This window comes from Scleropages formosus, chromosome 21 (genome assembly GCF_900964775.1).
Source record: "Scleropages formosus chromosome 21, fSclFor1.1, whole genome shotgun sequence".
In the NCBI taxonomy this organism is placed as follows: domain Eukaryota; kingdom Metazoa; phylum Chordata; class Actinopteri; order Osteoglossiformes; family Osteoglossidae; genus Scleropages; species Scleropages formosus.
Window position 1 is genome coordinate 21,004,238 of NC_041826.1, and position 121,896 is coordinate 21,126,133.

The window sequence follows — 121,896 nt, forward strand, 5'->3', positions numbered from 1 at the left end:
TGGCTTATAGAGTCACCGCTGACATGATTCACCTTATGCTGCTGATTTATTATGAAAGAGACTCATTCCAAGCCACAAGGAATGGGTAGTTTTAAATGGCTCGCCTTCCATTGGGGTTATATAAATGTAGATTGGAATGGAAATTGTCAGCAAGAAATGGATCAGTTTTTAATGCTGCCGTTGGACGAGCGAGGAAGTGTGGGCGTTCTCCTCGCCGCTGTCCGGATAATGCCTTTCATCAGTGAAAACAAGGAGAAGGTCTGCGCACTGTGTAATATGACACACGCGGCTGCCTCGGATTGACAATTTAGTTAAAATGCTATTAACTTTACATACGTTGCTTCGGACGTAACGTCAGCCGATCTGAAGATGCCTGGAGGCTCCTTGTTTTGGAGTTCCGCTTTTTCGCGCTCTGCGTTTGAGCAGTAGACGAACTTCTGCTTTGAATGCGGCCAAGTGATTATGGATGGATTTTCCCCTTTTGAATGCCATGAGGGATTGAACGCACCGTCTTCACGACGTGCGCGTGAGACAAAGAGTATCACTGGACAGATGTTGACGGATGTGTGACGGCAATTTCCGGCGATAAACGTGAAACCTGGGGCCGGGCGCGGCGCGGCCTTTCGGAACTCATAGCTAATGTTAAGAGACTGATGCGTACGCATTGCGTTGCATTACTGGCAAAGCTTCGTGGCATCAAAGTCCTACCAACCGCAAAGGAAGCGGAGAATTAATTGAAGGGAATTTGCTCCTTTCTTTTTTGCATCGCGGGGATAGACGAGGAAAGGACTGTTGGAGAAGTGCTTTTTCTTGTAATGAAATTGCTTAGTGGGCGTTTGGCCATGAAGTGGGTTAGCACCACATAACTTAGATAAAGATACTGCAATTCACTAAAAATGCACTTGAAATGTTAACACATTGTAAAATTATGTCTTTTATGAGGCTAGGTCCTATAACGGCCAAAACCTGAGGTTCGGTCTTTCTATTCGGAGAATAACCCAACTCCATTACTCCTTAATTCAAGTTATTGTTTTTAACATTAAGATGAAAAGGGATATATTAATCAGCGTAAATACATTCATTAATACGACTCCCTAGATCCTCCGATAATTTAGGACATTTCCTCCGGTGGACCCGGATCGTCTCAGAAAGCTTTAGGCATGTAAAATACGAGAGCGGTATTGCGTAGGATATCAAAACCCAAACCAGCTCTTCTACTTCTGAGTGATTAGAATGTTACAAATCCCAGTAGATGATGGCTTTTGGTGAGCAGCCAAAGTAAAAAATGCATTCTAATTTATAAACGTCTGATTTATGAACAGATGAGCTGTACGAGGGAACCAAATGTCACCTTATATACAGTGTCAGACGGAACAGGTATGATGACTTGATCGTATCGATCTCATTTCTCGTGAGCGTAATGTCTCGTGCTCGACGTGATGTTTGACGGAGTCAGTTGTTCCAACTCCGGAAATGTATGTTAAACCGTCTCAAGCCATCGACTGTGTGTTCAGCAGGATCCTGAGTCAGCAGTGTAGGTCCCACCGCTATTTCTGAATGTCTCCATCTCTGCTACCCGATGCGAGCACTAAATATCTGCAAGAGTCGCAGCTTGGCTCTGATTCCAACTCATTTCATATACCCGGTTTCTTCTTCTCCCACTTGATAGAAAATTCTCGTTCACATTCGTCGGGGATTTCCAATATTGATTTTTTTTTCCGTCGGGCTCTTAATATCCTCTGATTCTTCTCCGCCTAATTGAAAGCCTAAGAAGTTTTTCGGTACCCTATATTCAACACCTTATTAAACCAGCATATGGCCAGCTTGGCCCCAAGAAGGGAAAGCTTTTCAGTTTGAAGCTGAAACAATTTAATTCCCTGCTCTTAGCGCTGATAAGAAAAATACCTGCGGCTCTCAAAGAAAAAACACCTTAATGTGCAACAAGTCCCGCACCGATATGCTGCATGTCGGTCCCCGATAAGGACAGTCCCAGCAGGTCTTCCTCCATCCTTTGTTCCACTTTCTCTCGCAGCACAACAGGGAACCAGAAACTGATCCGTGCGAGGATTTCCAACGGTCAGCTTCAGGACCGCATGAGAGCAGCGAAGCAAACATTACCACGGTCAGTTTACAGAGCAATAGGTAGGGACAAGTAGGGCAGATATTCAGCAGCCCGCACTCCACACTGTAGTAAAAATATCCTTTTTCCAAGGCAGTCGATGCGATGAGAAAAAGTGGTCATCCTTCTCCGTACCGCTAATGACACCGGCCGTATCGTATGAGAAAAACAGCATACTGAAATGCCACATTACATATGCAGGCATTGCTATTGTGAAGCAATTTACTGTGACAGGTGTCCCAGATATTTGACCTAGTGGGCAATGGCATAAATCTACTGTCGTAAAAGGTCGCTTTGACTCAGAGCTATTAACCTTTTCGGCTTGTGCGGTGTTTAATTTGAAAAAGCGCAGCGATAATGCCCGGCCACGTGACCGGTCTTGGCGTAGCGCTGTTCATTGTGCGTTGAGGAAGCGATCATGTTTCCTCACATACTTATAGTCCTTCGGTTCTGGTTTGTGAGAAACTGAAAATACACATTTTTTGAGGATACTTACGGAGTTATCTGGAACGTGAGCACCCTCTTTCAGTCCCTACATTGCTAGCGTTGGTCCGGTGCGGTGTCACAGTGGTCCGGAGCCTATCCCAGAAGTAGAAGGTGTGACGTCCAAAAAACACAGAATATCTGCTCAGCTCCTCACTCAGATGTCATGATGGTACGGCAGGTTGGGCTGGTACCTCATACCAGATGGGCCGTTGGTTCAAATCTGGCTCAGATGATGTAAAGTTCGCATGGATACAGTATATCTGGATGCTCTGGTTTCTTCCCACAGGTGAATTGCTGGCTCTAAAGTTCCCTAGCCTATCTCTGAGTATGTGATTATACTGAGATGGACTGGTATCCTGTCTCATGCCCTGTTTTTCAGAGATAGGCAACAATATCTGATTTTATTGATTTCATTTATTGGAAATAGAAGTGGATACCTTTTCTGACAGTTAAATTTTGTGTATTTAAATTGTTAACAATGCTAAAGGTTAATTAAAAAGTAAAAAAGGTTAATCTGAATCAAAATAGCATCAGTGCTTTTGCTTTTTGAGCCGATACTTATTTACTTTGACCCAAGTAAATTTTTCAATGACTTCTTCTGCTTCGTCGATGGAAAGGGGCATCATGCTGGGCAAAGTGGAAGGTCATCGTAGAAGAGGAAGGCCATTTACATGGTGGAGCAACACAATCGCCACCGCAATGGATGCTCTACTTTCAAGTCTGAGCTGGCTGGCAGAGGACCAGACGCTTTTCAGGACAACTATCCATAGAGTCGCCATGAGTCGACAGCATAACAACAACTACTAATCAAGTAATTTACATTTACATTTACATGTATTCATTTATCAGACACTTTTCTCCAAAGTGACGTACATCTCATAAAAAATACAGTGTGGTCATTACATAAGGAGAAAGACACAGTTGCAGATGGGTGACCTTAAGTACAGTTAGTTTGTTTCTTTCTACCATATTAACCGATGTTCATCATATAAGTAGCTGCATGAAACTTTACCGGAATATCAACGATTCATGATCACCTTCCTATTTTTTTTTTTTTTTTTTGAGATGTATACGTAAAGATTTACGTTACAGGAGTACCTGCGTAAAGGTTTATCCGGGCATCATCCTAAAATTATGGTGCATGAACATTTACACTTTACATGAACTTAAGAGACGATGGGCGAAGTGAGTTGTGTGTTCAGATGAGTCTGGAAGAGGTGAGTTTTAAGAAGCCTTTTTAAATGTGGACAGAAATTCAGCAGTTCTGAGTGAGAGGAGGAAGTCGTTCCATCACAACGGAGCCAGAACCAAGAACCTCTGTGCTTTACCTTTCGTGCGTGGGACCACCAAATAGAGAGATGTGGAGGAGAGTAGCAGTCTGGTCGGGGTGTAGCGGATGATCATGTCTTGCTGATATCCGGGAGAAGTTCTATTGATGCATTTGTAGGCAATAACCAGTGTCTTAAATCTGATCCGGGCAGCTATGGGAAGCCAGTGCAAAGAAACGAGTAGAGAAGATGCATGCGAACGCTTCGGCGAGTCAAACACAACTCGGGAAGCGGCGTTTTCTGTATCGGCTGTAGAGGTTTGATGGCAGTAGCAGGAAGGCCACACAGGAGAGAGTTACAGTAGTCCAGATGGGATGTCACCATGGCCTGGACAAGTAGTTGTGCAAAGAACTAAAAAGAAGTATTTTCATTGGAGTACCGCTTTTAATGACTCTGTGCACCGCTGATCATGAACGAGTCTGTTCCACGCTCAAAGTTGATATATTATGGAAAATCTGAGTGCCGATCACCTCCTGTGACATCGTAAGGGGGAATTATCTATGGGTTGCATGAGCAGTCAGGTGACCTGTGTTCAATGCATGATAAACAGTGAGGTGAACAAAGCGTGAAAGCTGACCGCCTCCTCCCCCCCGCCTGTTGTGCCCTCCAGAGAGCACAGGATGTGCCAAGGCCCATGTCTGGATTGCCGGGGTGGAACGATGTGGAACACGAGGCGCCCAAGCGGCAGGGAAGGGAGAGAGCAAGTGACTCTCACCTTCTTCCTCCTCCTCCTCCTCTTCCTCCAGAGGAAGGCCTTACCAGCACTGCTCTCCAAAATACTCTTGTTTTCACCGACAATGATTTCAAGACTTTTGAACCTGTCGCCTCAACAGAATCTGCGAATTACGAACGAAGGCGTAAAACGCGTAGCCTGAGACTTAACAGAGTATAGAGACTTAATGGAATATATCCTTGTGCTTAGTCGTCTCGCTCGGTCTCCTGGACGGCTGGGAGGAAACAGGAGCGCTGAAAGTTCCTCAAATTATGTGTAGCAAACTCTGAGTGCTTAAAGGAAACCCATGCGGGCCGGGCGAAATTCGAACCCGCGCGTGTGCTGCAAAGCAGCCGCAGGACCGACTGTGTCGCCACACTGCCCTTACCGTTTTTCCTCCTTATCTGGATTTTGACATTTGTCGTTTGACTTGACAGAGGAGCCCTTTGCTATGTAGCCTCTCACAAGGAACACCTCAAGGTTCAATATTTACACCCATTATTAGTCCCTTGATCCAGTCCGCAGCTTCCACTTGTGGCCCGAATCCCCAACTGTCGTCTTTCCCATCCTGTTTCCGAATTTTTCTCATGCATCTCAGCATAGCTAGATATGCACTGAGTTCAACTGTTCTTCTTTTATACCATTTTTCCAGGATATAAATAAGGCTGTCAAAAGCCTGTAAGAAAAATACATGTTGCTTTTCAAAGCAAATGGTCAAGGTCATTGCCTGCTGGCAACTGCTTGCAAAAGCGAAGCTACAGCTGGGGGTCAAAGCTGATATAAAATACGGACATTTCCTATGCTGGAAATTATTTTGTGCAGTTTGCTACAATTGTATTTCTTCTTTTTCTTCTACAAGTTCTCGCGGTTGCGAATCAGCGCCGTGCCATCAGAAGTATAATTTTCTGGTATGGGACTTATTTCCAGACCCCTCAACTGTAATTTCACCGGTGAACTGATTTTTTGTCCCATGAAAAAGAAAAAAAAAACAAAAAATACCCCATCAGCCATAGTTTTATGTACCACTATCTGTACATAGTGGGGATGTAGTGGCGCAGTGGGTTTGCCCAGGTCCTGCTCTCTGGTGGGCTTGGGGTGCCTGGTGATGGACTGGTGTCCTGTCCTGGGTGTGTCCCCTTCCCCTCCAGCCCTGTGCCCTGTTTTGCCAGGTTAGGCTCCAGTTTGCTGTGACCCCACTTGGGACAAGTGGCTTCAGTAAGTGTGTGTGTGTATTTTTACCTATCATACTGTATTGTAGATCGGTACCGGTACCATATGGGGCATTTGAAACAAAAAGTTTCCAAAACAGCCATTTCCATCGCTTGTGAAGTACGGTATCTTATTTTTGATGAGCATGAGGAAAGATTTAACCGAGACATTTTGGACATGGAAAAACGGTACCAAGGCCAGTGGGGTCACACTATGTCGGTAGGGTATTGCTGGACATTAAAGAGGGATGTTCCTGAGGGCAAATAGAGCTGAAAAGCAGACACTCATACTTTTCACAAGTACGGTTGTACATATTTTAGGTGCAATAACAGCCTTATTTATGAATAAGTAAAAGACATTTTTTCAAAACTTTTTTGCTTTATAACTTTTAAACTTTGTCTGATAGAAAAATTCTGAAAGCATATCTGAATTCAGTATAAAAAGTATTAGAAAATACACCCATTTTAGTTCTTTGGGCAAAAAAAAAAGTTAAACTTTTGTTGACCAGTGTTATCATCACAATTCGCTTGCAGGACGTATTTATTCAGAGATTAACTGTCATCAAGAAGGTCATCACCAGGTCATTTTGTTTGACAGCCAGTGTATGATATTTATATTTATTTATCTAGCAGATGTTTTTCTCCAAAGCGACTTCCACTGATCTCTGTGTAGTGTTATCAGCCCACATACCTTGTTCACCACGGTGACTTACACTGCTAGATACACTACTTACACTGGGTCACTCATCCATACATCAGTGGAAAACGCACTCTCTCTGTCACTCACACACTATGGGTGAACCTGAAGAGCATGTCTCTGGATGGTGGGAGGAAACCAGAGCACCCAGAGGAAACCCACACAGACACAGGGAGAACATGCAAACTTCACACAGACTGAGAGGCGATAGAACCCATGTCCTCGCACACCACCCAGACGCTGTGAGACAGCAGCGCTACTTGCTGTGTCATCATGCCACCCATGCATATTAATCAGCAGTCCCCCGTAGGACAGATGTACATTGCATGGCAGATTTCCCCATGGTAGGTTTATTTTCATAGATTTAAAAAAAATGAGTGTAGCTCCCTTTTAATGTTAATTTTTGTTGATTTCACACCATTTCTAAAAAAAATCCGTGAGTCATAATCATGTAAAACTTGATGGTCCAGAGGCGCTCTCAGCGATTCAGGGCTGGTATGTTCTCGGTGCGGGAGAGGTTCCGTCTCTGAGGAGCTCTCTCGGGGGAGCCGCTCGCGGGCATCGTTCGGAGGCATCGCCTCGAGTGCCGGAGCGGCTCGTTCGCGGACGCGGTTTACCTGCAGCGCATGTTGCGAGCGGAGCCGCGGCCCCCGGTGTCTTACTACAGGGGTGGTACGATGTGGAGGCCCTTGAAAGGATTGCCTCATCGCTGCCATCCCTAAATGTATTATTCATAACAGCACAAAAAAGTTGTCTTCTTTTTCCCGCTGCCACCTCTCAACATGAATTATAGATGATAATCCTCAAGACAAGGAAGCTTGAGAGCTTGCTAAGGTTTCCTTTGTTTCTCTCATTAAATGTACAGTAGTAAGAAGATCAGCCCTCCTCGCGATGCAAATGATAAAAATAACTATTGGTTATGCGGAAAGCAAAGAAATGCAAGCCAGGAGTCAACGCATTCGACTGGAATGAAGGGGCTGTTCTTGATTGCTCAGGTCACGGGAGCGAAAAGGACGAACCCACACACACACACACACACACACACACACACACACACACACGAACATACTTACGGGGACGCTTTCCGCTCCCGCGGCTTATCTGTGACAAAAAACCCTCCTCACAGCCGCCGTACGTCCACCCCCAGAGGCAGGTGAGCGTCAGGGTTTTTCTCCCAGACTCTTCAAACAGCTGTCAAAAAACGTATCACAACACAAACATCAATGTCCTGCTTATCAGAGCCGGTGCCAAAATGTCGAGCGGAGCACGACACACGCGTCTAAACTAAATTGCTCCGGTTTGGGTGCGTATGCATGGGTGAGCGTGTGTGTGCTGATCATGTTTCCCATTCGTGACTAATATTTTTACATTTACATTCACATGTATTCATTTATCAGATGCTTTTCTCCAAAGCGACAAACATCTCGTAGAAGATACAACGTGTTCATTATATTAGTAGAAAAAGACACTTAGATGCAGACGTGTGATTCTCAAGTGCAGTTTGTTTGTTTCTTTCCACCAAATGAACTGACGTTCATCACACGAGTAGCTGCATAAAATTTTATCACAATATTGATGATTCCTGATCACCTTCCCAGTATTTTTATTTTTTTTTTGAGATGTAAACATTTACGTTACATTACAGGAGATTACTAAGAGATGATGGGCGAAGTGAGTCTGGAAGAGGTGAGTTTTAAGACCGTTTTTAACTGTGGACAGAGATTCAGCAGTTCTGAGTGACAGGGGGAGGCCGTTCCACCACAACGGAGCCAGAACCGAGAACCTTTCGCGCTTTACCTTTCATGCGTGGGACCACCAAGATGTGGAAGAGCGTAGCGGTCTGGTCGGGGTGTAGCGGATGATCATGTCTTGTAGATATCTGGGAGCAGCTCTATTGATGCATATGTAGGCCATAACCAGGGTCTTAGAGAAAGAAAGAAAGTGATTTTAAAGAGTCAATAATTCCAGAAAGACATTCTTTGTCTATTTACCAGATCTAAGAGTCATTGTACGAAAAAATTGCACTACCCCATTTTCTCGCCATCAACAAATGCAGATCCGTACTTGATTTAAACCATCACGACAGGCATGGCATGTTACTAAAGTGTAAACAGGATGAGATTTACACCAGAGCGTCTGTAGCCTTGGGCAGATGTTAACTCGCTGAACAGCATGATTAATTTTAATCACAGGTACCTGTGAGGGACTTTCAAGAAATCAATAAAACACCTTGACAATACAGCAAGATTTGGAGGGAAAAAAAAAAACATTAAACCTGTAGGGTACAAAAAGACATTCCTGGAAGCCCTGAAAATCTAACATGTTCAGAGCAGTGATCTGGGAGGATCTCCAGGATCTGGGAGGCCTTGGTAGAAATTTCCTCTTTCTCCATAAAATGCCAGGCTCAGGTCTACTGGGGGGGGTACTACGGTGCACCCTCACAGGATCTTTATCTCTGCTTTAGTAGCCTTGAAATGCTATTTAAAAAGATTTTATTGCGCTTTTCATAAATGGTTGGTATGGTTTGCCACGTACGCTGTGCTCAGTGGACTAAGATACCTCATAATCCCCCATCGCTTCCTCTTGCTTCATTCTCTCCAGCTGCTGCTGTGTGTTTGGGTCACACTCCGCATCCACAGCCATGCGGTGACAGCAATAGAAGTCAGGAATGCATCTAACTGAGCTTCAGTTCCATTCAGTTCTCGATCTCCAGCATCCACCCCTCCCCACCAAACAAAACCCTACATCACGTCACTCAAGACCCCCAGCAGGGCACTCACACGTACGTCCGAACTGCATCTCAGCAAATCTGCCCTCTATCGTGCCGAAGGATTCATTTTCCTGCGTTGGATGGCAACCGAGGGCACCGCAGGATACCGATTCTCAAACTACGTTCTTCCCTTTCAGAAGCAGAAATTAAAGAAATTTGCTAGGCTTCATGACTTCCTTTACAAACCCGAATTAAAGGTGATATAGAAGGATGCAACTGGTTCTCACAACTGAAAGCCTGTCCACAGAGTCTGCTGTGTTTCTTCAATACATTCCACACCGACCTACATTAGGTCACATTACCCCTCTTTTCCAAACAATTATCGCCCAAAAAAAACTCACTTTTTTTGCACTACCACTTTTAAACCTGTCGACATTTCTGTTTATCGAACCGAGCACACCACTGCACTTTATTCCATAGCGTTTTTAGTTATTGCTGTAGTAGTAATAGTAAATGTTGTATATGTTGTCCTCTATGTCACGCTGCGGTCCAGGAGAAACGCTGTTTCACTCCGATGTATCTTCTAAACATAATGGGGAAGCGACAGTACAGTCGACTTTGACTTTGACTTTGAATCACAACTCTATTCCGTTATTTCAACATAGAAATGCTTCTGTGTTATCTATGCAATGCAGTTTCTACCAATGCTTGAAATCTGTGAGTGTGAGTTCACTGCCATTAATTTACCATGAAGGCTGTTGTTCAAAAACAATTAAGTCACAAATAAAGAGTATCGTACATGCGCAAGAGATCAAACAGCAATTTTAATGTCTATGCCATCCAAAAAAAGGCAAGCAATGCGAACATGTCAAAGGGTTTCATCACTGGGTCTTGCTGTTGGTGGAATGTAAAGAATCATCATCATCATCATCATCATCATCATCATCAACATCAACGCTTACCACCCCTCCTGGGGCGTAGGTCACCAACAAGGGCTCTCCAGGCATTTCTGTCCAAGAGCTGAGATGTCTTGAAGTTTCCTTGTTGGCATTTCTGTAGCTGGAGATGGTTTTTACGATGTAGGGTAGCTCGCCCCACGCCCACCCCTCCTCCTTTCTTGGCCAGGCTTGCGACCATCCATGGAGTTAACGTAAAGAATAGTGTGTTTAAATCGTGGAACGTGATCAATGGAATGCGGTATCCAGAAGCAAACAAAGTCCTCCAGTCCATCAGCAGCAGGTCGTTGAAACCTCGATCGGTTTCGGTAAATGATCGCAGAAGCAGGGAAAGGTGCGGCCGAATCTAACAGAGACTTAGCCTTTGACCACAGAGGATGTCATCTTTTCAAACACTAATTATCACCAGGAAGAGCTGATAAGTTCAGCTTTTTTCTCAAGAGTCATGTGTGTTTGGGAGTTGTTCCATCTCACAGGCAGCTCAATCTGGCAAGTGTTGACATGTCACTGTCCCATCTGTAATAAAGGGATTTATCTATAATGGAATCCCTCGAGGTCCTTTAAGAAAATTTATTTTCCTGGCATAAATATGGATAGTCCCAAGAGCACAAAATGGCCCAGATGCCATGAAAACATTTCTTCAGCATGCTGTCCATCTCCCATTCTCATGAAAATTAATAGGCTGTCGGGGTAACAATGACATCATCTCTGAAGACAAAAGATGTCATGAAAACAACAGCAAGAGAAAATATTTTTGAGTGTCTCATGGGAAAAAAAAACTGTTTTTCATTGTCACAGAGCAGGTTAGTGGACGGGTAAATAAAGCCAAACCATAGTCTTGATGCAGCCCAGTGTTTGAGGAACATAACTTGTGGCCGAATGGTAGGTTCATCTCTCAGTAAAGGCAATTATCGTTCCGAGCTTTACTTGAATTATTTCAAAGAAACATATAGTGGCGTAAATAACCGCAAAGCATTTTATTTCGGGTAAATTGAATTAATTTGTGTAAAATTTAATTTAATTTAAGGTGAAAGTGTTAAATTCCACAGTAAAATGCGGGTTGGGAAGAGGTGGAGCCACCGCATGGAGCTCAGTGGACTTATGGATGAAAGATGGACGTTTTCTGTTAGTTTTCTACTCCTAATTTATTTGACCTTTTATGTTCTACACTGAAGGGTCCACATCCCCGTTTTGTTTAACTGATCGAAGAAAACGCTGCATTTGAGGAAACCTACGGTCCAGTTAACGGGTTGATTGTAGAAGAGATAAAGCCGACCATGTCACTCGAAGCTCAGTCAATGAAATTACGCCTATCGTACTCCGCCCATACGACTAGAAGAGGACGGTTATTAGAGAAGGACGTCATGACCGGAGAGACTGAAGGAACAAGGAGAAGAGGAAGACCCTCAATGAGATGGCTCGATACGTTGACAACAGCGATGGAGACGACACCGGAAGAGCTCGCCAAACTAGCACAGAACCAGTTTCTTTTTAGATCTTTAATTCATCAAGTCACCATGACTCGAACCCGAGTCAATGGCACTTTAACTAACTAACTGTCACGTAGTGTCTGCCCCCCCATGTAGCCACAATCATTCATACAATCGAACAATCTAATAATATAACGAACCGGTATATGTAGGAACGTGAAACATATAACTAACTTATTAGGAACGGCTAACGGTGATGCGATGTGATCCGTAACTACGATGGGACATTATTCAGCAGTGATTTCAGGGATGTGCGTTAGGATGTGTATATTAGGTCACATTTTTTCCTTTATGGCTGTCGGAGAAGAGTGTAGCGTCACTTCGTGTGTGCAATATTTAACTTATCTGTAGACCAACAAGGCTGTTCGCTCAACGCCACCGTTGGATGTGGCAGGTGGGATCTTCCCCGAGCTGTTTGCTGGAGGTCCTACGGTGGGCAGTACGTATTTGGTCATTGTCACAAACACCAGTCGGTCATGATTTTTGCGCCTAACATTCCGAAGGCCACGAAGGACCTCAGAGCAACTCTCAGACCGGCACAGCCGGTGAAAATGCACCGTTTATGTGACGACGCCAGAAGAACTGCAGCGGGAGTCGGTCGACCGCCGCTCCACGCGGCGTCACGGTCAAAGGAGCCGTCCGGAGGTTACTTCGGAACCTGCCTGTGCCACCAAAAGGGCAAATCACCATGACACAAAACCTCTATTACCTCCTGAAGCTTTATCTACTCCTGGTCTTTAAACACTATTGATTTGGTCATGGGCAACTGGTCTTGCATCCTCAAAAGGAAAGACTCTCCCCCCCCCCCCCCCCCCCCCCCCTTCCTTCCCAGTCTCTCTGAGGAATGACTGTAAACACACAACTATTCTCAGGCAATTATGAAAGGGATGGTGCAGAAGATGAAAACATCGATCGCTGGGTGTGCTCAGGAATATAGATAAAGCCTCGCGGCCGCCGTGCCCGGTTTTCATCCGCTCGAAATAGTCGACACTTCCTGTGCCGTTCGGATAAAGCAAAATCACTGATGATATTATTCAAATTCAAAAACATCATTTCACACCCTAAATTGCAAACTCTTGCACATTGAGACTAATTATTTTATAATAAGAAAACGAAAGCACTGTCTCGGTAAAAACTATTGTTACGTGTACAGGCTTAACGTTAATTTTGCTGTCGGAAATGGTACCATTGCGATTATGAGCTCGCGGCATCTGGCCTTGCGTAGATAGAACTGTGAATAATTCAAGTTCTTCCTTGAAGTTAGAGTCAGTTATGCTTTTTGTTATAATCCTTAACACCTCGCTGTATTTAATTGTCGCCGGTAATGCCCATTTATGCATAATCTGTATGCAAATGCGCTCACGGTTTGTGCGACTCCGTAACGAAACGCTTTTAAAAGGCTCTCCGCTCTGCTCCCTTTTAATATACCTGTATGTGTGTCGGGGAGAATTGTTGCATGTATGTTTGAAAAGCGGAGTTTTGGTGTCGAGTGCGTCTGCGTGTTTGGGAGAGAGGGTAAATTTTACAGTAGACTTAGACTCTTAGAGGGGACCAAAACGGTCGCTCTTTACATTTTAAACTAAACGAAAGATTTTCAGCCTTCAAATAGCCAAATACATTTGTAAAGCATTGCAATGCTTGTGCTAATTTGCATTTGTGGAGAATCGGTGTCATTAAAAGTGTCAAATTAACGTAGAACAAGCGGTGAGTTTTAGCACCGTTGCTCGTAGTCCAGTCTCTGTTTCTAGAACTTTCTCCTTCAACTTAAAGTGGCCGTTGGTCTGCTGCTCACGAACGCAAAGATATCTCCGCGACCTGTTCCCCGAGATGCCCCTCCGTGCACTGAGATGTCAGTTGGCTGTCCATGCTGTTAATCTGAGGTGGTGGGAATAATCACAGTATTTAATTAATAATAACAAGAGAAGGACATAACTGTGGGGGCGTGGCGACCCGGCGGGTTTGGCCAGTGCCACTGTGTGGCGGGTCTGGGGTTCCGCCCCTACTTGGAGCGCCTTGCGGCGGACTGGCGTCCCGTCCGGTCCGGGGTGCGTCCCCTCCCCCTTCGGCCTTGCGCCCTGTGTTGCCGGGATAGGCTCCGGCACGCCGCGACCCCACTCGGGACAAGCGGGTGTAGACATTCGTTGGTTGGTTTTAAACATACATGGGGATATCTTAAAATAATGCTCCTGGGTGACGTGGCAGCTATAGAGCTGCGTATAATAGTACTATCAGCAACAGATTAAAAAGAACAATTGGAATTAGCTTACTTTTACATGAAAACTATTTGTCAACAAAAAGGATACATTGAAGAAAATAACAACATTTATAAACCATCAGCAACAAATAATTTCATATAATAGTAAAGATTATTATACTTGCTAAAGATAAGTCAGTATCAAAACAGAAATCAGATCACTCTTTTTTATTATAGCAGTTATAGAGTATAACTTTTTTTTTTACATTTATTCATTTAGCTGACTTTGTTTTTCGCAAGGCAGCAGCTCTCACTACTACACTACCAGCTGCCTATGTAAAAAGACGTTGTAGTAATGGCTCTTTCAGCGAAAAAGTGATTTGACCGTACTCATACAATATTGTTATTATTGATCATAATGTTAATAATTAAGACTGTTAAGAAGCCAGTTATCTTCAGTGGTTGTGGTATCACTATTGGCTGCTTTCTCATACTGTGAGAGTTACAGTGTATGTTGTGTAAAAGATTTAAACTCCTAAACTGACAGCTGGAATATGACACGAAGGATATAGTGGGAAGGGAGAAGCTGGCTGTAAAGGACACTGAGGGAGGACTGCAGAGTTCACGAGTTCTTCGTTCCCTGCAATGAGATGATAGTACATTTATTAATTCAGTTGACAATTTCCTCCAAAGTAGCTTATAATGTTAAGGTTACAATTATTTACCCATTTATACAACTGGCTAATTTTACTGGAGCAATTTAGGGTAAGTACCTTCCTCAAGGGTACGAGAGCTGGAGGTGGGGATCAAACCTACAACTTTTGGACCTACATCCAAGAGCTCTACCCTCTGCACTACCAGCTCTTCCTACATAAAACTGAATAATTTCGCAGAAGAAATGTTGGGTAACAATCTTGCTTGAAGGTACTACGGACAAAGGGAGGGAATCGAACCTTCAACCCGTAGAGCCAAAGTCCGCCGCCCTAACCAGCGCATGACGCTTCCTATCCATAGGAGGTTGGAGTCACGGTGTCGGTGCTGCGATGATGGTGACCGCCAACCTTTTACCTTGGTTCCATGTTCCTCTCCGTGTTCCCATGGTAGCGGCCTGTAAATCCACGTTTGCAGAGCAGGTGCTACTTAAATCAATCCCACCGCCGTGACAAAGACCCGCGGTGTTTGCACGTTGGCCCTGCATTAGATGAGCTCATGCCAGAATCCCACTGGATGCTCTATGAAGTGCATGCAGCAAATTGGATGGGCAAACATCTCATTATTGCGGAGGAATGACGTCAGAAAGCAAGTTCCACTTTCTACAGCGGACCATTAATCGCGAATGCCTCCTGCTCCCAGTCCACTTCCCGGAACCTGTGGCAAATAATTTCAGCGCGGTCAGCCCTCGGGAGAGGGGGGTGTATTTTGTTGCGCCCTTTAACAAACGGAACTGCTTCGAGGAGCAGGGAAGGTTTTCTTGTCTGCGCTTCCCTTCCTTTCCTCCTGTTTCCATGGTGTCACCGGCCCCACGCAGCTCGCCGGCCCCAGAGCAAATAAAAAAAGGTACACGCTGGCGTCCGCGTGGCGAGTGACACTGCATTTTCCAGCTCTCCTTAGACGATTTTGCTCCCGCCATACATGTTAAGAGTATAAAACGTGCATCAAATTAATAAAAGGGAAATGCATGCTTTCGTTCACCCTGTTAGGTTTGTATATGAAGCTGCTGTCGGGGTTTTACTCAATCATATAGCAAAGTCATTTCCGACTAGCTCAGTTTACGGTTCATGCTTTGCTCGACGATTCAACTCCAACCGCTACGCCGCCTGCCGTATCCAACTAGGAGCGCACTAACCGCACGTGGTCTTTTCAGCAAAGCGATTTTTTTTTTTCCCTTTCCAGACATAATCACAGTGATTAATGATGAACTTTTCTTTTTTTTTTTTTTATCATGCTCAGATTGCTGGAAGGGTATTGTTTGGCTGGAGGGCAATGAGATTTGCGATAAGTTGCTACACTTCCGTGTTGATCATCGCACGGCGGCGGCACGTTTCAGCCGCCTGCCGAGTCACCGCGGCGGGGGCGCTATTCGTGTGCTTGGCTGTGATTTTCAGAATAAGGCGAGCAAGAGACACGGCAAGTGTTACCGTATGTGCCTACAGCTAAGAGCATAAAGAAACTATGTAGCGTGCTCATGAATTTATGCCCGGGATGCGCGTGGGGGAATCCCTCTCCCTCGCTATTAAACAGGCAACAGTTATCCTCGGCTCAGTCGCTCGCTCGCTGCTACGATCAGATGAGGAATAGAAACCATCTGTCTGGAAAGGCAATGGCAGCACAAGCTGGGAGGACCAGAAAGATTTCAATTATCAATATAGCAGCTAATAGGTTGTCTCTGGGCCAGGCAGGCTGGCTTCCAGACAGCTGTAGCTGCGGGCTATTTTTCAGACATATCATCAGATGTTGCAGTGCTGTAATTTGGCCTAGTGGGTAGCAGGTCTACTGGGATCAATGACGCTATGCTAATGCTAACATCAACATCAACCTGGAACTGTCAGACAGCTTTGGAAGTGCGAAAACACACTGATATATGTGAACCTCCAGGAATATTAACCTGACCTCTTCGGGTGAGACGTGCACATCTATGCCCTTCACACGAGACAATATAGTCTGGCGAGGATTTTAAATGCACGGGTGGATGGAAGCACCTCCGAGCCGAGGTCGACGGACCGGTTTCCAAGGCAAGGGAGGAACGGAAGCGGTTTGCCGGTGCCTTCTTCTGTGCATGATTGGGGGCAGGAGGGTGTAAACATGGGGAAAAACATGCAAACTCCACATAGTCTGACCTGGACTCCATCCCCACGCCCACCAAACATCTCAGCGACCGTGAAGCACCAGAACTACAGATGCTCCTCGACTTACGATGGTTCGACTTACGATTTTCCAACTTTACGATGGTGAGCTGGCGATAGACATTCGGTAGAAACCGGACTTCGAATTTTGAATTTCGATTTTTTCCCAGGCAAGTGACGTGCGGTACGATACTCATGATGCTAGGCAGCAGCAGCGATCTACATCTCCCAGTCTGCCACGCGGTCACTAGTGTATACAACCGATACTCTACAGTGTTCTCTGTCACCAACGTTTTTTTGGATTCCCCCCGCATCTACGTTGTTTTTGCGCATCCATCATGTCTACGAAACGTCCGTCTGTGTCTCCTGCTACTGGTGGGAAGAAGAAGAGCAAGGCGATACCTGTTAAGGAGAAGCTCGAGATAATTGTCCAGCACGACGGCGGTAAGCCCGTAACGGCCATCGCACGTGAACTTGGACTTTCGCAATCGACCATCTCGACCATCTTAAAGGATAAGAAGCGATGATGTTCGGTAGGTTAGGTGCATTAAATGCATTTTCGACTTACGATATTTTCGACTTACGATGGGTTTATCGGAACGTAACCCCATCGTAAACCGGGGACCTTCTGTACCTGTCACGCCACTATGTCCCTTTCGAACACATACTGCGAGTTATTTGCTTTTAACAAGAGTGGAGTAGTAAAGCTGTACACCAGCTGTTGAAGCATCTCACCCTAAAAATGAACCGCATCGCATAGAGCAAATGAGGTGAGATCAAATATTTGTAATTACTCTTCACTGGACCCAACATCTTTCCAGTTAGGTCAACTTAATCGGTTTCATTCATGCATATTTTTGACTCTTTGGCGCTAAAAGGGGTGTTCCTTTGTTACCGAGGGACGAAAAGAGCAGATGAAAAGTGCGGAACTGTGTAACAGATGGCCGTCCAACCAGTACATCATTATGTATTCTTAAAGAGTTGAGGTGCGACCACTATTCCTGAACAGATAAGATGTTATGGTAACTATCTGGGTAATGTTCAAAATTATTATTTTTATTGCCATAGAAGTAATAAGGTTGCTGCATAACACTGCAGTTTAATTGCATGCTAATTAGCTGCGGTCTAAATCACTGTCAGAGGTCTGTTTATGCCATATAAAAAAATCCATTAAGAAGGAATTATTACATTTGTACTCATGCAGCATTTAGGTGTCATTATCTAAATCATTGTAAAATCAAAAGATTTTACGTAAAGCTTATACCAGTTATTTAAACGAGTTCATTAGCATGTCTGGTTATTGCTTAAATATGTTAAATAGCATTTATTTAAATCCGACAGTCTGAGATTTACAGCTACGAGCCATTTTTGCTTTTTGTCCTTTGTTCAGAAGCAAAGGAAATTTATTGCTCGGGGTGGGGGGTTTATCCAACACAGAAGTAAAAAGGCAGAAAGTCATAGTGACATAGTAAGTGGACAAGGGGGGGAAGTAGTACTGAGAGGGACAATCATATCTGGGTTTCCTCCGAGGGACAAAGCGGACACGGTGCGGAAGCGCGTTGCTGTCCATGCTGCTGAACTCCGCAATGCCCTGGAGAAACCACCGGAAAGTCAAACACGGAGCTAAACAAACTGCTACGATTCACAGAGGGGCTCTCGCTGTTCCCGCCGCGTAGCCGAACTCCCGTGGACATTTTCGAAACGGGAGCCGGAGGCCGCGCGCAACCCTAACATTCGAGCGCAGCGGTAACGCTTGTGCCGTATTTCGATTGCGTCTGGTGAAATGCTGTGAATTATATATTTGCTGAATTATGGAAGAGGCAAAGATCCCGAGAACGGCGAATGCTTATGCATTATTAAGCGCCGATGAGAGAGCAGGTAAATGCTTCCCGTGGACGCAAACCGAGTGCCGAGCAGGTGTCTGCAGGCCCACATCTGCTCTTTGAGCCAAGCACTCCGACACGCAGCGGCGCAGCTCTCGGGGCACCGTGCCCTAGAGCTCCGATGCAAGAAGAGCAAGGTCTCTATTCAAATACTGTCATGCGGATGATGGATGCCGAGAGGATATTTGCAGTCTGTGTGACACGTTAAGCAAACAGCAGGAGCGAGGAGCTCCGGCAACGCGGAGGCGGTCGCTGCTTTCGTTGTCCATCCTGCGGACGGGGCTATTAGTGACACCCGGTCGCTCCCATTAGAGAGGTGGTGCGCTCAAGACCAGCTGAGCAGAGAAATACATGGATTTCACAATTAGATAAGAAAAAAAAAAAGGTGACTTGGGTAGACGATGCAAAAAGGATGGGAGAAAAGTATTGCGGCGAAAAAAAAGGAGCCGCAAAGACCTTTTCACAGCACGCCAATTGAACAATCTAGCTTGCTATTTCTATTAAATGCCAATTAACAATTGTGAATTATTGCAGCCTTTCCACAGCGAAAGGGTAACACGGACCAGGGCTCATCTAATGGAGCGATGTGGCCTCCAGGAGCGTTTTATCAATTTCGTACCCTTTAAAAGCAAGTGTTTGCTGACTGCAGATGCCTGTATTTTAATTAAAAAGAGAAGGAAGGAAACAGGAAATGTGAGAAGGTGCGGTTGGAGGGAAGGTAGGCAGAATCATCAGGCGAGATCTAATGGCGCTCTAACAGCACCGCCGTGACGCGCTCATCCTTCAGCGTCTGTGCTTTCAAAACAACGTGTAATTGCGGGTCTGGTTTGACACTCTTCTATTGTCTTTGGATATTTCCTCTTTTGCAATACACACACACGCTGTCTGAACCGCTTGTCCCATACAGGGGGGGGAGCCAGAGCCTGGCCACGCAACACAGGGCGTAAGGCCGGAGGGGGAGGGGACGCACCCAGGACGGGACGCCAGTCCGTCGCAAGGCACCCCAAGCGGGACTCGAACCCCAGACCCACCGGAGAGCAGGACCCGGTCCAACCCACTGCCCCACTGCACCACCGCACCCCTTTTCTCTTTTGCAATATGTGTCAGATTTTGTATTTGAGTTATACAGAAGCGACTGATTGGGGGGCGGATTGTTAAAGGATCAGCTGTATTCACCTGGGATCTAGATGTGAGCTACCTGAATTTAAGAAAGATTGTGTGAAAGGTGCCGCACACCTATCGGTCACGGTGGCCTTTGCACGGTGGCCCTTAACAGCTTCCACTGGACACGAAGAGCTAAAATTTCGCACTAGGAATAGATTGCTCTCTATATATATAGTGGGCAGAAGTCAGAATGCTGGAGAATAAGAAATACCCTTAAAACATGATTAATCTTTTTTATAAGGTGACAAATTGATTGGCAATTGATATTTTTTGTGTCTTATATGGGGGATTGAACAACTCATACCAATGAGATGTCATTCAGGTTTTGTGGTAACTGTGAGATTGGGAGAAATTAAAGTTATCTAAAAAGACTAGGTCCTTATGTTGTTTGAGGAAATTAAATATTTCATTCCAGAAATACAATTTTTCAGCTGAGAAGCTTCATAGCAGTAGTGCGCAATCCGTCCTTTTGGCAGCCTAAATTGTCTGGATTGGGCCTTTTTTTCTGGAAAATTGCAAGATACCATGTTTATGTGCTGTGCTGGTTTCTCTAGGTCTCCAGAATCATAAGAAATTTAGATTTATTTATTTAGCAAAGACTTTTCTCCAAAGCGACTTCCAATGAACTCTATGTAGTGTTATCAGCCCACACACCTTATTCACCACGGTAACTTACACTGCTAGATACACTACTTACACTGGGTCACTCATCCATACATCAGTGAAACATACACACTCTCTCTGTGTCACTCACACACTAAGGGTGAACCTGAGCAGCATGTATTTGGATGGTGGGAGGAAACCAGAGCACCTCTCGCTGAGGTGCTGTGAGACCCCAGTGCGACTCGCCGCATCACGCACCACCCCTTTAAATTTACATTATTTAGAAAATTAAGACCAGAACGTTTAGAGGTGATATTAAAGAAGATAGAATGGAATCAACTTTGCTCCAAGACATAGACCTGGACTACACCCACACATAGACTAAACTCTCGGTGTGAACAACAGCAGTTTTAAACACACGCACCATAAATCCATTGGCTACAGATTTATTAATAATAATCTGGATATGTGCATTTTCAAAATTTTTGAGAAAAACTTCATTTCATTGCATGTGGGTACTTAGGAGCAAGGTATCTCATGCCAGGGGGGGCGCGGTGGTGCAGTGGGTTGGACTGGGTCCTGCTCTCCGGTTGGGTCTGGGGTTCGAGTCCCGCTTGGGGTGCCTTGTGGCAGACTGGCGTCCCGTCCTGGGTGTGTCCCCTCTCCCTCCGGCTTTACGCCCTGAGTTGCCGGGTAGGTTCCGGCTCCCTGTGACCCCCTATGGGACAAGCGGTTCAGAAAATGTGTGTGTGTGTCTCATGAGTGAGGTAAAGGGCCACTGTGCCACACTAATATGTATATCAAGGGCTTTTTACACGGCTTCTAGTCTTATAAGAAACCAAAATGTAGTGAGTATTTTAACTGCAACAAATTTTTACAGCTCTCATAAAAGAAAGTAAAACAGACTTGTGTTTAAAGAAATTTCTTTCATTCCACAGAAAAAACAATAACGTTAAACATAAAGACGAGTATTGCTCGTGGTGTCCGGGAAACATTCCTGAGACCTACGCATAAAATGATGGAACTCATCCGCTCGGGGAGGAGGATGGATATGACAGCGAGTTTCAAAGAAGCTGCAACATGCATGAGCTACGGAAAGGATGTCTGAGGTGATGCTCACCCGGTAAACCGACGATTGAACGATTTCGCAGCGAACGCAGGACAGGCCAGGCGCACACCTCTGTCCCTTCAGCAAACAGGGAGCACTATCTCCATCTCACACTCACCATATCTCAGCATTCAAGCAGAGTGGGACCTTATCTCCTGCGTGAGCTCATATGTGCCAAAGAAACCAAAACACTTCTGATGGTATTTCTCACCTTTAACGCATGTAAAACAGAGGACAGGGATGTGGACTGACCTTTCCTCGCAGGCCGTTCATGGCGCGTAAAAAGCTCATTAGTACTGACGGACATGAGGTCCATCGCCTTTGCAGGGATTACAGCCGATGATCGGTTAACACAAAATTCAGTTTAAAAATCGGGCGGCGGGCGCGGTGACACAGCCAGTAACCCAACTGTCTCACAGCTCCTGGGTGGTGCGAAAGGATGTGGGTTCGGTCCCTGCTCAGTGTGTGTGGAGTTTGCATGTTCTCCCCGTGCCTGCGTGGGTTTCCTCCGGGTGCTCTGGTTTCCTCCCACATTCCAAAGACATGCGGCTCGGGTTCACCCATAGTGTGTGAGTGACAGAGAGTGTGTGTTCCACTGATGTATGGATGAGTGACCCAGTGTAAGTAGTGTATCTAGCAGTGTAAGTCTTTGGGTGCTCTGGTTTCCCCCCACACTCCAAAGATGTGCTGTTCAGGTTCACCCATAGTGTGTGAGTGACAGACAGAGTCTGTTCCACTGATGTATGGATGAGTGACCCATTGTAAGTAGTGTACCTAGCAGTGTAAGTCACCGCGGTGAATAAGGTGTGTGGGCTGATAGTAACACTACATAGAGTTCATTGGAAGTCGCTTTGGACAAAAGGGTCTGCTAAATAAGTGTAAAAAAAATTAAATGCATTAATAACCCACAAAACTCCTTTGGACCTTGTTATGAAGATTTCAATTCCTTTTCCATGACCAAGGTGCGGTTCGTACCGATCTCCTTCTCAACAGAATCCATACGGTTCCGCTTGAGAAATTCAGGCAGCACGTGACTCCTTTTACCACGGTCACTACGAGCGTAAATCTCGATGGCTCCGGCTGGTTGCGCAGCTCTCTTTTTAACGGAGGACTCCAGGGGAACGCAGCCGTGCCGCCGTAAGGACCCATTTTAATTCCCGTACGTGATAATAAAGAAAGAGGCCCACGTTTGCTGAGGATGGGCGCCCCTTCTTCCGTGCATGTTGACTTTCCGGTAAAGTTTACCGTGACCCACACCGCTGATTAAAGCCCTGATGAGGCGCTTTTTCTGCCGGACCGCAGGGAGCTGCTGAGTTGTAACGTCTATATTTAGAGTTGCGATCAATCGTACGGCTGACCTGACAGCTCTGTTTTGCGCTGGCCGGCGGAGGGTGCAAGCCACAGCACTTCATTAAACCGCCACGGTTTCCCCGGGTGAGAAAACTTCCGGAAGAATCTATGCTTAACGCAAAGGTCAAAACTCAGAGCGAAAGGAATAGCGAAATGCAATAAAAAGTACAGTCAAAGTGCAGGTTTTCTTTTTTTTTTTTGGTACGTGAAAAAATTTTTTTCTCCATTGGTTTGTTTATTCCGCAAACACAGCCTTGGCCTGGACAACACCGGACACGGCCTTTTGTTCGCTTGACTCATAAATGAGCGTGTTTTTCAATTTATTTCCCAAGAAGACCTGACGGTACTTTTTTTTTCCTCAACAGGGGTTTGTAAAAGCCAGTTATTTCGTTTAAATGAAAAACAGCTTTGCTTTATTTCTGAGAATACATAACAAGAAAATGTTCTCGCATGTGTCTTTGGCTATAACTTCATACAGTTATTTTCATTAATAATAAATATGTTGGCACATAGTGACTAACAAAGTATTGATATTGTTTTTATTTTTAAAGTATATTAAACTCACTCAGAAGCGATTCCTTTTTAAATCATGTTTAAATAATATTTTGGTGACAGGTGAAGATCCTGTGCACTTTGGATGAAGGTGGAATAAAGATGTTAAAATGAATGTTTTCATTCATCCGACATCATACAATATTAATTCGCTGAAGAACTGGAGGAGAAGAAAATATCTTTGATAAACAGGCTTAACAAAACCGCATTGCGACTTGTATTCCATTTAACGATATGTTCAATACTTTAACTTTATGTGAAGACAATGGAAAAAAATAAATTGGTGCCGTTTTCAGGGGTTCACAGATAAAGGATGTTATGAAGTCTTGCTCTCAACCGGCAAGGATCTCACACATCGTCCAGTATCCTTATTTACATAAATATACAGTACATATGTAGTATATAGCAATGGAGCATGGCAGCCACAAATCACATAAGGTACATTTACATTTATTCATTTATCAGATGCTTTTCTCCAAAGCGACGAACATCTCATAGAAAATTCAACGTGTTCATTAAATTAGCAGGAAGAGACACTTAGATGCTGATGTGTGATTCTTAAGTGCAGTTAGTTTGTTTCTTTCCACCATATGAGCCGACGTTCATCACGCGTGTAGCTGCATAAAGGTTTATTCAAATATCCCTGATTCCAAATCATCTTCCTAGTAATAATTTTTTTTTGAGTTATACGTAAACATCTACGTTACGTTACAGGAGTAGCTGTGTAAAGGTTTATCCGGCATCATCTTAAAGTTGTAGAGCATCAACATTTACACCTTACATGAACTTAGAGGATGGGTGAAGTGAGTCTGGAAGAAGTGAGTTTTAAGACCCTTTTTAAATGCGAGCAGGGATTCAGCAGTTCTGAGTGAGAGGGGGAGGTCGTTCCCCCACAACGGAGCCAGAACCGAGAACCTCCGTGCGTGGGACCACCAAGCGGGCAGATGTGGAAGAGTGCAGTGAATGATCAAGTCTTGTCGATATCTGGGAGCAGCTCTATTGACGCATTTGTAGACAATAACCAGGGTCTTCAAACCTGTGACCTTTGGGTCCAGAGGCAACAGCTGAAACCACCACACTACCAGCTGCTCCATGTGAACCTTTTTTGTAGCTATGGGCAATAACAACCAACAAGTCCATTATTGATCCTTTCAACAGAGAGCACTTACACACAAACACACATTTTCAGAACCGCTTGTCCCATACCGGGTCGCAGGGAACCGGAGCCTAACCTGGCAACACAGGGCGCAAGGCTGGAGGGGACACACCCAGGACGGGACGCCAGTCCATCGCAAGGCACCCCAAGCGGGACTCGAACCCCAGCCCCGCCAGGCAGCAGGACTCAGCCAAACCCGCTGCACTAACGCACCCCCCAGAGAGCACTTGTGACATCTAAATTATCTGTCTTACAATTTTATTTTTTGTTTCTATAGCAGCATGTATTTTAACATGTTACATCCTCTGTTCTTGTAAAACTCATTTCTACTTATGTACATTACTTTTTATCTGCCAACTTTAGACCGAACCGGATAAAATGTGACTTTTGTAAATGGCTGACTTTTTGCACACGTACAAATTTTTGAATTTCTGCAGCTTCGTTAATGGGTACGACTGCATTTTAATTTCGTGGGTAGGCGTTAGCATAGCGCCAGTCCGTACGGGGGCCGCACGTCCGCGAAATGCAGGGTGGCTCTCGGGCTACGGCCGTTCGAAGGCCACGTTGCGACAGTTGCTCATATTTTAATATCAAAAGACATCTGTATCAATTCAGCGAGTAAAAAAAGAAGAAAAATTCACAGTCATTTTAAATTAGGCAAGTTGAAATTAGGTATAATCAATTGAGGTGTTAAATACCCAATTTCCAGCCGCTACAAATGGTCGATTTACACGGTAGTTAAGTGGATTTGCGGGATGAATGAGATGTTTAGTCTGGCTGAAAAGAGCAGAGGCTCGGTGAGGGAGCGCGTTCACATGGGAAGGATGAGCCCTGGGGCTACACACACTGGAAGGTCAGCTCGGCGTTTTTTTTTCCTTCCGCTCAAGCCGTCGCCACATTTATTTCTAACTGATTAACTGCGTTCAGTTGGTCGTGAGGTTAATGTAACACGCAGCGTCCTGCATTTGTGAGCGTCTGCTTGAAACGGGGCACTGAAAATAGGATCCCCTGGGTGGCCGTGTGAAATCAAGAGCCGTGTTACATAAAACGTATTCTTACGGGCGGCGGCAGGGTGGTGCAGCGAGTAGCGTTGCTGTCTCACAGCGCCCGGGTTCGATCCCTGCTCAGTCTGTGTGGAGTTTGCATGTTCTCCCCGTGTCTGCGTGGGTTTCCTCCGGGTGCTCTGGTTTCCTCCCACACTCCAAAGACATGCTGTCCGGGTTCCCCATAGTGTGTGAGTGATACAGAGAGTGTGTGTGTGTTCCACTGATGTATGGATGAGTGACCCAGTGTCAGTAGTGTCTCTAGCAGTGTAAGTCATCCAGTGCTCTGGTTTCCTCCCACACTCCAAAGACATACTGTTCCGGTTCACCCATAGTGTGTGAGTGACAGAGAGAGTGTGCGTGTGTGTGTTCCACCTATGTATGGATGAGTGACCCAGTGCAAGTAGTGTCTCTAGCAGTGTAAGTCACCACGGTGAATAAGGTGTGTGGGCTGGTAACACTACATAGAGTTCATTGGAAGTTGCTTTGGACAAAAGCGTCTGCTAAGTAAATAAATGAAAAATTTTTGGACATGGAGATAGACCTCTTGCTCTTTTTTAACTGTTCTTTTTCAACCAGTCACTTAAGCAGAAGAGGGTACATTCAACGTTTTCTGGACTTTTGAATGCAGATCATTTCAGAGGCAGTTTTGCACAAGAACTATAACACTTTCGCTCGCCCTCCATCCATGTGAAAAGTGCCATGCAGCTGACAGGAGACAAATTGTCCTTGAGCGAAGTACCAATGGCGTGCAGAGGAATGCAGTAAGTGTCCCCAGACCCTGACAATATTCATTTGTGCATCAGTCTGAGCGGTGGGAGCCCTGCCTTCACACTCCCTCGAGTGTGTTATAATTAAGGAGCTGTCGCAGTTCGGCACACAACAAGACAATATCACCAAAGTAATTATCACAGACACCGCTACGCCGCTGTACAATTATCAGAATGACACTTTATAAAGTCTACAAAAAAGGGGGGAAATAATTGTGTGTTGTACGATCAGTGATTTCACACATTAACAAAGTTATGTAGATATATGTAATATTAATAAAAAACAGAGAAACTGGATACTTACACAGATTTTGCACTGACACTGCATCCCCTGCTGTGCACATGAAATATGTCTGAACGCAACAAGAGTCGCGACATGTCACTGATTCTCGCTTCATTTGTTAAACGTGACCATCATTTGAATTTTCATCATTTAAATAAATGTAACTTGAATTTGACAAATGCGGTTATATTACAACAAATGCACTCTGAAAATACTCTAAATACCCTATTTTCGGGGGAAATGTTTTGGTATAAATAGTGCATGTAATGAATCATTTAAGCCAATTAAGCCAGTACAATGGGTTAACAAGAAAGGCAGCGAGCTCAGGGCCTGCAAGGAAATTAGTCTGAAACCCTTCATTTGGAACATTCTAGAAATGGTGGGGGCACAGCGAGTAGTGCTGCTGTGTCACAGCACCTGGGTGGTGCAAGAGGATGTGGGTTTGATCCTTGCTCAGTCTCTGTGGGTTTCCTCCGGGTGCTCTGGTTTCCTCCCACACTCCAAAGACATGCTGTTCAGGTTCACCCATCGTGTGTGAGTGACACAGAGAGTGTGTGTGTGTTCCACTGATGTATGGATGAGTGACCCGGTATAAGTAATGTATCTAGCAATGTAAGTCTTCAGGTGCTCTGGTTTCCTCCCACACTCCAAAGACGTGCTGTTCAGGTTCATCCACACTGTGTGAGTAACAGAGAGAGTGTGTGTGTTCTACTGATGTATGGATGAGTGACCCAGTGTAAGTAGAGTACCTAGCAGTGTAAGTCACCGTGGTGAATAAGGTGTGTGGGCTGATAACACTACATAGAGTTCATCGGAAGTGGCTTTGGAGAAAAGTGTCTGCTGTGAATAAATGAAAAATTTTAGACATGGAGACGGACCTCCTGCTCTTTTTTCTTCTTTTTCAACCCATCTTCAGTCACTTCAACACATAACGAAGGGTACCCTTGAATTTCGGCTCAATTATGTTCACCGAACGAATAGCTCCGAAGGATCAGTGGGAAAAACAGGACTGACAACGGTCTGGAGGTCAGCATCCTAGTACCTTCTTGGATTGATGTTTCAAGGCCGAGCGCCAGAAGACAGGGCAAGCTGTGAGACACACCACTGGGCAGCTCCCCCTTACACCCGGCAGCACTGTTTTATCCTTAACATTTATGACAGCGCTGTGACATTACAGTGGCGTGGCACAGAGGCGTTCTGCCACATGGAAACGAACGCACGATAAATCATCCACACTCAGGAAATGCCAGGCTTTATTAGATTACTGAACATGATCACCATTGTCTCGTTCCCATTACACAAGAGCACAAAGTTATATCGCGTGTGTATTAATTGTCACAACAGGAGAGGGAACTCGGGGTTCGCGAAGAGCGACAGTGACATTCCGGTTAAAGCAGAGCCAGAAAGCGCGTGGGTTTGCGCGACCCTCTCGTTTACATCTGCGATGCACCAAGTTTTTGGACCGTCGGTATCGTGATCATGAGAGACGCTCTTTCACGGTCAGGGGGCGGTCTCTACGGTCTTGTTCTCTTCCAATTGAAGAGGCGCCTCAATCGCCCACCTAGTCATTAATCTTCTTACCAGCGAAAAGTTCACTTTTTGCGCATCCGTTTTCAAAGATATGAGCCAATCTTCACCTGACGAACTCCAAACCTATCAGTACCTGGACAGGGTGATAGGGCATGGGTTTGTGAGAGTGAGAGTGTGAGTGAGTGAGTGAGAGAGAGAGAGAGAGAGTGAGAGAGAGAGAGAGAGAGAGAGAGAGAGAGAGAGAGAGAGACCCCCAAAGGTTGCAGGTTCGATCCCCAGCTTACCCTTTATTCCTCCATTAAAAATTACCCAGCTGCTACATGACTAAATGTAAATTGTGTTGCTCTGGTGATGGGTGATTGACCAGATCACGTATCCAGGATTGCAAATCACCTTGAATAAAAAAGGTGCCAACAAAGTACTATGCAGTGATTTATTTTAAGCCGCTTCGGGGAAAAGTGTGCGTTACGGGAATAAACGCGAGCGAAAGCCTCCGTACGAGTCAGCGGTTGAGAGGCAGCTCCGGTCCTGTCTAATGAGAGGGTGAGTCCCCACACGCTCCTGCTGGTTGGGTTGTCTAGCGGTTCTGAATAACAACCGCACACAAAGTGACAAAGGCTGGAACCTCAAGTTTTATGTGTTTTGTTTTGTCTGCCTGACAGGGACTGTGGACTTTTTTTATTTTTTTTTTTTTTGCCAATTCGAGCTGAAAGTTGCATTTTATCTGCCGTCCCCGGATGGCTGACGCAAGAACAGCCGGCAAGTTCGCAGCCGCCGAATTCTGAAGCTCAAGCTCGCCAAAAACACATAAATTCAGGTATTATAATCCAATACACGGTTCACAGGGTCTCTGCCTTGTTTGTGTTTCTCAGTCGATGGTTAACGTTTTCTATGGCATTCTGTGCTTGTAACCATAATTAAAACCACACAAGGAGAGCGCAAGCCCCTCCGTCGGCTAAGTCACCCTGTCACTCTTACAGACGTACGGTAAATAATTGATGCTGCTCAAGTTCCATCCTTGCTCTCCAACCCCCTGGAGGAGTCAGTTACATTGATCAAGGTTGCAGTGTAATATAACACACTCAGAAATGCATGATTTTCAGCAACTGTGAAGGGCTCCCTTGCCCCCCCGCCCAAGTATCGACAGCCCCATTGAGTCACCGTCCCTTGCGGGATGTTCTGCCACCCAGGGGCCAGTTGTCCCCCCGTAGTGGGTCACCGAGTTGGTCTCGTTCATGGGTCAGCAGGCGATGCTGGTAGGCGCCCATCGGGAGCGCTGCCGCACGGCTCCTGACCTTCTCCCTCTGGGCGCCGGAGCAACGTCGGCACCTTCCAGCTCAGAGCTTTCTCCTCTTGCACTCTGCTCTGTATATGACGCCTGCATTACATCAATTCCCAGTTTGCATGCAGAGGTTTCGAATGTATCGGGAAACATAGACACCCTTCAAGTGAAGGGAGAGGTAGCTGGTAGCGTAGTGGTTAGTGCTACTGCTTTTGGCCCTAAAGGTTGCAGGTTTGATCCCCACCTCTGCCTATAGCAGTACCGTTGAGTGAGGTACTTACCCTGAATTGCTCCAGCAAGAGAACCCACTTGTATAAATGGGTAAATAACTGTAAGCCTTAACGCTGTAAGTGGCTTTGGAGAAAAGCATCAGCTAAATGGTGGCACAGTGGCACAGCAAGTAGACCTACTGTCTCACAACACCTGGGTGGTGTGAGAGGATGTGGGTTTGATCCCTGCTCACTCTGTGTGGAGCTTGCATGTTCTCCCTGTGTCTATGTGGGTTTCTTTGGGGTGCTCTGGTTTCCTCCCACACTCTAAAGACATGCTGTTCAGGTTACCTCATAGTGTGTGAGTGCCAGAGAGAGAGTGTGTTCCACTGATTTATGCATGAGTGAATAGCATGAGTGGGGTGATAACACTACATAGAGTTCATTGGGAGTTGCTTTGGAGAAAAGTGTCTGATGTATGGGAAGAAACCAGAGCACCTGGAGGAAACCCACACAGGGAGAACATACAAAGTGAACAGGGATTGAAACCACATCCTCTTGCACCAGCCAGCTACTGTAAGACAGCAGCGCTACTTGCTGTGCCGCCCATACAAGCTCACCTTCATGGCCAAAGCACCTCCTCTGGGCGGACCGACGACAGAAGATTCTCTGAACGAAAGCCACGGCTCCTCACACGAAATGCCCTGATGTAAGCGTTTGTTTCCCTTACCGCCTGGCTAAGTGAACTTTGATGTAATGGGGGGGGGTAGCAAATCACGGGCCCCTGTAATCCACAAATAAACCAGCCACAGAGGCAGTGAGAGCTGGTGCCGGAGGGACTTCCAACATGACTAACGCTTGTCAGTTCACACGCATGCGTTGCGGTGATGACTCCTCGGCAGAGAACCACAGTCGAGTTGAGAGGGGCACTAGGAATCATCAAAGCCAACCCCCCCACCCCACAGAACATCCTACACTTATGCCATTTTGTCCCAGTTCAGTCACTCATTCGAATTTGCACTATAAACTCTCAAGCAAACACTCATTTTTAACTTTTTCAAAACCCATCGAGGAGAAAAAATATAAAAAACACCTCCAGTAAAGACCATTAACAGGGGTGCGGTGGTGCAGCGGGTTTGGCCGGGTCCCACTGTCTGGCGAGCCTGGGGTTCGAGTCACACTTGGGGTGCCTTGTGATGGACTGGCGTCCCGTCCTGGGTGTGTCCCCTCCCACTCCAGCCTTGCGCCCTGTGTCGCCGGGTTAGGCTCCAGCTCGCCTTGACCCCGCTTGGGACAAGTGGTTTCCAAATCTGTGCGCGTGTGTGCGTGTAAAGGCTGTTATTCAAGTCGGCACAGTTCATGGTAGACGCACATTGGAACGGAAATATGAATTAATCCCTGACATGGTTAACAGATATGCTTAGACTTAGTCATTTAACACTCCCGCAACGTTAAATATTGTGTCTTAAAGCGCTCATAGTGCTGCTGCCTAAGCTGCAGTGGCACCAGTAATATCCGATGAAAATTATGCAGTGTGTGTCAAATATGATTGAAAATGTTTTCCATTATACTTTATTCTGAACACCATGGAAGTAAACAATAACCTCTATTTAAAATTTATAAACGCCATTATTTCTCCATTTTTTTCGCGAACACCACTTGCAGTCGAAGTGCCACCTTCACCTTCATGCACCACGGAGGAGAAGGTTTGGTGATCTGTGGATCAGCCAGACGGAAGGTCCACCTCACCAAGAAAAGCCGCTTGACTCGGTGAATCTGTCTTTTTCAGCTGTTTCACAGTGTCTGGGTGGTGCGAGAGGATGTGGGTTCGATCCTCGCTTAGTCTGTGTGGAGTTTGCATGTTCTCTCCATGTCTGCGTGGGTTCCCTATGGGTGCTCTGGTTTCCTCCCACACTCCACAGACATGCTGTTCAGGTTCCCCCATAGTGTGTGAGTGACAGAGTGTGTGTGTGTGTGTTCCACTGATGTATTGATGAGTGACCCAGTGTTAGTAGTGTATCTAGCAGTGTAAGTTACCATGGTGAATAAGGTTTGTTGGCTAATAACACTACATAGAGTTTATTGGAAATTGATCTAGAGAAAAGTGTCTGCTAAATAAATGTAAATGTTTTCACCTTTTTTACACCATTTTCACACGTTGCCATTGTAAGTGGACTCAGAGTATCTGTAAAAGGAAAAAATGGATATGCATCGCTGATGAGCACAAGCCATCAACTTCTTAAGAAAAAGAAGCGCACACATGTGTGGTGACACCAGCAGGTCCATGGATTGAGCAGTAAGGCGACCCGAGACACACGATCGCAGCAACACAGCTCTTAATAATCCCCAGCTATCAATTTACCGCCCTTCTACCACGCTTGTTCGTCCCAGTTCATCGGACCCTTGTCGAAAGCCTCATTCTCATTACTCTTTGCGCCTTCGTTAATTGGGCTGCATTGCTCTGCTGAAGGAATTCCGAGCGTGATTTGTAGCAGTTATTTTAAGTTGTTTTAAAATGTTTTTATTTGATGTTTTATGTATTTATTCGTAATAATCATTTCACTCACCCATGGATACTGAACAAATGGTCACTTTCAAGGAATTCGCTTACTGATAATGGGATTGATCTTAATGAACTGAGGATGGTTTAACTGAGTAATAACTTGTTCCATGTTATTTCCCGGATAACTTTCCCATTTTGCTGTCACAGTCTAATTAAGTCTAATTAATGAGCAATAACAATAACAATAAGCAGAATAAGCAAAGGCAGAGAATAACACTGTCAAACAAAAATATCTTCTTAAACTGTAGAGCACCGCTATTATGCATGTTTTCTTTACTCAGTTCTGAGATGGTCAGGATTGGTACACTCTCTGAAAACATGGTGAAAAAAGCATTAGAAAAGCCATGTGGTAAATTATGAGAAATTGAATTTTTTATTAATTTAATTATTAAACAGGTGGCGCAGCCGGTTCGGCCGGGTCCTGTTCCCTGGTGGGTCTGAGGATTGAGTCCTGCTTGCGGTGCCTTGTGATGGACTGGCGTCCCGCCCCGAGCGTGTCCCCTCCGCCTCCAGCTCTACACCCTGTGTTGCTGGATTCGGCAGAGGTGCTGCCTTTAAACCCACAAGTTCAGGTTGAAATCCCATCTCCAGATGTAGTACCCTTGAGCAGGGTCCTTACCTTGAATTATACCTGCAAATGTTTATGTTCAACAATTTTCTGTTTATGTTCAACTGTTGAATAACAGATAAACCTTTATTCAGCTACCCGTGCGATGTACATTGGTTCATATGGTGGGAAGTAACAAATTAACTGTGCTTTGGAATCATTTTTCTTCGAGATGTGCATCACTTTGGAGTGTCTGCTAAATTAATAAATATAAATGTAAATTAATTGGTCCTATAAAATTACCCAGCTGTGTAAATGGGTAAATAATTGTAAATAGCACAACACTGTAAGTTGCTTTCGAGTAAAGCTTCAGCTACGTGAGTAAATGTAAATTTCGTTCCAACTGATTAATACTCTGAATATTTCTGCAAATTTTTGACAAAGAAACCAAAAAGAAAAGCAAAGCGGGCGAAAGCCGAGCAGAAGCTGAACTCTAACTGGAGCAAATCCGCTGCGTGGTGTTTGTCTGCGTTGCACATCGGCAGTCATCCACTTGGATAAAGACCAGGCCTGTGGGTTCCTTCGTGCCAGACACGACAACACGTATTTCACATCCTTCCGCTTCACGCCAGTGTCACGCACACCAGGAAAAATCACAACGAATCCCTAACAAAGCTCTGATGAAAGAAGCAGGGTTACTGCCATCACAGACATATGTATATATGAGACACACACATTGTGTACGTATAGGAAGTGTTAATTTCTAAAATAAAATGCAGTGCAGCTATATCTTTATTTTCTATTGTGTCTTTTAATTGGCATATATATATACACACACACACACACACACATATATATATATATACAGGTGGTCCCCGATTTACGTTCTGCGAAACCCATCGGAAGTGGAAAACATTGTAAGTCGAAAACGCATTTAATACACCTAATACACACCTCGGCGTGACAGACTGGAAGATGCGGATTGCTGCCGCTGTCCAGCATCACGAGAGAGTACCACACCACATATCACTTGCCTGGGAAAAAACTCAAAGCACGGTTTCTACTGAACACCTGTCGCCAGCTCACTATTGTAAAGTCAAAAAAACGGTAAGTCAAACTGTAGTAAATCAGAGACACCTGTATATGTAATTTTAACTGGATCTGAAACAGTGGGTTATGGTTACCTGAACTGGTCTGTAGCGATCAATCAAATACCAGAGTGAATTCTTCCTACAGTTCAAGGCTCTTAGACGACAGCAGCCTAAAAACAGAAGTGCTTGCAAGTGAATCAGATAGGTGCCTGACACCCAGAGAGAGTTTCACACCTGTACTGCAATAGCTACAAGCTCCAGGGAGGGTGGCACATTAATTAAACTCTCTGACATGCCAATTACTGTAGTCATTTGGACCCTTAGGAACTAATGGTTTTCGTTTGGCCTCGGAAATTTAAACCACAAAGTTGCTTCCAAATTATTTTACAGCACTGGCTGCATCACAGATTCTATTTGCATACCCCATCAGTATTGAATACCTAATTGGTTGCATCACTGCTCTCATTTGCATAGCCCATCAGTATTGACAATGTAATTGGTTGCATCATTCACGGATTTGCATATCCCATCTGTATCGACAATCTAAACAGTTATTTCCTCTTTTGAAGTACACAAAGACAACTGGTTTCTGCCAGACACGACCTTTGCTTCAAAGATCTTTTGAAGAAGGAGACAGTAACCTAATTAAAATTAAATGTCAGTTGCAATTATGCTGCACGTTAGGAATAATCAGGAGCTGGGGCAACCATTGGTAAGCCAGGTGACACTGAGAGGTCCTTCGCATATCCTTTGGGGTAATTTATGATCCTGCAGCAAACTGACAGTTTGCCCACACATATTTTTTATTTCAACCAAAAAATATACTCCAACCCATTTGATTTCTCACTGGGGATAATTTCAGCAGTGAGAGTGAAGAATGCATCAAACACAAAGAAAGAAGGTCAGAAATATTTAAGAGTTAGCCTTAAATATTGTGGCACCCAGAAGAACACACAGGTAGCATTTATAACAAACATTTATGAGAACACCAGTACACAGAAAAGTAATGCTCTTGGTCCAAAAACCCTTCTCCCTTGAAGATCTGCACCTCAAAAAAAGCCCACCCAGCCTACACAGCTCCCAACTCCAGTCCTTTATCTCCTCTCAGTAGCAAACACAGTAACCCCTTTATTTTGCCTGTAAATCCCCCCAGTGGTTGCACACTTTGTTCACATTTCCCATAATGCAACTATTTACAATAAACAGGTTTCCTGTAACGCAGGTCGTTACAATATAATAATATTTGAATTTAATTCATGATGGAGCCGAATCCTGTAATAGCTTTACAAGATCTATTTATTTTGCTAAGAATAAGATGCAGTAGTGGCTCACATGATTGTCCATATGTACAGGATGCTTGAAGGGATGCTTTGAAGGTCATCCCCAACCTTGCAACGGGTCACACACACACGGTTTACAGAAAACCGCTTCTGTTTGTGCATAAAATCCATGGATGCGTTTCAGTCCTTGACGCTATTCCACTGTTGTCTTTAAAGTGCCCAACACCAAAACCACACCTTAGCAGTGTGCCATGGCATTCTTCAACATGGAGAAGCATTTTTAGTCAATGATCTTAAAGCCAACAGTGAAACAGCTGACAGTCAATACCTGATGGAGTCCAATTAGCAGTAAGAGAGTCTTTCTTTCCAAATGCAAAAAGCTCACCTTGGTTTGGCCATTACAGCGCTCATCCACCTTCACAAAATAAGGAAAAACCATTTTTTCAAAAATATTAGAATATTTTATCCTTTTCTCAGAAGCCTAGAAACAGCCACAGCACAGATGGTCTTTCTGCCTACCAGATGGGTGGTTTCAGATTCACAATACCAGACATAATATGTTCTCATGTCATCTTGTAAATGCGTTTTTGATGCACAAGAAGTCTTGTTTTAATTCATATATGAATGGCATCTACCAAGAGCATTCGTGCAGTAGCTATAATCGACATTTCAGAAACACTCAAATAGCATGTCTGCTCACACCTAGGTATTTTTATACAGTTGGTCCTCACATTTCCCACTTCATGGGGACAGTTGGCTTGTTACTTGAAGATGTTGTAAGTTTCATCATCAATTCTATATGCAGCTACTTCGGTAATGGGAATAGCCGAAAGGTTAGTATTGGACTAACTGATTGTACTCTAAGTTGTATGTCACTTTGGAGAAAAGGTTTTCTCTCTCTCCCTACTCATCCCTCTGGTGAGTCCGAGCGGATCGCACCTATGTCACTGTGTTTTGAGCCCCCTAGGAGAGTTACTTGCAACACATAGTAAATAAGAAAACAAAAATAAGAACTGTGAGTCAGAGGAAGACCACGGTGTCGGTGCTCATGTGGAGCTCTTTCACCCTTCTTTTCACCCTTATTTTCATCACGTGAAATTCACTAATACACAATGCAAGTGTAATAATAAGAAATAAAAGCATAATTACAGACAGTCCCTGACTTACGATGGGGTTACGTTCCGATAAACCCATCGTAAGTCGAAAATATCGTAAGTCGAAAATGCATTTAATACACCTAACCTTCCGAACATCATCGCTTCTTATCCTTTAAGATGGTCGAGATGGTCGATTGCGAAAGTCCAAGTTCACGTGCGATGGCCATTACGGACTTGCCGCCTTCATGCTGGGCAATTATCTTGAGTTTCTCCTCAAGAGTAATTTCTTCCTCTTCTTCTTCTCACCAGTAGTAGGAGACACAGATGGGCGTTTCGTATACATTATGGATGCACAAAACACAACGTAGATACAGGAGGGCATCCAAAGAAACAGAAGACTGTAGAGTATAGGTTGTATACACTAGCGACCTCGTGGCAGACTGGGAGATGCGGATCGCTGCCGTTGTCCAGCATCACGAGAGAGTATCGTACCGCATATCACTTGCCTGGAAAAAACCAAAATTCGAAGTACGGTTTCTACTGAATGTCTATCGCGCCATCATAAAGTCGAAAAATCGTTCAGTCGGACCGTCGTAACTCGGGGACCGTCCGTACGAAAAATTTTAAAGAACAGCATAACATGTATGTTATTTATCTTAAAACTTAAGCAACAAGGGCGCGTCAGCTTGGAGCCAGAGGTCTTACGTGGAAGTGCAGGATGATGGAGATGCAGAACTGAGCTGGAAGCTGAAAACTGGTAGATGGAGGAAGGCGTAGGATCATATACAGCTTTTTCGCCAGCTGTTTGCTTCTCCAGTGTTTCCAGAAACGCAAAGCGGCGCTTATATTTCACGATCGCTACCTGCCTGCACACCTGCTGAAGCGCTGTCGCGTGAACTGCTGTGCCAGCCTTCTGCAAAAATACAGCGATCAGCCACAACATTAAGACCACTGACAGGCGAAGAGAGTAACATTGATTGTCTCAATACAGTGGCACCTGTCAAGGGGTGGGATATATTAGACGGCAAGTGAACAGTCAGTTCTTGAATTTGATGTGTTGGAGGCAGGAGAAATGGGCAAGAGTAAGGAACTGAGCGACTTTGACGAGGGCCGAACTGTGACGGCTAGACGACTGGGTCAGAGCATCTCCAAAACGGTAGGTCTTGTGGGGTGTTCCCGGTATGCAGTGGTTAACACCTACCAAAAGTGGTCCAAGGAAGGACAACCGGTGAACCGGCGACAGGGTCGTGGGCGCCCAAGGCTCACCGATGCGGTCGGGTAGTCCGATCCCACAGAAGAGCTACTGCAGCACAAATTGCTGAAAACCTTACTGCTGGCCATAATAGAAAGGCGTCAGAACGTAGAGTGCATACGGTACAAATTTGAAAGACTCGTCAAAAAAGTTTTCAACAGTGAAAACTTTGGTATTCAAAAGTTCATAAGCAGGCGACCCACTGCCTTTTTGATCTTTTCATATATTTACTCCTCGAACCCATAGCCTCTCTTCCTATGCGGGGTCAGATATATTCCGCAACACCAATTTATATACGTGTTTACGAGCGCAGCATATTCCCAGGCCGGTTTCATGTACCCCGCTGTCGTTAGCATTTACTCTCTAACCGCATGGAGGAGGAACGGAATCGAATCTGGAAAAAGTAAAGGTCACGTTAGCATTGTTAATACGGGGCAATTAGAGCTGGGGGCAAATGCAGCGCACCCACAATGCCACAGGCCTCCGCTGACTGACAGGGAACTTAATATTGGGTGAGATTCACTATAATGGATTAGGACTTTAAGCCTCTCCCTGCTTTAATTAACATATAATTATGAATAACACGTAAACATTTGGCAGTAATATTGACACCGAGGGAGCCGTAAAGACACCTGCGAGCTCAGTGGTTCGTTTCTACGATGAGGATGTTTTCCGTTGTGCTTTCGGCTATTTTACGAGAAGCAGGAATGATTTTGTCCTAATAGTCACCTAATGCAGCAGTAAAAAAAATCACTCGCGGCCGCATTAATCATAGGCAATATCTCGGAAAAATATTGTAACCTTCCTTTTTATGTGCAAAACTTATAATAAAGGCAACGTGGTGCATTTTGGGGCAGAGAGTGTGTCCAGTGCCGTGGTCACACAAATGACCCAAATGTCCCAGGTCTCATTTAAGACCTTCCATTTCTTGTGGGGCATCATGATGGCATAGTGGCTGGTGCTCCTGCCCCACAGCTCTTAGACTCTAGGTTGAAACTGGTTTCAAGGTTGGTCTTGCTGTGTGACTCTGCAACGGCTTGCCATCCACTCTGGTCTGTACCCTGCTTCTTGGGATCTGCTCTGCACCGCCGTGAGCCTGTACTGGATAAGCGACGTCTGAAAACAAGAGGGTGGAGGGTGTTTGTATTCATTTAAAATGTCCCTGTAACTGAGATCCAAAAGCTCTTTCAGAGAAAGCTGGTGCGCCAGTATGGGGAAATGACATCTGCATGGTCGGAAGTTAGGGGGTTGATGGTAGATGGCACAGCGAGTAGCGCTGCTGTCTCACAGCGCCTGGGTGGTGCAAAAGAACATGGGTTTGACCCCGCTCAGTCTGTATGGAGTTTGCATGGGCTTCCTCTAGGTGCTCTGGTTTCCTCCCACACTCCAAAGACATGCTGCTCAGGTTCACCCATAGTGTGTGAGTGACAGAGAGGGAGTGTGTGTGTTCCACTGATGTATGGATGAGTGACCCAGTGTAAGTAGTGTATCTAGCAGTGTAAGTCACCGCGGTGAATAAGGTGTGTGGGCTCATAACACTACATAGAGTTCATTGGAAGTCACTTTGGAGAAAAGCGTCTGCTAAATAAATAAATGTAAGTTAATGGGATAAACACACACTTTGCGCCTTTGGTGTCTGAGCAGGGCCTGGAGAAGAGAGCAGAAAATCATTTGTGGTAGAATTAAAAACGAGTGAAGTCAGGTGAGAACGTGGAGAAAATCTGGTGAAAAGCAGGCAAAGCGGTAAAGAGTGCGGCTGCGAACGGCTATGTCATCGCGCTTGTAACTTTTTATTTCATAAAGCTCATTTCTGAAAGATCGCAGCACACTTGGGGCTCGGTGAAATAACTGCAGAATGTAAATGAAACCTCGGTGTGAAATATTTCACACGATATTAACAAGCGTGAGGCTTTGAGGAACGTACTTGGCTCTCGACGTCCCGTTAGAGACTCTTCGGGAAACCGACATCGTCCCTGTCGAGCTCTTTCGGTCGTTCCTCCCTCGGGTGGACGCGCTCGAACCGCAATCGTTCCAGGGACCGCGTTCCACAGGGATTATCTGAAGATGGAAGGGAACGGCTGAGCCGAAGCTTTAACATGTAACGTGACACAAGCCTCCTCGTTCCCTGAAACCCGTCTAATGAATTTCAGCGTTGGGTTTATTACCTATCACTGGCACCGCTGTGCGGCTTTTCTGGAGGGATGCTGCACGCCACCTCGCTGCAACACACCTTGGCATATCCACAGAGCAGAAGATTTCAGCTTGATTGGTCACTGCCTAAGGGGGTGCGGTGGCGCAGTGGGTTGGACCGCAGTCCTACTCTCCGGTGGGTCTGGGGTTCGAGTCCCGCTTGGGGTGCCTTGTGACGGACTGGCGTCCCGTCCTGGGTGTGTCCCCTTCCCCCTCCGGCCTTACGCCCTGTGTTGCCGGGTAGGCTCCGGTTCCCCGTGACCCCGTAAGGGACAAGCGGTTCTGAAAATGTGTGTGTGTGTGTGGTCGCTGCCTGGTAGTTTAAAACGTTCTTTAAAGCCCCACTCGCATTGCACCCAGTATAATACCAGTCCGGCGAGCGAAAGGTTCGCGCTTTGCGGCGGAGCTGGCGGGTGACGACTCCGGTGGGTCACGGTCCAGACTTTTACTGCGATGGACCGTAGCTGTCGTTCGCTCGGGAACCGGATTTAAAACCCTGGAGCGGACGGAGCCGTTCTCAGCTGAAGCAGCTTACTATGCAGAAGCGGAGAATGTCTCGATTAAACCCGAAAATCAAATTTAAGTGACTTTCGACACTGGGCGCATTCAGTTTCGAGAGCAAGCGGTCGGGACGCCGGTTCGTTTGGCAGCCCGTTTGTTATTATTTTTGCGTTTTAAGAGTCGGCTTTTAATGTCGGCTCCAAAAAAGGAGGAGAAGGACGACGGTGGTCCACGTGGCGGCCCTCCGGGCGGCACGACGAGCGAACGCTTCTTATCGTATCGCAGCACATGGGCCGCTGGTGCTGAACGCGCACGCGGGAGATCCGTTGTGCTTCATCTCTGCAAGACTCCCACCATTGTGCTTGACATTTATAGGCAGTCATTCATGCTTGTCCAGTTGCAGTCGAACGATGAACATGTCCACACAGCATCATGGGTAAAACGCCTACAGCAGAAAACTGCCTACAACAAACAAGCATAGAAACGAGTAAAGCGACGGATTTGCACCTTAATGACGTGACAAAATAGGCCAAAGAAGGGACTGCATGTAATTGTACTTTATATGAATTTAACTGTATTTTTTATATTGAAACTAGAACGCCATAGTGTGTGAGTGACGGAGAGAGTGTGCGTGTTCCACTGATGTATGGATGAGGGACCCATTGTAAGTAATATATCTAGCAGTGTAAGTCTTCCAGTGCTCTGGTTTCCTCCCACACTCCAAAGACATACTGTTCCGGTTCACCCATAGTGTGTGAGTGACAGAGAGAGTGTGTGTGTTCCACTGATGTATGGATGAGTGACCCAGTGTAAGTAGTGTATCTAGCAATGGAAGTCTTCGGGTGCTCTGGTTTCCTCCTACAGTCCAAAGACATGCTGTTCGGGTTCCCCCGTAGTGTGTGAGTGACAGAGAGAGAGTGTGTGTTCCACTGATGTATGGATGAGTGACCCAGTGTAAGTAGTGTATCTAGCAATGTAAGTTACCGTGGTGAATAAGGTGTGTGGGCTGATAACACTAAATAGAGTTCATTGGAAGTTGATTGGAGAGAAGCATCTGCTAAATAAATAAATGTAAATGTATTTAAATTGTCTTTTTAATTTTTTTATTTTTATGCAATTACGTTCTTGAATATGGATGAATAGCCATATGTGAATATTTTTTCTGGTGTTAATATTTAGCAGATAACAAAGAGGCTAAGAGTATTTTTACTGAACTCATAATTTTTAATAGAAAAGGATACAAACTTCAATATTTATTCATTCATGTCTTTATCAGTGTTAAAGTTGCACTCTGTTCTGTTTTGGGATGATCGCAGCGCAGCAACAAGAGGCACGACTCGTTTTGTGTTTCCGCAGAAAGGTCAAACGTGACCAGACAACGGACCTGTTGGAATCTAATATGGGTCAAGACAGGGATCACAAGGACAGGAGTCCCTTACAGAGGATTTTGATGGTTTGCAGGTTGTCCTGTTGTATGACGTCTATCTTTGTAACAAAAGCCATGTACAGCATCTTTAAAATAGAATAGAATAGAACAGAACAGAATAGAATAGAATAGAATAGAATAGAATAGAATAGAATATACTTTATTGTCCCATTTCTGGGAAATTTGTCTTGGGCAACCAAGGCACGGCCAGTGCGCAACACTGGACTCACGTAAAACAATACATACTATAACATACAACAAAATAAGAAATAAAACAACAATCAAAATAGATTAAAAACCTACTGCATACCAATGTTTTATATGCTTTATGTTTCTATATACATCTGTTTCAGTTCAGCTGTTCACCAGTGGGCATTTTTACAAATTGAAAAAGTGACACTTGTGCTTCGTATGATGCTGTAGTGACTCAGCCCCGATGATGTTCAGTACAACAGTGAGAAACACGTTGGCGTCTTAAAGAACATACAGTGCTGCTTTCCAGTACGTGATCCCTATAGGGTGGTCATTATTCTTGTATGAAATATTAAAATTAACTTATAAAATGAGTAAATGACTATGATTTACACCCCGATTCTACTTACCTACCTGGTTTAACCAATGCAACCCGGGCTTCGCTTATTTTTACACCTGCACTACTTGTGTGTTTCTACCACACACACGATTTCCTCTAAAGAAACATATGGAATCGGTCTTTACGCACCTGTTATGTCACTAGAGAAACACTGATTCTCATTCAATGACCTTTTCATGCTAAGCTAAGGGGCATACAGAGTTCACATCTTAATGTGCAATTATAGATTCATATGACAATTTATAACATGATGGTGGCATAAATTACCATATAAACATATTGCAGTCAGTTTCAGTGTAGGTTTCTCTATGAAATCACCTCTTCATATAAATGGTAACTCCATTAAAAACAATGTCAATATACTGCGATTAGTGAATTCATTTTTAACATGAATTACATGAGTGAAGACAGTCCAAAGAGATGCTGTTCAGGTTCCCCCATAGTGTGTGAGTCACAGAGAGAGTGTGTGTGTTCCACTGATGTGTGGATGAGGGACCCATTGTAAGTAGTCCATCTAGCAGTGTAAGTCTTTGGGTGCTCTGGTTTCCTCCCACACTCCAAAGACATGCTGTTCAGGTTCACCCATAGTGTGTGAATGACAGGGAGTGAGTGTGTGTGTTCCACTGATGTATGGATGAGGGACCCATTGTAAGTAATGTATCTGGCAGTGTAAGTCACTGTGGTGAATAAGGTGTGTGGGCTGGTAACACTACATAGAGTTCATTGGAAGTTGCTTTGGACAAAAGTGTCTGCTAAATAAATTAAGAAATAATAAAGCATATTAGCCATAGACCAACTGTTCACAGGATAATTACTTATTTTGCTGGTGAAACAGAAACAGAATCTTAATTCACCCATTTGTGAAAACGAAATCTCCAACACCGATATTAAAAAATCCTCTATTTAAAAGTGCACACTTGTGCGATTATAGTAACTGCTTATTAATGTACTGTTTGGCTGAAAAGCAAAATATGAGAATTGTAAACGGTGATTTTTCCACAGTCTGTGTTGCGAGATAAGTGCGATCCAAGAGAGAGCAGCCTTGGCGCCGTAGTTTCAGCCTTTACCCAACGTGTGACAAGAGCGATGCAGTGCGCCCATGTGCTGGGGTGGGGGGTGGGGGGCTCCTATTGCTGACGCAACATTGTTTTCCAAATTTCCACCTGTTTATCTGTAAGCGGAAGAAACGGTGCGACGACTAATAAATCTGAGATGCAGATTCTAAAAAAGGGAGCTGTGCATTTCGTGAACTGCCCCAAACTCCGATGAGCCATTACCCATTCCTGTGGTTAGGAGTGTGGTGTAAAACAGTGTAAAACAACATTACGCTTTGTCTCACTGACAGATTGTAATCTTTGATTAAAACCCCTCCAGCTGAGAGACAAGACGAAGCGCTCAAGAGCACGAGATTTATTTTATTACCCCGTTTCAGGGTACGATCACATTCCCGAATGAAAGTGCACCATCCCAGTGACAACTCTCCATGTCCAGAATTAATCTGTGGACCAAAAAAGAATTTAGCAAGGATAGGCTGCTACAACTGATTGATATTAAGCACGTCTGTCTATGTCAGATGGAGGGAAGCTAATTAGGGAAAGTACTCTAGGGTCCAGAATTACACCGACAGGGAGTTCGAAAATGGTTCCACTTCAAACCCACACGACTTCCTTTGCCGTCCAAAGGAAAAATGAAATTAGATTAATTTGATCTTGATATTGGTGCCTGTATTTTCTGCATTGATCCGGGATGGAATAACTATCCACTCAGATTAAAAGGTGGTTGCCATTAATGAGTTTTTTCCTCCCACATTAATTCAGCTGAAGTTCAACCAAAGTGGGTTTTAACAGGCAGAGTACAGTGTATCCTGGGTAAAAATGCAGTTACCTGATGGTTTTCTCCAAAGCGACTTACATTGTTAAGTTACCCACAGTTGGACAAGCTGGACAATTTTAACAGAGCAATTTTTATGGTAAATACTTTCTTTAAAGTGAGATTAAAACCTGCAACCTTTGGGTCTGAAACCAGCAGCTCGAACCATTGCGTTAGAACTTCCAAACCACTTGCAGAGAAGATAACCATTTTTGGACTTCTTGCATTTTCTTTGAAAAGGTTTCGCTAATTACAAATGAGAACTCTTGTCCCAATTCGATGCCATTATACTTCAAAGTCGTATCTTCACTAAAAGAATGGTCTTTGGAAGTCATGATACCATCAGGAGCTGCATACATCTGGAGATGGAATGAGACGGTGGGCAGCAGTTGTAAGGTTGGGAAACATCTAGCAGTACAGTTGCTTTCAAAAAGTTCTCATTTAACAGCCATCAAACGGCAGGAGGGCACTCTCTCTGTCACAGATACCTGGTTACCACAGTAACCAGTAACAGAGTGGAAAAAATTGCTCCAGACAGGCACATGTGTCTATGGCTTACAAAGGGGTGCAACTGGTCATGGTAACAGTGACAATGAGTACACTGGGTCTTCAGCATACAGACACAGCTCAAAACTCCAACCGCAACTTGGGTTCTTTGTGTCTTCACTCCATACATTTACATTTATTTAGCAGACGCTTTTGTCCAAAGCGACTTCCAATGAACTCTATGTAGTGTTACCAGCCCACACACCTTATTCACCGCGGTGACTTACACTGCTAGATACACTACCTACGCTGGGTCACTCATCCATACATCAATAGAAACACACACTCTCTGGGTGAACCTGAACAGCATGTCTTTGGAGTGTGGGAGGAAACCAGAGCACCTGGAGGAAACCCACGCAGACATGGGGAGAACATGCAAACTCCACACAGACTGAGCAGGGTTCAAACCCACGTCCTCTTGCACCACCCAGGTGCTGTGAGACAGCAGCGCTACTCACTGTGCCATCGTACCCAGCATATGACTGCCCACTATCTCAGAATCAATAAAACCTTGAAAATAGAGACCCCCCCATTCATTTACAGGTTAGGTTCTGCTAAAAGTGTTAGCTAAAGCAATAACAAATTTTAAAATCGAATTTTAAAGGCTTTTTTTATCTATTTTGCTTGCGTCAAATGTTCATGCAATGCAGTGTCTCACTGTTTCAAAGTCCATCCTGGAAATGTAGGGTGTGGCACAAGGAACACCGTGGACAGGACACTATCTTTTGTTAACTTGACGCAACACTGTCTACTTTAAAACGAATGAAAATGGAAACACGTCACCTCCTTAGCCGCCGATTCGGTGTCTTGTGTTTCCGTTCACTGATACAAGAGATTGCTGTGTTCCTGCTGTACGTTGGGTGGCGAAGAAGAATGGAGTTGTGGAGCTAAGGAACAAGAGCAAATTGCAGGGACGCTTGAGAGGGAGTATGTCCAGTGGGGCTCCACTAGTCTGAGAGCCAGAGGCTTGATGAAGACGTCTCGGAATGTCCAGAACCTCACAGCTCAAGGGTGTCTCCGTGATGATGCCTTCAGCTCTCCAGTAGGATTCCCTTCCTGCCAGAGGTCACTGGAGGATAGTCCAGGTCAGCAGACCTTGGAGGTGCGCTCTTAACTCCACCACTCCCTGGAATGATCCCGAATTTGGGAAGTGCAGGCCTTCATTCTCTTGCTTTTTGTTTGCCTATGAAATCGTTGCATAATCTGCTCTCCGAACGGAGCCACGTCCATTGTTTGCTTTGGTTCTGGTTACTGAAGAAAGCCCCTTTTTTTTGCTGGTGAGGTTTCCTTGTGCCTCCTTCTCCGTCCATGTGGCTCCCTCTGCCCCACAGGACTCGCTAGTGAAACCAAGAGAAAAACCATGCGATTTCTAAAATGTTTTTGTGAATTTTTAAAGCAGTTTTTATAGTGCAAATACGCATTGGAATTTGGAGTCTGCAAATGGTTCCAACTAGACTTACATCATTTCTCCTTGGACGTGTCTTTTTTCAGTCTGATATTGGAGCAGAATACAGATGCGCCTGCATGGTTGGGACAATGTCACATTATTTTAATGAATTCATGCAATTGGGAGCACACTTTCTAAAAGGATTATAGATTTTGATCTCATGAAACCTTTGCCTAGTCTTGAATTCTATATGCGTCTGTTTTGGACAGAAAGGATGGCTGATTTAATTTGACTTGGCAAGGTAAGCTGAGGAAACGCTGATGCCTCACGATCCCTTACAGCTAAGCATCAGCGCTCAACAGCTGATAACTAATATCATCTAATGGTGTCTTTTTTTATTGCTCACTAACTGTACATATTTAATACTCTGAAGCTAAACATATTTGTTTAGGTTCAGTCATTCTTCTTTTATGTATGACTGGGTAAATCATTGCAAGCACCTCAACACTATAAGTCGTCCTGGAGAAAAGCACCATCTAAAGGAATTTTTCTTATTATTTTGTTGTTGTTGTTGTTAATAATAATACACACACACACACACACACACACACACACACATTTTCAGAACCGCTTGTCCCGTACGGGGTCACGGGGAACCGGAGCCTACCCGGCAACACAGGGTGTAAGGCCGGAGGGGGAGGGGACACACCCAGGACGGGACGCCAGTCCATCGCAAGGCACCCCAAGTGGGACTCGAACCCCAGACCCACCGGAGAGCAGGACTGCGGTCCAACCCACTGCGCCACCGCACCCCCGTTAATAATAATAAAGCTGTTGTTTGTTTTCACACACACACACACACACACACACACACACACACACACACACACACACACACACACACACTTTCAGAACCGCTTGTCCCATACAGGGTCGCGGGGAACCGGAGCCTACCCGGTAACACAGGGCGTAAGGCCAGAGGGGGAGGGGACACACCCAGGACGGGACGCCAGTCCATCACAAGGCACCCTAAGCAGGACTCGAACCCCAGACCCACCGGAGAGCAGGACCGTGGTCCAACCCACTGCGCCATCGCATCCCCCTGTTTGTTTTCATATATATTGTATTTACCTGTGTTACTGGGAAGTGTCATATTTCAGCTGGAAAATGTGTTTATTGTAAATAGTTGAGGATTGTGGGTAAAATGTGAAATGGTTGTTCAACCGTTGTGGGGGCTCATAGGGAATATAAGGGAGTGACTGTCTGTTGGCTAATAAGGGGGAAGGGGTGTCTGTGAGGGGTTAAGCAGGCTGGGAAGTATGGCTTGAGGTGCAGCTCTTTGGGGAAGTGTGGTTCTCAGACTGAGAGTGTTGTTTTTTTTTTTTTTGTCTTTGTACATTATGTTACATTTATTTATCTGTCAGATGCCTTTGTCCAAAGTGACTTCCAATGAACTCACACACACCCATTGACTGAAACTGCTTATCCCAAGCGGAGTCACGGTGAGCTGGAGCCTAACCCGGCAACACAGAGCATAAGGCTGGAGAAGGAGGGGACCCACCCAGGACGGGACGCAAGTCCATCACAAGGCAACCAAAGCGGGACTCAAACCCCAAACCCACCAGAGAGCAGGCACAGGCCAAACCTGCTGCGCCACCGCACCCCCCTCCAATGAACTCTATGTAGCGTTATCAGCCCACACACCTTATTCACTATGGTGACTTACACCGCTAGATACACTACTTACACTGGGTCACTCATCCATACATCAGTGGAACACACAGATTCTCTCTGTCACTCACACACTATGGGGGGACCTGAACAGCATGTCTTTGGAGAGTGGGAGGAAACCAGAGCACCCAGAGGAAACCAACACAGACACGAGGAGAACATGCAAACTCCACACAGACTGAGCAGGGATCCAACCCACATCCTCTCGCACCACCCTGCTGCTACTACTTTGTACCAATATTTTTTGCCGTGTGCCGGTATTCCAATAAACGTTCGTCATGAACTGTGTCCACGTGTCCTTCTTCGCCCCATTCAAACCCAGAGGGCAGCATGCTACACTAGTTCTATACAAAATATACAGTTTTTTTATAGTCTATACAAAAAACTTGCAGCTATTTACTTAGAAGACACGCTACCCGTAGGTTTCTACTCTGATGCGGAGAAATGTTTTCAACATTTAATGCGATAAAAAAGCCTATGTTGTCTGACTTTGGCAGTCCGTAAACAGTAACATATAGGGAGTGCGAAACGCAGCGAGCAAGAACGTTCGTGGCACAGTTTACAGGAATGAAGTTATGAAGATAAAGATGTGGAACTTCAAAGGATAGATTTGTTTTGGGATGGCCTACGCAATTACATGGGATTGAGTCATTCATTGTTGCCAGAGTAAATATATTGGACCAAGGGAAAGCCTGTCCTGACTAATTCAAAATTAGTTATAAAATTTACACTACAGAGTCCTTCTAAGTTGCTTAATTAATTACTTTTTCAACTGGAATATTTACATTTGTCGATGGAAGGCTCCCAAAGAGACATATTCGTTAGCCTGTTAATTTTATTCTCCTACTGTATGAACAAGAGGTCTTTACATGAAATAAACATAATCTCTATAAGCTTTTAATCTGTAAAAAAAAACAACCCAGAGGAGAATGCAGTCAGAGCAACTTATTTGCAAAACCCAGCAGCTCTTCAGCATGGTGGCACTCACTTATTAAATATGACAATCACATTAGAGACCGTGCCGCAGAAACAGGACAATAAATTGAATTCACATAATGGAGAGACAAACATGTATTTTCCCCAGCAATGGATGCCACGAGAAGTAAACGTCCGTGTCAGAATCACTTAGAACAGCCTTTTCATTCGAAAATCAATTCATTTAGGATTTGCAAATATGAGTGTTAGGACCGCGCTTCATTCAAAGGTTGACATGCCATGAACGTCAAACGAAGGTCTTTCTGCCGCTAGAATTTCCAGCGTTGTCGGTTTGCAGAGCAAGACATCATCATGGAAATTTACTCAAAGCCAGAACTAAAGTCCTCGCTGAAAACATTTGGCACTGTAAGGTTTCACGGGTTGCTCTGGCCGGTGTGACGTTTGACGGTGAATTTCGGCCTTGATGTAGGAGTCACCGTGAAAAGGGTGAACGTCATTGTCTGTGGCAATGTCATTATATCGGTATTAAGAAAAAATAGTCTAGACCAAGACAGAGCACAAACATATTACGGGGTGGGATGGTGGCAAAGCGCCTGGGTGGTGTGAGAGGACGTAGGTTCCATCCCCACTCAGTCTGTGTGGAGTTTGCATGTTCTCCCCGTGTCTGTGTGGGTTTCCTCCGAGTGCTCTGGTTTCCTCCCACACTCCAAAGACATGCTGTTCAGGTTTCCCATAGTGCGTGAGTGACAGAGAGAGAGAGAGTGTGTGTGTGTGTGTGTGTGTTCCACTGATGTATGGATGAGTGACCCAGTGTAAGTAGTGTATCTAGCAGTGTAAGTCACCGCGGTGAATAAAGTGTGTGGGCTCATAACACTGCATAGAGTTCATTGGAAGTCACTTTGGAGAAAAGTGTCTGCTAAGTAAATACATTTCAATGTATTACATATAATAAATCAACCTTTAGAACAAAGCAGTAAATCACAGCTAATTGAAGAATAGAAGAATAATCACATATTAGTTTTCAGTATTGGACGAGTAGGGGGCGCGGTGGCGCAGTGGTGCAGTGGGTTGGACCACAGTCCTGCTCTCCGGTGGGTCTGGGGTTCGAGTCCTGCTTGGGGTGCCTTGCGACGGACTGGCGTCCCGTCCTGGGTGTGTCTCCTCCCCCTCCGGCCTTACGCCCTGTGTTGCCGGGTAGGCTCTGGTTCCCCGTGACCCCATTTGGGACAAGTGGTTCTGAAAATGTGTGTGTGTGTGTGTGTGTATTGGATGAGTATTTAAAAGTCCCTACATGGGAACAATCGCTGTAGTTTCACTACTCAATTACACCTCTGTCATGTTGTGCTTGGGGATCCAGCTGAACATCGGTGCATGTTGGCTCAGTGGGGCAGGCAAGAGAATAGTCAGGGACAGGCGAGGGTGGATCGATTGTTGTACGTTGTTCCGAGGAGTAGTCGAGGTCACGGAGCCGAGAGTCGGAGAGCCGGGAAACCAAAACTGAAGGGAGCACAGGATGGAGAAGGAGAGGGGAACAATATGGGAAACAGGGAAGGAGGCTATCAGGTGATTTCAATTAGTTGCTTCTTCTCACAGTGAGGTTCTGCACCCAGGAGCGTTCAAGCTGCCCTCTTATCCCCTGCCTCCTTGAGTGGTCCCAGGTGCGGCTGTTAGGCGCGTGGTCGTGACAATCTCCATGAGCAGAATAGCTGAAAGTCATTTTTACTTTGAAAATGTGAAAAAAAAAATTGAATTCCCATCGTTAAGTCAACACCTGTTATCGTATGTGATTTTAGAAGACAAAACACATAAAACTTTTATGGGAAGTTCATTTGTAAAAATTCTGATTGTTAGAGATTTGCCGGTTTAAGGGATCCTGATGAGAACAAACCTCAGAAATCTGTAGCAAAAGACTTCAGATCTGTTGCCCGGAGTCACCGCATGCAAGGCTGAGCGCACATGTGTGACTGGACAGGAGCTCCTCGACTTATGACATATGTGACCCATGACAACCTGGACATGCAACAGCTGTCCAGTTAACTGTATTGTATTGTTTTCTAGTCCCAAAATTCGGTCATAAAGTCTAATGACAACCGCTCCATCTGCTGTACAATAACATCTGCTGGTTGTGCTGTCCACGAGGCATTAGCATCTTTCCTTGACTCAGTCAGCGTAGTTATCGGCTTTTTCATTTTATTTACATCACATTTCATTTGGGGGGGCGTGGTGACGCAGTGGGTTGGACCTCGTCCTGCTCTCCGGTGGATCTGGGGTTCGTGTCCCACTTGAGGTGCCTTGCGTTGGACTGGCGTCCCGTCCCGGGTGCGTTCCCTCCCCCTCCGGCCCTATGCCCTGCGCTGCCGGGTAAGGCTCCGGCTCCCTGCGACCCCGTATGGGACAAGCGGTTCAGACATTTCATTTGTGATTCCCATCAAGTTGCTTTTTATTTAAAATGGCTAGCCAGGGAAAAAGTGAGTGAAAAAAAAGCAAAAGATGATATATCTATGAAATGAAAATAAAAATGCAGCATGTAAATACATATAATTGACACTACTTTATTTACTTTATTCATTTTTTTACGTGTATTACATTAACATGAATAATGTGTGAAATTAGTGAAAACATATAACAAAGCCAGGGGGCGCAGTGGGTTGGACCGGGTCCTGCTCTCTGGTGGGTCTGGGGTTCGAGTCCCGCTTGGGGTGCCTTGCGATGGACTGGCATCCCGTCCTGGGTGTATGTCCCCTCCCCCTCAGCCTTACGCCCTGAGTTGCCAGGTTAGGCTCCGGTTCCCCGTGACCCCGTATGGGACAAGCGGTTCAGAGAATGTGCGTGTGTGTGTGTGTATAACAAAGCCCTATTAAAAAACACGGAATTCATGCAAATTAATTGTTCATATGTCTTTACATGCATCCAGTGTGGTTTATGTGAAATTATAATTAACAGCAAAGTCAACTTACGACAGGGTTGTCCAAACGGAACTCCATCATAATTCAGGGACCACCTGTACAGTCAGTGTCATCTTTGCCAATATTGTGTGAAGCACATTTATTGGAGTAAAATGACCACATAATGGGCAAAAAAGCCATTGTACTGAACTTATAGGCCCATGGTAAAATATAAGGCTATATATATTATACAATTGTGCAGGACCCCCGTTATGTGAGGAATGAGTGTGTTCACATTGGGCAGATCAGATGAGAACAGACAAGGCCATTTTCTTACGAACTCTCTGAATAAATCATGTCTTCTAGTACACCTGCACATGACAGGTTTTATTAATACACAACCACCGAGTGGAAACATTTATCCCTCAGACCTCCACTGCCCCTTGAAGAAAGCACTCCCATCTGAACTGACCCAAAGGATGAGGAAAATGCCTTGGAGCGGCTGAAAAGGTAAGGGAGATGGGTGTGGGATTGGAAGGTGAAGAGATAGCCATGGGTTTGGAGGATTCACCTAATTTGTACATTACTGAGATCCCATTCCCTTCACCTTACCAAGTGTGCTGATTCACCTTAACAAACAGAGCCCACTTCCTATAAGGTTACAGTAGTTTGTCCATCCATTTTAAACACAGGCGGTCCCTGACATGCGACGGGTTTAGGTTCCGTGAAACCCATCATAACTCGAAAATAGCATAAGTCAAAAATGCATGTAATACACCTAACCTACCGAACATCATCGCTTCTTATCCTTTAAGATGGTCGAGATGGTCGATTGCGAAAGTCCAAGTTCACGTGAGATGGCCATTACGGACTTGCCACCTTCATGATGGGAAATCATCTTGAGTTTCTCCTCAACAGTAATTGCTCTTCTCTTCTTTTTCTCACCAGTAGCAGGAGACACAGATGGGTATTTCGTAGACATGATGGATGCACAAAACACAACGTAGATACAAGGGGGTATCCAAAAAAACACTGGCATATCGCTTGCCCGGGAAAAAAAAAAAAAAAAAATCAAAACTCGAAGTACGGTTTCTACTGAATGTCTTTCACCAGCTAACCATCATAAAGTTGAAAAATCGTAAGTCCAACCATCGTGAGTCGGGGACCACCTGTAACCGCTTTATCCTGAGCAGGATCGTGGTGATCCAGAGCCTATTCTGGAAGCACTCGGCACAAGGCTGAGGGGGATTGCACCCTGCACAGAACTCCAGTCCACCGCAAGGTAGGTTACGCTAGTGCTATGAGATACTTCTCAAAAGTCATACAGTCATTCAAACCAATCACCTTTTCCTTTTTGACCACTGGAAAATACACATTGCTTCTGTGCACTCCTAGATTTATCGATGACCACAAATCCCAAAACTTGCAACAACCATGTGTACAACAGAGTGAATGGAGCCATGTGACTGGTGTGTTTGTCTGTTAATTGTAACTGTATGGATTTTCTCTGCCAAACACAGCAGTATCAAGTCCCGGCCGGGTAACGTTCTATAACATCCCGAATGCTTCACCGCACAGTGACACAGCAAGAAAACGACTGATACTCTGAGAGTCTTCGCTGAGTGTCAGAGCATCGAAGAATCATCTCTCACAAAATCACATCCGTGAAAGCTCTGAAGCAGACCCCCACCGCACCCCCCACCCCCACCCCTGAATGCGACAGGCTGTGTGTCACCCGAGGCTTTGCTTGGAGACAGGTAGCCCAGGACTCGTCCCAGACCTCTGACCTTGGTCATCACCACCAGTGCTTGACAGCTCCTCACGCACCATCAACCCCACTGACAGCACTGAAGCCTGTACCATTTCCACAGAGGATGGGCAGCGAAGTCAGCCAAGTTTTCTGCTGAATATACATCACACGGACACTGCAAAGTAGGCATGAGCAAAAAGGTTGGGAGCATCCGTGGATTTCTTTATTACACGCTTCTATAGAGCTGGGAATACAATCGCACTGGACACCGCTATTTTGGCTGGTTGTAGACCGCCAGTTGTAATACACCTGTATGCTACCTGCCCACGGAATTAATTATTACAGTATTACAATATTCTTGGAAAGACCTGCCGGTATGGAGCATTCAATCATTATGAGGTGGTCATCTTTCAGTCTTGCCACTGTGAGTTGGCGGGCGGTCCAACCCAGGGCAGGAGGTGGGAGCATTATCACGGAGAGCTCCCAGGGATCCGCCCCACCGTAAATGAATGATGACTGCCAGCTGCCAATTTTTCAGGCTCAGTTTCGCTCGCTATAAAGGCAGCTGGCCTGAGCACTCAGAGAGGCGTTCAGGGAAGAAGGGGCTGAAAGTTTTTGCTTGGTTTTGTCATGTTGTGCTTTAGAGCTTCTCTTATGCCACATACATATTATTCTCACATCACGGTAGTTTGCTTCATTTTGTACATATGCTCGGCAGCGTAGAGGAGGCAAATGGTAGTTCCCCGTAATGCTCGTACAACGAAGAATGCCACGTATCTCCAAGATGGTGTAATATAATATAAAATGTAACCCTAATATAAAGGAGGCAATCATTTGCAAGTGTTAATTTGATCAGGCCTGCTCCATAAATAAGAAAGCGGAAGTTAGAGAAGTTAGAACGAACTCACAAACTTGCGGAGGAGACGACATCACAGAGAAGACTGGGGCTCAAAAACCATTTTGCAAAGCCATTCAAACTCCTCAAGGCATGTAAAATGATTACACAGCGCCATTCTGTCTTTACTTTTCACCAGAGAAAAGAGACTCTAGTTCCTCCAAACGTTTCGGATTCCTTCATTCATGCTAATTTGCCTCCTCCTGAGAGACGAGTCTCCGACTGTCGTGAGATATGTTGCGCAACCAGCCCGGCTCTTCTTGCCGGAGATTTCATTACAACTAGCAAAATATTTTAGAAAATGAAAACAGAAAGACATGTTTTGCTGCTGATGTACAAAATGATAAGTGAAACTTAGTATGATTTTTTTTTTAACCAAACGAAGCTTTGGTGTCGTTGGCCAAATCTGTCTCGGTAGCTTAATCACCATTGAAGAGAACATTCGAAATGCAACACAGATGCTGATGGACTGGATATTACAAAAATATTAATGCAAAGTGCTTTTAATCTGCATTAGCGTCGGCCTTTAGAGATTTATATAGGGGAGACTCGTCGTTGCTGTGATAGCCCTGCTTATATCACTTTTCAAAAGAAGCCAGAGTGTAAGAACCTTCCCTTTCACGCCTCAGCCAAATTTTGCTTTTATAATCAAGCATGTTTAGAAGAAGAATACGAGCAGGTCAGGCTTGGAATGCAGCACTTGACAGCATTGTGAAACTGTAGGAAACTACAAGCTACAACAGCACAGCAGCAATAGGGTAATTTAATGACCGAAACACTGTGAATTTGAGGAGCAGCAACGTCATACCCTTGAGCACGATTCTTAGCCCAACTGAAAAAGCAGAGGGAAGAACGATGCCCGTAAACATTAAGCCCAACAAAAACAAACTTTAATTTTTGAAGACTCAGTGAGTCATTTTCATGTGAAACTGTATGGCAAAGCTGTAGAAATAGGTGTCAGACCATCATGACATAACTCTTAGAAATGAATCTTCTTCATCCATGGTGCTGGGTGTCTTCATCTTTGTTCAGACATTGTAGTCCATCAAAAATCATTTATCTTTACTAGGATTGTCACATTTGAACTCTAAGCTGAAATTAATTGATTGATTATTTCTATTGTTTTTGCTCACAGTCTAGAGAAGCATTCAAGAAGAATTTCATGATACAGTACTTGTACCTATGACAATAAACTTGAAACTTAATTACTTTACTCACGACTGTGAGCCACACTGAAAACACCAACAAAGTGATCATCTCATTTTTACCCTATAGACACTTATTCTTCTTTCATCCAGTGTGTGTGTGTGTGTGTGTGTGTGTGTGTGTGTGTGAACACCGATCAAGCACCATAAAAATTAATTCCAAGAGAAATAGATTTTAATTTCTGGAGACTTAGTCATATTCATGCAACATTTTAGAGGCAAACCTCTGGAAATGGCTGTCAGAGCGTCATGAAGTAACTCTCACAACTTAATCCTCTTCATCCGTGCTGTTGGTGTCTTTGGCTTCGTTCGAACTTTGTAGTCCATCAAAATTCTCCATCTTCACTTGGATTTTCAAATTTAAATTCTTTCTAAGCTGAAATTAATCGACTGATTACTCAAGACCGTGAGCCACATTGAAAACACCAACAAACTGATCACCTCGTTCTTACCCTGTGGACTCTGATCATTCTATCATCGTGGGCTACATTTGGATCGTTTTTCCATTTTACTCCTGTGTTAATAGGTGGCTGAGTGTCATTAACCAGACGGCACCAATTTCTAAATTTCTTCATAAAGCGGACGTTGATCGTTCTTCCCTCCTCAAATTCAACAGGCTCCGGAAAATAAAGCTCCAAACATTTCGAAGCACATAAATCAGCGTGGTGTTCCAGGCTTGAAAACCCTTCCGGACTTTCTCGGCATCCACGGTAACGGAGACTCAAGCAGCAGAAAGATGATGGGACACTGACTTGAGTTAATGCGTTTGTGGCGTGTTGGTGGTGACACACACTACCCATCACACAAGGGAGCTCAGAGCAGACGCAGCGACAGCTCAACCTGTCAGCCGCATCTAATTACTGTAACTGAATCCAGATCAGAAACCCGGGGGACCGTGCTCATTTACAGCACTACAGCAAACTGACAAACCCAGGTCTTGGGACAGATGTCCTATTTCCTCACGAAACAAGCTGCTTTCTGAAATAAAGGAACACATGCCATTAAACCAGGCAGAATTAAAAAGAGTCAGACGACTGAATGTAATGAAAGAAAAGAGTGCAACTGTGCGCCCTTGTCACTAAGCAGAGGTGGAGCGGTCACAAATGAAGCAAATCCCAGCGCACTCTGACATTATAGATGGGTGGATGAATGAATGGATGATATGTGATGCAAACCTGCACCATGTCTCATTCATTCATTGTGTGAACCCACCCAACCAACTTCAAGAACTGCTGTCCCAAGCAGGGTCACAGCCAGCTGGAGCCTATCCCAGAGACATCAGGCAGAAGGCTGGGAGGGGACACACACACCCCAGAAAGGACACCAGTCTGTTGCAGGGCCAAAACTATGCATCCAGTCACACAGCTGAGCAAAGGTACCAGAGCAGCTGCAGGGCAAGCACCTTGTAAAAGGGCACTATAGTCAGAGGGGAATCAAACCAGCAACCTTCAGAGCCAAAGGCCACCACTCCAACCACAACACCACCAGCTGCCCACTTTATATGAACCCTGTAATCAATAACACACACACACACACACACACACACACACACACACACACACACACACACACACACACACACACACACACACACACACACACAGAAACCACTTGTCCCGAGCAGGGCCGCGGCAAACCGGAGCCTAAGCCAGCAACACGCGGCATAGGGCTGGACGGGATGCCAGTCTGTCACAAGGCACCCTAAGCAGGACTCGAACCCCAGACCCGCCAGAGAGCAGGACCCGGTCAAACCCGCATGTTATAGCCCTGGGAAATGGCCCACTCTTGAAAATACACAAGACACGGGATCTCACACACACTACGGAAACTCGGCAGATCAATACAGGCTTCAAGTTGCGTCAAGGCAAGCCGACACCTGTCCTCGTCATCTTAAATCACCGAATTTACATTTATTCATTTAACTGACACTTTTCTCCAAAACGACCTGCAATGCTAAGGTACCTGCAATTATTTACCCATTTCTACACAGGGAATTAAGTCAGAGCGAAGGTTCATTCACGTGTTCCTGCTTGCAAGGTGGAGACGTGGCGTGTCGAGCTTTGATGCCTGTATGTGGTATATCTGGCATGAGAATCGTTCATACAAACTAGACAGAGGAACGTTTGGCTGCCTTACCCTTCCAGAAAGCCCACATGCTACATGACGGCTGCCCTCTGCTGGTTCATGTGGGGCGGAAATGGTGCGACACGGATGCTCTGTGCGGCGGAACCCCGTAGCGCGACTGGGACCTCCCCCCGGTCTATGAACGAGGAAATATGAAGGAGTAGGAGGAAATCCCAAGAGCAGGATACACTCCCTCCGATGCAACTTATAAGACTGACAGTTTTCACTTTCTTGTTGCCATTTACACAGCAACACTAAGTGAAGCAACTGAGCCAAAGCGTCTCACTCAAGGACATAACAGCAGCGCCTCGGGCTCCATCCACTCTGCCTACAATCTCCCTGGGATATCCAGGATCCTCCGGTATCATATCACTCAAGGATGTTCCCTCCCTTGTTGAGTACGCTGTCTACCAGCTCAGCAATCTGTTCAACTTGGGGGGGTGTCTAAGAAGCAAATGACTTGTTACCAAGACAGAAACGACCATCTTCAGGACTAAATTGCTCCTGAATACTTCCTTTGATTACTCACATTTCACAGCAGTTAAAGTAAATCACATCATTCTTTAAACATGGCGAAAAAACTCAAACAGGTCAATAGCTTGTATGTAAATACAGTTCTGCTTCAAAGTGTGTAAAACCTATAGGGTGTAAAATGTTTAAATAGTCATATAAAATCAAAATCAAGCTTATAAAATGAATAAATGACTATGATTTACACACCTGACTCTATGTGCCTATTTGGTTTAACCAATGCTACTTTATATAATGTACATAAATCAGTGTATGTTCATTCATCTACCTGATACTTTTCTCCAAAGCAACTAACAATGTTAATTTATCTACAATTATTTACCAATTTGTAGAGCTGGGTAATTCTACCCCAAGAATTTCAAGGTAAGTACCTTGCTCAGGGGTATTATAGCTGGGGGTGATGTTTGAACTTGTAATCCTTGGGTCCAACAGCAGTGGTTCTAACTACACTACCAGCTGGCCCATATATAACTATACATACACTTTATATATATGCATATATATACTATAAGTATAATAATACACTGATATGTTTATATATGTATATATCAGTGTATGTTCTTATATTTATATACCATATATATACTTATATATTTATATATACGAGTGTATGTGTGTAAATATATATACTGTATATAGAAGTGTTCTGAGAGCATATAAATACTTTTTTCTGAGATATTGCTTGTTTTGTTTTTCTTTGTATATTCCATTTGTGAAACATGCTGTTTTACCAGTTGCTAAAACAATATGAAAATTTCTAACTGTAATGTGAAGTGAAGAAGCATTAAATCCCTGTTGGGACCCTTTAGATCTTCCATTGCAATTTTATTCAACAAAGTTTTCTTTCAACAAAGCTCAGATTATATCCAAATGTACTGACAATGTATGAGGAAAAAACATGGATCGGTTGTTGTATTGACTGTCCTGGAACAGTTTTTAGTCTGAATGCTGTTATTCATGCTTTAATAAATAAAAGTAAATAGTTTCCTTCTGCTTGTCCTAGAGGCAGTGGGTGGGGGCAAAAAAAAAAAAATAAAATGGTCTTGAATTTGCAATTTTTCACTGTTTTCATGTGAACTCAACTGTTATTTGCTAGTAAAGCCTAATTCCTTTTGTCTTCCAATGTTGGGCGGCTGCAGACACAGCTCAAATACCATATTTCATTTATTTCAAAGACATGATCCATAAATAAGCACTTTCGTTTGTACGTGTGTGTTTACCCATCATGTAGTACACTGAGCTGCAAGAGCGAAAACACAAGTCGCAATGCTTCTGTCTCATCTTCTAGTTTAAAAGTGCTGGAACGAGGACATTTATGCTCTTTGTCGGTCTGATTTTCAAGAATAATGTCTTTATGTACCATGTTTCATAGCCGCAACTCAACAAAAGCTAAAAGAGGGTGGCACAGCACCTGGGTGGTGCGAGAGGATGTGGGTTTGATCCCCACTCAGTCTGTGTGGAGTTTGCATGTTCTCCCCGTGTCTGTGTGGATTTCCTCCAGGTGCTCTGGTTTCCTCCCACACTCCAAAGACATGATGTTCAGGTTCACCCATAGTGTGTGAGTGACAGAGAGAGTGTGTGTGTTCCACTGATGTATGCATGAGTGACCCATTGTAAGTAGTGTATCTAGCAGTGTAAGTCACCGCGGTGAATAAGGTGTGTGGGCTGATAACACTAGAGTTCACTGCAAGTCGCTTTGGAGAAAAGTGTCTGCTAAATAAATGTATTATTTTTATGATCCCCCTGCAGCTGACAGTGGGTATACAATCTATTCATCTTTCTATGGGTAAATGTTTACTGTTTAAATTGGAAATGCAGAAAATTCTTTGAAATGCCAGAATACTGCGCTTAATTTGAGTCTTACGTTGCACACAGGCTGCATATTGAAATGCCTGAAAACACCCTTTGGTTTTCTGATAATCTTATCAAGAGACCAGAAGCCAATAATCTGTTTGGCTACAGCGGAGACATTTAATGGTGTTTGAAAGTACAACACACTTAAAGACTATTTTTAGTAAATTGAACGAGGTGGTGTGTTATGGAAAGGCAGTGAACTTCACGTGTGGCTGGATGTGTCCTTGCTTGTCCTGCGCACATCTGGAAATGTGTGTGTGAACACGCATGAGCTCAGATATTGCCCTTCAGCGTAATACACTTTAACGAAAAGCTCAGTTATAAATTTTAGAAAGTGAAAAAAAGTTTTTCAAATAATTTGTCCACACAAATTTGTGGAGACTAAGTGTTTTTTACTTATTTATATTTTGTACCGTAATTGTGCAGGACTTCATTTTACTTACTGAATTTTTTTTTTACTGAAAAAAAATTATGTCCAAATTTAAAAAAAAATAAAATAAAAAAAAAAAAGCTAACCAGTGGATAAATCGTGATACCTTTATTTATTTAGCTTTTATTAGTTCCAACTCGGATAAAAGTAACGTACGAGTTACGTTGTGCTGCATTTCTGGCGCTCAACGGGAGATGGCGCGCGCGCGAGAGCACTGAGGCGCGAGAGCGGAGGAGCCTCCTCGAGCTGCGGTCTCCTTCCGCTCATCGATTATGTCTCGCTTTGACGTGTTGAAGTGAATCAAAAAAAATACCCCATATCAGCCCAGAGCCACATATTTGAGCGTGAGCCTCTAAGCTTTTACAAACATTTGTTATGTCTACGCTATCACATTCAACGCTTCCCTCAAGTATATTCTGTCTCTCTCTGTGTGTGTGTGTGTGTGATTTGAAGACCTGAGGTGAATAACGATCAAGCACCAAAACTAATTCCAAGAAAAACAGATTTTCATTTTTGGAGACTCTGAGTCATATTCATGCAATATTTTAGAGGCAAACCTCTGGAAATGGCTGTCAGAGCGTCATGAAGTAACTCTCACAACTTAATCCTCTTCATCCGTGCTGTTGGTGTCTTTGGCTTCGTTCGAACTTTGTAGTCCATCAAAATTCTCCATCTTCACTTGGATTTTCAAATTTAAATTCTTTCTAAGCTGAAATTAATCGACTGATTACTCAAGACCGTGAGCCACATTGAAAACACCAACAAACTGATCACCTCGTTCTTACCACAGACACTTATTTTATGTGGGACTATATTTACACTGCCCGCTAAACACATGATGAACATTGATCACTTTCTGTTTTATTCTACTGTTAATATGCGGTTCAGTGTCATTAACTAGGTGGCGCCATTTTCTAATTTCTTCAGTGGATATTGATCGTTCTCCCATCTTCATATATAATTATAGTACAGTTTATACTCAGTATGTATGTATCAGTCAGACTGGCGTCTGCAGAAAGATTCTCAGTTGATTCTAAGGCAGTAAATGTGCTAAAATGCAGTGAAATCTGACGTTAAATCGCTTCAGGTGGCTGATGGAGAAATACAGTCTGATGTTCCCTGCCTGGTATTACCAAGGAAATGACTGGTTTTTCCCTTCACTGCAGTCTTGCCTTCGTCACAAAATTAACCACTAACACATTTTGACTTAAGTTAAAGGAGTGAAGGTCTACATTCTACAAGTTCTTACTTTCCGTACCAGACATAATGGTAAACTTGTACGTACTGCGTTGTTGCTTACACAGTTTGTGGAAGAATTTAATCTCGTCCACGCTATCATATTTTATAGAGGGCTGAACAAACGGATAAGACAAATATATAAACAAATAAAATAGTAAGCTATATACTAAATTACTACATTATCAAAGCAGTTTCTCAATCTGTAAGTATTTCTGGCCACGGAGGAAAGCAACAAAAAACTACTATGCTAACGTTCGGTGCTTTCAACTCATGTATACTCACTATAGACCAGGTTATATAACGTGTGTCTATTTGCGAACAAATTAATGACCGCAAGTTTTCTTTAAATGATTGGCGGACAGCAAAACCGCCATAACTTCTCGCCCGCTATCCGAGGGCGCGAGCGCCCAGCGGTGCTTTTTATGGTAGAACGGACTGCTATATGTCCCGCCCCTTCGGCAGCAATCGGCTTCCGATTGGTCAGTTCAGTGTGTCAGTCAATCTGAGCACCGCGGTACTTCCTTATGTCCCGGTCATCTGTCACTTAAGGAAACAGTTGAGAAGTGAGAGGTCAGCTGGAAATAAGTATTTTATCTCATTACCGATTATTAAACTTTACGTTTTGAGAGCTGGGTGAAGCAATGTTTGATTTTAAGACTTTTCTTCTATCTCCAGCTTAGCTTTTACAAACAACAAGTGGTCATTTGCACAGGGGCAAGGAAGCTGAGGAGTGTGTGTGTGTGTGTGTGTGTGTGTGTGTGTGTGTGTGTGTGTGTGTGTGTGTGTGTGTGTCTCTGCATGCTGCTGGTCGTGCTGAACAGGCGGCTGCAGTATTTTTAACCCGCTAGATAAGACAGCAAGTTGTATGTGTGCATTGCTTTCCTGGTGTGGTTTTGCGCTGTCATCTGGATGACTGTGGGCCATACTTTTTAGGGTGAGGAGGTGTGTTCGCCGTATTCCAAGTTTGACCGGATTCTTCTCTCTGTTGCGCGTGCTTGTCGCCCTCTCACCTGCAGCTGCGCCCCCAGGTTCGACTCTTTGCGCAGCATGACGAAGCACAAGCTCTTCCTGCTGAGGCACGGGGAAGGAGCCTGGAACAAGGAGAACCGTTTCTGCAGCTGGGTGGACCAGCGGTTGAGCGAGGCCGGGGTCACGGAGGCGCAGGAGTGCGGGCGTCTCCTCAAGGAGCGCGGCTACGAGTTTGACATCATCTTCACCTCCATCCTGAGCCGCTCCGTGCAGACGGCCTGGCTGGTGATGGAGGCCATGGGCCAGGAGTGGGTGCCTGTGGTCAAGTCCTGGCGGCTCAACGAAAGGCACTACGGAGCCCTGATCGGGCTGAACCGCGCCGAAATGGCCCTGAACCACGGTGAGGAACGGGTGAAGGTTTGGCGGAGGAGCTACGATGTGACACCGCCACCCATTGATGAGTCCCATCCCTATTTCAATGAAATCTACAGCGACCGCAGGTACGTCACCTGTGATATACCCAAAGAGGAACTCCCACGGGCAGAGAGCCTGAAGGAGGTTCTGGAGCGGCTCTTACCCTACTGGAACGATGTCATCTCACCACAGATCAAGCAGGGAAAGACGGTATTGATTTCTGCTCATGGAAACAGCTGTAGGGCTCTTCTGAAGCACCTTGAAGGTACTTTGACATGCATTTAGAAGTGGCGTGTTCACCGGAATCATTCGCATTGCCTTGCATTTCTAACATAATGTCTGAAATGTGTTTAGTCCCATAAAAGACATCTTTAATGCTTCTTCCGCTGTCGGGGCACTGGTGTTGAACTCTCAAAATGGCAACCATAACCTTATGAAAAAGGGCAGACAGTTAATGTTACATAGACTTGCTGTCATGAGATACTGTGGGGCCATATGACCTTTAAGGAAAAACACACTTCAGTCAACTAACTGTAACCTCTGACTCTTACTTTCTCCCAGTTACATGGCAGGAGAAGTTACATGAATACTTGCCCCTTAATGGAAAATGTGTATGTTTATTTGTTTAGCTGACACTTTTCCCCGAAGCTACTTACAATGTTAAGGTATTTACACTTATTCACCCATTTATACAGCTGGGTAATTTGACGAGGGCACTTTGCTCAAAGGTACTACAACTGGAGGTGGGAATCAAACCTGCGACCTTTGGGTCCACTACGCTACCAGCTGTTTTATATGTCGTATATGTATTATATGCTCGGAATGGAGTAATGGGGTTATTTTTCTTTTGTTTCCCTCTGATCTTATTTTGCTTTTACCCTCTAAAGTAGAGACCTGTTGTGTTTTGCCCGTGACAGGGGTTTCAGATGCTGACATCGCCGACGTCACTTTGCCCACGGGCGTCCCGGTTCTCCTCGAGCTGGATGACAACTTGCGCCCTCTGAAAGCAAGGCAGCTCCTAGGAGACCCGGCCAAGATTCAGGCAGCTATCAAAAAAGTGGAGGACCAGGGAAAGGCTACAGTCAACACCAAATAGAGACCACTGTGGAGAACAGAGCCCTTCTGTAGCAGGAGCTATTACCGTTTGTTACAGCAATTTCACAACTGAGATATAGAGTTTAGCTCAAGTGTTTGGTTTCAACCTTAAGTTAGTAGGATGACTTTTAGATGTAAGTGAGGTGTCCGTACAGTACAGTCATCTTTAGGTATTTAAGCATTTCAGGCATATGAAGGCAGTAGCTTGGAGTGGTTTGCTTCTTATTTATTCTAGTGCTACAATTTTATTTCACTTTCCCTTGTTAACATTTCTTCTTTTGTGTTTTCATCCGCTTTTGAAAATGATCTCAGCTGCAAATCATGTTCAGACTGAAGTGCCGCGAAGCTAATACCTCACAAGGTGTGGTTCTGTAGTAAACTCATAGTATGTAAGCGTGTACTTTATGCACTGTGCAACGTGTAGTGTCAATCTGGTATAATCACTTTGTCACATGCATTTGGCAGACATTGGAAGTTACATGATGAGGTTCATTTGGTGCTGCATGACCTGAGTAAATATGGGTTTCCTTAGTGTTTTTTAATTATTTATTCATGTTGTATCTTTTTTTGCACAGAAGCATCCTCAGTTTCAATTGAGTTTACATCTTTTCAATGGTTTTCTTTTGTTGGTTAGATGCCTGTGTAAAATCCTAATTTGGGTGTAAACAATTTTAATGGAATGTATATTGGAAAATGTCACAGCTCATAGGCAGCTTAAATAACCACAAATGTGGAAAGATGGTCAGTGTTTTTATATAAGCAGAACTAGTGACAACAACCAAAACAGCAGTGAAAAGCAGCAGTAAAAATCAGTTTTCAAGAGTTGTACCATTATGCATTATATGGCTATGATGTATTTTTCTAAGATGTTGCTAATAACACCCAACTGCATGCACTTTATGGCAAAAATGTTTAATATTTCTACCATTTCAGTAAGAAATTACTTTGATCTGCAATTTTCTGTACCTTTTTCGAAACACATTTGTATTTCTAATGGCAACATTTCTCTGGGATAATCTGTAAAACCAATCGTAAAAGAGGTTGTTTATTTTGTGCAACAGCAGCTGACTTTGAGAAGCAGTCCCTTCTTTATAAGTGTTGTTTAATGGGGTATATGTTTTAATCCCATTGTGCCCAATTTATGGGAGATGAATATCATGGGCAGTTGTGACACAGGCTGTTTTGTGGGTGTCCCAGAGCTCCAGCAAAATTCTTCTCCATAGCTTAGTCCATAGAGCTGTGGTAGGCGAGGTGGGCTCTACTTCTCACAGGAAGGAAGCCAGAGGAAAGGAGGGTGCAATATTGTATCCTGACCAGTCCAGGGAGGCATTTGGCAAGCAAAGAGCTGAGTGTTTAAAACGTCATGATGACCAGGGGTAAAAATCTTTAAAAAAAAAATAAGTGGTTGTACATCAGACATCTGTTAGTGTTCTGAGTTACACCACAAAAACATTTAAAAATAATATTCCGACATTTTCATTACCGATTAATATCGTTTCGAATATTAATATCTGACCCACGTAGCCATTTAACTGCCCTTCCAGCGTTCTCTCGTTTGTGCTATCTTCAGAAACCATCTTGGGGTTATTGTGAAGTGCCTTACATGGTCAACTCCTCAAATTCAAATCCCATAACTTGCCAGCAATGATTCAGAGAGAAAGAAGTCATCCAGTTCACCCAATTCAGTGCCCATTAAATATTTAAAAAACAAAGTAGAGCTTATTACATCTCATTCGAGTTTGCAGTACGCTATATATGGCCGTGTGTGCAGTGGCATTACATTCATCATAATAGTACACTGTAGAACAGTTTAACTTGAAAACCAATAACTCTTTTTATTTGCTCTATAAAACTGTGCACCCCCCCACCCCCTTAGCTGCAACACAACTGAAAACTCCTCTTCCATGCCCCTAGCTTTTGCCCCTAAGACAACTTATGTTTGTCTGGACTTTACTGGTTGCAGCTGATGACCGTTTCCTGACAGGTCCAGATTCCTGCACATGCAGCTATTCATACCATAGTATATACATATATATATATGTACATACATATGTACATATACAATGGATATACACATGTATTGTTTGTTTAAATGCCTCCAACATACATATTACTCCATTTGCATGTTTTAGTCAGTATATATTTCATATCTACCCTGTCCAGATCATACAACATGCAAATCATACGTATAAATCAGCTGTTAATGGCGCATCACTATATCAAACAGTTGTCCTAAGCAAAGTCTAAGAGGTTCTTTCATTTTCTTCAGATGGCATCTTGCAGGCAGAGACAATAATAAATAGAATTATGACAAAACAATACTAAATTTAAAACTTAAATCTGGCACTTTCAAAGCAAAAGCACCTTGTCAGCTTTTTCATGTAAGAAGCGCATTTTATCCTGACCACAAAAGTTGGGGTACTGCCACTTGGATTTTTTGGACACAGGAATGTGAAGCACAAATGATTTTGTTGTTTTATAAATAGTAATGTTTCCTTTTATGGAGGGCTGTGTTTACGTATGTTCCCGTTTTAAGAGAAGTGTGATCACAAACTGGCAACAGCCACATGAAAATGCTGGAAACTATTTTTTATTCCATTGTTTAAGCCATTTCTCAGATTCCTACTAGATGACAAGGTCTGTAGCTGTCTCCTTTTAGGCTGGTAAAGTACCCTGGATGTTTAATTTAATTGCAGTATATTTAGCTTAATTCTGCAATTAAGTAATTTGTGAATGAGATAATTTAGTGCTACTGAATTTAGTATCAATTTGACTTTTTACGACTTTTCAAATCAGTTATAGCTATAATGCATTTCCAAGTTTTCCTCTTTTAATCTGCGATAACAGTTTGTACAATCTTCTACTCTAATACTTTTTAAACAATGCATAATCAAAGTGTGCAAGGCTTGCAGCCGTTCGTGAGCACAATGCTTTGAAAACATAAGAAATAACAGAATTCATGGAAAGTAGTGAAGTTTAATTCTAATTTCACAGTGGCCTAACAGCACATAATACACCAATCTATATATCAATTCAAATATCACAAAATGGAAATTGCTCCCAGATGAGATCACAGGGGCACCAGAGTGTTGAAGTTCAAGCCCACGATTACCATCCTTTTGCAGTTTTGTGCTTCACTAAGGCAACTTGGAGGCCTTTGGGAGATCACCTGGGAAGGATACAGGCCAAAGTGAAATGGGATCAAATGAATACAGCACATTTTTTTTGCTTATGTTGGTGCTAAAATTAGGGGGTTTTTTTTAAATCTGCGTGAATTCCACTTAAAACAGAGTAAATCCTTAGTATATCACTGTGCCGACACCTGTTACGTAACAACTTGTGAGATATATGTATATACTGTATTTATATAATAACTTATCAGATATGCCTGTGACATAATAACGTATCAGATACATGTTAAGAGATGTCCTGGTTGAGTTAAAATCGGTCAATCTATTGCATTACTATGGTTTAGACTGTGAGCTATGCTATATGCAACAGAATCGATAAGCATAGATTTAATTTGCCTTCCCCATATATTTTCTTTCTGTTTCAGCAAAGATATCTCTTCAGTTAGTGACATTTTTAAAGTTTGTCTCTTTGTTTTGGAAAAAGAATCTGACACAGAGCCCCAATAAACTGTACTTTCAAGATGAAGTGCTTTTAGGGTTTATCAGAAATTATATGTTATACACTATATTATAGTATTTATGTATGAATTGAAAAAAACTCCCTCCCTTGAAGAGAGTCCTTTGAGTCTTTGTGTTCCATGTAACAGATATTTTACAAACTATTACAGAGAACGTACGTATCGACTGAACGTTTATGAGCTTTTTTATGAACTAGGTAGAGGTATGAGGGGCTGTGAGTTTAGTTGTGTGTCTTTTTTCCAGCTCGGTGCATCTGATTTTAGTGCAGTCTAGTTTGTGGGTGATTTGAACCCATCACGGGGAGCGTACAGTTCAAAGCAGGTGTCAGTCACAGAAGTGGGAAAGGAACTGAAACCCAAGAGATTCAAACACAATCACATGGGAACTGCTTCATGGGGCGGATTCTGTTGCCTCCACTGAAGGACCTCAGTGGCGACGGAAGCCACATTCTGGCACTTTCTCAACAAGCTGTTTTAGAACCAGCAGGGAATTTGTTTGAACGGATGAAAATTTGCAGGACCCAACTGGCCTCTCAAACATCTTTTACATTTAGCTGATGCTTTTCTCCAAAGCAACTTACAATGTTAAGGTTACAATGATTTACTCATTTATACAGCTGGGTAATTTTACTGGAACTCAAGGGTACTACAGCCAGAGGTGGAGATCAAACCTGCAACCTTTAGGGCCAAAAGCAGTATCTCTAACTACTACACTACCATTACCCTATTACTTTTAAAGCGTATGAATGTGACAAACACCTCACTATTTCCAAAGTCCACTTGATCATAAATATAGTACATTATATATTCTCTAATACATGTGTAGTGGTTAGCATCACTGCCTTTAGATCCAGAGATTGTAGGTTTGATCCCCACCTCCAGTTACAGTACCCTTAAGCAAGGTACTTACCCTAAATTACCCAGCTGTATAAGTGGGTAAATGATTCTAAGTAGCTTGACACTCCAAAGTCACTTTGGAGAAAAGCACCAGGTAAATGTGCTTATATAGCACATATTGTGTTCTGCCATTTATGCCTCCAACCCATAAATGTAAGGGGGGGATGTGTCCCCATCACGATAAAGCAAGCCTAACATGTATTCCCAGCATTTAGGTATAACGCCTGTGAGTACAATCAGGACTGTGGAGTCAGTACACAAAACCTCCCACTCCACAGCACTGCCCAAAAGTTACCTGTTACTTTGGGGGTCGACTTATCTGGGAAATATAGGCCTAAACCTATATCACACCTCTAATTTTTGGGGGTCAACTCATATGCTGGATCGATTTATATGCCGGCATATACAGTACATTTGGTCAGAGTCGGTACATTTTTACCAACTCCAGTAACCCAATAACTGCTTCCGACTCCAACTCCACGACTCCAACTCCACAGGACAGGGTACAACTGTTGTTTTTGGCCCCCAGTACCTGAATAGTTGTTATGACAGCACCCCATCTCAACGTTAGCCCCAGCACCTACGTTTCAGGTGGCACAGCGAGTAGCGCTGCTGTCGCACAGCACCTGGGTGGTGGGAGAGGATGTGTGGGTTTCCTCCGGATGCTCTGGTTTCCTACCACAGTCCAAAGACATGCTGTTCAGGTTCAGCCATAGTGTGTGTGTAAGTAACAGAGAGAGTGTGTTTCACTGATGTATGGATGAGTGACCCAGTGTAAGTCACCGCAGTGAATAAGGTGTGTGAGCTGATAACATTACATAGAGTTCAACGGAAGTTGCTTTGGAGAAAAGCGTCTGCTGAATATATAAACGTAAGTGGTACCTGTAGCCATACTTGCACGAGGCCTGCAGTTTTGAGTTTCTAGTTTGCATCACTTACGTGTGTTTTCTTTTCCAAAAAATATAAGAGCGCCGGTGTCGCTTTTGTTGAACGCCCCATTGTGCGCAGGCACCCCCCCAAATCATCGCAAATCATCGCAGGACAAAGGACTTGGCTCAACACCATTACATGCTGAGTTTGAGAAGAGCTCTATTGTTTGTGAGGTGGGGGGGGGGTCAGTGGGCAATAACACAATGCGCTACTGTTCTTATCCATTTTACAGTGCTTTGTTGTTCTAAATCATTACCCCTTTATGTATAAGGTGAGGGACATCCACCATTAGTAGCTGTATTCATGAAGCCCGTGTGAAAGAGCGATACTCATAAACGTCGAACCGACTGTCCGTACTGACGTAAATTGTCCCGTCACTCTTGACATTCCAGTCCTTCCCTTACTTGAACTTATTATTGGTTTTTGGGTAAATTTCTCAGCCCAGTGTGAGTGTGTGAACAGAAGGCCGCTCTCTCCCCCTTCTGGGTCGTCATTAACATTTTATTAACGTTCAAGACTGGTTGTGACACACCATTTTCTTAGAGAGGCTCTGCGAGGATCACCAAAAAAAGGCGGGAAAGTTCTGGCAGATTTCTGGAATTCTCCATGTCTGCGTTGCAGGCATTATATTTGACTTTTGTTTTTTCACACCGAACCACTTTTGTGGGCGCAGACGGACGTCTATCGCCCGGGGAGAGTGTCAGTGCGGCAGTACAGCGGGCCGCCAGCTGCGGACGCCGCTCAGGTCAGATGGATGTAAGACGGATGAGCTCCGTCCCCCGTCAGGGAGGAGTCACCCCGGCTCATTAACCAAAGCGCGCTCCCGCGCCTCGCCTCCGCGCCCCCGCGAGTCCCCAGCAGCTCGCTCGTCCGCTCTGCAGGTAAGCCGTGCTCTTGCTCAGCCTCGTGGCAGTTTCAGAACCACATTTTTACAGTGTTCGTACTCCGAATTCCGAATGGGCTGTAACGGACAGGGCTCTGTTCAGAGCCCCCGTTCCCATGAAAAATGGAGTCCGCTGTGTTTCTCCTCAATTTTGGGGGGCTGTAAGTGTAACACCAGAACCGTTTTGAGCTCTTTTTTTTTCGTTCTTCTGGTTAACGTCACGAGTTTTTTTTTTAAATTGGTACCGTTATACGAGTTTTCCACAGGTAATTGTTTTGTCACAGAACTACAGATGTCGACTTCTTCGCGAAATATTTTGCCTGCACTGACTGAACAGCTAGGTTTTCGTCGACAGACGTGGTACGGGGATGGAACTCACATATATACAGACGGTGAAAGTTTGTATGCTCGTTTACTCGTCTCGTGGTTGTGTAAATTTTAGCTGAAATGTGGAGTTTGCGAAGGCGAAGCGCCTCAGGCAGACAGGGTCGTCGTGCCTTGCTTTTGAGTCCGCGCGCGAGGCGCTCCGCGGCGGCATCCTTACCCGCCCCCCGAATCCCCCCTCCGTCCCAACACCCCCGCTCTAGCGGGACCGCGAGGACCGCGGACGGAGCGCGCGGACACGACACGAGCCCCTCGAGCGAATTTCGAAGGAACCACGTTCGGTTCTCGGCAGAAGTCCAGATTCTCTGTTACTTGGCCGCCCTAACTCTAAACGATAACGGAGACGGCTCTTATTGATTAGGTATCGGCAGTCGATCTTTGCTTTGGCGCATATTTGCGATACCTAAAAAAGTGAAACATCATGTCGATACGAAAAGCGAACATCATGGTCAAGCGTGACAGTTCAGTCTCGTACTGCTGAGGTCCGCTGTGCTTTGATCGCCCTGTCACCTCCCAGCTCCCTTTACATTTTATTTATTTAGCAGACGCTTAAATTAATCGACTTGCAATGAACTCTATAGTGTTATCAGCCCACACCTTATTCATCGCGGTGACTTACACTACTAGATACACGACTTACACTGGGTCACTCATCCATACATGAGTGGAACACACACACACACACACACTATGGGTGAACCTGAACACAGCATGTCTTTGGAGTGTGGGAGGAAACCAGAGCACACCCCTGCAGACACAGGGAGAAGACACAGACTGAACAGGGATAAAACCCACATTCTCTTGCACCACCCAGGCCCTGTGAGATAGCAGTGCTATTCACTGTGCCACCCTGCCACACATGCCTGCGCATGCACACAGACACACACACAAAATGAGATAATGTGTCAAAAGGTGTGTGTGTGTGTGTGGCGCAGTGGGTTGGACCAGATCGTGCTCTCCAGTGGGTCTGGGGTTTGAGTCCCGCTTGGGGTGCCTTGCGACGGACTGGCGTCCCATCCTGGGTGTGTCCCCTCCTCTTCCGGCCTCACGCCCTGTGTTGCCAGGTAGGCTGCGAACCCGTATGGGACAAGCGGTTCTGAAAATGTGTGTGTGTCAAAAGGGTGAGAATCTGCCTGAATTTTAAGTTCACCTGTATTTTCAATGCCTTTTTATGTACCCATTTTTATATAACAGGGTATTCTCCTGTAGTAATTTATAGTAAGTACCTTCATGAAGGGTACTACAGCACGACTGGGATTCAAACCAGCAACTGTCAGGCTACAGGAGTACAGCCCTAAACAGTACGTGCCCTGCCACCCTGCCAAGAAATATGCAGTACGTTATTAGAGTGTATGAAGTAGATGCTTTTTTTCCTTACTGCAGACCTGGTTTGTGTTAAGAGGGAGTTGTTTCAGCTTAGAGGAAATTAAATTAAAGATGTTCAAGCACACTGGACTTTGTCATCTCCCATTTTCACAGAGCTCTTTTGCCACAGCTCCTCCTTGTTTTTTGAGACAATTGTTCCATAAGAAAAGCTCTACTCAGACATCCTATAATGTTATGAACTGCACATGAGCGCTTTGCTAGAATGATGGGCCAGGGGATACATGTGTCAAAAATAGCTTGAATTGTTTTCTGAAAGGTTACTTCGGAAAAAACACTGTCAGAGTAATATGGGATCTGTTTCAATTTTGTGTGTTAAAATCGGTGTAATTTGGATGGATCTATGTGTCATTTGCTTAAACTGAAACAGACCGTTGATGCAGTGGTCTCTCTGTGAGCTGTTAATCTTTGATCCATTTGGCTGAGGTCTTTCACGGGAAGGGGAAGAACAGTTTACTAAACCTAACATGCCAGTAATGCACAGTGACAAGCCTAGAACATGGTCTCTACTGCAGTGCGCTCTTCATTGTCCTTCGCAGAAAGTACGCTCACGTTTGTTCGGTTTTGCAGACCGTCCGTGTCATGTTTTCTTTTGCGCGTTGTAAAACGTCTCTTCACACTCAAAAATTTGCGTGATCTGGATCTCTATGCACTTTATTTAGATACAGAAAAGTCTCTTGACATGGGATGCTAGTCTTCGTATTTCCCAGCATCACGAGATGTGAGTTGACTCATTCTCCAAATGACAGACTTTTGATTTGATTGACTGGAATAGTTGGTGACAGGAGCACAGTTATTCAGAATTAATTCAGATGAACTGACATCCCGCCTAAACTTTCTTTTTTCAGTTTCATTGTAATGATGAGGTGTGGGAGTGCCCTCCAATGGACTGGTGTTCTGTCCAGGGTATACCATGACTAGCCTCACTCCCTGTGCTTCCAGCATAGGCTTCAGACCACTATGACCCTGGCTTGGACCAATGGTTATTAATACTGACTGACATGGAGGATATGGGACTTGAAACATATACAAATCTCACTTTTAGATTGTAGAGCAGGAGGCTAGTATGAGTACTTGTAAGGGGCCACAGATAGTCAGCTGGTTAGCGCTTCTACCTCACGCTTGGACAACCTCAGTTTGAATCCACCTTGAGTATGGAATTTCCCCTGAATTGCTCTCGTAAAAATTACCCAGCTGTATAAATGGGTAAATAATTGTTAGTAGCTTAACAGTGTGAGAAGGTTTGGCATAAAGTGTCAGCTAGGTAAATAAATGTAATCTTTGTGGTGTTAAAAGTGGGCTAGTTATGGATCACAACACAGAAAATTGTTTCTGTTGTGCAACAGAATGAGGTTAATTCATGTTTATCCTTTTTACTGATTGAATCCTGCACCCAAATTCATGCAGGAGCTACACAATTGACTCCATGATTTATTTGCCTGTTAACATGTGTCAGTGCAGTTACTCCAGATTGATTTGGATTGTGGGTTGGGTAGAGGACTTGCGACGTGATTGAAGAGGCGAATACAGATGCGAAAGCTTTGGGCCAGATTGCCCAAAATGCATCAGAGTGGTTTCTGATAAGACAGCAGTGTTTGGAAAATATGAGCAGAATGCACAACCGACCTTATAAGGAACAGACTGAATGTGGTGCCAGATGATTGGAATAACCTCTGGAATGTACAACTAAGCTGGGGTTTTAGTTATTTATTTAATTTTTTCTGGAGGGGGTTTTGTGCTGGAATGGAGAACCTGGAGGTAATTTGGCCTAGCGATAACTGTATCTGAGTTTGGGTCCTGGAACAACTGGGTCAGACCTTTGACTCTACAGTGAGGCACCCCCGATGATGAGTAAGGGTCACCGTGGAAACCAGAAGTTGTTCCCAGCTGGACATTCACAAATATGCAGGAGATCAGTCTTTACATCATTTTGGATTTTTTTTCCACAAATATCCTCCTACAAACAATTGACTCTCTTTTTTTGAAGGCTTGAGTGTCTTTATTTGGTGTAGTATTTCAAGCAGCAATAAGGAGTTCACAGCTGGCTGCTTAGTGTTAAGAGGACTTGGCAGTGTTTGAATTGAAGTTATTTCATCATATTGCTGCAAGTGTATGTTATTCTGCCTAAAGGAAACGTAATTGCCATGTGTGTTTGTTTTTTAATGCATTATGTATATTGTTCCTCAGTTATGCTGCTGTGTTTTCCCTGTGTGCCACTTCTGGTGAAGAGCGAACCTCTAAAATTTTCACTTTAAATTTCCTGTTATGGAATTACACTTTATACTTTTTTTTTTGCTATTTCTCAGATCCATTTGTTAAATACACCAAAGGCTGTGTGGTCTGGACCTCCTGAACAAGAGGTACAAACTGAAAACTGCAGCATTTCCTTCAAACACACAGTTAACCTCATGTTTGTATAGATGACAGAGAACGAGATGTCAAGGGGTCTCGTTGTGGACGTGGAAACAGCATTTTTTGTGTCATTCTACTGCTTTAAATTTGATAGTATGTAATTTGGAAAGCATTGTGTTCCATAACTGTGAGGTTTTATAGCAGAGCTATTTGGAGCAAAGCATTTGGAAATACAGGGTCTGGCTTCATCTAGAGATGACCACGAAATGGCAACTCAAGCATTCCTCCATCATGAAGTAACAGAAAACTGAAACGCCTGTATTTTTGTTTATGTAGGACCCTGGAACTGTGCAGGCAGCATTGTACAGATTTTTAGTTGGAAATAGGACATTGAGTATAATTCCACCTAACTGTTCCCTGACATTTGTGCCTTTAAGCAGTTTGACACAAGAGAAGAGCAAAAAGTCAGATGCTTGGGAAACTATTTACTGCTGTTGATTGAGATGCTGAACTTGTTTCTGCAGGCTGTTTTCTCATTATTCTGGTGGAAATAAAACATCTGCTTTAATCTTCCTGAAGAAAGATCTCCATTACAGAAGTGTGCAAATTTTTCTTTGGTCTTTCCTTTGTTCGCTCTGGTGCTGGAGTTTTGTCTCATAAAGCATGCGGGAAATGTCACTTTGGAGAACGTGGCTGAGTAGTTTTAACTGACCTTCCCCCTTGAGGATAGCGTGGTGTGTTTTAGACTAAGCTCCCTCACAGTCATCCGTTTGCCTTCAACTAGTCTGATGAATAGTGACTCTGGCAAGTTGGACAGGTTCTTTGCATCTGCTACTTTGCTGGAATCCTTAAACAAGTTCCAGCATGGAGAGCATCTGTCTAATCAATGTGGTCAGGCTCCATAAAGACTGTGTTTCTGACCATTTCTCCTGGTGTTTAGGAGAACCAAAGGTTTCACCGATCAGTACAGCTAGCATTAAGCAGTGAAGCGTGCCTTAAGATTTTCCTGACACATTAAATGGATTTATTTATATTTTTAAAGGAAGATGTAGATTACTACGTGCATAAAGTTAGGATGCACATTTTTTTGTGATAGACAGTCATAGCTTTCTTTTTTTTTTTACTTGTAATGCTCATGGCCACAGCTGCAAAGTCCAGGTGTTGCCTCATGGCCAGGATGGTTTCCTTTCATTATGTTTTCTGACTGAATTTTGTTTATTAAATGCTGTCTCATTTATAATCAGAAGAGTATGCAACTGTTGTATGTAACTCTCCTTGTGGGCCTTCAGTATGGGAATGTATCTTACCATTGACATAGCGAGGAGTGCAATTAGACTGGCTCATTAAAAGCCAGGGCAAAGACTGACAAGTTATGTGATGAGACAGCTAAGGTAGCACATATTTTTGTAACCAATTACTCCCAACATACAATGTCACAAATGTTTTGAGCTGTGACGAAAGGAAGACAAAAGGAGATGCAAACAGCTGAATTTCCTTTGTTCCTGTGCATGTGTTAAACATGACATTCTGCTAAATAGATGTTTTTTCCTGAGGAAGGGCTTGTGTGGCTGCTGTAGCTTGTTCACAGGTCCAAGAAGTAGCCAAACTCTCTGTTCAGTGGACCAGGGCCTGTCCATCAAGAGGACAGCCCATAGCGACTCTAATTCATGGAAAATGGTTTCTTACGTGATCAAAACTGCAGGAATGAGAGTCATTCTTCTGGAGTCAGAGGATCAAGCAAGTTCTCAGTATCGGGGATAGGCAGAGGGTCGGTCAGTCGGCGGTTGGGGTCAGAGCGGGAATCCATGGGCGAGGTCAGGAGATGAAGCGAAGAGTAGGTCGAACGGCGATCGAAGTTGAAACGAAGATCCGTGGACGTGGTCGAGAAACAAAGCTAGGGGTCAAAACCGGAGAACGTGAGCTGAGAACTGGAGATGTGTATGAGCGAGGAGTCACAAGGAAGGGCGGTTGTCTCTGACAAGATTCCGCAAAGGTATGGGAGCTGAGGAGGGTCTTTTAAAGGGTGAGCGGTTAATCAGGTGCTGTAGCAGAGTCAGGTGTTGTTGGTTGAGTTGTGGGTGTGGACGTGACACATATGGTGTAATTTCAGTTTCCTTCTTGAAGCAATTTCACATAGCACTTGTTAAAGATCTGTGTCTGTTACAGAAGCAAGTGATCCGATTTATGCTACTCAGTGCTACTAACTGGTGCGTTCAAAGATCTATTTCTGTCTTCTATACCATCATTTGGATAAAATGATTTATGTAGATCAAAACAGTATGTGGTGAGTTTCACTAAACTACTATAATTGTAAAAATATGTATTGTTTTTCCAATGTGTGGTTGCTCTGTTTAGATTTCTGTAAACGGCAGATGGACAGCAAGATTAAACTAATATTTACAGTCTCTGTGATTATGCGAAGCTGTCCAATCACATCAATAGTGTTATGTGCAATGTGAATTTTCATATTATTGCTTTGGCAAAAATATTATAGGTTCAATATGCTTTAAATCCATCATGATCCTTAGTGTGCTAATATAGTCAGTCTCAAGGCTGTGTTGTGGTCTCCTGTTCCACATGTGTCTCTGATGCCTAACAACACTATCAGTGAATGAGGTGAACCCAAATCCAAGAAAAACTCCAGCAGCTCAGGTTTTAGATCCAGTGCCGTTCTTGTCATGCAGTGTTTGTGATCAGGAGTTCCACTGCAGCCAAACACAACTTGCATCAAGGTGCTGTGTTCAGCTTGCAGTGCGGTGTTCTCTCCTCTTGTGTGTGCTCCTTAAAATAGCATTAGTGTGATAACCTAATCTCCATCGTTAGTCTACACATCAGAGTCTGAGGTCTGGGATTTAGTCATTCCTGGCAACTAGTTCAACAGCTGAAGGTATAAATTGTGTTGCTCTAGGAAATGCCATTATTGCATCTGCCTACTCAATAACAAAATCACAGTGATTGGAGCAAAATAATTGTGTAAGAGACCCTGAGTGATTATTGTTGGAATTTTTTCTGTGCCAGTTTTTCTACTTGATTCTTGAGACCTAGGGCTATAAGTTTGGTGGTCTTGTAAAGTGGCAGCCTGCCAGTCTGATCAGGACAATGGGCTGAACACATGCACAGAAAAGGAGAATTCTTTCATACAGTGAAACTGACTCTGTGGACAGGGACTTCATGTGTGCTTCTCTCACAGTACACTGTCCCACTGGACACGGTATTTCGGCCGTGTTCTCCATTCTCGTCTCAACGGTAATCCCTTTTCTGGGAATTCTCAGAGTTTCATATCTACATTCTTTGAAACCAGGAAAGGAAAAGCAGTCTGAAGACTGTACTACAGTAGCTGAATAAGGGGGGAACTGAATGGCATGAAATGAGGGATGAATTTTAAGGTCCTGTATTTTTGGTTGTCATGCTCATTTTCTTCCCTTTTTCCTCCCACATTCCACACATATGTTTTTGGAGACCCTGTTTAACCTTTGGCCTTTTGTGGGTTCCCATGCCAGTGCGGAACAGTTGTGTCAACAAAGCAAGGTGAATCTAAGCAGGTGAGAAAGTGTCAGTGTTTCTGCTGGACATGTTTTTCTTCCATAATGCTGGAGTACTTGTCAAAATCAAGTTTTAAGACTAGTCTTTATTACCAGAGAGCCATTGACTTGTGAGTTCCCTTCAGTTGGAGAAGTCACCTTTTGCATTAGTTTGCAATGTCTCCACGTGAAGGGAAGCTGTCACATTAGAATGACCTCTGTCACCCAATACCTATGAAATCCTTTAACATGTTTGTGTTCATTATCAATTTTCAGACTTTGTTGCCAGTAGCCAATAAACCATTTATTTTAAATGAACTAATTCAGCTGTTTATTTCAGGTTGCTGTTAAATTCTAATCTATAATTTCTTCATCTATAAGGCTTCAGATTGTACATTTTATTTGCCTCCTTGGGATCTTTTGGCCTGAATGTGGTATCTAAAGTTTTGACTGAGGTCCATTTGCAGCTGTGTAAAGTACCCACTGAATCTGGGTTTACTTACAGCAGTAGTATTCTGTTTAGAGACAAGTGCAGATGCCCAACTGATCTTCCAGCTTGCCTGGAGGTCCACGGGAGTGCGACTCGCATCTGCCTTATAACCTCCTGAACTAAAAATAGGACCCGTGCTCCCCCCCCCGATCACGGTCACGGTGGTCTGGAGCCTATCCCGGAAGCAAAAAAGAGTTTTTGCAATGCATAGGAGAGTAACTCACTCTTTCATGAACATCCATCTCTTATTACCATTGTTTCGTGAGCTGCCTTACGATGTCAACAGACTTAGACTGTTCAACTAGTCTTATTTTCAGTTGGCTTGTTTGGCACAGAAGTCATGACACCTCTGCAAGCATGTAATCGCTAATGTACAGAAGGAAATTGCAACTGCAAGCAGCCAGCGTGTTGATTTATGCTGATTCTTGGTCACAGTGTTTGAATAGTGAAAAAAAAGATTTTTCATGGATTCTCAAGATGCCTGCGTATCTCTATTGAACATCATGCTCTTCAGAAAAATCCAAGCAACCAGCTTTGCTGAGAGGGCTCTTTCTACCCTTGGTGGTGGGTTTTTTATCGAGCCCTGATGGACACCCTTTGTGAAAGACAAAGTAGACTTGGGGCAGAAAAGAATAAAGGTCCGGGGAGCCAGAAGAGAGATTTTGACGAGAGTAGTTGTCGGTGGCATGGAGCCAGATGTTAAGAAAACAACTGTATTTCTTTTAATTGGCTTCTTTTCTGAGTAAAATAAGAAGTGTGGATACTTGATAATGTTGCTGGGTGAGCCATGCACAGATCAGACAGACAGGACACTGGTAAGGACCTGATCAAGTGGGACATGCTTTGTGTAGTACAAGTGGATTGAAGCTCCAGAGTCTGGTGTGGGACAGATGCTGAAAACAAACACTAGTCTTTTCCCTGGACAGGCACAGAGAGCCTGGGCGCTGTGGTATTGTATCTCATGAGCTTTTCTGAGTACTCTTCCAGGAAAAAAGGAATTTTTGCTGCCATATTTGGTCACGTGGAGTGGTGCCAGAAAGCACAGCCATTCCGAGGGTTTAGGGTTTTATTTAAGGCCCATTCTCTGAAGCACCCTGATAGCAAGCCGCTTCTTTACAGCTGCTCCAGGGGTGAGGAACAGGCTTGTTTATTAAAACAGCTGCTAGGGTCAGCTGCTTCCAGGTCTGAAGATGTATTCTCTCGTAACAAGATTTAGGGTAAATACTTTTAATGAATTTCACCAAGGAAATGGTGCAGTTTTAAATAGCCTTCTAAAAAACAGTGTATCTGCAGTTGTCACATTGCCATTTTATAAACTGGATTTACAAATAAGCATAGGGAGAGATTAGAGGACAAGAACATCTAGAAACACTAGTAGACATCATCTAATTAGATACACTGGAGTGAGTCTTTGTATTATGCTCCCATTTGTGATGTATATAGTAATTTAATGGGTTTTTTTGAGTCAGACGTGCATGTATGAGTCGCATTTGACAACATGTCTGGACCCCGTATACAGAATCATTTAAATGGATCTGTTAGATTACTGTGAATGAAACATAGATTTGTATGGTGTGTGATAGGTCTGGGAAAGAGACACCGCAACCTAGAAATGTGCCAGGCTCTTCTCACATACCACAAAATGGGAATTTAATGGTGTTTCTCCTACTAAACACTTACTGGGTGTTTGGTGGGTCGATGCAGGTGTAGACTTGTTTGACCTCGGTTTTTTGAGACCTTTGTGGATCTGTGGTATTTGAGCAGTTTCCAGACATGAGGGTTTTGTGCTGAACCTCGCTAAATGCAGATTTCTTCACAGATAAAGCTTGGCATGGGTGCCCATCAGGGAAAGCAGGCCTCCACATATGGTTTTGACATCTAGATCAGCATCGTTGGTTTTGGCCAACACGCATATTCCACTGCGGAGTGGATTCTGGCTTTCACTCTTTCTGGCTTCATATAATGTAGCTCTTATTTCCAGTCTATTGCCAGTCCTTTTCCTTAAAACATATCTCTATACATTTGACTGTGTGCATGTCAATGCAAATATTTGCTTGAGTGTTTTTACTTGTACACATCTGTGTGTGGCTGTGTGTACTTTATTTTTTCCACAAGATGTATTTATCAATACAGCCTGCCTTTGTGGTGTTATTTCATGTTCTGTTTCATGTTCAACTGTTCTCTACGAAAGAGACTAAACTCATCCCGATATATCACATGTGTGGTACGCAATTATTAGTGGCACTGAATCAGTCTGGAATTTCATATATCTGTTCTGAGGCATCAGGTCCAGGTCCAACACATTCAGTCCAGTGCAATAAACTTGAGATTGCATTTGAAAATTGCACCAAGCAGCTGTGAAGCAGAGACTGCGAGAGTCTTACTTTAATTTATAATTTAGGGTAGGAAAAAAGTTAAATATAAAATACAATGAAATGAAGATGAACATTCCAAATACTGTATAGTTGTAAAAAAAAAACTGATATACAATGGGGCGGAAGCCTTTTATATTCAATCCCATGTTGATTACAATAAGCGCGCACAATTTAAAAAGGACTTAAAACACGTGCAATTCAAAAAAACCCAACAGATGCACATGTTTCAAAAAAGCTTTGTGGACAAGATTAAATATTTGTTATTCATCCTATTTTAATCTGTCACACAACTTCTTCTTTGTGTGGTGTTAGCCATCATTTTGGGATGAATTTGGAATGGATTGAAATGAGAGGGAATTTTTCCTCATTAAAAAAATAATCGATTAACTAATTTCTTTATGCTTTCTTTTTACCTTTGGTCAGTGTCAGTTTTCGGGAGCAAATTAGCCCCATTTGATAGGATAGTTCTGTTCAGAAGTAATAGTGGACATTACAACATAAGTCCATGTATGTGACATGCAATTGCTTGGCGTGGACAGTTGTTCATAATTTTTGTTTAACTTTTGTCCAAGGCAGTTTAAAATGCTAGTTGTACTACACTAAGCAACTTAAAATTATTTGTCCATCCACCCAACAGAACAATTTTAACATTAACTTACATGTTGAAGGCAATTTAGAGACACCAACCCACCTTAAAGACATGTCTTTGGACTGTGGAAGGAAAGCCAAGCCATGTGGGACACTGAGATCTTACAAACTCCATACAGACAGAACGGGGTTAGAACTGATACTTAAAGTCACAGCACAGGATCTGTGAGGCGTCGGCACGACCTGCTGCGGCACTGTGCCACCACTGCTATTGTTCCTTCTTTGGAATTGGTATAGTTGCTTAATATTAATCAGTTTGTTATACTGTGCCATTACGAGAGAGGTCACAACCAGGGAGCACTGAAGCAATATGTAGTGCCTTTGGGGGATATAGGGCCACAGAATAGAGATGTAAAGGTCCGGAAGCTGGATATGGTTCCCAATATCCAGATCGGCCACAGATGTGGAAATGGAAGTGTTTCTGCTGCTCCTCCATGTGGAAATGATTGGCCAACTAACTGTGGTCTAAGCAATGGACATGCGAAGGGTTGAACACATATAGTCAGCAAGAATTTGATTTTCATATTTTTTTCTAAAGTCTTTGCAAAAGCAGGCATGGATTTGTTTCTTTATAGCACGTGTTTGAAGAACTCGACACTGATGTCGAGAAGTCCTGTGTAGGTGTCGACGTGTACTTTACAAGGATTATACATCTCCTGCTACTATAAATATAGTTTTGGCCCAATCGAAGATCATGTTTTTTCAGATAACCATTATTTTCTTTGCAAAAACTTATGGAAATGAATTTTTTTTTTCTACATTTGTAATTGGAGTTTGGAGTAATTTACTACTGTTATTTAATTACATGGACATTTAATGAAAGCTTAATTTGTCATAGAATGAATATGCCAATGAACAGATACAGGAGACAGTGCTGCAAGGTTTGAAAAGCTCTTCTAAAGTACACGTTCTTCTACGTTTATTACACTTGCTTTCTTTGTGGTTCCTTAGATATATGCATGTGTTGCCCATGGGTGGAAAGGTGTCTTCCCACTGATTTTTTATTTGTTTACTTGATATTCACATTGTTAGAAGAGCACTCAATAAAAATAAGCAGAATATTTTTTCCACTTTCTCCAAAGCAATATTAAGCTGCTACTTAATATTGGAGACATCTGGTAGTGTAGTGGTTCGTACTACTGCCTCTTGCTCTAAAGGTTGTAGGTTTGATCTCCGGCTGTAGTAGTACCCTTAAGCAATGTACCTATCCTAAATGCTCCAGTAAAACCTACCCAGCTGTCAAAATGTGTAAATAATTGTAAGCTTGTAATAACTATAACCTTAACAGTGTAAGTTGCTTTGGAGAAAAGTGTCAGCTAAATGAATAAATATAAACATTTACTTTATATAGCTGGCTAGTTTTTACTAGGCCAGTTCAGGGTAAGTAAGTTGTTCATGGGGGATGGGGGCTGTGGTCGCGTGGTGGACTTGGCCGGTACCTTGCTGTTTGGGGGGTATGGGGTTCGAGTCCTTCTTGGGGTGTGTGGCAGTTCCCTGTGCCTTCCCCAACATACAGAAAAAGGCAATGGCAAGCCACTTCGTTCCTCCCTTGCCATGAAAACCACACAGGTGGTCGCGGTGGGTCACATTCAACTGGATGCCATCAGCAACAACAACAGCTTGTTCATGGGTACTGGAGCAGGAGGCAAGATTTGAACTTGAGTTCTTTAAGTTCGAGACAGTAGCTGAAACCACTACACCAGCAGCTGCCCCTGTAGTCCAAAGACATGTTTCAAGTGAACAGGTAGCACTAAATTGCCTGTAATGTGACTTTGTGAGTGAATAATTAACTGTGTGCACATGTAAAAGAGAGAGATTGCCCTGCTGTGGACTGCCACTCTGCCCAGGCTGTAAGCTGCCTCACCCCCATACTTCCAGGGTACACTCCACCACCACAACCCTGCAACGGAAAAGAGCGGACTGATAATGAATGGTTTGTAAACACCTTATCAGCCTTTACAATTCAGAAGCTTCAGAGCCCTTTTTTATACACATTCTTTGAAACGTGTTCATACGTCTCTCAAAGCCCCAGATAAAGGGGTTTTTCTGGCAGTTAGTCTGAGTAACTTGACGCACTGAGCCACATTTTACCAGACCTAAGAAGTCCAAACCCAGTGCCATTGGATGAATTACAAAGTACATTTTTGAGTAGGGTAGGAAAATACATTACCTCCTTGCAATACATGAAGTGTATAAGAACATGGTTGCTGGTAAGCCTGACTCTTGTTTAAGCAATATACTTAGTCTGAATTTATCCAGTGAAGTGTCCGGTTGTATAAATTGGTCAAATAATGCAAGTTTCTTTGAAGAAAAGTGTCAGATAACTGACAAAATTGTAACATGTAGGATAACACATTATCTTTGCCTCGTAGGATAACACGGTACCTGTAGGACTGGAACTGTAGAGTACACAGGAGTAGGACAGCAGTGCAAGTGAGTATTCACCACCATCCAGTGTTAGGAGAGTGGTGCTCGGGGTGATGACGGCCCCGAAGCACGGAACACATCCAGGGATGTCGGTCCTCAGAACTCTTGTCCTAGTGCCAATAGCGGCGCCGTGGGAGTTAGATCAGAGTGAATTAGGGAGTAGCACATTTTATTTAGGAGTGGAAAAAATATTTGGAGTAAATATATAATATTCCTCAGTTCCTTAGAACTGGAAACAGTTGTTAATATCAGTCTATTAAATAGAAGCACTGCGGTGGTGTTTTATATGAGTATCTAAGTAATTATCCCTTTGCAGACGCACATTTTATATGGGGCACTTGGCGTGTAATCAGAAGCTTGAGGCTTCTGAACTACTGGAAGTCCATAGCATAGAGTTAAAAGTTAAGATTGCCATCTCTCTCCCTCCCTCATTTCCAAACGTGCCTTTAATCGTGCTGCTGTGCTGGAACGTCATAAACAGGATATAGATCAGAGTCTGCCAGAGAACAGGGGGCCCTCATTGCTTCTGCTGATATATATATATATATATTTTTTTCTTCTGCAGAAATTACTGGTCCCGCTGCTTGAAAAAAGCCTTTGCAGAGTGTTTTTCAGCTGAAACACCCAGCGTGTTTTGTGATATTCCAGCGCAGGTAAGTCCATACCTTGCTTTTACCTCGGAAAGAAACACAGAGTGCTGTATCTGACCATCACAAGCGACTCTCTTATACTTGGATATGGCAGCACACTCCTGGGTTTGCTCAGCTTGTGTTGGTATTTTAAGTTGTGTTTTACTTGTTGCACAATGTCAACATTTTGAGGCATCAAAGTAAAGAAGTTTGGAATTCCTTTCTGTTGAGAAACAGAGTCAAGTTGTTTAGTTTCATGAAAGGTTTCCTGTTAAGACCCTTTTCACCTTTGTAAACTATTATTTTATGTGCAGCTAAATATCCAACGAAGTTTGCTAAGTGTACACCTCCCAGTGGTGAAGCTGGAGGGAGGGGAGCACAGGACTGCCTTACAGAGGAGGCCGTACAGGACTGCTTCAGACCTTTACACGCTTCGCACAGCATTTCCCACCACTGCCTCTCGCAGCCGTCTTCAATTGGTACAATGTAAAGTTTACCATCACACCTCCCTCAGCCAGGCACCACACACAATAGTTTCTCCACTTTGAGCGGTGACAGCGCTGTGAGGTATAAACCAGCTCCTTTTTGGGTCCATTAAAATGGGCTGCTTGTTACCAGAATCCAATGGCAAAGCAACGATGTACCAGATAAGATGCTAGAACATGAATCCCTGGGGACACAGATAATGACTTAGGAAGTCTTCCCCACAGTGTCACTTGAGAGGCAGTATGCTTAGCACCCTTAGCAGTATGCTGCCTGGGCTACTCACTTTAGAACGGTGTACTTTTGAGCATGCTGCAAATTTACCATATTATGCAGTGGACCTTTTTTTCCTTAAACTGGCCCTTTTTCCACACACATGCAAACACAAGCATGCATCTTTAGGAAATTTATCTCTGGATTACAATACCAGATTCCCCTGCCTCAGTCTGAGTCTGGATGAGACTGTGTGTGTGTGTGTGTGTGTGTGTAGGGGAGTTGTTCTTGCTATGATCTCTGATGCTGTTTTGGACTGGGGAATGTTTGGCAGTTTCCCAGAAGTCCCCTGGGTATTGTTCCATATGGCCGAGTCCAGCCTTGCCTTTGTCTTTGTTGTTCGTCCGCACTGTTTGCACTAATCAGCCGAGGAGGAGGACAGTTTTTGCTGATACCCGTTTTCTCTGTGTTGTTTCTGGTACCTTACTGTGTAATTCCTGTTGCTACTTGTCAACAAGGGCCGGGAAAACAAACAAGGGATGGGCCAGATTAGAAATAATTATGGTTCACATGACCTGATGAGCTCATTTTTATCTCCATTCCCAAATGAGATCTTTGGTTGCAAGGGAACATCCAGTGCAAAAGTTCACTCCTCCAGAGTGCTTTTCAAGCACATTTCCAAGTGTTCCTCTTTGTGAGTCCAGAATCTGCTGGAAGAATGTCGGATGAGCCACAAGCTGTCACTCAAGAAAAGTCTGACGTAGGACTTACGATAAATGAAATTCAAGTTTAACACTCCGGATCTGAGATCTATAGTTTATATCTCATAATCGGAATACTTTAGTAAATAACTATAAATGGGTAAAATGTCAAGCTGCCCAAGTTCCTTCGAAAAATATAAAAAAAAAATGGGAAAGTATTTTAGACTGGAAATATCCAGTTTTTATTCCAAACTATTATATCCTGACCAAGCTGTAATTACTCACTGTATAATGATAAAGAAAGTGTGGTTTGTCCTTTTCAGAGCAGTCAGAAGCCTTGCTGCCAGAGTCCATAGACTTTAAGCTGATAAGGATGACTGTGGTTCCCCAGTGTTGACAGCAACACACACACACACACACACACCACTCATACCACTCACACTCAGAGCCCTTTAGAACTGCCAGTGAAGAAGTTGTTTTGAAAAAACCCGGAAATGACTTTCGACAAGGAACGGAAGGAAATCCTACTTGTACGCAACCCATTAACACAGCGCACTGTGTGTGTGTGTCTGTCCTGCAGTGGCTGCCATTGTACATCACCTAACCTGTACGTGTGATGTGGCAGTGGGCGGGACTGACATTACTGTTACTGGCCATCTAGAGTGATGTCCAGTCCCCTCATTGCTAATCCCCATAATGTTTTCACGAAATACTTCCTGAGGCCACAAGGAGGTGAAATGAGGTTGCAGGCTCAAGTCCCAGGAGAAGCCCAGCAGTAGCAAGGGACTTGACCTGAATTTCTTCAATAAAACACTCTTAAGTAAATGGATGAAGTGGAAAAAGCAATATCAGTCACTTCAGAAACACACATCGCTCACCTTTGCCACACCACACTGCTGCTGTATCCTTCAGTTATTTTTCTTTTTTTCTGTAATTCTTCATTACCATCGTTACAGTACAAGTTCAAGTTAAGATAAACAATTCAGCTCTCATAAAAATGCAGCATTCCAGAATCACATTCACATCGTTGTACAAATAAACATGGTGGCCTCAGTTGTGCCAACAAGTAATTTATTAAATGAGCTATTTTATTGATTTAAGATCCTGTTATCATGATACACACAAACCAAAATAGCTATGTGACAGATGTAAGCACCAGTGACATTTTTCCAATTCTTAGTAACAGCTGAAAAATATACATTTCAGGCCTTGAAAATACAGCCAGGCAGTGTTGATATTCTTCTTTCAGCCTAAACTGATTACAAATTGTAAATGTTTTTTCCTAACCTGCAACAAAGCTATTGCTGCCTTTGAGGAAGTTTCCTGGATGGAAGCAGAGAAGGGGAACTGATGAAGACAAATCCATGACTGTTTAGAGTGCCCCCAAGTTTGTGCCTTTCCTGTTTCAACACTGCGCTCTGCATTGGTGGAACTGAGCTCACCAGGAGGGAGGAAGAGAAGGGGCAGTTTCAGGAGGAAACATAGTGCTTGGAGGGAGGAGGAGAGAAAGGAGGAAGATGAAGGAGGGAGTACAGAGACTTGCAGGGAGGAGGTGAAAAATGGGGAGATCAAAGAGGGAACATGTCAAGCAGGGAGAATTGGAGCCCAGCCTGCAATGTGCGTGAGCTGTTAATCCATTGGAAGGGTTGAGAATGGGCGTAAGTCCACAAATGGTAGCTTTTGAAGGGCTGCAAAGGAGGGTGGAGATGTTACTGGAAGTATGTACAAGTAAGGTACATACAGCAGAGATCTGTTGCTAGAATCTCTGTTTTTAGTTGGATGTTTATATTTATTCATTTAACTTTTCTTTAGAGTGGCTTATAATATTATCAGCCTACAGCTAGGTATCAACTCATACATTTGGGTAGTTTTACTGGAGTAATTCAGGATGAGTTGTTTGCTCAAGGGTACTATAGGAATCACAGAGATTTGAACCAGCAACCTTCAGGTCTAAAAGGAGCAGCGTTAACCACTACACTGTCAACTGCCCCTGGAGGTGTGTCCTTCATGTGCATCCTTCATCTGTATTTAAGGAGTGTACGTAACGGGATACTCATGCACTGAGTAAATGGGAAACATGGACTTCATTCATGATTCGCCCCTTTGCTCATTGTATTTCCAGTAATTGTGCTGATTCTGCTAAAAGGGCTTCTTCACTTGGGAAAGTGGTAGGCACTTCTTGCCTTTCTTCTTCAAAGGTGGTCATGTTGAGTTTGTGTTTATGCCATCGCTGGTCTGTGTGTCCTTTTTAGTGTGAAAGCCACCCCGTACAAGATCTCCATGGATGAAGACTTTGACCGACGCAGAGAGATGCGGAGGCAGAAACGTGAGGAAATGCGCCTGGAAGCAGAGAGGTGAGACCCCTGGAGCCCATCAACACTGAGGTGTGTCTGGCCCCCTGTAAGAGGTCCAAGATGATTTCAGTACAGCTGAATTCACATAAACATTTGGTGGCTCCTTTGCTGCAATGCTGGACTCATGTTTAACAGGACTCATGGCAGATAGTGAAGGAACATTATGCCTTTTGAACTTATTGCTCTGGTAGCTACACTGTACTTGGCTGTCAGACCTACCCTAATCCTTACATTCCTCTGGGTGTTTTGTAGGACTCAGATGTGCTTCATTTGCTGGAACCAGCAACTTGATTCTCACATTGTTGGACCTCTTTCAGAAATTTAAGTACAGCAGTATTTATCTACAGTCCTCCTCTTTCCTGAATTGCCTTAATCACTTACACTTATGGTGAAGTGACCCTTTACTGTCAAGATGCCAAATGTGCTTCCGCCCACACTCTAGTGTGAGGACTGTATGAGTTAGCAATCATTCTCTACATTATGAGATGATGTTTTGCGCAAAGGTTATCACAGCGGTGCAGCCACTTCTGTGCTTTCCAGATACTCGCTTTCTGGCTGTTTGCAGTCGTGTTCTTTCCAGTGTTTTTTAGTTTTTGAGCTGCAGTTAGAAAATTATGTGTCACCTGTAGTGTAGCTGCCTAGCTGACATAACAGGACTGCTGAACCCTTGCTTTAAACATGTTCACCGTAGCTAGCATGAATAGGTTCATAATGTGTCCTGACTGTACAATATGATAACCAACATCTAAAAATCCATTGCAGTCAGAAGTGAAACAAAATTATTTCCACCCACTTTGTACAGCAGTGTGTAGGGTTATGTAATACAGTATATATTATTTGAGCTATGCCCACATCTACTGTTGTGTAAGCAAATGTTGGTAGAATTGTGTCATGGCGGTTGTAGGCAAATGAGATGAAGCTTGATGCTGGTGTGCAGACAAATGTGATTTTGTTTGGTGTTTCTCACACTCCCTTTGGGGCAACCGTATCCAGCTCGGAGCAACGGCTTGCAGAGGTCGGCCAAGGGAAACGCTGCAGACATTGGAATGTTTTGACTGCTTTTTTGCATTTATGAACAAAATATCCTATCGGAATGTTCCAGGCCAGTGAGGAATCTAAGAGTTTTTTCTTTTTTAAATGATTTGGCCAAGTTAGACCCTCTGACCACCCAGCAGCCCCACTGAACCCTGTTATAGTGAAGCAATTACCATCCTTCAGAGCCATGTGGACATTTCTCCTCATGAACACTTTTTCCTATTTTCTGAACAACATGACCGTACTACATCTGTCATTACATCTGTATTTCATTTCAGACACTGTGCAATCGTACCCTCCAAATGGAGTAACTGAGTCTGTGTTTGCCAGCCCTCATTAGGCATTGGGATGCTTTAATATCACTCATCCAGTTTCACTCCTGGTCCTCACTACCTGTCTCCAGACAACATGCATTTCAGTCTTCCTACTCACTACTTGGCTTCATCTAATTGAGAGCATAAATTTCTCTTTTTAGTCCTTGTCTTCAGCCAGTGAGACATTTCAGTCACTCATCATTTATTTAAGCCAGTGGGGCATTTGAATCCCAGGATTTACTCCCAGTCCTCAGCCAGTGTCTGTTCCATTCCTTGTCCTGCACGCTGTAGCATATGGCATGTGCTGCTGGAGACGTAGGGGGTCATCCACTGGGAGCAGCGTGGGAACGCGGGAGTGTTTTGGCTTGGACGTCTCTCGGCTTAGAGCCAAGCTGCGGAGCGGTAGTGCGGAGATGCTGAAGGGGTTGTGACCCCAGCGCTTTGCTCCCTTTTCACTGTCATTTCTTAGACTTCTGGCTCCAGGGAAAGAATGTGCACATATGAATTCAAAAACAGAAGTTCATTTAGAGCTGTTCTTGAACTGAAAATTCATCCTACAAAAGCTCACCCACAGGTTATAAATTTAAGTGTTTCTACTAAAGAACTTAATGTAACAAAACAGGGCAAGGTCATGTTTGCAGTCTACTTGAAGTTTAAAACTTTTTAGTCTAATTTGTACTTTCTGTGATATAGCATTTCACCATTACATGTTTGACAGGAGTGTTAATTAATGTTTTATTTTATAAAATTGAGTCATCGAAATAGTATAAATGTAATTGCGGTGGCGCAGTGGGTTGGACCACAGTCCTGCTCTTCGGTGGGTCTGGGGTTCGAGTCCCGCTTGGGGTGCCTTGCGACGGACTGGCGTCCCGTCCTGGGTGTGTCCTCTCCCCCTCCAGCCTTACGCCCTGAGTTGCCGGGTTAGGCTCCGGTTCCCCGTGACCCCGTATGGGACAAGCGGTTCTGAAAATGTGTGTGTGTGTGTGTGTGTGTGTGTGTGTGTGTGTGTGTGTGTGTGTGTGTGTGTGTGTGTGTGTGTGTGTGTGTGTGTAATTCTGACACTTGAAGCATATCAGGCATCTGGCACGGAGTCTGCATAGGTTTGATCCTACAAAAACAAATATTTGCAGTTTCGTGTTCGTTTGTGAAACAATTAAGGAACTAGTTTGTATCACAGCAACACAGCAGTGAGTTTAACTTGAGCACAAGCTGTATTCCTCTTTGAAAGCCAGTTTAAGGGCTACATGTGGTTTCCAGTAAACAGACCAGACAATGAGTTTGTTCTTGCACTTTTCAGGATGTGCTTCCAGCGAATTGATGACGACGAAGAAGAAGCGGCTCGAGAGCGTCGTCGTAGGGCCAGGCAGGAGAGGCTGCGGAACAAGGACTTAGAGGAGCCTGTCACTGTGGAGACAGAGAGCGTTGCATTTCATGGCAACAGGTAACCACCAGAATCATCTCATTGCTAAAAAATATGGGGCAAGAAATTCTGATTCAGAACGCACAAATGTGGTGTTTGGACTGAACAAGCTAATTTACAGAAGTGGTATCTTAAGAATGGAATCAGGCTTCTTCTGTGTTGGTTTGGTGGAGCAGTGATGCACACAAACCCCATGTCGCTCGCTTCTTTTCAATATGTGCTACAAGTAGCAACATGGCTTCTTAACAAATATGATTCTTTAAGCAGTATGTAATAGTATGTTTCCTTTCTAGGTATACTTTTACTTTTACTTTTACTTTTACTTTTACTTTTTTCTATTACCACTAAGAAAAATCCTGTTTATACCACTGAAACAAACTTATTGGCAGAAAAAGTTTTAAAACAGCTCTAGTAAATATTCATCATTCATTGAGTGATGTCTGTCACTGCTGACTCATCACAGCGTCACAGAGAGGGAGACACCTGCCAGCCAGGGCGAGGATGAACAGGCCCTCCTGGAGCGGCTGACTAAGCGAGAGGAGCGGCGGCAGCGCAGGATGAAGGAGGCACTGGAGAGGCAGCGGGAGGATGGCATAGAGTCCATTCCTGCTGATGCCTCCACAAGGGGACACCGGGGTTGGCATCGCGATGCGGAGGAAGATGGGGACAGGGAGCTGGCTCGCTCGAGGCCTGCCATGGAGGAGGAGGAGGAGCAAGTAACCCCCAAGGAGGAAGAGGTGGCACCTAAAGATCTTACAGTGGAGGTCCAGGGACCTAAAGAAGCGGAGTTAGAAGATGAGCAAGAGGAGAAGGTCGTGGAGGAGAAACCAAGGAGGTCCTACCTGAGAGAACAGGTCGGTTGCACAGCTTCTTGAGTCAAACCATGTTTCTGCTGAGTGTATGTCCTTGATGAGGGATTTTTAATTACTGAATTTTGCATGCTGTAGGAATCTGTAGAAGAAAAACCATGGAGATCATACATGAGGACTGAGGTATGGCTATAATTTGTTCAGCAAACAATTGCTATTTGGAACTTGACATTCCTCACAGAAAATGTGACCTGAGTTTATTTTATAGGAAGAGGTAGTGGAATCGCCTTTCATGTCAAATAAAGAGTTAGACGAACAACCTCTGATTTCAGACAAAGAGACAGAAGAAAATATGTTAGAGAAAGAGGTGGAAGAAGAAGGAGCAGTTGTTTCAGACAAAGATGTGGGAGAGAAACCTATAAGGCCAGATGAGGAGGTTGAGGAGCCCCCCTTAAACATACAGAAAGCATCTGAAGAGTGGTCTGTGATATCAAAGATAGAGGCTGAAGAGGAGAAAACATTTATATCGAAGACAGAGGTAGAAGAAACTCTAGTGGAAGAGGTTGAAGAACAACCCAGAATGTCCAGAAAGAAGGAGGTATTGAGAGGGTTTTATCAGTGACACACTTCAGGATCATAATCACTAATAATCACTCATAATACTGGATAACTCAAATATATAGTGTACCCTGATCACAAATATACTATAATTTCAAAATATACAAAAAGACAAAATATTTTGACAAGGTTTATGTATGGTTTGGGTTATCCAGGGGTACACTGTGTGAGTAGCTAACCAAAGCAATATCTGGACCACTGGATGGTCACAGAAGGTCACAGTTTGGTCACTGTTTTGTCACGGTAGTTGTGTCACAGTGTGGTGGTTTTTGCGGCACTCCCTTACTTTCCAGGCATGTCTGTGATCTTCACTGACACGGCGTCACAGCCCTGTTTGCAGCGTGCCCACATGGCTAGTCATACGTGGGATGTCAATACTCAATGAGGAACAGAGAAACAGATGCCAAAAGTGATTTTCTATAAATGCATTTTCAGCTTGTCCTGTTTGGCTTGCAGTCGGCTTTCTCTCGAGATTATTGTGTTGCTTAGTAGCTGTGAGCTCTACTTTGTGCATCAAGGCATCTGCATTTCTGCTCTTTGTTGGCACTTGGATTTTGCTGAGATGATGCACATGTTCTAGGGTTTAACTTCCTCCTCGTGTTTATATCAAGGTCACTGAAGAGAAGCCAAGAAGTTCTCTTTTTACAGAACAGGTAACATCTTTTGATTTAAAAACAAAAAAATATATTTCTTGTTTTGTTCTTGTGTCTCTAAATTAGAATGTTTCTGGTTCCCGTTTACAAATGTTATTTAAATCCTTTCCACATGCATTAAGAAGGCCATGAACAAAGACATCTCAGATCAGAAAGTTCAGCAATTATTAGCTAAACTGAATTAATCACTTCATCTGCCTCCTCTGAACTGTTCACCCTGATTTGTCCATTCATCCATTATTAATGAGTGCTTGTCCACAGCAGGGTCACAGTGCCTATCCCAGAAGCATATAGCATAAGGATGGGTTCATTCTGTATGGAACATAAGTCCATCTCAGGGCAAGCACACACAAAAAAATTCACGTACTGAGGTCAATTTAGAGTCACCAGTTCACTTGAAAAGCAAGTCCTTAGACTGTGGGAGGGAACCAGAGCACCCAGGCAAAACCCACACGAATACAGGGATGATATGCAAAGTCCACTAACAGTGAGCCAGATTCTAACCAATGTCCAAACCCGTAGCCCAGGAACTGTGACGTACCGGTGCTACTTGCCGTGCCACACGTTGACTTATTTGTTTAAAAAAAATGTATAATAGGAAAACCAGCTGCATCTATGGGAGAAACCCTACAAGTGTGGGAGAAACCCTACAGTTGACAGTAGTTGAGGTGGAAATTGTAGTTGTGGAGCATCATGTTTGCCATTTGTTTTCTGGGTGGAGACTGGTGAGAGGAAGCCAGTGAGGGAGGCAGAAGCTGTTCAGCGCCGAATGGAGAACGCTCCACAGGCAACACATGAGAACGGGAGTCTTCATGATGACTCCATGGCCAAACACCAAAAACCAGAGAGGACCTCCAGGTAGAATAATGAATACATTTACTGTATATAGTGTTATAACCTACAAAAAAAAGACACACAAGTCCAAATGAACTTTCTTTTTAAAATAGGTGGCTTTTATTAATCAGTTTGTAATGTGTGTGTCATAGCCGCGGCAGCATGCGTGCAGCTGAGGTGGAGGAACAGGACGATGCAGCGCGGCTAGAGGCAGAACGCAAGCTGGAGGAGCTGAAGCGCAGGCGGGATGAGACTGAGAGTGAGGAGTTCCAGAGGATGCGGCAGAAACAGCAGGAGGCTGAGGCAGAGCTGGAGGAGCTGAAGAGGAAGAGGGAGGAGAGGAGAAAGGTTCTAGAGGAGGAAGAGAGACTGAAGCAGCAGGAATTGGCAGAGAAGAAGACCAAGGAAGAGGTTAGGTGGTTCAGATGCTGTTTCTCCTCATGAGCCGGGAGTATCTCCAACGCAGAGCTCATGCGATGATTGGCAGTTTCAGGACTACCTCTCCCTTGTTTCGGGTCATAGGAGGAGAAGCGGAGGATGAAGGAGGAGATCGAAAGGAGGCGGGCAGAGGCTGCCGAAAAGCGGCAGAAAGTGGAAGACTCCCCGGATGGAGAGCCCAGGAAGCCCTTCCAGTGCGTGGGCCCCAGGGGCGCCTCCCTGAAGGTCAGTCTCAGCAGCTGGAAACGCTCCGGCATGGAGGGGTGATGACCTCTGAACTGCTGTAAAAACATGCCCATCAGGACATTCTTTCTGGGAAAGCTATTTTTGAGAGACTTGCTCACATCTTGAAGACCTCCTGGGCTTGGTTTGGGCTGTGTTGTGGTTTCCATAGCAGCAGTGAGAAAGACGCTTCAAAGTTTGTTAGTATAAGCAGAACTGTTATTTGAGTTTTGTGTTTGGGTTTGAACAAGTTCATTGATCCGTAGCCACGAGAACTTCAACATGACTTTGAACGTTCTTCTGAAAACGTGCACAAGTGGTGAGAGATCAAACTGGGTGAACCATCTGAGGCGCTCATTCAGATGCCAGGACCAGAGGCTGAACAGAGCATTTAAGGATTTTCAGTTGAATGTTAAAATCGTTGGCTTCCAGAAGGGTTAGGGCTGGCTTCCCGTTACAGGTAAATGTACTCTGGTAATAGTCATTTTGGGTGTGCTGCCTTTGATAAAGCACCCTCTGCTCTCAGGAGTCTCCTTGAAGGATGGAGGGAAGCTCTTACGTTGACAGAATTAACTGTGCTCAAATATGGCCATTTGAAAGAAACTTTGGACTGGGGAATTTCCTGTCAGGAGTATTTTAGGAACTCCCACATTAAACTGAAATGGAGCAAACTACTTTTCGCAGAGTCCGGGGGTGTTTTTTGAAACAGCACAGGAAAACACTCTGGACGCCTTCTTGTGTTGTCCTTTATCATAAACATGCTGCGCTTGTTCCCACAGCTGAGACTGAGCTGTCTGTGCTTTTCCTGGCTGCGTGACCGTGGCAGCCTGGGAGACGGTCCAGTCACAGTGTACGCCACGAGCTGGACAAGCACTTATCTGCTCTTCCACTTGCTGCGTAGTTGAAAGATGCCAGGATGCACATTGTGGCTGTTCAGAGCCAGATAAAAGTTTTGCCCCCACAGACACGTCCTTATGGTGATTCATTTAGCAGCAATAAAAACCCATTCTGGTGTTGCCGCTCCTCTGTGTTTTGGTAGGTAGTGAGCTGTGTAGTGGAGCTATGCTGGAGGTGCCTTTTAACCTGAAGGCTGAAAGTTCAAATTTCAGTCCTGTTGCGGCAGTGTACTTACTTTGAATTATTCCACTAAAAGTACCCTGCTGTATAAATGAGAAAACCATTATAGATGACAGTACTTTGGATAAAGGTGTCAACTAAATAAGAGGTGGTAATAAAGTGGTTGTCTCAGTGTTGCCATGTGCTGGTCTTATTTTCAGATTGGGGAAAGGGCGGAGTTCCTGAACAAGTCAGCCCAGAAGAGGTAAGTTGTCTTGATGGGTGTTGTTTCATTCTGGCCCTCTCCACTATGTTGGGCTTTTGATACCTCGATGGAAGTGACAGAACATCCCCAGCTCCACATACAGCATGGCCTGTTAGCAGATGAAAAAACCGCTGGCCTCTCGTGGAGCATTAATTACCAGTGTCCTCCCATACTCACCGTAGTGCTGTGAAGACATCACACACCCCTGTTGTGTCCAAGATTGACAATAGGCTGGAGCAGTACACCACCGCTGTCCAGGTAATACCAGGGAACTGATCCATCCTTCTATTGACTTTACTGCATGACTGTTTATAGATTTAATAATTATTTTCCTCTTTTTTATAATGTTCTCAATAACAGCAGCAGAACTGCATTATGAATAAAGTGAACTCAGTCTTTAAAGGCTAAAACTTTTTGGGTCTTTTTAAAATTGCACATATGTGACCTGTGGAAGTCAGCGAAAATCTGTCTCTGCCTGCAGACCAACAAGGAGGTCAGATCCTCAAAATCGGCCGCCATCGACCTGCCTGTGCTGACCGACGGCATCCGTAACATAAAGAGCATGTGGGAGAAAGGGAATGCTTTCAGCTCCTCTGGGGCCCCAGCAGCCACTAACAAGGTTGGGTTCTCTGCTGCTATATGTTGACATGAAGGTCTCAACTTATCCTGTCCTCCTGCACCCCACTGATATGAGTGGCAACCACCTCTTGCTCAGGACGCAGCTGGCATGAAGATCGGTGTGGCGGGACGCATCAGTGACTGGCTCACCAAAGCTCCCGAGAGCAGCAGAACAGCGGGAGGGAAGCCCATCGTAAGTCATGACCATCCCTGCCCCCCAGCAGGGACCACCTGCCTGGGAACCTTGTGGCCACAGTGGTTTCTCTCCCACTGTAGTTAAGAAGTACTGACCAGAGATTTGTCAAATTCCTTCTGAATTTGTCAAAGTCTTGATTTTGTAGTGACACCTAGTGGAAGACGTGACAAGTTAGAAAAGTGTCTGGTCTGTATAGTCTGCTCTCCATTATCCGGGTTTACGGAACTGATGGGTACACAGATCATCGAAAAACAGATCATATGGAACATGCTTTGTTCCCTCATTGATTTTTTTAATTTAAATTTGACTATTACTCAAGTACAAATTGAATATGGTAAAACAGTCATTTGTCTCAGAATCCCTGATACATTTCCTAACATCCCTTCGGATCGTCTGCCAACTTTCTTTTGAGTATGTGTATATTATGACCTTTTTGGGTACCAGTGCAATATTTTTGCAAAGTCTGATGCAGAGGCCCCTCTTTCAAATTCTTGAATTCACCAAAGCTTTTGTTTTATAGGGAGTACAACTTATATTGTTTTCATTTTTGTCAGCCATAAGTATGTGTCAGAGCAGCCTATCATAACTAATCCAGTCACAGGTATTCAGGGTTAGCTGTGTACAATGTTTCAGTCTCTGTCATTTGTCATTATTGCATATATATTTCTTCATTTAGCAGTTGCTTTTCACCAAAACGACATACATGAGAATAATTCAAAGTAAATTATATAAGCTTATGATCTTGTGTGATTTATCACCAAACCAGATAGTCCATGTACGGATAATAGAGAGTACACTACATAATAATTACATACAGTTGGGTTATGTTACCATGCTCTTCTTACTACTGTTTTCCAGCCTCTGCTGCTGTAATTAACAGTTTGCCCTCTGAGCCAGTGATCCTGTCCTCTCCTTCTCCACTAGTCTTCTTGCCCCTGACAATCTCCACTCTTCTGGCCTCCTCTGTCCTACACTCTTCTTGCTTTCTGCCGCAGGACAGGTATTGTAAGGGGAAAGAAACTCCTCTTCTGGACCTGTTTGAATGCTGTCCAACTTCTGTTTGAGCTGTTTCTCAGTTCTCTTTTCCTCTTTGAGGCAAATTGGCTCCAGGGATTGATTGAACTTGGGTTTACTTTACATCTCTCTCCTCTCAGTCTTCTTTAAGTGTCTCAAGTGCAAACCCACCGAACCACTTGGCCAGGTGGGTATTGTGCAGCTTCTTTTGTGTTTTCTTCTTTCGATGGTGTGCTGTATTTCGTTCTGCTGCCTGCCTTTGGTAGGACCTGAGGCCAGGAGATGTCACAAACAAGCGCAACCTATGGGAGAACAAGAGCTCTGCCCCAAGCAAGGTATGCTCATATCCAGAGGGGAGGCCGAAACCACACAGATTTCCTTACATCACATTATGGAGTGTAAAATTAAGGATGAAGTCCTTTAACAAATGAGATACCTGAGGAAAATTTCATATGATGTGTGAATCATTACATTTATTAATTTAGTTGAAGCTTTTCTGCTGAGCAGCTTACAGTGTTAATCTACCTACAATTCCTTACCCATTTGTGCAGCTGGGTAGGAACTGGGGGACGGCAGCAACTCTAACATTATGCTACCAGCTGTCCCCTCTCATGTCAAAATGTACTGCATATATTTTTCTTAGAGCGTGTAATAATGTACATTGGGTCCTTGTGTTACAAACATTCAATTTTACGTGCACTTGGTTTTAATTGTATTTTCAAAAATGAGTTTGTTGCACAGCCGATGTCACCTGCGTTTTCCGCTTCCTGTCTGCAGTAAATCGTAGTCAGATGGATTGTGAAACTGGATTAATTGAAATGGCTTCCTCTTTGTTGTCTGGAGTTTGTGACTGTTGCTGATCAATCATAAGATGATAAATGTTGTACATCAGGGAGTATTAAATAGTAATTTGTGAACATTCGTCAGTAAATAGGAATTAGTGGAGACAATGCATTTTTACTTTCAGGCTTTTTAATTTAGTTTTAATTTTTATGCAGCTCAAAATGAATAAAGCTTAAGTCTTCCAGCATATTTTTAACTTATATCTACATCTGAGATTTCCACAGAGCCTTCCTAACAAAGAAATCAAGGTACGTTTGTATTGGAGGTGGATGTACACATAAATTGATTTACAAATCGATTGACAAATAGACTTCTGGTCCCAATGATGTTTGCAAGGGAACAAGGCAGTATACAGATTTTGATTACAGATCAGCACACAGAGAACAATTTAGCTTTCAGCTTTATCTTATTTTTTAGCGTTCAGAGTTTGTTCTCCTTAACTTAATATTTCCATAAGCAAATAAAGTAAACATTTATGTACAGTCAAATGTTGCGATCACTACACAAAAATCCCCCATCAGTGTGGCATCTGGAATCAGCTATAAATCTGAGGTGTGACCAGACATGGTATGACCTGCTCAAACTGAGTGTTTGAGTTTGAGTTGTGCCCTGCAGTACATTTTACATTAGTCACTGCGGTCCGTGGTGATGTGCATGTCCAGAATGCCGCATGCTTTTGTAAAGGATTTAGACAGTTGCAGGATAAGAACAAAACATTTATGCACAACTTCACCTTAAATATGTGTCTAATTTGTCTTTGATCCGTTTCCATGACAGCCTTGAGATAACACTTGTGCTGTTTTATGCCATGACATTTTGTATGAAAAAAAGTTGCCCTCCTGACTCCTTTTACAATAATTGTTGTACACGCTAACAGAAATAGTATACATGAAGATGAAAACATCAGAGTACAGGAGGCCCGATACATAGCAGGCGAGTGTGGCACATTCCTGCATGTTTAGGGCTACTGACGTTCTGACAAGAGACTATAAAATGTTGCCTTTGTCCTCTGGAAACTAAATGACTCGGAAGAGTTGAACCACCCTGGTCTGAGACTCTGTGCCACTTTTTGCAGGAGCTGCCTGTGGCTCTGCTCTACGGTTTTGTTTCTGGAAAAGACCACGTAGAGCTCATGGAGGTGTACATGTCCAGGGACGGCGCACTTCTGTGACACAACTTTACAATGTTTGAGAATGTTTGTATGTGGAGAACGGAAACTGATTCAAATCTGTGACAGTTTGCCAAAGTGCTGTTCATCACAGATGTACGCATAAAAACAGGGCAACACCTACTCGGTATGGAAGTTGGACACACTGTACAGAAATGCTCTTGTCAAAGGGTCAGTGGGAGTAACCTAAAGATGTCACCAGGGTGAAAAATTTAAAATTGTGGTCATTTTCACTGACGCATTAACTGAATCACTGCTCTTGTTGCATGTGTTTTAGGTAAACGTTGAGGGGAAGAGTAAATCTGCCACTAATGGTAAGTGACACCTGTAACGAGGAAGGGGCAGTGTGGAGAGGGGCCTGCAAGGTGAGAGTCTGGGGATGTGTTTTTTCTGTCCGTCACCATACATCATAGTGTATGTATATATGTATATGTGTTTGTACACTGGTTTGTCCTTTTATTCGTGTTTATTCATGCAAGTAAGGAACTTTTTCTGCTAATGTAATGCACACATTGTATTTTCTATGAGATGTACGTCGTTTTGAAGAAAAGCGTCTGCTGAATGAATGAATGGAAATGTGTGCATATCTTTTTGCACATGGACGCTTGTGGTTTTCTGTTTGCCTTTGGATTCAGGGAAGTGGCATTCACATATGCTTCAATGTGTGTGTAACTGTGGAAAAAATATTTGTCCCCTTTACCGTTATGCAGTGTTTCACATTGCTTTGGAGGAGTTTTTAACCACTCCTCCGTGCAGAAATGCTTCAGCTCAGCCACACTTCCAGGTTTTTGAGCATACACAGGTCCTGCCACAACAGCTCAGTCCGATTCCAGTTTGGACTTTGCCGAGGCCTCTCCATAACTTTAATTTTCTCCATTGTGCTGTTGACTTGTATATTTGGGATCATTGTGTTGTTGCATGACCCATCTGTGCTCCAGCTTCAACTCGTGGACAGCAATTAGCAGTATACACCTTTCATAACTACAGGCTACTTTGTGTCCTGATGTCTTTTTCAGGAATTCTCATGCATTGTTTTCATTTATTTTCATTTCAGGAACAGAGCACTAACCACAAGGAACTTGAGAGAGCTGGAGCCAATCAAACACCGGATTCTCCCTGTTGCTATGCAGACATGGAATACCAAACAGGGAAAAGGGATATCTCGTTGGGGGGGTGGTGGGTTGAACAAAATGAAACAAAGAGGTATATGTGCACTGTATTTAAATCCCACCTTTTACACTTACACTGCCTTTGCACAGATCTCTTCTTTAATTAGAACAGGATGCTGTGAAAGCTTAAATAACATCTTGTAGGTCTGATTTAGCATTAGAACAGCAAACGCAACTGAAACGTAAGAAAGCAATTCATCATCCATCTCGTGCAGATTTTATATATGTAGAAGGGGGTTCTGTGACGTGGAGCAGGGTTCCAGTAGCCATGCCGAAGGATGGTGCCAAACACAGGCAGTGCAGAATTTACGCTGCCTCTTGTCCAAGTTACCTGTCTCGCACAAACCCTGTTGTTCAGGCAAAACTTCAGGCTGCATTTTGATTCTCTGTAGCTGGTAGTGGTACTGATGTTAGTAGCTCACTAAGTACTTCAGGACACAAATATGACATGCACACTTTTAACAGCAAAGCAAAGATCTGGTAAATACATAAGTGTTAGGGCTGTTGTTTAGGACTGAGTTCTGCAGTATATACAGTTTATGTCACAGCTTCATATTTCATGCTTGCTCACTTTGTATGCAGGTCTCAGAAGCCATTAGACACATTTACAGAAAACGGTATAAAAACCTTGGAACTATAAAGCAGTTATTTTATTTTTATATTTGAGTAGTTGTCGTTCCTTCTTGCTCAGATACATATTGAGGAAAAAAATGTCTTTCAGACAGAAATCTTATAACAATGGTGTGTTTTTGCATTTATACAGTCTATTCCTGCTTCTGTTTTGGCACATGTTACATAGCTCTGTATGTTGTAGACAAAACATGGGTATTTCCCCAAAACCTAAATCCACCAGAGGCACTCGGTGGTGTCACCTGGTACCTAAAAGAAATAAACGAATAAATGAATGTATTGGCCATGTTAGGTATGGGATGAAGGCTGCTCAATAACATCCTGTGTGCTCCTTGTTGTCAGAGCACGGCAGCAGCTGCATGTAGTGATGTTGCAGGAACAACGTCTTTCCCAGCTGTTCTCTTACCTCAGCACACCTGAGACACCCTTGAGTGGCTCTGAGGCACAAAGAAGTTACTCTCCCCAAGATGGCCAGCAGGAGAGGACCACACCTGTTGTGGCTTCATCTAGCACTTCCTCAGGGGCAACCCAGAACTTCAGTTCTCTGCAAAGGTGACATCTGAAGGGTTGTCGTCTAATGGTTTTCCCTAGGTGACTGAATGCTGTTGCACTGCTCACAGAAACACAGCATACTGACACGTTGCCAGCTATCGTACCTCCAGCAAACCACACACAGCACATGGAAAGTCCACAAGTTTATGGCAAAGGAGGTTACAGTTTCCATCAGGTAGGATCATGTCAAGGAAATAAATATGAGATTATCTACAGCCAGGGTAAAAGAGTAATTTACTCTAATGCCCCATGTACAAAAGAAAAAAAATAGTATGATTAAAGAACTTTGGTGGAGATAAATCATGGGGAAAAAACTTACAGCGATATGTATTCCATTTTTCTTTGGACACCTACATTAAAGTAGAACTGTTTTCCAAATAAATATTTGAATAGAAATATGTTGGTAGAAGATGTGTTAAAAATGGTGTTGGAGAAAAGTCTGTTTACTGCACCTGCATGGGTGTCTGCACTGTCTAAAAAGGTACCACAGTAAGGCCACAACTGAGTCGGAACCCCTCTACTTTGGCTGCATCCAGAAGACGCAAAACAAGGCTCATCTGTTTCTTTCGCGGTGTCATTATAGGACCATGGTACTTTCCTGTCTCTTATGTCCAGCTGCTACCGCTGTCAGCAGTTTCCTTCATTCCAGGGTCCGTATGCACAGTGATCGTAATGCTGATGTGGGCACCTTCTCCAGTGTCAAATATAGGTGATTCTAATGTCCAGAGCACATCTTTGACCGTAACGTGATTGGTCGAAACCCAGACTGAGTCTCAGCATTGTGCACAGTAACTGTCCTTCTCATTTTGTTTTTAGATGTTTTGAGCAAAGCAATGCAAATTGTGACTTTGCAGTACGCCTACAGCTTCTGTTACTGTGTAAACACTCCGGCTATGTCTGTTTTAGCGGATGGCTTCTTGCTAAATTAATAGTTAGCCATTATATCATTGATTACAACCAAAATAAAGAGCAAAAAGTCCAAAAGTGATTTCTGTGTAGATTTCTGTTAGTATAACTCATGCTTTGTAAGGTAATAAGATAAACACAGCTTGTGATCTCCATTATGCACAGTCTAACAGCAGCGAGTGAAAGACAACACAAGACACAACAATGGACACACGACAGAGATGCAATGGACTGAAAATTCATTGCGAAGTAGCATGTCTGTTGGGGGGTGTGGTGGTGCAGCGGGTTTGGCCAGGGCCCGCTGTGGTGGGTCCGGGGTTTGAGCCCTGCTTGGGGTGCCTTGCGGCAGACTGGCGTCCCGCCAGGGTGTGTCCCTGCCCCCTGTGTTGCCTTGACCCTGCTTGGGACAAGTGGTTGTAGACTCTATGTGTGTGAGCCTGTCTGTGATTTTTGTGACACCTACTGGTGAGACGTAGTTATTGCAGCCTCGCCTTTAAAGTTCAAATTTGTTTTCTCCAAAAGGAGGTACAGCTACAGTGAAGGCTGTGACCGGAGGGGTGACGATACTGAAGGGGGCCCACAAGCAAAATATTTAATTAGCTGCAACTTCTACCAAGGGTACCACCCCCCCCCCGCACCCATCCATCCACTAGCTTGTTGGGGAACAAATCGTTGGAGGTGCAGCAAATTATAGTAATTACTGAAGTAACCATATATATATATATATATATATATATATATAGCAGTGATTTCCCTGGAAGGGACACCCCTGTTCACAGACTGAATCATAAAGTGCCAACAAGGACATGAAATACTTGGTAAATATCACTGCGGTTTCCTTCTGCCAACTGCGCAAATTATATAATTATATTGCAGTGATTTCCTTCAAAGGGGAAATTAGTCAAAGAGTGCACAGATTTTTCTTTCTTATTATTTTTATTTACTGTGACGTTGCTAAAACACAAGTTTCTTTAAAAAAAAAAAAAAAGTGTGGGATGGAGTAATTTTGCAGCCTCAGAAATAAGCCATTGTTGGAGAGGCCTAGTTGAGGCAAAGCTAACATGCCAGTTTAGTTTTGTTTATAAATGCTCAATTTTTAATAATTCTGTTAAAAAAAAAAAAAAAAGGCCAAAGTCAAACCTTGCAAGAAAGACCATACAAAGTCCAGCAGCACCACTAAGTTTGTATTTCAGCTTTAATTTTAGCTATACAAGGGGTCACATATCCCTGATATAACAGTACAGCGAGTTATGCGAATTTCATTTAATTACAAATGAACTACAGTGTCAAACAAGTGGGCTAATTATTCGTGCTTCTCCATGACCTTTATGTAGCAGAGTCCATTCAACGAACCTGATACACAATAATTCACAACAGTGCATTTTCATGTTGGCTTTGTCTCTGTCCCAGGCTTCTTCAGAAGACCTGGGTCAGTGGGGAGGTAGGCAGGCAGGTCCCGGTGTCCTCACCAAAGGTGTATTTCTCGGATCTCCGCGATGACATGGCTGGCCTTCTGTAGGGCCTGGGGACAGGGACAGGGTCATGGCTCAAACAGACTGTATAGGACCAAGAAACAAACGCCTTCCCACTGCCTCAGAAATATAACTTTCAAGGTGAGCATCAGCATGTGTGTGTTTGAGTACGTCCTGTTAATTGTGTGTATGTGTGAAGTACACACCTTCAGCATGTCGGCGGCCTCTTTGCGACGCTGTGCCATGTCCTCAGACTCCTTCAGCAGGTCATCTAGCAGCCCAGACTTGTAGAGCTGCCCCACCAGCTCACTCTGCAGGTTGTCTTTCACATGGTTCACCAGAAAGTGCATTACTGCCTTGGGCACACTGTGCAGAAGGAGAAGCAGTAGCAGCAGCTTACACACACCATCACACACTCTCGAGACTTATGTCGTGACATCTCTGGAATCCTACTGCAAAACCAATAGTCATTTTCCCTATAACACCAATGTGCGGCAAACAACAAGCAGTGCTGGACTGGACTTGTGATCGAAAGGTTCGATGTTAATGTTGTGCACTTAGAGATGGGATTTTAATCATTTTTACTTTAGGGAAATTACTGATATAAAAATATTTTGAAAAATCAGTGCTGCCTGAGTGTATGTGAACCCTACAGGGATGGTCATTATTCTTGTAGAAAATATTAAAATAAACTTAGTTTATTATAAAATGTATAAATGACTATGATTTACACTCCTGATTCTACTTACCTACCTGGTTTAACAAATGTAACTTGGGCTTCACTTATTTTTATACCTGCACTACTTGTGTTTCTACCACACATGATTTCCACTAAAGAAACATGGAATTGGTCATTAAAACCCCCATTCTGTCACATGAGAAATACTGATTCTCATTTTAAAAACCATTTTGCGGTAAAACCAAGGGACACAAGGGTTCACACACTTTCAAGCAGCACAGTATATACTGATTTGCTTTAAGAAGGAAAGCAGCTACAATACCTGTCCTGGATGTTCTTCCTCACAATGAGGAAGTATGATTTAATGAGTCGCTCAATGACCTCGCAGTCACGCTGCTCACGAGCCGAGAGCTTCCTAGCAACAGGGACAGGCTACAGAACAGAAGCAAAAATGGGCTGTGGGACTGGGGTGACACAGAGTAAAGGCACAGTCCAGCCATAGCATTAGCCCACACAGGCCAGTCAGATGGTGCAACCATGAAACAGGATGACAAAGGTCAGTGTGGTCAGTAGGACAGGAATGTCGCTAGTAAGTGAGGCGGTCAAGTCACGGCCACTTTTGGACCAGCTGAAGTTTTATGGACGGACACTGGTTGCTGCACTCAAGCTTCTGTTTTATGAAATCAAAACTACAAGTAACAAGCCAAGAGAATCCATCACAATCCTTCCTTTGTGTATCTCATTTTTAAGTTGGATAGTTGGCTTGAATTGCTTCAGTAAACATCCACATGTATGTAACCTATAAAGCAATTTCAGAAGGCAGTACATGTTCTTCTACAACTTAAAAAAAATGTAATACAGAAGCTAGAAATAAAACACAAAATGCTGGTAACATCCACAAAATGTCTTGAGAAGACAAGCTGTTTTGAGGATGGTGAAGTTCTTCAGCACGATCTCTGAAAGCTAGATGAGATCAGACAAGGCCTGCTGCACGTTGGGTCCCTGCTAGATCACCTACCACATCCAACAGGTTGACAGCATGGCCCTTCTGGGGACTGGCAGGCAAGGAGCCCTGGGCCTTTGCCTTCTCTTCCGCTGGACCCTCCTCTCCTTTCTTCAGCATGCCCCTCCAGGTCCCTGTGCTGGCCTCTGGCTCACCACCAGCACCCTGGGGAACAGTTAGGTTACACACCATCAGCAAGCCGTCATCTGAGCGCGCACCACCAAGCGCTTCATCGTCAACACGGACAACAAGCGCTGGACCTGGTACGGGGGGTGAGTATCGGGAGCATGGAGTATTATACTTCCCAAGTGGCCATAGAGGTAGATTCCTAATTTCCCCTCATACGTCTACAACTACAGGTCACAAGCCAGCTTCATATTTTCACATTTTTAGCAGCTCTAAGTATCTCTACAAGAAAAGTTTCTTTAAAAAACACTCCCATTTTGCCAGTAAGGAGCAGGATCACGAAGAATAAAAAGGGCACGATGCTCATTTTGCTCGTTCTTATGGGGCAGTCAACAAAGGCACAGGGAATTCACTCAATGAGGACAGACTGATGACATTAAACTGATAATCTAAGAAGAGAAACATCACTGGGTGATCTGTTAAGCAGCTGTCAAACTTAACACCACACCTGTACCCATCAGATACAATCCTGAAAGACTGAACTCTAATCCTTATAGATAGAACCCCAACCTTAACCATAGTCTGGGCAGTGAACCTACGGGACAGGAATGGCACATCACATCTACCGTTTCACACCTGACTGCTGTGGCTTCTGTAGAAAATTAGTGACAGTCCAGGCTACATAGTTTTCATAGTTCATTGTGAAAAAAGACAAGTTTCAGTACAAGGAGATAGATCCTTGAGTGAGCAAATGGATTCAGACATCATTTGGACCAAATACCCAGGTTAGGGGTTACATATCCTGGGTGGTGGGGGTGTGGGGGTGACATCCAACATGCAAAGACCATGTAGCAAGCAGCACACACAGACACACACCTTGGACCCCTCCAGCTCCGTTGGGACAGGGGGATCATTCGGAGGGGGCTGCCCTCCAGGACCCTTTTGGGACTCGAGAGAGAGGGAGAGAGAGCAGAGCGGACACAAGTTTGGAAATAGCTACAGGTTGTTTGTTAGATAAGGCAATCAGGAGTGGCGGGGACTCCAGTTTACCTACTGAAACGTGTGTCACAGCACTTACTGTTCAGCCACACTTAGAGAACGGCTACGGCTACCTGCACCGTTCCATCCGGAATGAGTACAGGGGATTACATTTCAAGAGACAAAACTGTCAAATTTCTCCAAGAAATACAATACATAAAAAAGAAACACACGGTTAATGATGACGAATGTTTCTCGGAGTATCGAAAATTCATCTACAGAATTTCCACCCCATGAAAACTGCCCTTCAGAACCGTACAAACCCTATTCTCATCATCCCAGTGAGACAGTAAAGAGGGACGGAGAACAAGGGACGTTCAGGAATAAGTAGAGAAGAGTGGGTTGGCGTCGCTGGTGTACCTTTTCCCGAGGGGCGGTGGATGGCAGCTCTCTCATTCGGTTACGCCTCTGTTCCTGGGGAATTGGAACCAACATTGTTGCCAGCTGCCTGCTTCCCATGCCACACCAACATTGAAAACGTACCTCCACAGAGGATCCCTACAGTTTTCGTCCTCATATTTAGCCAGATATGTCTTTTACATGTATTCGTTTAACTGACACTTTTCTCCAGAGACACAATGTTAAGAAAAATTACTTACATTTACACAACAGGGTAGTTTAGGGTAAGTACCTTGCTCACAGATACTACAGCCAGAGGTGAGATTTGAACCTATAACCTTTGGGTCCAAAGGCAGCAGCTCTAACCACTATCCTACTAGCTGTCCCTGATACTCCATGAGGCCATTGCAGAAGTATTTTTTTAAACTAACTCCCACAAAAAGAGCCTTACAGTAGCGGTATACATACATTTTCTGAACCGCTTGTCCCATACAGGGTTGCGGGGAACCGGAGCCTAACCCGGCAACACAGGGCGTAAGGCCAGAGGGGGAGGGGACACACTCAGGACGGGACGCCAGTCCATCGCAAGGCACCCCAAGCGGGACTCGAACCCCAGACCCACCAGAGAGCAGGACCCGGTCCAACCCACCGCGCCCCCGCCGGTATACATAATATCATAATATATACAATCCCAGCACATGTTGTTTGCCGTCATCAAGCCTCACCTCTATGTTGTTGTTCATGAGCCCACAGGCATCAGCAAAGTCTGGGTGCTTGGTGTTGATGTAGGCCAGCTCGATGGCCACAAGGTTGTGTACCTGGAGTGAAGCAAAGCAGTCTTAAAAAATTACCTTCAAGGCTTCTCTTGTGTTTTTCTTTTAGTAACAAATAGGCTCTACTGCTGCTGCCTCTAATAATAATAGTAGTAATAACTTCAGCAAGACTGTGTGTGTGTGAGATGCTGTGACTGTTAACTCACCATGTCGTTGGTAATAGGAAGCCGCTTCCTAAGGAGAGACGTAACAACTTCTACAATGGCTTCATGGAGTTTTGGAAACCGCAGCAGTTCCTGGGGCAAACAGTGTAAAGTGTAGGGCAACAGTACCACAGGTAGAGCAGTGTGTGTGTGTATGTTTGTCTGTCATGGTGTAAGTGTGATTTGTTTTTCTTACCAAAGTAAGAAATAAAATTACAAAAATGCTACCACAAGGACAGCAAACTACAAAAAAGTAGAGTTTGCATAAAAGCTGTGCAGAAAAAAGTTCAGGAATGTTTAGTCTGTTGTGTTTATTTGATTTTTGTTTTGCAGTGAAAGCAAGGATCTTTTATTGCATGGATATTTTGTGAATATTGCATATTCAGTGTAAAATTCTCACAATATGGGTGTGTGCACACACACCTGTGTGTGTACAGCTATGTACCTGCACACTGTAGTTACTGTAATATTTTACATTTATACATCATCTCATACTTTTCTCCAAAGCGACTTGCAATGTTAATCTATCAGCATTTACCTATTTGTACAGCTGGGTAATTTTACTGGAGCTATTTAGGGTAAGTACCTTGTTCAAGGGTACTACAGCTGGAGGTGGGATTCAAACGTGCGACCTTCATGTCCAAAGACAGCAGCTGTAACACTATACTCCCAGTTGTCCATAATAGGTCTGTGGGTGAACCAGGGTGTGTGTATGTACCTGGGTGCTGTAGTTACTGCAGTGCTGGATGATCCTCTGCATCTCCTCATGCACCAACTCCACACAGCGCAGGCTGGGCTCCTCTAGCCGTTTTATCTGCCTCTTCACCAGCAGCTCAAAAGACACCTCGGGCACAAAGAGGGCAGGACGTGGTCCCTGGGGACACAAGGAAACACCCTCATTGATGCTGTCTGTCAGGCCTCCCCCATCACCTGCTAGGAGTCACCGTGGACTGCACAACACCTACTGTGGCATTCCTGATGGCGGTCAGCACATCGATGGTCGTAAGTCCTCCGAGTGGATCCACCGACTCCAGCGTTCGACCAAACGTTTCGTGGAATATGTAGCAGATCCGGGCTCCTCCGCACCTGAGCGGCGTCAATGACACGCACGGTAGTCACAAGACGACGTTGAAAATGACAAATCACGATAAAAAACGACAAACCTGAGCACTTCTCACCGCTGTGTTCATCCCAAATGAATGAGTCGCTCTCACCGCGCACCCCCACCCCCACTCCGTGGCAGACACTCACAGCTCCGCCGTCTCGATGTACTTGGCCGTTCCCTCGATGGTGTTGCAGTATTCGGCAGCGAACTTGGTGATGAGCTGCAGCAACGTGGCGCTCTGGTCCTCCACTGGCTCACCGTAGCTGCTAAGCAGTGACTGGTACTGCGCCGCCAGCACGTTGATCCTGGTCTTGAGCTCCGGGAGACAGTCGCGGATGTGGTGCATCAGAAGTCTGCGTCACGACACACGCGGATGAACGCGCGCATCGGTCAGTCGGAGAGCGGCGGAAACACGCACGAGAAAGGACAGAAAGCATTTAAGGCCAAAATGTCTCCTCAACTTTGGAAGCGCCAACAAAGCTCCTTGAAAACGAGAAAATAAATCAAGCTTCATTTGTGACATTAGGGACAAAAAAAAAAAAAAGATTAAATCATCTTATTTAAATCACATGATTCTTCACCACAGACGGGCAGCGTTGTATTGAAAGAAAAAAAAAAAAGCTGCTCTCCAGAACCTCAGCAAATGTCACACTCTGCGTCATCAATGAAGAAGAGAAGGTCTCCGCACCTGTTCAGTGTCTTGGCCAGATATTTCGTTCCATTCCTGTTGGCAAGCGAAGGATACCTCTTCTGCAGGAAGTTGTGCTCGTCTCGAATTGCGTCGGCCACGGTCTTCTTGGTGTTAATGTCCAGCTGACTTCTGCATGAAGCAAATACATCCAGATGGATCATGCACTCAGTTTTTGCTCATTATTTTCACTCAAAATCATTCTGTTAATATGCAGAGCAATTTATTTTGGATTCAAAGGTACAACTCCAGCTCCTCGACCACTAAGCTCACTTGCCAACACTTTAGTGACGCTATGTGACCGAGATCAGCTGAACGCGAGCGCCAGAGACGTACCTGTTGACCACTCCGATGAGCCCCAGTTTGACGGGAATGACTCTGCCCATTAGCACATCCATCGCATCGGTGCCAGCATCCATCAGGTCCAGTTTGGTCACAACGGCCAGAGTCCTGCGGCCTGTCCACAGCAGCACAACAGGGGGATACAGGGGTCATACTGCCCACAGCATCTACTGTACTTTACACTGCAGTAGCCCTACAGGCCCCTGGGTCTGTGTGTCTGTACATCAAGATCTCTCCCTCTGTTGGCGTTACACACTCTTTGTATTGTTCTCAGAGATGTGCGTACGTCACTTTGGAGAAACGCGTCTGCTAAATAAATAAATGTAATTAACTGTGCAGCCTTTTCATACCGTACTCATAAGTTACGTGACGGCTGGATCGGAGCTTTCAGTTTTAAAATTGCTTTTAAAATGTTGCCTTTCATGAGTCACGTTAGTCAGCAGAGGCCTCAGCCCTGGAAGGCAGGGGTGACATTTCAACAGAGGGTCGCACCGCAGCTCTGTTACGGGAGAAGTGCTCCGAAGAGGTGGCTTGCATGCAGGTGGTCTGTGTGAAGGCGGTAGCAAAACTTACCATCGGGGTCGACTTCCCGGGCCACTTTCAGGGCCTCAGAGGTGGCCATGTCTGTGTTAGCAGCAGTGACAGCCAGGATAATGCAGTTGGGGTTACTGATGTACTTCAAGATCAGGTCTCGGATCTGGATCTCAATGTCTTTTGGCTGGTCGCCCACTGGAACCTGATCAGAGTGAACTAAAGGTGAATCCCCTGCACACCATGATCACTAGAGCTAACAGTCACCTTGTCAACATCATGGACACATAAGCTAAGGGGCAGTACCTTTGTGATGCCTGGCAGGTCCACAAGGGTGAGGTTCACCACATGAGAAGAGAAGATTTTCAGATGAATGGGTTCATCGCTGATGCCCTAGAAGAAATGTACATTTCTTCATTTAGCAGAAGCTTTTTTCCAAAGAGACTTCCAATGAACAGTATATGGTAGCATCAGCCCACACCTTTTGACCCAAGGTGATCAACAACACTAGATAGACTACTCACAATGAGTCACTCATCTACACACCGGTGAGACACACTCCCATACACACAAACACACACTATGGGCAATTGAGAGTCAACATTTCACGTGAAAGCATGCGTTTGGGCTGTGGGACGAAACTGGGAAAATAGCCCACGTCCCCTTGCACCATCTAGACGTTGCAAGACAACAGCGCTTCTCGCTGTGCCACCATGCTGTCCGGGAGATATGGAAATTAGCTGAAACCCAAGCTAGAAGGATGAACTTGAAGGGATTAAACCATATGGAATTCTGTCTTACAATGAAGCACACTGAAGACATTGACCTGCAATCTGCTTCAATATCCAGGAGCCAGAAGCCCTCGACCTTCGTAGGAGGTGAATGTGCCGTTTTACCTTATTCGTGCCTGAAATTCTCTCAGTTTCCATTTCAATCTCTTGTCTGATTTCATCAAAATCTGTGTAGACCTGGAGATGGAAACCATTGACATATTTTTCTTCAAAAATGTTCACAAAACATATCATAAAGTATAAGCAGATATCAGTTAGGAAAAGAACGCTTAATAACGCAGAAATAATGGCCAATTCATGAGCCCGTAATGCTCGGCCAGCTCAAATCTTTCACAGACTGGTCTTCCTCCACTTTATCATGCCCTCCACCTCCAGCATTCCTCACTTTTGTTTTGCCTCTTTTTCAAAAGAGGGAAGGTTCGAAAAATTCTGTAAAATATGCCAAGAATGACGAACCTGAAAAACTTCCCCAGTATCATGACTTCTCATTCTATGGCAAACAAAGTCATTATTGCGACAGCTCATTACACAGTTAAAGAAAACAGAACGCACTTCCTGTGGAGCACAGCATGGTACCACAACTGCACCTCCATCCAAACAGAGTAACCAACCTTGTTTTTCGTGTGCAGGAACTTCCCCCATTCTTCATTCTCCACACCTGCCAAAATAAAACCACGCTGAGGTCACAAACTGCCAGGAAAAGGGAAAAAATGTAATCAGTTACGAGGGGTGGGGTGGAGGGGGTGAGTCCAAACAGCACATAAACAAGTTAATGATGGCATCTTTTTGCTTGTCTCCTTTAAGTGGGGCTGTTCAATTTATTCAGCTGAATGTAGATTTATGTGGTTTGTATTCAGGCCAATGTCTACGAACGTTTCCGCAGACATCTGTGACAACCACACAAGGGCCAAGATTATTTTAAACGATGCAACATATTATGGAAAGGCACAGAGGCTACATAACCAGGCGATGCAAAAACTGCGACGTTTGTTTAAAGCGCCGGTCTAAACAGGACACTTCTCCCCAGCAGAACATCGTTCGGGGCAGCAACGCAATTGTACCGTGTTCTTTGTGAAGAGTCTCACACAGACACAAGTGTTCTGACAAGCATCAAAAGTACAGCAGCAGTCAGATTCAGAGTCGCGGTTCGGCACTTGGACTGGCATTAGTAGAGCTCTTATTCTGGGCGTACCATAGTATTGCATGAAAATGCAACCACGTTAATATTTACTTTGAGCGTACAACTCCACAGTGTCTGTTTCGTTGCCTTGCAGGGAAACCCTGAGTGTTTCTTTCTGATCCATGGAGTCTGGGTGCCATACTTTGGACACGAAAAACATAACCTCAAAAGCAGATCTAAAAGATGAGTACTTGCAGAATACATTAAGATAAATGTAAAAACCAGACAGGAGTTACAATGCGCTTTTAGGTTCGTTTGCAGCACTACCGGAATTTTCTCTCCTGCTGTTTACAAAGCAACTTGGTTTAAAAGTCGCAGATTGTCACACCTCAGCAAATTTTCTGCATGCACGCCATGGAAATTGACGCTTATTTTAAGAAAAATGTCCTGGCATCACTGTTCTTCTCAGGCGTGACCAACACAAATCCACAGACAGACACAAAACACACACAGAATAAAGCAGGGTACATGAAGTAAAGTGTATGGAGGAATTTTAGAGCAGCAGGTAGCTTTAACGTAATTAGAAAAGTTCTGATCTCGGAAAAACTGAATAATGCAACATATAGTAAAGTAATTGAATGTAATGTAATTGAATGCAATGCAACTGAATGCAGTGTAATGGAATGCAATGCAATTCAGTGCAGTGCAATTGAATGCAATGTAATTAACATAACAATAGTTCCTCGGACAGGTCAGAAACAGCAAGCTGCACGATGGACTTTTTCAGGTACCGTTCTCTTGACTCGTCTTCCTGCGGTGCTCTGGGTCCACATGGACAAGTTGCAAGATGAGGGGGCGCCGGGTGACGATGCCAGTACCACGGGGCAGTAGGTCACGACCCACGAGGCTCTCCAACACAGAGCTCTTCCCACTGCTCTGAGGACAGGTAGCACCCACAGTCAGGTAACAGCAGAGCCTTTCGAACATCTCTCATTTCACACTTTTATCCAGCGCAACACAAGAAACCTGCAAGTGTGTAGCACGAAATACTCGCACCACTGGATCCTTGCCTTGACCAGGACTTTTTTCTCAAAAGATGTGAATCAGAATGCAATCAACCAGAGTCATCTTGCAATTTGTTGTTCTGTGTCTCTACTACAGTGTCCATGTTCAAGATTTTGCTGGAATATGGAAATATCCTGACTGAGTGAGTGGGAAGGACATGCATCATTATGATCATGTGCTTTATGGACACTGTGCACACATCAGACTGATACAGTGCACCCAGAAACACAAATGCAACAAAGTACAAAGGGATACATTTAAACGCAGCTAAAGAGACACAGTGAAACTGCAGTCCAGAACAATGCTACGCATTTCAGTCCAATTTGCAGTTAGGACGCTAAGGTCGCTACCGCGCATGCGCGCCAGTGTTTCCGACCAGCTCGTCACGTGACCTGCCTCGGAAGCCACAGCAATTCATTGGTCTCGATTACGAGCTATGCGCTGCACGGTATTTGACAGCTCCAAGATGAGCGCTAAAACAGACACGTTAAAAAAAAAAAAAAAAAAACTGATCCGATCCAGTTCCTTGCCTCGTCCCGGTCTGGACGTTGGTTGGTTCTAACCTAGAATTCGTGTGTGCTCTCAGCATCACGTTGAACAACGATTATGTGTTCAATGCAACGTGTTAGTCTAGAGATGTAGCAGAGCAGCGCTCGAAACGAAAGTAGTCGTTTTGCGGCCGCTCATACATCGCAGCGATCCATTTTCATATTCATTTTTTTCATGATTCATTTTTCAGCGCATGACGGAACGTTTGTGCACAGCAGAGCAAATGAGACGGTTTAAAAACATGTTAAATGAACATGCTAACGATAATTTTGCCGCTTTTTACCTGTGTCCCCACAACAGCAATTTGCGGCAGCTGAATTATGTCCGCACCGACTGTGTTGAACACGTCTTGAAGTTTATTTATGACGGGGATAAGTGCCTCCATTGTCTAGCAGAATCGCCACCTGTCAGAATGAATGGAGCTGATAATCAGCTACACCGCGAAACACACCGACAAAGTCATCCAACGTCCCCACACAACCACCATTTAACCAACCCGGCTTCAGCAATAACTGCGTACAGTTTCTAGCGCGGAATTCTGGGACTTGAAGTATCAACACAGCGCACCCCAAAGTGGATCCTTAGTGATACATGAACTACATTTCCCAGAATAATGAACACCGTTGCTGCGGTGACGTCACTAAAGCAGAAATGTGTCACGCGTTGTCGAGGCAACAGTAACTAAGGAGAAGTGCCTCTCAATATTTTGCCGTGTTAGTCAAACTGTTTGGAATGATTATGGTTCCCAAAGAGGAAGAAAAATGCGTGTTTTGATCTAAGTCCGACGGACAAGTTGTACTGGATAGATCAAAGATCTCACATGAATTAAATATGCACTATAGGACAATCTAGTTTTTAAACTGTACACAAAGCAAACAATGAAACTGAGTTAATGGGTTCAAGACAAGACATCTGGGATATAAATACTGGGTGAACTAGTAAAGTAGTGCTTAGAGCTGCTGACTTTGGACCTACATACTGCAGCTTTGAATCACAGCTCTACTTGTAGTACCCTCGAGCAAGGTACTTGCCGTAAATTGATGTAAAAAGAAAGTAAAATTACCCAGATGCATAAATGGATTAATAATTTTAGATAACATAACAATGTAGGGGGGATGTGGTGGCACAGTGGGTTTGGCCGGGCCCTGCTATGCAGTAGGTCTGGGGTTTGAGTCCTGCTGGGGTTGCCCTGTGGTATCCTACCTGGGGTGTGTCCCCAACCCTCTGGGCCTGGTGCCCTGTGTTGCCGGGCTAGGCTCTGGCTTGCCACAACCCTGCTCGGGACAAGCAGTTGTAGAAATTGTGTATGTAAGAATGTAAGTCACTTTGAAGAAGTGTGAGCTAAATAAATACTTGCAATGTAAATAAATAAAATGTGGGTATGTGGAGGGCAAAAGCAGCCCAGTCTCTTTCACTTAAATTGTGGGAAGACAGACAGATATGGAGGATCTGTGGCAACCAAATCAGAAGAAATAAGCAGGGGTGTAACTCACTTCACATGTGAGAATAATACTGGAGAAGACACTTCAACTTAAGGCAAATAACTCCGAATATAATATACTGCAGATGTAAAGCTATGCTCCAGACATGTTTCCATTCCATTGTTCAAAGAGAAAGTTACTAATATGTTTCAAAACGATGTTGCATTTACTTGACCTATTTTCAGTTGGGTAGTTAAAACAATAATAATAACAAGTGACATTTCAATACTTTGCGACCTATCTGGAATTAAAAGTATTGTGTACCTTCGAAAACTAATGAAATGAATCATGTCACAGAGTTATATCTGTGAAGACGTTAGTTTTATTTTTACAGTTAAATTATTTATACTATTTATTTATATATCGCATTATTTATCGGTATCAGTGATGTGGCAATTTATTATGAATAAGTTGTAAGTGTAATATCAGAAATTCCAGTTAACGCCCATAACAAACCAAGCGACAGCGACTCAGTGTGGCAGTTGTTTCCTGTGTAGTGACAAGCGGTGACGTCACTTCCGGCCATGTGCTACGTCACCACCCGGAATTGAAATGGTTTGTGTGACAAGTCGGCCTTCATGCGCTCAGAATTGTTGTTTATCGTTTCATCGTTTGAAATGCCCCGTTATTGCGCAGTAAAACTATGTAAAAACCGCGGAGGAGGGCTTTCAAAAGACAACAAGAAAATTAGTTTCTACCCGTAAGTTTTTCTGCGGCTGCCTAACCTTACCTAACTTCATCATGCTCATATTCATAACTCGCTGGATTACAAACTAAGTAGTTCGTAGTTATTCAGAATTAATTTAATTTGTCTACTAAGTCTCCTTTAATTGTGGCTATCGAAGTAGTTACAGTAGTCGCTAATACGTTTGGTCTGGTCCCCGACTTACAAACTTCATTGAGACGGTTCATTATTGGAAACGTTCGTAAGTCGAGTGTAACACGAAGCGTGTTGTCTTGAGGCCGGGACTCCTTTTCAGTTCTGTACGCTGCTACCTGTGTGCTGTCCTTTATATCTGCAAAAGAGAGACAAACTGACTGCACTTAGGGATTCCCATGTCTGTGAAAAGTACTTTTGTTTACATTTACATTGTTTACATTTACTTTGAGTACTTGTCTGGGGTACAACGCCGGGTTGCGTAGTGGTTATAATTACTGCTTTTGGGTCTAAAGGTCACAGGTTTGAGTCTCACCTCCAGCTGTAGTACCCTTGTGCAAGATACTTAGTCTGAATTGAACAAGTAAAATTACCCAGCTGTTTAAATGCCGGGGTGTTGTGGCGCAGCAGGTTTGGCCGGGTCCTGCTCTGGTGGGTCTGGGGTTCGAGTCCCGTTTGGGGTGCCTTGCAATAGACTGGCGTCCCTCCTGGGTGTGTCCCCTCTCCCTCCAGCCTTGCGCCCTGTGTTGCCGGGTTAGGCCCTGGTTCGCCGCAACGCCACTTGGGACAAGTGGTTTTAGACTCTGTGTGTGTATTTAAATAGGTAGATAATTGTAAGCAGCTTAACATGGTAAATTGCTTTGGAGAAAAGTATCAGATGTAAACATAATTTTGGAGGAGAGTGCAGGATAAATAAGTACAATACATGTCATCGACTTGCACAGCTCCACGGGGTGGGAGGCAGCAGCGGGGCTTTTCGGATGGCAGCAAAGCATGTCATTTTCAGTCACAAAAGCACATTAAAGAACCACAGCCAGAGCTAGACCGGAGTGTTGCTGCTCATCTACAGCTCCAGGGTCCCTTCTTTATCCAACATATCACACAGAATTCATTACTAAATTCAAGTATTATAATAAGAAAGAAACACATAATTGAGATTTTAAGAACAGTGCACACTGTATGCTGTTCACCTATCAGCTGAGAGCTGAAGGTACTACAGGCAGAGATTGAAGGATCATCTGCAGTTTATTCACCAGCCGTTTGTGTCTCCACCCTTTCAAAAAAACATAAGGCAGCTCTGAATATTTGCGATTGCCATCTGTCGACATCCGGTGAAGCTTTCACGTGTGATAAAAATTGGTATGCGAGCTTTCTCTATGAAAAAGATAAATAGCAAACACAGTTCAAAAAAGTTTATAACAGCAAAAGTTTATTGCTCTAAAGTTTTGAAGTCTGGGACACTGCATTACTAGTTGAGATACTAAGCTTTTATTAATAATTGTCAATAGGCAGTGGACTAAAAACAAAAGTTTATCTGTCTTGCTGTCTGGTTAATGAACGGCCACGCTGCTTTTATCTGTACTTTATTAGCCCTTATATCTGATCGCTGGTGTCACCACGTCTCTGATCCAGTCCTGTATGTTATTCTCATGGTTTGACTCTTAATATCCTGACAGGTTTCCTCTGCGAGATGAGGCGCGGCTCCGAAAGTGGGTGGACAACATGGAGCGGAAGGAGTGGAGCCCGAGCCGTCACCAGTATCTCTGCAGTGAGCACTTCACTGAGGACTCATTCGACCTGCGCTGGGGGATCCGCTACCTGAAGCACACCGCTGTGCCTACCATCTTTCCCTTCATATATGACACTGGGGAGTCACCCAACATACAGGTGAAGCAATATAATATCAGTGTTACCCAAAAAGTTTCAGTACTTCTTTGCAGTGAGAAGTAAACCTTCGAATGTGGGTGCATACAGGGTCACCATATGGCACAGTGGTTACTGCTGTCTCTTTGTAATCTGAAGGTCCTTGATTCAAATCCCACCCCTTTCTGCAGTACCCTCGATCAAGGTAGTTACCATGAATTATTGCAGTAAGGATAACCTGCTGTATAAATGGGTAAACCATCGTACAGTTACTTGTCTTGTGTTGTAAGTCATCTTGGACAAATATGTCAGCTATGTAATAATAATAATATTAATGAACAAAGGGTGTGTTAACTGAAGTCTTCTCTTGCTTTAAAGCTTTCCCTTTTGCTCAGTTAAAAAGCAAGAATTTATTTTTAAAATCAAAAATGGTACTCATTGTTTCATGAAGTGTTATGACATTTTTGAATGTATGGTCTTGACTAATTTCTAGCTGTCAGCAAACTTCATTATGATATATAAAGAACGATCAAATTGTTTTTTGCACTTTCTCCCAGGATGAACTGAAAAAGCTTAACAGTAAGAAAAATTCCAAGACTAAACCAGGTGTAAATGCTAAGAGCAACAGATCCTCCTCACCTGTCAAGAGGACAGTCCTGCCTTTGAAAAAGGAGACACTCAGTAGAGAAGAGGACATACATTTAGCTGAAGGAGCCTTAACATCTGAACCTGGAGTTGAGGGACCTCAGTTACCTGCGGTGATGGTCTTAAGTGACTCAGACCCAGCTGGATCCAGCTCACACAAGGTGGTTCACCCACAGGTTTTGCCTCCAGGCTTCGTAGAGCCAGCCAGCAGGCAGCCAGATGAGGAAGCCCTGATAGACTCTGGTTTGAGCATGCCCAGTGAGGCTCAGCAGTTTCCCTCTTCAGCACCATCCCCGCCCAGCGGCTCATCCGACAGACTGCAGGCAGCTTCGAGCCGGACTGAGAGCGCTCCTCCCAGTGCAGCCTGCGGCGAGGACCTGCAGGGGGCGCCCTCGAGTGTGGAGCGCAGTCTCCTGGAGGAGCATTCCTACTCAAGGCAGGACATGGACAAGAACCAGTTGTGGAATAAGATTGCCAGCCTCCACATGAAGATCATGGAGCTGGAGAAAAGAGAGGAGGGCACCATTGCAAAAATTAACTCTCTGGAGAACACCATTGTACACCTGAGGAAGGAGAACATTGTTTCTGAGGAGAAGCAGAAAGCACTAGAAGGATATTTTACGACAGTGTTTCTTTAGTGGGTTCTTCCGTTTCCCCGTTTTCCTCATCACTTGCAGCGTACTTTTGTTGTGTAACGTGTCTCATATCTTGTGCTTACCTTTTATTTTTTTATTTTATTTATTATTCATTGCTAATCACAGATCCATGTTGGGGGGGCTGGGGTGGACAGTGCCCCCCACATTTTTGCTTTGTCTCCTAGTCTTTTGTAATCTAACTGACTAATCTAACTATGCCCATCCATTAGATGCCACTGCCCACCAAGTGAAAGCAGTCTAGAAACAGGGTTGATCTACATTACTTTATGGAGCTCTATATCAAAGTGCTTTGGGACCGTAACAACACATAAACAACTCAAAGTACGTTGGCTTTATATTCCGTAGACATTTTCTATTAGCAAATATGAACCTGTGGTTCATGGAATAAAAGACTTGCTGTGAAGTCCTCTTACTGTTATGTCCTGCGTTATTTTAATTTTTTTTTCAAGTTTCCAATTACTTTTTGCATTGTTGTTCACATGCTGCCGGAAAGAATCAAAACCACAGCGACCACTTTCAAATATTTCAAGTAGTATGCAGTATACGTAAGACTCACACCATTTGTCTTATTCTTTGTATTAACTTTGTCCAAAACCTATTTAGAGAGTGGATTCATTCCAAACCATTTCCCATTAATTATTAACCAAATTATTACCGGCATTCTTCATGTAAAAAAAAAACATATTCAGCTTTCATAAAATTACTAAATAATTTACAATTTATAGTATAGTGTAAGTGCAATATTAATAGTTTGTACAGTCGTGTGCTTTTTGCCATCCTTTCAGGTATTCTTAATCAAAAGATTGTGACAATCAGTGGCGATTACTTAAGATGCATTTGGCAGCTGAGAACAGCACACATTGTCTCACTTCTTTGTGGCCGACACACGGCTGTGCCGGATGTTTGCGTCACTGGTCTATTTCCTATAGAGTAATTATAATCACAGCTAGTGTGGCCTGTTGGAAGCCTCACACCTTTAGGAAAACAGATGAGTTTGTGAATTTTGTCAAGTGTTTCTGCATTATTTATAATATAATATTATAGCGAGTACATTGTGTTTTTTTTTTTTTTTTAAATTATTTCAGCTGAACATGTAAGGTAATAGTGACCTATGAAATTGCGCTGCTGTGTTCTGTGCTGTTCCAAACCCAGCTGTCTCAATCAAAGTCCTAAAGCGTCCGCGTCAGCAAATCCTAAGCAAGAGGAGACACAGAAGTGCCGGCGCAGCAACACGGAAATCATGGCGCTCCCCCAGACGCGCTGCAGCCCCATTGGGACCTGGCGATGTTCCTGATGCTCCTGGCATCGTTCCCATCCGCCCGCTTTTTCACGGAACCTCTGCATCTGGCCGCTCTTTCTGGATAGCTTCGCGTCTGTGCCCAACTTGGACAGCCATCACAGACTACTCCCCCCTTCTTTATGAACCACAGAGCCGCTTTGGAAACTTCGTGGTAATTGATATGCTGTCGAAAACTCGATCAAGAGAGAAAAAAATGTTTGTCACCTGTCTTGTGGGAGGGGAAAAGAAAAAAAAGCTGACCATCAGTGTCCCGTCTAACTTTGAACCAGAGAAAACACTGCGCTGTGTAACGTTACTGGAAACCGGATCTCCCTG

At 44.0% G+C, this 121,896-nt stretch overlaps 4 protein-coding genes across 12 annotated transcripts; 3 read left to right on the top strand and 1 right to left on the bottom strand.

Moving 5' to 3' along the window:
• Positions 1-62,024: 62,024 nt before the first annotated feature.
• On the top strand, positions 62,025-64,620 carry LOC108920769 (bisphosphoglycerate mutase-like). Of its 4 annotated transcripts, none has more exons than XM_018729795.2 (3): positions 62,025-62,167; positions 62,614-63,245; positions 63,898-64,620. In XM_018729795.2, exons 1-3 carry the CDS (start codon positions 62,040-62,042, stop codon positions 64,074-64,076), a joined length of 939 nt encoding a protein of 312 aa, XP_018585311.1. In that variant the 5' UTR covers positions 62,025-62,039; the 3' UTR covers positions 64,077-64,620. The 4 variants fall into 4 exon arrangements, with proteins under 4 accessions (XP_018585311.1, XP_018585312.1, XP_018585313.1 ...); XM_018729796.2 differs by having other exon boundaries at positions 62,626-63,245; XM_018729797.2 differs by lacking the exon at positions 62,025-62,167 and adding an exon at positions 62,358-62,539 and having other exon boundaries at positions 62,626-63,245.
• A 5,480-nt stretch (positions 64,621-70,100) lies between these two features.
• LOC108920917 (non-muscle caldesmon-like) lies at positions 70,101-103,340 on the top strand. Of its 3 annotated transcripts, XM_018730010.2 has the most exons (19): positions 70,101-70,432; positions 83,960-84,020; positions 84,580-84,667; positions 88,293-88,394; positions 91,041-91,184; positions 91,627-92,017; positions 92,111-92,155; positions 92,241-92,570; positions 93,202-93,243; positions 93,965-94,101; positions 94,230-94,488; positions 94,600-94,740; positions 96,015-96,058; positions 96,241-96,316; positions 96,540-96,677; positions 96,774-96,869; positions 98,153-98,221; positions 100,175-100,211; positions 100,952-103,340. In XM_018730010.2, exons 4-19 carry the CDS (start codon positions 88,321-88,323, stop codon positions 100,963-100,965), a joined length of 2,037 nt encoding a protein of 678 aa, XP_018585526.1. In that variant the 5' UTR covers positions 70,101-70,432; positions 83,960-84,020; positions 84,580-84,667; positions 88,293-88,320; the 3' UTR covers positions 100,966-103,340. The 3 variants fall into 3 exon arrangements, with proteins under 3 accessions (XP_018585526.1, XP_018585527.1, XP_018585528.1); XM_018730011.2 differs by lacking the exon at positions 83,960-84,020; XM_018730012.2 differs by lacking the exon at positions 92,241-92,570 and having other exon boundaries at positions 70,110-70,432; positions 100,952-103,331.
• Positions 103,341-104,270: 930 nt separating this feature from the next.
• On the bottom strand, positions 104,271-115,491 carry LOC108921023 (dynamin-1-like protein). 4 transcript variants are annotated; one of them, XM_029247523.1, is made up of 20 exons: positions 115,475-115,491; positions 115,262-115,382; positions 114,156-114,300; positions 112,856-112,902; positions 112,350-112,421; positions 111,760-111,846; positions 111,496-111,658; positions 110,917-111,037; positions 110,581-110,712; positions 110,039-110,245; positions 109,753-109,873; positions 109,506-109,661; positions 108,791-108,880; positions 108,537-108,629; positions 107,833-107,886; positions 107,311-107,382; positions 106,324-106,473; positions 105,628-105,737; positions 104,833-104,992; positions 104,271-104,676 (listed from the first exon to the last, which is right to left on the bottom strand). In XM_029247523.1, the coding sequence occupies exons 2-20, from the start codon at positions 115,361-115,363 to the stop codon at positions 104,620-104,622; spliced, it is 2,139 nt and encodes a 712-aa protein (XP_029103356.1). In that variant the 5' UTR covers positions 115,364-115,382; positions 115,475-115,491; the 3' UTR covers positions 104,271-104,619. The 4 variants fall into 4 exon arrangements, with proteins under 4 accessions (XP_029103356.1, XP_029103355.1, XP_018585741.2 ...); XM_029247522.1 differs by having other exon boundaries at positions 115,262-115,480; XM_018730225.2 differs by lacking the exon at positions 107,311-107,382 and having other exon boundaries at positions 115,262-115,480.
• Positions 115,492-117,006: 1,515 nt separating this feature from the next.
• On the top strand, positions 117,007-120,841 carry LOC108920874 (THAP domain-containing protein 5-like). The gene is made up of 3 exons (XM_018729936.1): positions 117,007-117,159; positions 118,794-119,004; positions 119,538-120,841. Exons 1-3 carry the CDS (start codon positions 117,038-117,040, stop codon positions 120,261-120,263), a joined length of 1,059 nt encoding a protein of 352 aa, XP_018585452.1. The 5' UTR covers positions 117,007-117,037; the 3' UTR covers positions 120,264-120,841.
• Positions 120,842-121,896: the final 1,055 nt, after the last annotated feature.

What these genes read in the sequence shown, in the direction of transcription:
- LOC108921023 (XM_018730226.2), bottom strand. Translation starts at nt 115,363, where the DNA reads ATGGAGGCACTTATCCCCGTCATAAATAAACTTCAAGACGTGTTCAAC. An exon ending in GCAGTAACTACAGCACCCAG is followed by an intron (nt 108,881 to 109,505) that starts GTACATACACAC and finishes TGTTTGCCCCAG; the next exon opens with GAACTGCTGCGGTTTCCAAA. An exon ending in CTTATTCCTGAACGTCCCTT is followed by an intron (nt 106,536 to 107,780) that starts GTTCTCCGTCCC and finishes TTGACGATGAAG; the next exon opens with CGCTTGGTGGTGCGCGCTCA.
- LOC108920769 (XM_018729795.2), top strand. Translation starts at nt 62,040, where the DNA reads ATGTCCCGCCCCTTCGGCAGCAATCGGCTTCCGATTGGTCAGTTCAGT. An exon ending in AAACAGTTGAGAAGTGAGAG is followed by an intron (nt 62,168 to 62,613) that starts GTCAGCTGGAAA and finishes TCTCACCTGCAG; the next exon opens with CTGCGCCCCCAGGTTCGACT. An exon ending in TCTTCTGAAGCACCTTGAAG is followed by an intron (nt 63,246 to 63,897) that starts GTACTTTGACAT and finishes TGCCCGTGACAG; the next exon opens with GGGTTTCAGATGCTGACATC.
- LOC108920917 (XM_018730010.2), top strand. Translation starts at nt 88,321, where the DNA reads ATGGATGAAGACTTTGACCGACGCAGAGAGATGCGGAGGCAGAAACGT. An exon ending in AACAAGTCAGCCCAGAAGAG is followed by an intron (nt 96,059 to 96,240) that starts GTAAGTTGTCTT and finishes TACTCACCGTAG; the next exon opens with TGCTGTGAAGACATCACACA. An exon ending in AGAGCTCTGCCCCAAGCAAG is followed by an intron (nt 98,222 to 100,174) that starts GTATGCTCATAT and finishes CATGTGTTTTAG; the next exon opens with GTAAACGTTGAGGGGAAGAG.
- LOC108920874 (XM_018729936.1), top strand. Translation starts at nt 117,038, where the DNA reads ATGCGCTCAGAATTGTTGTTTATCGTTTCATCGTTTGAAATGCCCCGT. An exon ending in AAGAAAATTAGTTTCTACCC is followed by an intron (nt 117,160 to 118,793) that starts GTAAGTTTTTCT and finishes ATATCCTGACAG; the next exon opens with GTTTCCTCTGCGAGATGAGG. An exon ending in GGGAGTCACCCAACATACAG is followed by an intron (nt 119,005 to 119,537) that starts GTGAAGCAATAT and finishes ACTTTCTCCCAG; the next exon opens with GATGAACTGAAAAAGCTTAA.